We start from the raw sequence: 144,179 nt of genomic DNA, 5'->3' as shown, positions 1-144,179 counted from the left end.
TTCTTCAAAAATCATCCTGTTACATCCATCCTGAGAAAGTAGCCAGTGATTCAGTTTAACATCTTAACCGAAAGGTGATGGGGGTGATTCTCCGATCCCACTGTGCTGTTTTTGTAGTGCAGCGGGCCGAGAGACTCAACGGAGGCCGTTTCGTGGGCTCCCCACTGGGCACCATGGCCTCCGCAAGTCTCTGGCAGCCAGATTCCTGGCACCATCAGCTCTGTGTCAAGAATCGGCGCGGAACTGCATAAATTATTTAAATTATCATTTAAATGTATCTTAAATATCATTAGTGGGCTCAGGACTGAAGTCTCCGGGCCCGTTACCATCTCCCCATCCGGAAGGAGTGTTTCACTCCAGAGCAGTTTACAATAGCTCCTCACTTGCGGGGAGTTTGTGGCCCGACCCCGCTGGAGCGAAGCGGGGGCAATCAAGGACCCCCAGAGGGTTGGGGGCCAGGGATGCCAAGGTATTGGCAGCTTGGCAGTGCCATCCTGGGCCACCTGGCAGTGACCAAGTGGCAAAGTGGCAATGCCCAGGGGGCACCTTGGCACTGCCCAATGCCCAGTGGGCAGTGCCAAGGGGGCAGAGCCTGCTGGGGCGTGGCCTAATAGGGGGACAGGGTGACATTGAGATGGTCTGGGGGCCGGTGTGGAGTCAAGGATGCCTGCACATGTTTGGGGGGCTAGCGATTGGGCCATGAGGAGTCAGAGGGCCAGTGATGTGGGGTCACGATTGAGCTGGCCAGCGATTGGGAGGCCGGCAGTGCGGGGCTACTGCGCAACAACGATCTCAGCACTGACAGATCAGCACATGCTCAGTGTCCCGCTCAGCGCTATGCTGCCGGCCTCTCCAGTGGGAATAGGCTGCGCCCCCTGGTTTTCAGCGTGATTCACACTCATGCACTCTGCAATGCTCAGAGTGTGGGAGATTCATTTTGAAAATCCAGCAGGATTTACTCCAGTTTTTATGCGAATTCGACATTTCAAATTTGTTTGGAAAAATCGTCCCCGACATTTCCAACAGTGCTGCACTCCCTGAGCACTGCACTGGAGTGACAGCAAACCAAGCCCTTGGAGTAAAAATTGAACCCACAGTCTTATAACACAGAGATTCAAGTACTATCCACTGAGCCATGATGTATTGCCAATGTGTGGGTAACAAATGATGTTATGATAAAATAAGTTCATAAGATATAGGAGCAGAATTAGGCCATTCGGCCCATCGAGTCCACGCCGCCATTCGTCATGGCTGATATGTTCCTGATTCCCATTTTCCTGCCTTCTCCCCATAACCCTTCAACCCCATTCCCAATTTAAAATCTGTCTAACTCCTCCTTAAATTTACTCACTGTCCCAGCATCCTCCGCACCTTGGGGTAGCGAACTCCACAAATTCACAACCCTTTGGGAGAAGTAATTTCTCCTCAACTCTGTTTTAAATTTGCTACCCTTTATCCTAAGACTATGACCTCTCGTCCTAGAATGCCCCACAAGAGGAAGCATCCGCTCCATGTCTACTTTATCCATACCTTTCATCATCTTGTATACCTCAATTTGATTTCCCCTCATTCTTCTAAATTCCAGAGAGTATCGGCCTAAACTGTTCAATCTCTCTTCGTACGACAAACCCCTCATCTCTGGAATCAATCTAGTGAACCTCCTCTGAACTGCCTCCAAGGCCACTGCATCTTTCCTCAAATAAGGGGACTAAAACTGTGCACAATACTCCATGTGAGACCTCACCAATCAATGCCTCTGACATATATCAGACACTACCACACAATTGCCACAGCCAATCCCAAACATGACCCAATGATATCACCTCCTCATTCACTTATGTGGTTAGAAAGTTTTGCAGCAACATACTTTTAAAACTTTAACCATTATAAATGCTGAACTTTATAATTTTCAATGTTGTAATAAAGCTCCAACAAATTCAGAGGTTTAGCCATTTTTAACAATCTGCTATAATAGAAACAGAAAATGCTGGAAATATTCAGCAGATCAGGCAGAGAGATAGCTGATGTATCAAGTCGAAGATGACTCTTCTTCAGAACAAGATCATGATTCTTCTGCAGAAGAGTCAGAATCAACTCGAAACGTTAACTCTCTTTCTCCCTCCAACAGATGGCTGGCAGTTCTGCTGAATATTTCCAGCATCTTTAGTTTTTATTTCATAGAATCCCTACAGAAAGAGGCCATTTGGCCCATCAAGCCTGCACCGACAACAGTCCCACCCAGGTCCTATCCCCGTAAAACCACATATTTACCCCGCTAATCCCTGACACCCAAGGGGCACTTTATCATGGCCAATCAACCTAACCCACACATGTTTGGAGTGTGGGAGGAAACCGGAGCACCCGGTTTCAACCCGCGCAGACACGGGGAGAATGTGCAGAATCCACACAGACAGTGACCCAAGCTGGGAATCAAACCCAGGTCCCTGGCGCTGTGAGGCAGCAGTGCTAACCACTGTGCCATCGTGCTGCCCTCACATCTCCAGCATCCACAGTATTTTGCTTTTATTTAATATCCTTCAGTTACCTTTAGAAAATCAGTCGATGCCTAATTTGTTAAAGATTAAGGATTGTACCAACAGTTTCGCATTAACATCTCGCCGGTACCAGATTCAAAACATTCAGTCTATCAAAAACAGCCATGTTACATCTCTGATGTCGTGATCATAATCTTTCCGTACATCAGACATCTCCAGTATTTTGTTTCTGGCAGTTTCCCTTGACATTTGCCTGGATAACTGAGTGCTAAAATAAAATAAGATCAAATATGGAAACAATCAAACTGTCTCCACACTTTTCCCCATTGTCTCCTCTTTATTCTCCCTATACAGCAGGACACATCTGCGCTAATCTTTGACATATTTCTGTAACTTGAGCCTTCCTGTGTCCATTCTTGTGTTCATTTTGGCTGGTGCTCCAGACTCATCACTTTCATTATTTCCCTCTTCACTTCACTTCACCTCTCTTAGGCTTCTCGATTCCTGTCTGATTCCACCCCGTTTCATCTTCACATTCATCTTTCTCACCTCTAAACTTGACCATTCCAATGAACTGTTGTCACCCTCCCATATTCCACCCCCTCCCCCCACACGCCCCCACCAACATAAGCCTGTGCTCGTCCAAATCTCTGTTGCCAGTATCCTACCTTGCACCGAGCCCCATTCACTATCACTCCCTGTGTGTGCCGACCTACACTGGCTCCCGCTGAAGGAACACATCGATTTTAAACCCCTCCTTCCCTGGTCTCACCCCTTCACCAGCCCCACAACCCATTGAGAAATTTTGAAATTTCCAGTCCGTCACTCAAACCAGCCTCCCATCCATTGACTCTGTCTACACTTCCCGCTGCCTCGGCAAAGCAGCCAGCATAATTAAGGACGCCACGCACCCCGGACATTCTCTCTTCCACCTTCTTCCGTCGGGGAAAAAATACAAAATCTGAGGTCGCGTACTAACCGACTCAAGAACAGCTTTTTCCCTGCTGCTGTCAGACTTTTGAAAGGACCTACCTTGCATTAAGTTGATCTTTCTCTACACCCTAGCTATAACTGTAACACTACATTCTGCACTCTCTCCTTTCCTTCTCTATGAATGGTATGCTTTGTTTGTATAGTGCGCAAGAAACAATACTTTTCACTGGATACTAATACATGTGACAATAATAAATCAAATCAAATCAAATTGGATTGGAATGCTTTACTATGTTAAAGGTTCTATCTGGATGCATGTTGGAGTTGCTTCCATACCTCCTTTCATCCCTCCTCTCTTAGATACACTGCCCTGTCAATCCAACCCGTCAGCACTCCTTGATCTTCCGACTCTCCTGTCTCCATCCCACGCTCGATTTCTTTTGGCACCTTTCGGTACTTGATTTCTAATCAAAAAAAGCCAATTCAAATTAGGTCCAATCATGATCCCCACATGAGGGACAAAGCAGATCCAAGCTGACAAGACAAGCCATTGCATCCCATCTCGGGCTCGATCAAACAAGGTCCAAGCTGACAGGGTGAGGCATTGCTCCCCCTCCTGGGCTGGATCTAACACTTCATCTTCGCCAAAAGGTCGAGATGGTTTTGGAAAATTGCATCAGGCAATGCCTCTGTTTAACCCCATTGGCTACCCTGATCCTTTCCTCTACCCTAGCTTAGGGAAACCACAAAGACAGGGTCAGCAAACCGCCAGTGCAATGGGCTAGCCTCGTCCCCTGCCTGATCATTGACCCTCCCCTGCCAGGTAAGATGTTCTCTTTGGTAAGCCAACAGCTTCCGACTGTACTTCTTTTTCCACCCTCCGGAGGGCCCACTGAGGCACCCACCACTCTGTTTCAGCAGCTTCCCTAGCCTACTCTCTGGCCAAGACTCTGTCCCACTGTGCCGCCGAGGATTTACGTTTCCAACCTCCTTTCTCTGCTATTCGCCTCTTCCCACTGCTGACCCTGTGGACTCCTCCAGTAGATCAGCTCTCACCATCTATTTCCACATTTCCCACCTTCACCTACGTACAAAGCCAGAGAATCCCTACAGTGAAGAAGGAGGCCATTCGGCCCATCGAGTCTGCAACAATCACAATCCCGCCCATGTCCTATCCCCATAACACCATGTATTTACCCTGCTAATCCCCCTGACACTAAGAGGCAATTTATCATGGCCAATCAACCTAACCCGCGCATCTTTGGAGTGTGGGAGGAAACCGGAGCACCCGGAGGAAACCCACGCAGACACGGGGAGAATGTGCAAACTCCACACAGACAGCGACCCAAGCCAGGAATCGAACCCAGGTCCCTGCCACTGTGAGGCAGCAGTGCTAACCACTGTGTCACCGTGCCGCCTTTGCTAACCATGTGCATATTGTGAATGATTTAGAATAGTCTTGATGGACGTTTGGTTCAAATTCACTAAAGTTTATTTATTCGTCACAAGTAAGGCTTACATTAACACTGTGATGAAGTTACTGTGAAATTCCCCTAGTTGCCACACTGCGGCGCCTGTTCGGGTCAATGCACCTAACCAGCACGTCTTTTGGACTGTGGAAGGAAACCAGAACACCCAGAGGAAACCCACGCAGACACGGGGAGAACATGCAAACTCCACACAGACAGTGACCCAAGCTGGGGATCAAACCTGGGTCGCTAGTGCTGTGAGGCAGCAGCGCTAACCACTGTGCCACCATGATGCTCCAAGGTCCCTCTGTTCCTCCATGGTGTGGGGATTTTCACAGTAACTTCACTGCAGTGTTAATGTAAGCCTACTTGTGACTAATAAATAAACTTTAAAAACTAAAACACCGTCTTCACAGCTATTGTGTATTCTCTTGGCCTGTTGGTCCTCTACAAATGCATTCCACCACAAATCTGTCCACTCGTTACCAGAGTATGCTTTCTTACGGGGTGGTATTTGGGTGGAAGGTAAAGAGTGGATGCCTGAAGGAGAGCTGGAAGGGACCTTGGAGTGTATATCCACAGGTTCCTGAAGAAAGCTCGGTAAGATTGTTAAGAAGGCATACCAGATTCTTTAGGATACAATATGAGTGCAGGGAGGTGAGGTCTAAAAGCTGGTTAGGTCACTGTGTACAATTGTGGTCATTATATTACTTGAAGGTTGTGATTGCATTAGAGAGAGAGTACAGAGGAGATTTGTTGCTAGGATTGCAGAACCTTAGCCATGAGGGAAGTTTGGAAATGATGGGATTGTTTGCAATAGAAAAGAGGAGGCTGCAGGGAGATCTAAAAGATGTGAATAAAATGATGAGCGGCCCTGGTAGAATAGATAGGAAGGACTTATTTCCCCTAGCAGAGCTCAATAACCAGGGGGCAAAGATTTTAAGTGATTGGCAGAAAGATTAGAGGGGAATTGAGGAGGATTTTTTTATCTAGAGGGTGATGGGTGTGTGGAACACACTGCCTGAAAGGGTGGTAAAGGCAGGGTCCCTCAAGGACATGGATATGCACTCAAGGTATCCCAACCCTCACAGTTATGGCCCAAGGGCTGGAATGTAGGATTAGACTGGATGCTGTTTGTCAGCCAGCGAGGACAAGGTGGTCTCTTTCAGCGCCGTATCACACTGACTATTTGTGATGTGGAGATGTCGGCGTTGGACTGGGGTGGGCACAGTAAGAAGCCTCACAACACCAGGTTAAAGTCCAACAGGTTTATTTGGTAGAACAAGCTTCCAGAGCGTTGCCCCTTCATCAGGTGAGGGATGAAGGGGAAATGCTCTGAAAGCTCGTGCCACCAAATAGAACTGTTGGACTTTAACCTGGTGTTGTGAGACTACTTACTGATTATTTGATTTGCTGAATGGAACCGATGCTTACGACTCTGGTATCAGTCTGTCGCACATTGAGGGGGTTCAAATCGCTTTATGGAGAATCACGCAGCCCACTGGTATTTCTTAAAACCCCGTGACGTGTTGTGGCTTTGAAGCAGATTTTGCTGTTCAACAGGACAGAAGCGAAAGCCGGAAAATGCTGAAAGAAAGCGTGCATCAGGTGAGTCAGAAAATGGCAGATTAATCTTTCAAATTGAACCCTTCAGCAAAACCAATGGAAGCATGAATGCGTCTCTTCTGACTGATCCGTCATACCTTTTTGGTTTTTATCTGAAATATTTGAGATTTATTTAACAGTGCATTGCTGTATGTTACCTTGTCATCGACTGGGTAGATTGCTGGCTGGATTGAGTCAAATACCATGAGCGCAGGAAAGTTTAATTAGTGAAGAGTTGATCAGCGATTTGGGGACCAAATTTACTTTCCGTCTCGCAAAATGAGCTCTGTTTAATTGGATTGAGAATTTTTTAATACTATCTCGTGTGTCGGTGGGAGTCTTAGCTGTTGACTCTCTCAATTAATAGTGTTGTCAATTGAAGTGACAGTTCCTTATTGTGTCCAATCACACAAATGGGAAGAAACCTTGAGATTATGCCACATCTTTAACTGTAACGGTACAACACTGCATAATATATACTAGGGCAGCAGATATATTCTAATCCCACCATGGTGTTTTTGAGAGCTTGAATTTATTATTCTTGAAAAAGCTGATGTCAGTTAAAGAGGGCATGAATCTTACATTTATAGAATGATACAGCCCAGAATGAAGCTATTTGGCCCACCATCCCTCTCCCAGCTCTCCGAAAGAGCTATTCATTTAATCCCATTTCTCGGTTCTTTCCCATTAACCTGCAGAATTTTCCCCTCCAAGTATTTCCCTTTTGAATGTATTGTTAGAATCATAGAGTCATAGAGGTTTACAGCATGGAAACAGGCCCTTCGCCCCAACTTGTCCATGCCGCCCTTTTTTTTTAACCTCTAGCTAGTCCCAATTGCCCACATTTGGCCCATATCCCTCTATATCCATCTTACCCATATAACTTCCTAAATGCTTTTTAAAAGACAAAATTGTACCCGCCTCTACTACTATCTCTGGTAGTTTGTTCCGGATACTCACCACCCTCTGTATGAAAAAATTGTCCCTCTGGACCCTTTTGTATCTCTCCCTTCGCACCTTAAACCTATGCCCTCTAGTTTTAGACTCCCTTACCTTTGGGAAAAGATATTGACTATCTAACTGATCTATGCCCCTCATTATTTTATAGACCTCTATAAGATCACCCCTAAGCCCCCTACACTCCAGGGAAAAAAGTCCCAGTCTATCCAGCCTCTCCTTATTACTCAAACCATCAAGTCCCGGTAGCATCCTAGTAAATCTTTTTCTGCATTCTTTCTAGTTTAATAATATCCTTTCTATAATAGGGTGACTAGAACTGTAGCAGTATTCCAAGTGTGGCCTTACCAATGTCTTGTACAACTTCAACAAAATGTCCCAACTCCCGTATTCATTGTTCTGACCAATGAAACCAAGCATGCTGAATGCCTTCTTCACCACTCTGTCCACCTGTAACTCAACTTTCAAGGAGCTATGAACCTGTACCCCTAGATCTCTTTGTTCTATAACTCTCCCCAACACCCTACCATTAAAAGTAAAGTTTATTTATTAGTCACAAGTAAGGCTTACATTAACACTGCAATGAAGTTACTGTGAAATTCCCCTGAGTAAGTCCTGCCCTGATTTGATCTACCAAAATGCATCACCTCGCATTTATCTAAATTAAACTCCATCTGCCATTGGTCAGCCCACTGACCCAATTGATCAAGATCCCGCTGCAATCCTAGATAACCTTGAATCAGTTTCCTGCCCCCTTACAGGCAACACGTTCCACAGAAAAAGCACACAGTAACACACACCCATATACCCACAGACAAACACACACACCCATGCACAGACACTTGCATCCACACACAGAAACACACACTCATACACATATACATCCTCATACACACACACACTCACACATACACTGCTGACACACATACATGCACATAGACAAACACACACACGTATACACACACAGCATTCTGCCCACGATTTGGAATTCAGACCACATCAGAACCAAATGGATCAAAGTTCACTAAGTTCTGGTGGATTAACAGGTTACCCAACAGATTAAGTGTTGTCCTCTTCCCCAGCTAGCATTTGAGTTAGAGTCCAGCAGCGACAAGCAAACAGATGCACAATTTGTGAAGTTCCTAGATGAGTGTGTGATCAGGAAGTTCGACCCTGTCCCATGGGTAGGAATTCAAAGCAACAAGACAGCTGCAATTTCATTGTGTGAATGCGAGTGTCTGTGTTTGAGTGTGCATGGGTGTGTGTGTGTATGTATGTGTGTGTGTGTGTGTGTGTATGTGTGTGTGTGTGTGTGTGTGTATGTGTGAATGTGTGTCTGTGTGTGTGCGTATGAGTGTGTGTTTCTCTGTGTAGATGCGAGTGTCTGTGTTTGAAAGTATATGGATTTGTGAATGTGTGTGTGTGTGTGTGAATTTGTGAATGTGTGTGCGTGTGTGTGAGAGAGTATGTGAATTTGTGAATGTGTGTGAGAGTGTGTGAGAGTATATGAATTTGTTTTTTGGCTCTCAAACATTTACGCCTTCATTCAAACAAGCTGAGCCGACACAAGGTGCAGGAAAGACAGAGCAATAGCAGAATTCTTTCTCTGCTATACCGGTGAAAATGTAGTACCTAATGGGGACAGAGGCTGGAATTACACTGCATCTAACACATTAAATAAGGGGAGCTTGTTCAAACTTTATTTATTAGTGTCACAAGTAGGCTTACATTAACACTGCAATGAAGTTACTGTGAAAATCCCCGAGCCGCCACGCTCCGATGCCTGTTCGGGTACACTGAGGGAGAATTTAGCACGGCCAATGCACCTAACCAGCACATCTTTCGGACTGTGGGAGGAAACTGGAGCACCCGGAGGAAACCCACGCAGACACGGGGAGAACGTGCAGACTCTGCACAGACAGTGACCCAAACTGGGAATCGAACCCGGGTCCATGGCAACTGTGAGGCAGCAGTGCTAAAACCACTGTGCCGTCCATAAATACATGAAGAGAAAAGACAGGTATTTGGTTTCATTGTTGGTGTATTTGCTGAATCATTCGGGTTTAAAAATAAGACTCGCACAGTCTTGAACAGCAACCTTGATATTTCCATCAATCTAAAACTTTAAATTGTCTCATTCTTTTTCATCTGTTGCTACCTCAAATATTTAATTTACAATGCTGAATAAAAATCTACCCCCCCCGCCCCTTTCCCAAACCCACCCTACTTCTCAGGTCACTGAACATATTTGTCACAAAACACCTGCAGGTTGAGAAGAATGCACCCTTTGCCACTGAACGTGTCGCAATCCAGAGCTCTGGATTAATTCTGGTTAATAGTGCTCTCAGCCATTGCATCCATCAAAGCTGGTTCAGTTCCTATCGTTGTCTAACGCTCACTATCTTTGATGTTTTACCTCTGGCACTGCAGAGGAAACAGAATTCGCTCAGGGCGCCAACTTGTTTTAAAGCTTTAAGTTTATTTATTTGTGTCACAAGTGGTCTTACATTAACACTGCACTGAAGTTACTGTGAAAATCCCCTAGTCGCCATACTCCGGCGCCTGCTCGGATACACTGAGGGAGAATTTAGCACGGCCAATTCACCTAACCCATTCGTCTTTCGGACTGTGGGAGGAAACTGGAGCACCCGGAGGAAACCCACGCAGACATGGGGAGAACGTGCAGACTCCGCACAGATAGTTATCCAAGCTGGGAATCAAACTCGGGTCCCTGGACGCGTGAGGTAACAGTGCTAATCACTGTGCCACCGTACCGCCCAGCTTGTAGTTGAAAGGAGCGGAGCAGTCAGATTAAATGCGAGGACATGAAAAAGGAATATATACAACATATAACATAGAGAGTCATAGAGAAACTGCGCAAGCTCATACTGGCATGAATGTTCCACCTGAACTGATTTCCATATACATCATCTCAACATAACAAGTCTAGAGCATTTAACCCTTTCAACTGAACTAGCCAGGAGTTGTATCCTAACATAGAAAAATAGAAGCATAGAAGATAGGAGCAGGAGGAGGCCATTCGGCCCTTCGAGCCTGCTCCGCCAATCATCACGATCATGGCTGATCATCCAACTCAATAGCCTAATCCTGCTTTCTCCCCATAACCTTTGATCCCATTCACCCGAAGTGCTATATCCAGCCGCCTCTTGAATACATTCAATATTTTGGCATCAACTACTTCCTGTGGTAATGAATTCCACAGGCTCACCACTCTTTGGGTGAAGAAATGTCTCCTCATCTCTGTCCTAAATGGTCTACCCCGAATCCTCAGACTGTGACCCCTGGTTCTGGACACCCTACCTTCGGGAACATCCTCCCTACATCTATCCTGTCTAGTCTTGTTAGAATTTTATAAGTCTCTATGAGACCCCCCCCTCATTCATCTGAACTCCAGTGAAAACGATCCTAACCTAGTCAATCTCTCCTCATACATCAGTCCTGCCATCCCCGGAATCAGCCTGGTAAACCTTCACTGCACTCCCTCGAGAGCAAGGACATCCTTCCTCAGAAAAGGAGACAAAAACTCAACACAATACTCTAGGTGTGGTCTCACCAAGGCCCTGTATAGTTGCAACAACACATCCCTGCTCCTGTACTCAAAACCTCTCGCAATGAAGGCCAACATACCATTTGCCTTCTTTACCGTCTACTGTACCTGCATGCTTACCTTCAGCGACTGGTGTACAAGGAAACCCAGGTCCCACTGCACATTCCCCTCTCCCAATTTACAGCCATTTACATCCTGACATGGTGTTGGCATAGAACCATAGCAAAGTTACTGCACTGAAGGAGGCCATTCAGCCCACCTTGTCCCTGCCAGCCTGAGGACACCCAGGTGCCCTATCTAAGCTATTGAGGCTATGCAGTGCAGTCATTGTTTCGCCTCTGCATTAATATGATTTTTTTTAAATGAGGTCATAAATCGGTGACTTTTGCCAAATTTACATTGAGTGGCAACGGTTTGCACTCAGTGTTTTAAGCTGTATTTTTATAATTAAAGCTTTTGGTCCTGCACTCATCAGGGTAGCTTACCAGAAATTGCCAACTGTAATGTGGGAGCAACAATTTATACTGCATGAAAAGAAAGTGCTGATTGGTTGGCAAGTGGTCTTGGATTTGTGGAGGCGTTGTCATGAAGAATACAACACGGAACAGTTAATTGCCCAGCTTCATTCAAATTCTTCTTGTGCAGTATAAATTGTTCTTTCTCCTTTACTGTTGGTAATTTCTTATGAGCTCTCCTGATGAGTACAAGATAAAAAGCTTTGATAATGTCTCTCTTTTCAACAATACTCAAGGTAGAATCATAGAATCCCCACAGTGCAGAAGGAGGCCATTTGGCCCATTAAACCTGCACCTGCACCAATCCCACCCAGGCCCCATCCCTGTAACCCCACATATTTACCCTGCTAATTTCCCTGACACTAAGAGGCAATTTAGCATGGCCAATCAGCCTAATCTGCTCATCTTTGGACTGTGGGAGGAAAGCGGAGCACCCGGAGGAAACCCACGCAGACACGGGGAGAATGTGCAGACTCCACAAGACAGTGACCCAAGTTGGGAATTGAACCAGGGTCCTCGCGCTGTGAGGCCGCAGTGCTAACCACTGTGCCGCCCATAAAGTTCTGTATTTTATAATTAGAAAACAAGGATGTTTAATTAAAGTTCCTAAACAATCCACTATTTTTGTCTCATAAATGTCCCTTTGACTCTCTTTCCCCCCTCGGTTGCTCCCAGCATGTTTGTCCCAGAGATACGGCTTCAATTCCTGGAGACTTCAGTGCAACCCTGAAGTGTTGGCAATTCCTGCGCCCACCCCCCAAACATGCACCCCGACCTCCTCTTACCCCCCTCCCTCATCAAAATCAAGGATTCCACAAGTCTAAACACTAAATTCCAAATAATTTTAATTCAAAACAGTTCCATCAGATGAACTGGATCCAACTAAAATGTTGACGGGTGAGGAATTCGCAAATCCATCTGCGGAAAGTCTCATGTTCAAACTGCCCGCTGTACATCCCGATTCACACACTCGGTCTGAGAGCTGTGGAGGAGAAAGCAAGAACTATAAGATATAAACTGTTGTACATGCACAGACCTTTGAAGGTAACAGAAGAGATTGTTCAAAAAGCGTGTCGAATCCTCTGCATTATTAATATAAGAACAGCATTCAAAAGCAAGCAGGTTTATGCTAAACCATTAATAAAGCAAAGGAACATAGGAATTAGGAACAGAAGTCGGCAAATTCAGCCCTCCTGCTCCGCCATTCAATCAGATCATGGCTGATCTCTCCCTGGTCCCAAATTCACCTCCCCACCTGTTCCCAATTTCCCTTTCACCCATTTGTTATCAGAACTATATTAATCCCCTTCTTAAAACCATTCAATGATTCACACTCCACCGCGCGATGGGACAGCGAGTTCCACAAATTCACCACCCTCTGTGAGAAGTAGTTCCTCCTCATCTCAGCTTTAAATCTACCGCATTGATATAGAATCATAGAATCCCTACAGTGCAGAAGGAGGCCATTCGGCCCATTGGGCCTGCACCAACAATCCCACCCAGGCCCTACCCCCATAACTCCATGTATTTACCCTGCTAGTCCCCCTGACACTAAGGGGCAATTTAGCATGGCCAATAAACCTAACCCTCACATCTTTGGAGTGTGGGAGGAAACCGGAGCACCCGGAGGAAATCCACACAGACACGGGGAGAATGTACAAACTCCGCACAGACAGTGACCCGAGGCCAGAATTGAACCCAGGTCCCTGGCACTGTGAGGCAGCAGTGCGAACCAGCTGTGCCACCGTGCCGCCCATGAATATTGCGGGCAGTTCTAGGGGCTGCAATTTAGGAAGAATTTAAGGCATTACAGAAGATGACGAAACATTTTACCAGAAAGGTACCAGGAATATCTGGAATTAAGAATGATGACCTCAAAATCATTGTCGATTGTCATAAAAACCCATCTGGTTCACTAATGTCCTTTAGGGAAGGGAATCTGCCATCCTTACCCGGTCTGGCCTACATGTGACTCCAGAGCCACAGCAATGTGGTTGACTCTCAACTGCCCTCGGGCAGCTAGGGATGGGCAATAAATGCTGGCCCAGCCAGCGACGCCCATATCCCACGAATGAATAAAAAAAGTGAGGGAATGAGGGATGAGGGAATGAGGGAATAAAGGATGAGGGAATGAAGGATGAGGGAATGAGGGATGAGGGAATGAGGGATGAGGGAATGAGGGAATGAGGGATGAGGGAATGAGGGAATGAAGGATGAGGGAATGAGGGATGAGGGAATGAGGGATGAGGGAATGAGGGAATGAGGGAATGAAGGATAAGGGAATGAAGGATGAGGGAATGAGGAATGAGGGAATGAAGGATGAGGGAATGAGGGAATGAAGGATGAGGGAATGAGGGGATGAGGGAATGAGGGATGAGGGAATGAAGGATGAGGGAATGAGGGATGAGGGAATGAGGGATGAGGGAATGAGGGATGAGGGAATGAGGGAATGAAGGATGAGGGAATAAGGGATGAGGGAATGAGGGATGAGGGAATGAGGGAATGAAGGATGAGGGAATGAGGGGATGAGAGATGAGGGAATGAAGGATGAGGGAATGAGGGATGAGGGAATGAAGGAATGAGGGAATGAGGAATGACGGAATGAGGAATGAGAGACTGGAGAAGCCAGTGGAGGTGTTCTTGGTAACCGGAGGGCACAGAGTTAAGGTAATTGGTAATTGAATCAGAGGCAACATATGGGGAAAAGATACCCAACAAGCCATTATAACCTGGAAGCCACAGTCTGAAAGGGAAGCTGATTCAATACAACTTGCAAAAGGGAATTGGGTAAATATTAGAAGGGGAAAAGATGTCAGTGTTAATAGGAAGGAGCAGATGAGTGGATATGTCTAGCACAGGAAGAATGGGCCAAATGGCCTCCTACTGTGTTGTATCGTTCTGTGATTCTTTAACCCCAAATAATCTGCAGAAACCACTGGCAATAAATAAATTTCTCCACAAAGATATCCTAAGCTCCTCAATGTGATGATATCTCTCTTATTCAGGCAGAAAGAAGCATTCAAAAGTTACTCAGAGGGCATGCTGATGAAGGAAGTAAAAATGATGAATACAAACCCCTCTTAAACTCTATCCATTCGAGTAGAAATGGCTTAACTTACAAAGTGCAGATTTTCCAAATTCTCCCCACAGGAATGCCCATCCACTCACGTTAATGGGAGGAAATTCCTGTGCAACCTCTGATCACCGTGAATTTCCGGAATTCCTGATATGCATTCCGTAGGATGCAAAATGTACCTCCTGCATCTCGAATTCAGGACTCACCTTATCAGGTAACTCAGGAGTTTCCCCATACTGTGCACGCAAGGAACCAGTCCTGCTGTGAACAGACTTCACTTTAGCTGTCTGCTAAATATTGTCTACAACATTTCCCCCATCTGACTTCTAGACTGTGCCTTTCCATGACACAGAAAGCTAAAAACATTCCAAATATCAATTTCCTCCTGGGTAGGGTGAGATATATCCTTGCGGTCCTACTTCAGTCACCTAGTTTTCCTCATCTTGCGCACATGTTGTTTCCATCTTTGCTTCAAGTGATTTCCTCTTTCCGAGGAATCAGAACAACTTTCGTCATTTTGAGCACTTGATACTGTCCTGAAAATCTATGCAGGTCAGGTAAAGCAGCACGGTGGCACAGTGATTAGCACTGCAGCCTCACAGCACCAGGGACCCGGGTTCGATTCCTCTGTGTGGAGTTTGCACGTTCTCCCCGTGTCGGCGTGGGTTTCCTCTGGGTGCTCTGGTTTCTTCCCACAGTCCAAAGATGGATAGGTTAGGTGGATTGGCCATGCTGAATTGCCCCTTAGTGTCCAAAGATGTGCAGGTTAGGTGGATTGGCCATGCTAAATTGTCCCTTAGTGTTCCAAGATGTGTAGGTTAGGTGAATTAGCCATGGGAAATATGTGTGGGGTACGGTGACAGGGCGGGGGAGAGGACCTGGGTAAGATGCTCTGTCGGAGAGTCGGTGCAGACTCAATGGGCCGAATTGCCTCTTTTACACTGTAGGGATTCTGTGAAAGTGAGACGTGATAATAAGGAAACCTCCATCAATTGTACTGGACAGTGGAAAAAGAGCAGGATGAAATGGGTCCTGTTGGATAACTCTTACCAAAGAGCCACCGCAGGCGTGTTGGGCTGAATGGCCACCTTCTCAGTGCTGTAACATTCGATAGTGTGAGTGTTTCCATCTATCACATCAGCCAGGTCCATGAGGCCTCTCAAAGTGAAACTGTCGTGTCAGTGTTGAGTTGAAACTTAGGTCGCTGCAGGCTCCATAAATTTGAACTCATCGTAAACTCTGCCCCCCCTCACACGGTCCCCTTTCCACTGCCCAGCTGATCAACACATGCTCCCAAACAGACAATGTCCTGATCTTTAAATTCTCATCCTTTTGTTCAAATCCCTCCATGGCCTTGCCCGCTCCTAATCTCCCCCAGCCCCACCAGACTTAGAATCAGAACCACAGAATCCCTACAGTGCAGAAGGAGGCCATTCAGCCCATTGAGCACACCATCCACCACAATCCCACCCAGACCTATCCCCATCTATTTACCCTCCTAATCTCCCTGCCATTAAGAGGCAATTTAGCATGGCCAATCCACATAACCTGCACATCTTTGGACATTAAGGGGCAATTTAGAAACATAGAAGCATAGAAGATAGGAGCAGGAGGAGGCCATTTGGCCCCTCAAACCTGCTCCGCCATTCATCACAATCATGGCTGATCATCCAACTCAATAGCCTAATCCTGCTTTCTCCCCATAACCTTTGATCCCATTCACCCCAAGTGCTATTCACCTCAAGATTCAGCCACCTCTTGAATACATTCAATGTTTTGGCATCAACTACTTCCTGTGGTAATGAATTCCACAGGCTCACCACTCTTTGGGTGAAGAAATGTCTCCTCACCTCTGTCCTAAATGGTCTACCCTGAATCCTCAGACTGTGATCCCTGGTTCTGGGCTCCCCCACCATCGGGAACATCCTCCCTGCATCTACCCTGTCTGGACCTGTTAGAATTTTATAAGTCTCTATGAGATCCCCCCTCATTCGTCTGAACTCCAGCGAAAACAATCCTACTTAGTCAATCTCTCCTCATACATCAGTCCCGCCATCCCCGGTATCAGCCTGGTAAACCTTCACTGCACTCCCTCAGAACATCATTCCGCAGAAAAGGAGACCAAAACTGCACACAATACTCTAGGTGTGGCCTCACCAAGGCCCTGTATAATTGCAAAAGTACATCCCTGCTCCTGTACTCGAAACCTCTCCCAATGAAGACCAACATACCATTTGCCTTCTTTACCGCCTGCTGCACCTGCATGCTTACCTTCAGTGACTGGTGCACAAGAACACCCAGGTCCTGCTGCTCACCCCCCTCTCCCAATTTACAGCCATTCAGGTAGTAATCTGCCTGCTTGTTGTTGATTCCAAAGTGAATAACCTCACACTTATCCAAATCATACTGCATCTGCCATTGACTTGCCCACTCACCCAACCTGTCCAGATCATTCTGAAGGATCTCTGCATCCTCGTCACAGTTCACCCTCCCACCCAACTTGGTATCATCGGCAAACTTTGAGATGTTACATTTTGTTCCCTCATCCAAATCATTAATATATATTGTGAATAGCTGGGGTCCCAGCACTGATCCCTGTGGCACCCCACTAGTTACTGCCTGCCAATTTGAAAAGCACCCATTAATTCCTACTCTGTTTCCTCTCTGCCAACCAGTTTTCTATCCATCTCAATACACTTCCCCCAATCCCATGCGCTTTAATCTTGCACGATAATCTGTTGTGCGGGACTTTGTCAAACGCTTTCTGAAAGTTCAAATATACGACATCTACTGGTTCCCCCTTGTCTACTAGTTACATCTTCAAAGAATTCCAGCAGATTTGTCAAGCATGATATCCCCTTCATAAATCCATGCTGACTCTGTCTGATCCTGCCACTGCTTTCTGAATGCTCCGCTATAAAGTTCTTGATAATGGATTCGAGAATTTTCCCCACTACTGATGTTAATCTTACTGGTCTATATTTCCTGTTTTCTCTCTATCTCCCTTTTTGAATATTGGAGTGACATTCGCTACCCTCCAATCTGCAAGGACTGTTCCAGAGTCTATAGAATCCTGGAAGATGACCACCAATACATTCACTATTTCTCGAGCCACTTTCTTAAGTACTCTGGGATATAGATTATCAGGCCCTGGGGATTTATCCACCTTCAATCCCATCAATTTTCCCAGCACCATTTCTCTACTAATATTGATCTCCTTCAGTTCTTCCCTCTCACTAAATTTTGTAACTCCAAATGTTGCATTCTCCAACATTTCTGGCATCTGATTTGTGTCCTCTTTTGTGAAGACAGAACCAAAGTATGTATTCAGTTGCTAGGTCATTTCTTTGTCCCCTATTATACATTCCCCCGTTTCTGTCTGTAGGAGACCTACATTTGTTTTCACCAACCTCCTTCTCTTCCCGTATCTATAGAAACTCTTAGTGTCAGTCTTTATGTTCCCTGCAAGCTTACTTTCGTCCTGTATTTTCCCCTTCTTAATCAATCCCTTGGTCCTTCTTTGCTGAATTCTAAGCTGCTCCTAATCCTCAGATCTATTATTTTTCTTGGCCAATCTGTGTGCTTCTTCCTTAGATCGGATACTCTCTCTAATTTCCTTTGTAAGCCATGGATTGGCCCTCTTACCCATTTTGCTTTTATGCCAGACAGGAATAAACAGTTGCTGCAGTTCCCCCATGCGTTCCTTGAATGTTTGCCATTGTCTATCCACTGTCATCCCTTTAAGTAACTCTCCCAATCTATCAAGGCCAACTCATGTCTCACATCCTTATAGTTTCCTTTATTAAGATTCAGCACCCTAGTCTCCGAATCAACTACTTCACTCTCCATCTTGATAAAAAATTCTTCATGTTATGGTTGCTCATCTCCAAGGGGTCTCGTACAGCTAGATTGGCAATGATTCCCTTCTCATTACACAGTACCCAGTCTAAGATGGCCTGCTCTCTAGTTGGTTCCTCCACATATTGGTCAAGAAAACCATCCCGTATACACTCCAGGAATTCCTCCTCTACGGCATTGTGGCTAATTTGATTTGCCCGATCTATGTGCAGATTAAAATCACCCATGTTCACTGATATTCCCGTATCACATGCATTTCTAATTTCATGTTTAATGCCATTCCCAACATCACCACTGCAGTTTGGGCATCTATATATGACGCCCACTAATATTTTTTGTCCCTTGGTATTTCACAACTCTACCCATACAGACTCCACATTGTCAGAGCTAATATCCTTTCTCACTTTTGTGTTCATTTCCTCTTTAACCAGCAGTGCCACTCCACCATCTTTCCCTTTATGCCGGTCCTTCCTAAGTATTGAATACCCTGGGACATTCAATTCCTACCCCTCGTCACCCTGCAGCCATGTCTCCGCCAATCCTCCTAACTTGCACATCTTTGGACACTAAGGGGCAATTTAGCACGGCCAATCCACCTAACCTGCACATCTTTGGACTGTGGGAGGAAACCGGAGCACCCGGAGGAAACCCATGCAGACACGGGGAGAACGTGCAAACTCCACACAGCCACGCAAGGCTGGAATCGAACTTGGGTCCCTGGCGCTGTGAGGCAGCAGTGCTAACCACTGTGCCACCGTGCCGCCCTAGATCTCTGCTCTCCTCCAATTTCAGCCTCTTGCGCATCCCCCGATTTTAAACGCTCCATTGGCTGCCCTTGGGTTCAGAGCTCTGGAATTCCCTCCCCCCACCTTTCTGCCTCTTCTTTATTGCTGGGCAGAATGTTGCCAAAAACAAAGGTTCCAGGAGCAGAACCGATTCTATTTGGAGAACCAATTCCTCCCTCTTACCCTCCCCAAAAATACACTGAGTGCTGGCGGCTGTTTGACTTGCAGGTGAGAGGTTGAGGCTCTTGGGAGGATATCAAAAGCTCGGTGACCCCTTTTTAGGACGGAATTAAAAGCTAATAAATTACGCTCAATGTTTACCGAATTCCTCCACTATCTGAGTTTGGTGTGTGTGTGTACACTGGCAACCAAGAAGCAAAGAGTCCGCCTTTCAGTGGGGATTAAACTGGTTTGGCAGGACTGAGACACATCCACCAAACATGTTTGTTCAACAAAATGTCTTTCGGGATCAAACATTTTTCGATGACAAATACATTGGTCTGAGAGAAACAAAGGAGGCGCAAGATTTATTTGACGCTGCCAAAGGAATCTGGCCCTCCGTCACACTCATCCTCCACAAATCAAACACAGATTAGATAAGCTCCAATAAGACCCCTTTCTCAAACCCATAAAATATTTTAAAGCCAATATTTTTTCCCAGTAATTTAATCCCCCAGCTGATATCGTTTGAGATCAATTTTGCCTCAACAGCTTGAGTTGGTTTTTCGAGGGCTCCACCTTTCTCTTTCTGTTGTTGCCATGAAATGTCATTTGAACCCCCGACCACATGTGAAGCAACTGGCTGGATGTTATTTTTTAGATTGTAAAATAAATAAATTTGTGTGTTTGGACTCAGCTACAGCTGATTGTTGGGTTAGTGAGGCTGAGGGGTGGGGGGAGATCTGTCCGGCCCTGGGGCTTTTATCATAAGGCAATGCTTTGCTGGGGTCTTTAGGTCCAGACACCTATCGGTAATACTGGTATGTCCTACTTTGCGAAAGCCATGGGAAGGTAAACTGCTATCTCCTGGACGTCAGTGTTCCCATCATTGCATGACAGACTGCGTGAAACTGTGCCTTGTCAAAAAAAAATCAATCTGGATTAAATTCAATCTTTAACCACTTGTTACCACGTAGGAATGGGGCAGCATGGTGGCACAGTGGTTAGCACTGCTGCCTCACAATGTCAGGGACCCGGGTTCGATTCTCGGCTTGGGTTACTGTCTGTGCGGAGTCTGCACATTCTCCCCTGTGGATTTCTACCCCAGAGGCAGAAGTCCCTTCACCAAACTCCCTTTATTTACAAACTCTAACAGCAGTACACAGAGTGCGCAGTCAGCAGTCTACCTCCGGGGGTGTCAGAGAAACTGATACTCCCAGTTAAGTAGAAGGTAAAGACTCCCTGATTGGCCCATCAATTGGATCCTTAATCAGGGAGCTCCAGTAGGCCAACCTCAATGGCCTGACTGAAGTCATTACAGTTTCCTCCGGGTGCTCTGATTTCCTCCCACAGTCCGAAAGACATGCTGGTTAGGTGCATTGGCCATGCTAAATTCTCCCTCAGTGTACCCGAACAAGCGCCGGAGTGTGGCGACTAGCGGATTTTCACAGTAACTTCATTGCAGTGTTAATGTAAGCCTATATGTGACACTAATAAACAAACAATGGAAGGAGTTAATGGACAATGTGGATATGATAAGGGTTGTGTTTTCACTGAAAACTTTCGCTGTGTGAATGTATCCCTCCCTACCCCTGCAATCTCTTCCACCCTCACAGCCGTCTGAGATCTCTGCACTCCTCTGATTCCAGCCTTTTCAGCATCTTGTGGGCGGCATGGTGGCACAGTGGTTAGCACTACTGCCTCGCAGTACCAGACACCCAGGTTCAATTCTGGCCTCGGATGACTGTGTGGAGTCTGCACGTTCTCCCTGTGTTTGCGTGGGTTTACTCCGGGTGCTCTGGTTTCCTCCCACAGTCCAAAGATGTGCAGGTTAGGTTGATTGGCTATGGTGTCAGTGGGACTAGCAGGGTAAATACGTGGGGTTAGGGGGATAGGGCCTGGGTGGGATTGTGGTCGGTGCAGACTCGATGGGCCGAATGGCCTCCTTCTGCACTGTAGGGATTCTATGATTCTAAGATCCCCAATTTTAATCATTGGCAGCCGTGCCTTCAGCTGTCTTGCCCTGAGCTCTGGAATTCCCTCCCTAAAGCACTCTGCCTCTCCGCCTTGCTTTCCTCTTTAAGACCTTCCTTAAAATGTGTCCCTGCGACCAAACTGTCCTTTTATCCCTTTACATGGCTCAGTTTTGTCTGATAACACTCCTGTCAAGCACCATGGGACATTCCGCTATTTGAAAAGTGCTACGTAAATACAAGTTATTGCTGGTGTACACTGTAAAGAGGGATGACAAATATTCTTTTCTTGGCTATGAAGGGAGGTGGTTTTCTTTGTTCTCTATTCATAGCAAAACAATAAACCTTGTACAAAAATAGCTTTTTATGAATTTGCTGCCAACTGTCCCCATAGCTTTCGGGAGATCATTAACTATCCTTTGCTGTCATCTAGTGGTTTCACAAGTAACTGTTTCATTAACTCTAAGTGCTTCCTCAGTTTATGAGCACAGAGGTGGAATTCTGTGGTCACGCACGCCCCACTACCGCTGACAGCGAGAAGGGAGAATTTGCCACTCAGCCAAATCTCCGTCCACTGCAGCGGGACTGGAGAATCCCAGCTGCGGGCGAGATCGGAGAATTCCAACCAAGAAGTGCGAACGGGATTAGACCATTCGGCCCCTTTTTATTTTGCACTCTGAACTTTCCAGATTCAGCCTGGTTCTCACTTGTCCTATCAATCTTATATTTTGCAGATTCCGCCTTTTTTCTTGCTCCATTTTCCTCTCTCTCTCTCTCCTCTGTCATTTATGGAGCTCTGGCTTTGCTTCCCCTACCTGTCCCCCTCATGGGAATGTACCTTGACAGCACCCAAAAGCACCACCCTTCTATCCATATCCCAATCATAGGCAAAGGCTAAGGATATTATTAAACTAGAAAGAGTGCAGTAAAGATTTACTAGGATGCTACCGGGACTTGATGGTTTGAGTAATAAGGAGAGGCTGGATAGACTGGGGCTTTTTTCCCTGGAGCACAGGAGGCTGAGGGGTGATCTTATAGAGGTCTATAAAATAATGAGGGGCAAAGATCAGTTAGATAGTCAACATCTTTTCCCAAAGATAGGGGAGTCTAAAACTAGAGGGCATAGGTTTAGGGTGAGAAGGGAGAGATACAAAAGGGTTCAGAGGGGCAATTTTTTCACACAGAGGGTGGCGAGTGTCTGGAACAAGCTGCCAGAGGTAGTAATAGAGACGGGTACAATTTAGTCTTTTAAAAAGCATTTAAGCAGTTACATGGGTAAGATGGGTATAGAGGGATATGGGCCAAAAGCGGGCAATTGGGACTAGCTTGGCGGTTAAAAAAAAGGGCGGCATGGACAAGTTGGACCAAAAAGCCTCTTTCCATGTTGTAAACCTCTATGACTCTAAGCTGTTTCAGCCAAGCTAATCACCAGATGACAATGGTTATCAAAGTCTAACAACTTGGCAATAGATGCCAATCCTGATGTGGAAATGCAGAGAGTACCTGAGTGTCTGGCCATGTTTCAACTGTCTGATTGATGATCAGATGACATGGAATAAGGCCATAGGGTGGTCACCTTTCATTGGAACTTTCTGTGACTGGAGGGCACCATAGGGAATTGAGGGGTATTAAAAGTTCATAGAATCATAGAAACCCTACAGTACAGAAAGAGGCCATTCGGCCCATCGAGTCTGCACCGACCACAATCCCACCCAGGCCCTATCCCCATATCCCTACATATTTTACCCACTAATCCCTCTAACCTTCACATCTCAGGACACTAAGGGGCAATTTTAGCATGGCCAATCAACCTAACCCGCACATCTTTGGACTGTGAGAGGAAACCGGAGCACCCGGAGGAAACCCACGCAGACACGAGGAGAATGTGCAAACTCCACACAGACAGTGACCCATACCGGGAATCGAACCCAGGTCGCTGGAGCTGTGAAGCAGCAGTGCTAACCACTGTGCTACCGTGCCGCCCCGTGCCGTTCTGGAATAAAAGCAGGGCAATGGGGTTAGGATATAGGCCAAGTTCTTGTGGCCCCGCCAGCAATGGACATGTTCGCTGGCGGGATGGGAAAATTTGGAGAGCTGTTTTTGTGGCTTTCCAAAAGTTTCTGTCTCGCCCATGTCAACGCCTCTGCTCTGAGGCTGGAATATCCCATCCATAGATCAGCCGTGCCCTCGAATGTCAGGCGAGAGGTTATTAACCTGGAACCTGTTTATCTCTCCCCATAGATGCTGCTAGTCCTGCTGAGTATTTTCAGCAACTACTGCTTTTACTTCAGAGTTCCAGCATCCGCAGTATTCTGCTTTTGCACTCAGGTGGGAGGGGTCCCATGTTTATCTGTTCACGGGTTGTGGGCATCGCTGGTTGGGGCGGAATTCATTGCCCATCCTTAATTGCCCTTCAGGAAGTGGAGAGGAGCCACCTTCTTGAGTTGCTGATGTCCATGTGGGTGTAGGTATATCCATAGTGCTATTAGGGAGGGAGTTATAGAACATAGAACATAGAAAGCCACAGCACAAACAGGCCCTTCGGCCCACAGGTTGCGCCGATCACATCCCCACCTCTAGGCCTATCTATAGCCCTCAATCCCATTAAATCCCATGTACTCATCCAGAAGTCTCTTAAAAGACCCCAACGAGTTTGCCTCCACCACCACCGACGTCAGCCGATTCCACTCACCCACCACCCTCTGAGTGAAAAACTTACCCCTGACATCTCCTCTGTACCTACCCCCCAGCACCTTAAACCTGTGTCCTCTCGTAGCAACCATTTCAGCCCTTGGAAATAGCCTCTGAGAGTCTACCCTATCCAGACCTCTCAACATCTTGTAAACCTCTATCAGGTCACCTCTCATCCTTCGTCTCTCCAGGGAGAAGAGACCAAGCTCCCTCAACCTATCCTCATAAGGCATGCCCCCCAATCCAGGCAACATCCTTGTAAATCTCCTCTGCACCCTTTCAATGGCTTCAACATCTTTCCTGTAATGAGGTGACCAGAACTGCGCGCAGTACTCCAAGTGGGGTCTAACCAGGGTCCTATAAAGCTGCAGCATTATCTCCCGACTCCTAAACTCAATCCCTCGATTAATGAAGGCCAGTACGCCGTACGCCTTCTTGACCGCATCCTCCACCTGCGAGGCCGATTTAAGAGTCCTATGGACCCGGACCCCAAGGTCCTTCTGATCCTCTACACTGCTAAGAATGGTACCCTTCATATTATATTGCTGCTTCATCCCATTGGATCTGCCAAAATGGATCACCACACACTTATCCGGGTTGAAGTCCATCTGCCACTTCTCCGCCCAGTCTTGCATTCTATCTATGTCTCGCTGCAACTTCTGACATCCCTCCAAACTATCCACAACACCACCTACCTTGGTGTCGTCAGCAAACTTACCAACCCATCCCTCCACTTCCTCATCCAGGTCATTTATGAAAATGACAAACAGCAAGGGTCCCAGAACAGATCCCTGGGGCACTCCACTGGTCATTTTGGGATTTTAACCCAGCGACAGTGAAGGAACAGCGATATATTTCATAGAATCATAGGTTGGAATTTTCCTGTCCCGCCTGCCACGGGAATCATAGCGGGCGGGACCATGCAAAGATCCATTGACCTCGGGTAGGATTTTCCGGTCTTAAGACGAGCACAGCCGGAAAATCCTGCCCATAGAATCTCTACAGTGCAGAAGGAGGCCATTCGGCCCACCAAGCCTGTACCGACAGCAATCCCACCCTATCCCCATAATCCCACACATTTACCCTGCTAATGCCCCCTGACAATTTAGCACGGCCAATCAACCTAACCCGCATATCTTTGGACTGTGGGAGGAAACCAGAGCAACTGGTGGAAACTCATGCAGACACGGGAAGAAGGTGCAGTCTCCGCACAGATAGACACCCAAGGCTGGAATCGAACCCAGGTCTCTGGCGCTGTGAGGCAGCAGTGATAACCACTGTGCCACCGTGTGGAACATAAAGACCGGAATTTTACCGGCATGCCCGCCCCGATTCTGGGGGCGGGCGAGGCTCGGAGAACGGCATTCTCCATTGGCCTCCGGCGGAATTGTACAAACCTCGGCGGACGTGCTGGTAAAATTCCGCCGCAAGAATGGTACAGACCAGATGGGCTAAGTGGCTAGCTTCTGTGAGTATAAATAGCCGCGGGAAGCAGTTCAATGAGCCACCCTCCATCGTGCATTTTCCTTCACGTCATCAATTCAAATTAAGGCAGAAGATTTCCTTGGGTAATAAATCAGAATCCAGCACCATGTGTTCAGTATCAACTGTATGGCTGACAAGACCCATTGGAATGTAAGTGTTCAATACCATTGCCTCTCCAGAAGATCATTTATATATTTTTTTAAAAGTACAGATGATGATAAGAGTAAATGCCTTTAATTGCTACCAGCTGGGCAGAGAGGCAATACCATGTTTTAGTTCATGTATTTATCTAAGTAATTCTTTATTATTGAAGGAATTTCGATCTGTTTCTCCTTTTCTTATAATGGCCTCCCCGTGTACAGACTGAGGCTGCAAGATCAGATTACCCTCTCCCAGGTTTCCATCCTCACAGCCTTGAATATGGGCCCAAAATAGGAACTGCATAAAACCAGCCACAAACTGAAACCTTTTAAAGTTTATTTATTGTCACAAGTAAGGCTTACATTAACACTGCAATGAAGTTACTGTGAAAATCCCCTAGTGGCCACATTCTGGCGCCTGTTCGGGTACACTGAGGGAGGATTTATCATGGCCAATCCACTTAACCAGCACGTCTTTCAGACTGTGGGAGGGAACCGGAGCACCCGGAGGAAACCCACGCAGACATGGGGAGAATGTGCAGTCTCCGCACAGACAGTGACCCAAACCGGGAATCGAACCCGGGTCCCTGGTGCTATGAGGCAGCCGTGCTAACCACTGTGCTACCACGTCACATCCCTTTAGCCCCAGGAGCAATATCTAATTTCTTCTTGAAGTCACACAATACTTTGGCCTCAACTACTTCCTGTGGGAGTGAATTCCATGCATTCAACACCCTCTGGGTGAAGAAATTTCTCCTCACCTCAGTCCTGAAAGGTTTACCCCTTATCCTCAAACTATGACCCTTAGTTCTGGACACCCCACAATCAGGAACATTCTTTCTGAATTTACCCTGTCTAACCCTGTTAGGATTTTATAAGTTTCTATGAGATCCCCTCTCACCCTTCTAAACTCCAATGTCATGGTCACATTGCTGTGTGTGGGAGTTTGCTGCGTACACATTAGCTGCCGTGTTTCCTACATTACAACAGTGACGAAACTTCAGAAAGTACTTCATTTGCTGCAAAGTGCACACCTGGTGGCTTTGAAGGTGCTATATAAATTCAAGTCCTTCTTTACATGGAGGGTGATTAAATCCTGATCTTAAAATTGGAGGAAGCTTTGTAGTGGAGTTCCTCGGGGGCCAGTGTTGGGACCATTGCACTTCCTGGACTCTGGCGTTCAAGCTATGATTTCAAAATTTGCAGATGATACAAGGATTGTTAGCTGTGATGAGGATAGTCTTGAACTTCAAAAGGACATAGACATCTTGGAGGATTAGACAGACAAGTGGCAGATGAAGTTCAATGCAGAGAATGGCAGGAAGAATGTGGAGAGATAGTATGAAGAACAGAGAGAAACTCTCAAGGAGGTGCAGCAACAGAAGGACCTTGGTGTATATGTACATGAGCTATTGAAGATGACAGGACAAGTAGAGAGAGCAGTTGGTAACACATATAGCATCTTGGGCTTTATTAATAGAAGTAAGGAGGTTATGTTGAATTTATGTAAGACACTAGTTAGACCTCAGTTGGAGCACTGCATCCAGTTCTGCGTGCCATACTTGAGGAAGAATGTGAAGATATTGGAGAGAGTACAGAGGAGATTCACAAGAATGATTCCTAGGATAAAGAACTATGGTTATGAGGATGGATTGGAGAGGTTGGGACTGTTTTCCTTGGGAAAAGAAAGCTGAGAGGAGCTCTGATAGAATCTGAGGGACGTGGACAGGGTGAACAGTGAAAAACTGTTTCCTTCTCAAGAGAGTCATAGGGTGGGATTTCACAGCCCCGCTCGGGCGAGACCGGAAATTCCCACCCGAGGTCAACGGAGATTTCCGTTGTCAGACCCTAGCCTGCTCCAATTCCGTGGCGGACAAGGTGGTAGAATTCCGGCCATGGAATCATAGAGGTTTACAGCATGGAATTTGCTGGCCCAACTTGTCCATGCCGCCCAGTTTTTACCACTAAACTAGTCCCAATTGCCCGCGTTTGGCCCATATCCCTCTATATCCATCTTACCCATGTAACTGTCTAAATGCTTTTTAAAAGACAACCTTGTACCCGCCTCTACTACTACCTCTGGCAGCTCATTCCAGACATTCACCACCCTCTGTGTGAAAAGATTCCCCCTCCGGACCCTCTTGTATCTCTCCCCTCTCACCTCAAACCAATGCCCTCTAGTTTTAGACTCCTCTAACTTTGGGAAAAGATATTGCCTATCTATCTGATCTATGTCTGGAGCATCAAGGACTCGAGGACACAGATTCAAAATAATGGGGGCAAAAGGAGCAAAAGTGATATGGGGAAAAGTATTTTCTCTCTGGAGTCTGGAACAAGCTTCCTGAGAGCGTGGTGGAGGCAGGTTCGATCGAGGTATTTAGATTGCTAACTGAAATGAAAGAATGTGCAAGCTTACGGTGATATGGGGTGGCACAGTGGTTAGCACTGCTGCCTCACAGCGCCAGGGACCCGGGTTCAATTCCCGGCTTGGGTCACTGTCTGTGTGGAGTTTGCACATTCTCCCCGTGTCTGCATGGATTTCCTCTGGGTGCTCCAGTTTCCTCCTACAGTCCAAAGATGTACGGGTTAGGTGCATTGGCCATGCTAAATTGCCCCTTAGTGTCTTGGAATGCGTAGATTAGAGGGATTAGTGGGGTAAATATATGGGATTAGGGGGATAGAATTTAGCATGGTCAATGCACCTAACCAGCACGTCTTTAGGACTGTGGGAGGGAACCGGAGCACCCGGAGGAAACCCACGCAGACACGGGGAGAACGCGCAAACTCCACACAGACAGTGACCCAAGCCAGGAATCGAACCCGGGTCCTTGGCGCTGTGAAGCAGCAGTGCTAACCACTGTGCTACCGTGCCGCCCCATAAATTGCCCCTTAGTGTCAGGGGGGATTAGCAGGGTAAATACGTGGGATTACAGGGATAGAGCCCAAGTGGGATTGTAGCCAGAGTAGACTCAATGGGCCGAATGGCCTCCTTCTGCACTGTAGGCTTTCTATGATGAAGCAGGGCAGTGTGACTAGGTAGAATGCTCTTTCAGAGAGCCAGTGCAGACTTGATGAGCTGAAGGGCCTCCTTCCTCTCTGCACTGTAAAGATTCTGTGATCTTAAACTGATGGCTGTCTATTTAAAAGGTAAGATATATAAAACACATTGATTCCCACGCTAACCTCTAATCACAGCCACGTCACGGCGGGGGCTGGTGGGCTGCTGCTTATATAGCGAAAGGGAAAGAAAGTTGGGAGAAGGTCAGCACTGCTGCCTCTCAGCCCCAGGGGCGCGGGTTCAATTCCCGGCTTGGGTCACTGTCTGTGTGGAGTCTGCACGTTCTCCAAGTGGTTTCCTCTGGGTGCTCCGGTTTCCTCCCACAGTCTTAAAGACATGTTGGTTAGGTGCATTGGCCCGAACAGGCGCTGGAGTGTGGCGACTAGGGGAATTTATTAGCGTGACACTAATAAAAAAAACTTAAATATGGGGGGAAGGCAGGATCAGGATATTGAATTTGATGATCAGCCATGCTCAAAATGAATGGCGGAGCAGGCTCGAAGGGCCGAATGGCCTCCTCCTGCTTCTATGTTTCTGTGACCCAGGTAGCCCGTTTGTGCGATGTTGCTGAGGGGTAAATATTGACCAGAACACCAGAGATAAGTCTTCGGTTCTTCTTCAGAGTAGCACGATGGGCTCTTTTACATCCACCTGGGAGGGCAGACAGGTCTCTGTTTAACCTAAAATACAGCATCTCCAACAGTGCAGCACTCTGTCAATACTGCACTGGAGTGTTAACCTAGATTTCTGTACTCAAGTCCTGGAGTAACCCACAATATTCTGAATGAGGGGTGAATATGCTCCCCATTGAGACGTGCTGACACCTAACTTTTGGATAGAAAATAGCCAATAATAACTAAAATAAGGATTTGAACTTTTCCATAGTTTCTTTAAGCCCATTCCAACTGACGCTTACAGCACAACTCTGCCAACTATCAATTCAATTTCTTTCTCAAATTTGATTAAAAATCCAGTTGTGAGGTAAATGAAGGGAGAGTAACTTCACAAACTGAAAGATATTAATCTGACAGCTCACCCCATTAGACACAAGTTAGACATCAGTTTTGCAGACAATCTTCTCAAAGCCAGTTACTGTTTATGTTTAAAAACTTAACATTTCTGAAATTCCTTATCTTTGACCACAATATCAGATAAGTCACATGGATATTATAATAAAGACATGACAGAATGTGTGTTACAATTTTTAAAAACTCTTTGATGGGACCTGCATGTCACTGGCAAGGTCCAGCATTTATTTCCCATCCCTAATTGCCCTTGAACTGTTCCCGGAGTGTGGGCGACTAGGGGATTTTCACAGTAACTTCACTGCAGTGTTAATGTAAGCCTACTTGTGACACTGATAAACAAACTTTAAACTATGTGGCCTACCAGGCCATTTCAGAGGGCAATTAAGAGTCAGCCGCATTGCTGTGGGTCTGGAGTCACATGTACACTAGGCCAGGTAAGGATAGTGAACCAGATGTGTTTTTGCAACATTCAGCGATCATTGTCACGGTCACCATTACTGAGACTAGCTTTATATTCTAGATTTATTAATTGAAATTAAATTCATGATGAGATTTGAACATATGTGCATAGAATCCCAACAGTGTAGAAGGAGGCCATTCAGCCCATCGAGTCTGCACCAACTCTCCGACAGAGCTTCTTACTTTGCTTAAAAGCTGTTAAATCTCAACCTTTTCCCAGTTCTGAAAAAAATCTTCAACATATGTCAGTAACCCTGTTTCTTTCCCCACAGATGCTGTCGGACCTGCTGAGCATTTTCCACATGTCTCGTTTCTGGTAGGCCATTCAGCTCCTTAAGCCTGTTCCACCCACCTATCATTCTGGTCCCTCACAAACCAATGTCCTTTTCAGCTTTATCTATGGCATTACTGACCCTGCTCTTGATCCAATTTCCTCTGCTCCTTTACTTCAACCTTCTGGAAACTTCTCTTAATCTTGCTAGTCTCATTAACTAGCTGTTCTTTATATCTCTGGCACTGGCTTTCTTAACCATTACTCTATTGTATGGCTTTTCTTCTAGCAAAACTGAGAGAGATGTTCCCTCTCTAGCTCCCCATAACCAACTGCTATGAGGTTAAAAAACACAATCATAAAAAGCCTTCCTACCCTAAAGGTGCTCCTGGTTACTAAGCAATCATTTTTACTTCTCCAAGCTTGTTAATCTTTCATGATGTAACCCTCCCTAAGCACAATAGAGGCACAGTTTGAACTGATCAAAACTCCCACACATGTAACTGCCTTTGTTTAACATGAATCGAACTTCAACTTTTACTGTTCTTACACAGAACCACCACTTAAATCTATACTTTATTCCTAATGTTTAACAATACAAATATAAATCCCTTAAAACTACCTCTATTTTCCTGACACGAGTGAGTTTCATTTCTGTCTATTTACTTACTGAAAATAGATCTTTTTCGCCTGACTCGAGCATTTAGCCTTAGTTTGTTTAGGCCTCTGCTGAGTCCCACTTCCTTTCTATGCTGCTACAAATTTTGAATCAATAATAACCAGAACATTTTATTCCCAGGTCATTAGCAGATGGAGATGTCTATGTAAACTGTTGGGGTGTTAAGGGTTCATAGAATCATAGAGATCCTACAGTGCAGAAGGAGGCTATTCGGGCCACCGAGTCTGCCCCAACCACAATCCCACCCAGACCCATCCACATAACCCCATGCATTTACCCTAGCTAGTCCCCCCGACACTAAGGGTCAATTTAGCATGGCCAATCCACCTAACCCGCACATCTTTGGAGTGTGGGAGGAAACCGGAGCACCCAGAGGAAACCCACGCAGATACGGGGAGAACGTGCAAACTCCACACAGACAGCGAGCCCAGGTCGGAAATCGAACCCGGGTCCCTGGCGCTGTGAGACAGCAGTGCTAACCACTGCGCCACTGTGCCACCCAAATAGCCAGTTAAATAAAAAGACGCTTCAAATAACGAAATGTAGAAGCTTTAAGGACAATTAAACATTGAGTCCAAGTGTATTATCTTGCCAGTAAATGTAAGTTGAAATTTACGTTGTTAAGTCATTCCAGTTCATCTCCATCTTAGCCAATCAATATACAGTTGCCCATTAATGCTGCATTATTCATGTTTGGATAATACAAAGCCTAAGATTTTCAGCCCAGTTTTAAGATTTGGGCTTGGAAACAACAAGAACAAAAATCAGTGATTTATTTTGGAATAAAAGAGTTACATTTTTGGATTGTGCAGTGGTTGGGGTGGGTTGCAAGGTTTTTCCTCTGTTTTATTGTCCCACACATTTTTAAGCATTGTTGTCATTCATGTTTTCCCACCCAGTTGACCTTATCTGCAGAGCAGTCTCATCAGTGCCATTGAATATGCACCCATCGATCACGAGGAGGGTTTGAAAGGGTCACAGATTGCTCCGAGCATTTCCAAAGCATTCACCTTGCCTGCCGAAAGGAAGTGGTGTATGACAAGATATCATTAACATTCCCAGCAAACGCACTCGATGATTTATGTGGATTTTTCTCTCCGCCAGCCGTCCCCCTTCTGCCATTTTTCTTTGCCCGCCCCTGGAGGTTGTCTGTGCGTGTGTAACATGTGTATAACCCACTGCCCCACTCTCACCATGTTCCTCATAAAACAATACACGCACACAGAGCAGTGAACAGCCCTTTTTCACTTTCTTTATATAAATGCAACTGGGGCTGGGCGAGGTAGAGGGGACAGTTTAAAGTTTATTTATTGGCACGGCTGCCAATGGCGGAGTGATTAAAATTGGGGATGCTGAAGAGGCTGGAATGAGAGGAGCGCAGAGATCTCGTAGGGCTGTGAGGGTGGAAGAGATTGCAGGGATAGGGAGGGGTATGTTCACACAGCCAAAGGTTTCAGTGAACATGCAACCTTGATCATATCCACATTGTCCATTAACTCCTCACATTGTTTGTTTATTTATTAGTGTCACAAGTGGGGCGGCACGTTGAAACAGTGGTTAGCACTGCTGCCTCACAGCGCCAGGGATCCAGGTTTGATTCCTGGCTTGGGTCACTGTCAGTGTGGAGTTTGCACGTTCTCCCCGTGTCTGCGTGGGTTTCCTCCCACAGTCTGAAAGATGTGCTGGTTAGGTGCATTGACCCGAACAGGCACCGGAGTGTTGCAATGTTAATGTAAGCTGGCTTTTGACTAATATGACAACCCCACTTGGAGTACTGTGCTCAGTTCTGGTCGCCTCATTACAGGAAGGATGTGGAAAAGATTGAAAGGGTGCAGAGGAGATTTACAAGGATGTTGCCTGGATTGAGTGGCATGCCTTATGAGGGTAGGCTGAGGGAGCTCGGTCTTTTCTCCTTGGAGAGACATAGGATGAGAGGAGACCTAATAGAGAGGAGACCTAATAGACCTAATATAAGATGTTGAGAGGCATAGATCGGGTGGACTCTCAGAGGCTTTTTCCCAGGGTGGAAATGGTTGCTACGAGAGGACACAGGTTTAAGGTGCTGGGGGGTAGGTACAGGGGAAATGTTAGGGGGAAGTTTTTCACACAAAGGGTGGTGGGCGAGTGGAATCAGCTGCCGTCAGTGGTGGTGGAGGCAAACTCAATAGGGTCTTTTAAGAGACTCCTGGGTGAGTACATGGGACTTAATAGGATGGAGGGTTATAGGTAGGCCTAAAAGGTAGGGATATGTTCGGCACAACTTGTGAGGCCGAAGGGCCTGTTTTGTGCTGTAGTTTTTCTATGTTTCTATAAAGAAACTTTACTTTTAACTTTGTCTGAGAAAACAAGAGTCACACTTTTAGGTTCAAGGTTGCCCAAATATCTTCCCAAAATATTGTTGATGAACAAAAAGGCGGGGGGGGGGGGTCCACATTTCCAAGCTGGAGTGACATCTTTCTCACATCAAAAGAAACCTGGCCCATCTTCCGACAGCTCGTGACGAATGCAGCCATAATTTATAATGCTCGGAGCAGTTGGGCTTGACGCCAGGAGGTCCTTTTCATTACTGGATGAATGTACAAAGTTTTAAAATCACAGTTTGTACAAGTATTTTACATTCAAAATACTTCCCAAAAGTTACACTCATTTCAATGGAGTCTAAAATGCATCCTAACAGGGCAGTAGAACACAGGGTTGAAAAAGAACTGTAGACAGCAGGGAAAACAAAGATAACTTGCATTTACATAGTAACTTTAACAAGAATGCAACACTCAACGTCTTCATTTCACTCTCCAGTATCATTGACACCTCAAAGCATGAGGTGGAGGAGAACAATCTGGAAACATTGCTACAGTATGAGATGGCTCTTGCACCATCGATGCTTCTAGGAAGCATAGTGAGCCAGACACTCAGCGACAACACTCTCATCTTTGACTCAGACAGCTGTGGGTACAAGTCCCACTCCAGAAACTTAAGCACAAGATTCTAGGCTGGTGCGTCAATACAGCACCAAAGGAATGCCACTCTGTTGAAGTGGTGATGTGGAGATGCCGGCGTTGGACAGGGGTGGGCACAGTAAATAGTCTCACAACACCAGGTTAAAGTCCAACAGGTTTATTTGGTAGCACGAGCTTTCGGAGCACTTCATCACTCACCTGATGAAAGGCAGCGCTCTGAAAGCTCATGCTACCAAATAAACCTGTTGGACTTTAACCTATTGTTGTGAGACAATTTACTCTGTTCAAGGTTAAAGTTTATTTATTAGTCACGTGTAGGCTTACATTCACACTGCAATTAAGTTACTGTGAAAATCCCCTAGTCGCTGCACTCCGCATCTGTTCGGGTACACTGAGGGAGAATTTAGCATGGCCAATGCACCTCACCAGCACTGTGGGAGGAAACCGGAGCACACCCACGCAGACACAGGGAGAACGCGCAGACTCCACACAGACAGTGACCCAAGCCAGGAATCAAACTCGGGTCCCTGGCGCTGTGAGGCAGCAGTGCTAACCACTGTGTCACCGTGCGTACCGTTTTTCAAATGAGCCATTAAGCTAAGGTTGTGCGCACACTCTTGGGAGGATGTGCAAGATTCCAAGGCACAACTTTGACAGCAGTAGAGCATGCCCTTTATCCTCAATTGCTGCTTTCGTCCATCTTGTCATTACATTGCAGTTTGTGAGAATTCTGTGTATAAATTGGCTGCCATCCTTTCTACAACAGTGACAACACATCTAAATTATTTAATTGACTGTAAAATGCTTCGAGACATCCTGAGGGTTATGAAGAGCACAATTTAACTACAAGGCCTTCTTTCATTAAAAGATATATTTTGTTAAGCATTTGTGCAATCTGAAGAAACCATCCTGCCCACATGTACAAAAAAAATGTTACCCAAAACACCTGAAGTAACTCTGCAATTCCTCAGTTACCTGCAGGCCAAACCTTTGCAGTGCTGATGCATTCTTCTGCACAATTGCCCGGAGCAAAGTACAAATTGGGTTCAATAAACATATTTGTTCAACTTTAGTGTTGTGGTTTCTTTCTGCCAAAATGTCTTTGCTTTGTGATGCAAGATTCTATGTGACATTTCACCCCGGTACACATTCGCAGCACTTTGATGCATTGCACACCATTTTCAACACACGTTTCCAGAAACACTTTCAGGAGGCAAGCTGAACCTTAATTCGGAGCTTGGGCTTCAGCCCAAAAGGAACATCAAAATGGTCAAGGAAAACAAATGGCGGATAAATTTGAATGCTGCTGGAAGTGTGAATTACTGTGGATGAAAAATGACTATGGACACTAGTTGGAAGAGATGCAGCATAGTGCATTTTTCAACACTGGCCAGCCAGATGGATCACAATGATTCTTGATACTCCTTTTCCACCATGTTACATCATGCATGCTATTTACAAAGAACAATACAGCACAGGAACAGGGCCTTCGGCCCGCCAAGCCTGCCCGGATACACGCTTTCCACCCCACTGTTCGCCTCCTGTTTATGTCTCTATCAAGATACACATATGGGGAGGTGATGACCTAGTGGTATTATCACTAGACTATTGATCCAGAAATTCAGCTAATGATCTGGAGACCCGGGTTCGAATCCTCCTATGGCAGGTGGTGGAATTTGAATTCAATATAAAATGTCTGAAATTAAGAATCTACCGATGACCATGAAACTATTGTCAATTGTCGGAAAAACCCATCTCGTTCGCTAATGTCCTTTAGGGAAGGAAATCTACCCTTCTTACCTGGTCTGCCCTACATGTGACTCCAGAGCCACACCAATGTGGTTGACTCTCAACTGCCATCAGGCAACTAGGGATGGGCAATAAATGCTGGCCAGCCAGCGATGTCAACGTCCAACAAATGAATAAAAAAAAACAGTGCTGTGTTTGTAATGATAGGTCTGTGATAACTGCACAAAACTATCAAAGAACTTCAAGCGAACCTTGCCATTTCAATTCTCTCGAGCTCATATTTCCATCCTTGGCCAGTGACACTGGGCCTGACAATCCACAGAGCGGCAATCCAAGGCAGGGATTGTGATCAGTGGGGGGAAGGAATCAGTCCATTTTGGGGTAGGCGGGGGGGGGGGGGGGGGGCAGTAGTTGGTAGGGTGTGGGAGGTCAGCTGGTCAGTCTGGGGTTCAGGTGGGTATTAGATGTCAGGTGGTTGAGAGTTTGGGGGGATTCAGGTGGTCAATGGAGGGTCCCATCATTTGGGGTGGGGGGGGGGAGACTCAGGATGGTTGGAGGATTCATCCCGGAATTAGAAGCGCTTTTAATTCTTATAACTTATCCTGGGTAAATATTCTGATAAGTCTGTCGGAACCATCTGTGGTTTGTGATTTAAATCTGCGCGGTTTTGATTGTAGGGCAGTTACCCAACAGAACCAAAGAAACTAGGAGCAGGAGAAGGCCATTCGGCCCATCGAGACTACTCCACCATTCATTCCACCATTTCTGCCCATTTCCCTCGATGCCACTAAAATCTAAAACAAATCTATCTCTTTCTTGAACTTAATAGTAAATTTTATTTATTAGGGTCACAAGTGAGGTTTACATTAACACTGCAATGAAGATACTGTGAAAATCCCCTAGTTGCCACATTCCGGTGCCTGTTCGGGTGCACTGAGGAAAGATTTAGCACAGCCAATGCACATAACCAGCACGTCTTTCTGACTGTGGGAGGAAACCGGAGCACCCGGAAGAAACCCATGCAGAAACGGGGAGAATGTGCAAACTCCGCACAGACAGTGACCCAAGGCGGGAATTGAACCCGGGTCCCTGGCGCTGTGAGGCACTAAAAGGCACGATTGGATGATGCTGTGATTGGAAGGTGCTGTAGAATAGTTCTGCAGCACTAAGAAACTTTTTGTGATTAATAGCCAGAAAATATGGAGCAATGTACGTTAGTTTCAAAGAGTTAAAAAAAGATTTGAACTAAAAAACATTCCAGGAAGCTGAATTTGTTTTAATTTGCAGTGGGAAAGTGTTACATACAGGAAGCGTTAGGTACAAACACCAATAAATTCATGTAAACACATACTGATTTTCAGCTTATTACATTGCCTCAGTTTCAAACATTAAGTAAGCCTTTCTCTAGCAAAGATTAAATCAACAAGAGTTCAAAGGCCAACACAAACATTAAGTGTAGAATGAAAACAAATATTAAAGCAAACTTCTAAGCCCACAACACTACAGAAGTTAAATGTGGATATAAAATTAACTTAAATATAACAAAATGTGACTACAAATAGTTCAGAATATTTGCTTGCAAAGGTACAACATTGCAGGTGTGACACTACCAATTTGATTCACACTGATCATTCATTTACAATTACATCCGCAAGGAACTACAAAGGTCGTGAATGTAGCCCAATCCATCACGCAAACCAGCCTCCCATCCATTGACTCTGTCTACACTTCCCGCTACCTTGGCAAAGCAGCCAGCATAATTAAGGACCCCACGCACCCCGGACATTCTCTCTTCCACCTTCTTCCATCGGGAAAAAGATACAGAAGTCTGAGGTCACATACCAACCGACTCGAGAACAGCTTCTTCCCTGCTGCCATCAGACCTTTGAACCTTGCATTAAGTTACAAGGGCGGCACGGTAGCACAATGGTTAGCACTGCTGCTTCACAGCTCCAGGGACCTGGGTTCGATTCCTGGCTTGGGTCACTGTCTGTGTGGAGTTTGCACATTCTCCTCGTGTCTGCGTGGGTTTCCTCCGGGTGCTCCGGTTTCCTCCCACCGTCCAAAGATGTGCAGGTTAGGTTGACTGGCTATGCTAAAATTGCCCCTTCGAGTCCTGAGATGTCTAGGTTAGAGGGATTAGTGGGTGGGATATGGGGATAGGGCCTGGGTGGGATTGTGGTCGGTGCAGACTCGATGGGCCGAAGGGCCTCTTTCTGCACTGTAGGGTATCTATCTATCTAAGTTGCTCTTTCTCTACTCCTAGCTATGACTGTAACACTACATTCTGCACTCTCTCCTTTCCTTCTCTATGAACAGTATGCTTTGTATAGCATGCAAGAAATAATACTTTTCACTATGTTAATACATGAGACAATAATAAAATAAAATCAAAAATCTGGTATCATTAAGATTTAGTATCCTGTTTAAAGAGTCAAAGATTTTCAGTTTGGCATTTTGAGAGAGACTATAAAAGTACCGTATTTCTTTCAGACCCAATTCTTATCACATCAATGGGTGGCAGTCAATGTGAACTTCATCTTAACCAAACACAATAAAGTCAACTTTACAAGCTGCCAGTGAAAAAACAAAGCAGCAAAAAAAGTGACATCAGAGTAGTTAACTTGGCCAGTACCAACTTCATGTCATTTTAAATGAAAAAGGAAAATACACTTGCAGCATGAGCTGAAATCGCATCAATCATTCGGAATAGATTGCAATCAATTCAAATACAGGAATCCCACGCAAAGTCATAGATACTTTCCTGGAAACTACGACTTAATCAAAATAAGTTTTCCCATCATGGGCGGCACAACGGCACAGCAGTTAGCACTGCTGCCTCATAGTGCCAGTGACCCGGGTTCGATTCCAGCCTCAGGTCTCTTGTCAGTGTGGAGTCTGTACATTCTCCTCGTGTCTGCGTGGGTTTCCTCCGGGTGCTCCGGTTTCCTCCCACAGTCCAAAGGTGTGCAGTTTAGGTGGATTGGCCATGCTAAATAGCCCCTCAGTGTAGGGGATTATGTGCGCCTACGGGAATAGGGCCTGGGTGGGATTGTGGTCGGTGTAGATTTGATGGGCTGAATGGCCTCGTTCTGTACTGTGGGGATTCTACGATTAAACGGATTATCAGGAAAAGTGTTCCCAACCCAAATTTTCAGCCCCAAACCATTAACATAAACATGAAAACACAACATAAAGAGTTCTTCTACATTCCCTGAGATGGAGCAAAGGTTTGGTCTTTCCTGATTGATTTTATTATTACATGTATTGGGGTACAGTGAAAAGTATTGTTTCTTGCACACTATACAGGCAAAACATACCAGAGTACATGGGGAGAAGGAAAGGAGGGTGCAGGATATAGTGTTGCAGTTACAGATAGGGTGAAGAGAATAATATGATAGGACTGTTCAAAGGTCTGATGGCAGCAACAAAGAAGCTGTTCTCGAGTCAGTTGGTACGTGATCTCAGACAGGGGCGGCACAGTGGTTAGCACTGCTGCCTCACAACACCAGGGACCCGGGTTCAATTCCCGACTTGGGTTACTTTGTGTGTACAGTCTGCATGTTCTCCCCGTGTCTGTGTGGGTTTCCTCTGGGGGCTCCAGTTTCCTCCCACACTCCAAAGATGTGCGGATTAGGTTGATAGGCCTTGCTAAATTGCCCCTTGGTGTCAGGGGACTAGCTAGGGTTAATGGGTGGGGTTATGGGGACAGGGCCTGGTTGGGACTGCGGTCAGTGCAGACTCGATGGGCTGAATGGCCTCCTTCTGCACCGTCAGGATTCTATTCTATGATTTTGTATCGTTTTCTTGACGGAAGGTGGACGAGAGTATGTCCGAGGTGTGTGCGGTCCTTGATTAAGCTGGCTGCTTTTCCAAGTTTTTCCGATATTTTTGCAAGAACGATCTCTGTTATATCAACCGTGTTGATTGGTTTCATCCTTTCACACAAACAACCTCTGGTCAATGTTAAATTGCGTGCTGAACAGGAGGCCTGTCCAGTTACTGAACAGCTATATGTCCTCGTCCCCTTCTTCTTGCGAAGCCAGTGACCACTCTCTGGATGCTGGGGGTATCCTTTAGCACCATTTTCCTCACGACGTTCTACTTTGCCAAGATACTGGTGGCCATCAGGTGCTTCAAAGGCATTGATTAATCCAGCTGATAACTAGGTAGACAGTTCCAAAAAGATACAAACTTTTGCGCCTGGTTCCCAAATACTTTATAACAGAATAGGGTTCATCGAGTCCGCTCTGCCACTCGATCATGGCTGATATGCTCCTTACCCCCATTTTCCCACCTTACCCCCATAACCCTCCAACCCATTACCAATCATACCAGGGTGTACTGAAAACAAATAAATGGGTAGCAATATTTTTAGCTAGTTAATAACGAAATGCTATTCAGGACTATACAAAATGCTGTATTGCTGTATCCCCATGACACTACGTAGTGGACCCTGAGTTCTTGTTAAAAGTAAAATACTGCGGGTGCTGGAATCTGAAACAAAAACAGAAAATGCTGAGAAATCTCAGCAGGTCGGACAGCGTCTGTGGAGAGAGAATAGAGCCAACGTTTGGAGTCCGGATGACTCTGCGTGAGAGCTAGTTTTGGCATTTCATAGAGATTATCGCAAAGCTTCCCAAAACAGATTTAATTCTGGCCCAATAAAGGGAATCTGCTCTTAAAAGCTGCTGTATTACACAAGAACATTAGAAAATGGCAGGAATAGGCCATTCAGCCCCTCAGGGTCTGCTCCTCTATTAAGAAGATCACAGCTGATCTCCGACCACAATTTAATTTTCCCATCCTAGCCCGTAATTCCCTTAAGTGTCCAAAAACCTATCAGTCTCCATCTTGAAGATACTCATCATGAGCATCTACAGCCCTCCGCGATGAATTCCAAAACGTGCAACCCATTTGAATGAAGAAATTTCTCTCAGGCTTAAGCAGCTAAACCATTTCTCGACACACTGACCTCTTGCTCTACACTCTCCAGTCAAGGGGAACAGCCTCTTAGTATCTACCCCATCGAGCCCACTGACATTTTAGCACAGAAGTTTCACAGTAGATGGAACATGGCCCAGTCACCAAATAGAATAAACCAAGTATGCTGAGGCTAAGAACACTGGAGGCTTTGGGATCCATGCACACAGATCACTGAAGTATAGTCGAGGGGGGTAAGGTGGCACAGTGGTCAACACTGCTGCCTCACAGCGCCAGGGACCCTGGTTCGATTCCTGGCTTGGGTCACTGTCTGTGTGAAGTTTGCACATTCTCCCCGTGTCTGCGTGGGTTTCCTCCAGGTGCTCCGGTTTCCTCACACACTCCAAGAGGTGTGCAGATTAGGTGGATTGGTCATGCTAAATTGCCCCTTAGTGTCAGGGGGACTAGCTAGGGTAAATATGGGGTTACAGGGATGGGGCCTGGGTGGGATTGCAGTCAGTGCAGACTCGATGGGCCAAATGGCCTCCTCTGCACCATAGGATTCTAAGTACAAATAATAATCAAAGGCATCAAAAGGAATATCAATCTCAATAACTAGAATGTAAAAGGGAGGACGTTTCTCTTGGTTAAGACTATTTCTGAAGGATTGAGTATCGTTCTGTGCATCTTACAAGTGGCAAAATAGCACTGGAACACATGCAAATTCACCAGAAAATTACCAAGTCGCCAAGTGTTGAATAATGAGAGGGTTCATGGAATAGGCTGTAGTCACTGTAATGTAAAGGGGCAATTTAATTGAGGTTTTTAGAATTTTGAAAGGAAGCATGAGGAGAGAGAAATTTTAGCCAGGTCATTCAGGAAAGTTAGCAAACACTTCTTCACACAAAGGTGCAGAACTCCCCCACAAAAAGAAGCACGTCAGTTCAATTAATGGTTTTAAATCTGAGATTGTTAATCTTTTTTGCTGGTCAAAGGCATCAGGCTCCGGATCAGCTACAAACTCATTGAATGGTAGGGCATGTACGAGAGGCTTAATGGTCTCCTCCGGTTCCTATCAATAGAACAGCACTGCTGATTAGGGCAATGACACTATCGCATACTTGCTCACACTCTGTCTGCAAATAGTCACAGCAGCAGTGGCCAAAGCTGCCAGCCATGTGACACCAGCAGTCATTGCTATAATTAAACCCATACCGAGGTGGAACACCACCAAAGATTGACACAAGTGCTCCAGAATATGTGGTACTGAACCAGATGCAAGAGAAATCTGTTAACTTAGGACGGCTCAAATAAGCTGCTGGGATACTTGGAGCAATGAGGACACAAAAGCAGAGCTCAGATGATTAGAAGAGTCAGCTGTGTGGTAACCCAATGGGCCCAATCTGGCACCACTGCACATTTAGTAAATCGCTTCCTCACAATCATCGTGCCATAAAGGCTGTATCGCAAAAGGACGCGTTAACATCCTGGGACTCTGATATTAGAAACAAAAGAAAAAGATCAGAATATCGAGTGGCCACATTCCTGGAGAGGGGGAATTTTCCCGTCCTGCCCACCATGGGAATCGTAGCGGGTGAGGGGGTGAACCATGCAAAGGTCTGTTGACCTCGGACAGGAGTTTCCGGTTTTGGGGCAAGTGTGGCCGGAAAATCCCACCCGGAGTGTCTATTCCTTTCCCATTATCAAGAAAACCCCAGGCACCTAAAAAGAGGCGTGTGATCACTTTGGGATTTAAAATAAAGGGTTTTGAGACCTTAAACTCTATGAAGAAATAACAGTTCAAGTAAGCAACTCAATGTCATATGAGCATCTATAAAAACATTTGTTTATTAATTAAAAGCAGAAATGATTTGGCTCTCCCAAATAAAAGGAAGGAAGCCCAAATTTTCCACCCTGCCTATTAAGCTCGAATGTACTGTGGTATTCGAATTCCATTGAAAACCATCTTTCAAAATTAAAACGCATACCTCATGAAATGGGGACAAATGGGTCCAGGTGCTTAAAGACACTTCAAGCACTTAAACATCACATTTAAAGACAAACACTGCCGACTACTTGGGTGATTGGCTTTCTTGTGAATTTATTAGCGAACAAAATCTAAAAATTCATGTGCGACTTTTAAAAAAATAAAAAAGGGATTACATTGTTAAACATTACTGACACTCGGTATGACAAAGAAAGTTCTTGTCAAAGTTACTCCTCATTTATTCTTACAATACTGATTTTTCTTTCTTGCTTTTATTTTCTCAGTGATGTGAAGATTGGGATGGCATTTTTGACCTTCCTTCTGGCTTTGCCTCCCACAATGCACTCCGGACGATTCGCGACACCACTCCCTTGTCTAGTCGCGATGCCTTCTGCCGGTCCGTTAACTCTTTCACTTTGTTCATGTAGGTCCTTATCCGTTCCTACAACAGAAAATACACCATTTATTTAAAAAACACCAAGCTTTAGTGGATTGGAGACACTTCTCTGTGGTTCAAGGAAGACAGTGACAAGAGGGATTACGCTCAATTTGATCTGGTCAGCCTTCTCGAAACATAGAAATGAGATGGAGTAGGCCATTCGGGCCTTTGAGCCTGTTCTGCCATTCATCGGCATGACAATACATTAACATTTAAATAAATAAACCGATGTTGCATACAATGCAACCCTCGTGACAAAAATAGAACATTATCGCACTTTCAATTACACACATTTCTAAAAGAATTCATTCTTTTGCACAATTTCAATAAACACTCAATTATATTGAACCTCTTCCGATTTTACAGGTATTTTCAACATGAAGTTGAATGGTGGGTGGGAAGTGCAGAAACCACATTACACAGACACTGAGCACATTTCCTGGATTAACACTCAGATATGCACAAATGGGTCAAAATTAAGATTTAAAAGGAATATTAGATACATGTTAAAAAAAAACAATATTTCTATGCTTCAAACAATAAAACCACTTGAGCCTCGCTCACTCTTCAGTCGTCTTAACCCTTCATTTAGATTTGCTTTATTGTCACGTGTATTGGTGTACAGTGAAAAGTATCGTTTCTTGCGCTCAATACAAAACATACCGTCCATAGAGAAGAAAAGGAGAGAGCGCAGAATGTGTTGTAATCTATATTTCATTGTAATCACTCCCTTTTGCTCATTATTCTCCTTGCAATAAATACCCCAAGTCATCTACATGAAAAGGAGTCACAGAAAATTGATACTTCAACATTTAATCACTTTCAGCAACTGCAAGGCTTATTGTAAAACCTCCAACTTAAGAATTACCTTGCAGTACAAAGCTACGCACCTGTCCCATTTTTAGAAAATCCATTACCGGAAGAAAAGTGGTACAAGAATAGTTCTGCTTTGGTTAAAAACTGGAGCAAATTTCAGGTGAAACAATAAAATGCCCAGAATTCCCCCTTCTACCTCCAGAAAGATTGATATTCGAGAATGGCGAAAAAGACATCACACTCCATAATTACCAAACAAAAGTGTGATTTGGACAAAAACACTTTGAATTATCTCCCACCTGAGTGTTTAATCTTAAAAAGTTTGCACAAATTCCAGATGAATTTGCTTTTATTCCAACCCCCTACTCATCTCCACCCTCACCGCCCACCCCATGCCCATTAAAACTCTAGTTCAGAAAAGGGTACTCACAGTCAACAAAATTAAACAGAATCGCTGCTGAGCAAATGTTTTAGGGCGGCACAGTGGTTAGCACTGCTGCCTCACAGCACCAGGGACCTGGGTTCAATTCCCGGCTTGGGTGACTGCCTGCGTGGAGTCTGCACGTTCTCCCCCGTGTCCTCCGGGAGCTCCGGTTTCCTCCCATACTCCAAAGATGTGCGGGTTAGGTTGATTGGCCATGCTAAATTCACCCTAGTGTCAGGGGATTAGCAGGGTAAAAATGTGGGGTTACGGGAATAGGGCCTGGGTGGGATTGTGGTCGGTGCTGACTCGATGGGCCGAATGGCCTCCTTCGGCACTGTAGGGAGGATATGAGTCTATGAAATCAAAAAGGGCAAAAAAATCTAGCAGTGACTTGGATACATGCGCAATTGCAGATTCCATTATTTCAGCAAATACATCAGATCTAATGGAGATCAATTTAAACGTACCTAGAACCCAGGAAGGGTTTGGTCTCCTCCAGAACAGCTATTTGGTTTTTTTTTTTAAATTGTTGACTAGATATTTTCCAAACAAGTGGCCGAACTGTTAACAGCCAAACTATGACACGCTTCAGAGAGATTAACCACAACAAAACAATTATTTATTCGTAGATCAGTTGCAAGGAACTCTCTCCAAATGTATTAGGCACACATGGAGTGACTTGGTCTCATTGCAGAGATGTGATGAATGGCGGAGCAGGCTCAAAGGGTCGAATGGCCTCCTCCTGCTCCTATCTTCTATGTTTCACCATGGCAAATTTAGTTTCACAAACAGCAAAAGGAATTGTTAAAACCCAGGCAGATTGGATTGAGTTTTCACTCTCAAAAAAAATACAGAAAAGAAAGTAGGTTTCGAAATATTCATCGAGACTCATGTTGTCTTAAAGTGATGAAAACCAGATGAAAATGTCATTTGGACAGGTCAGGGCAGGCAGAGGGAATGCCAAAAAAGCTTTCAGCCTAAGTGCCGAACTAGATACTTTACAGCGAAGAAATAAATATACGAGGCAGTGAGAAAGTCGCATCTGGAATAAGTAGTAATTATGGCTTATGTTGTACTAGTAAATCATTCACAGCATGGTTTTCATCTCATGAAGGGCACAAAGGAAGGAGGAGAATTAAAAACTGGAGATGAGCAAACTGTTCCAAAGTTTCACTTAAAAATGAGAATAACTCAGTACGGTTAGAGCTCTGGCGGTTTGTGCATTTTGTAAATCTTCCTCGTTCTAATTATCTTATCTACCTCAGCCTCAGGGAGTAGCACTAAACACACAAAAAAAACACTGCATGTCAACCTTGGCTGGAATTTCGAAACACCTGGCAGGCTTAAATTGCAGTCATTATCAAAATTAAAAAGAATGCAAGCCAAGTTTCTAATTTATGATGTCAAATGGTCCATAAAACAGGTCTGATTTTTTTTTTAATCCTTCCCTTCCACTGAAGAGTTTCTTAAATCAAACCCTAGATATTTTTTGTCCATTCTACTTCTCCATCCATTCTGCGTGTTGATCACTTACGTCAATTATTTCCTGATTATCAGTTATATATTTCCCAAATACTACATTGAAGCAGCAATTAAAGACCACTAAATAAATTCTGGGCAGCTTTATTTAGCATTTAGTTTCTGCAGATCAGAGCGCAGTGAGATAATTTTTATAATATTGTGATAAGGTCATAGGCTACAGGCATTCTGGCTCTGGTATGTATTCTTCCTGAAGCATTCCTCTGTACCGTTCATTGTAGTGGGGCATCTAACAATGTCTGACTTTAGCTAGACATACTCGTGAGACTGATGTTTTTAAATATCTTTGCGTGGCAAATTTCTTAAACAGCAAGCTAATAACATTGCACCGAGGGAAGCAGGACCCAAGTGAGCAGGGAAAGAAATTCTTATTTCGTAAGAACACAAGAACTAGGAGCAGAAGTAGGCCAGCTGGCCCCTCGAGCCTGCTCCGCCATTCAATAAGATCATGGCTGATCTTTCATTAATCAATCAATCACCTTGCAGGGGCTGAGAAGGAAGTGCAGAGCAGGTGAATCAAATGTAAAAATGTTTTGATTTAAAGTTGTACATTTTTAAGCTCTCCAATAACAAAAACTTGAATGTCATAAATGTAGAGCGATCATAAAGAAAGGTGAAATCCCAATACTGATGTTTTAAGTCTGACATGATGGTTGGAACCGCGATGGTGCAGATTTTGATTCTATGTACTTACAATTATTTTAATTTGTCTTTAAAGAGCATTAGTCTTAAAGAAGGTAGGTCCGTTTTGCAGCCATGTATCCAAACTCCACTATGGGAGATACACAAGCATCGAATCATAGAACCCCTACAGTGCAGAAGAGACCATCTGGCCCATCGCGTCTGCACCGACTCTGACAGAGTAACTTACCCAGGCCCCACCCTAACCCCATTAACCCTACACATTTCCCATGGCTAATCCCCCTAACCTACATATCTTGCGACACTAAGGGGCAATTTAGCATGGCCAATCCACTTAACCTGCACATCTTTGGACTGTATGAGGAAACCGGAGCACCCGGAGGAAACCCACGCAGACACAGGGAAAACTTGCAAACTCCACACAGACAGTGACCCAAGCCGGGAATCGAACCCGGGTCCCTGGAGCTGAAAGGCAACTGTGCCACCGTGCTACCCTTTAACATAAATATACAAACTTTTGTAACTGATTTGAAGTACTCCAGGCAAGATGACTTTGTGACAGGAAGACTCAACACCAACCCCCACCCAACCTTTCTCACCCAATACAAAATTGGTTCTGTTCAATTGGAGCACTAACTAGGAGTCACTGTATGGCAGTTTCAGAAGGCATCATAAAACACCAAGCTCAAGCTGTTCAAAACTGGTTTTTAAAGCAAAATATGAAGCTGATGAGCCGTCTCTCGCTGCATGTTTGAAAATCTGTTTCGGTAAGGGGAAAGAGAGACGGGGGCATTAATCTGGAGAAGGAAAAGGACATAGACACTAACCATAGCCAGAGTTCAAATCATCCCATTATCCCTAACAACAGGTATCATGGCACAGACTGGTCACTGTGCTCTTGGTGAGTATTATAAACATGCACTCTGAGGAATTAGTGATGGAGACAATCACTGCCGCCTTAAATCACAATTTGTAGCAGATTAATGAGATGTAACTTGGAAATAAATCTAGTTGATACTGTTATGATGCCAACGTTGTAGCATCCAATTAATCCAGTATTTCTATAACCCAGAAAACCATAGACGGAAGCTCATAGCCAGCAGACTATTTACCTGGCACTTTATTATACTCTCTGACTGCAGTGAGCTGATGTCTCGAGTGAATAGATCACCCCAAGAACTGACTCATGAAATGGTCATTGGAGCTACAGGCACATAGTGGCTATTCTGTCCTGAAAGACAGCATGCTTTATCACACTCATTTCAGTCCATTATCCCCTTCTATGTAACCTAAATGCACCTGAATTCTGAAGATTGAACTTGCGCACAGATCAAAAATCTAAAAGTTGCAAACACCTGAACATATGAGATTCAACCTACACACAATACTTTTATATCGAGAAGATTATTTGCAGAGTTCTCCTTTCTAGCCCCAAGTGTGGCTTATTTAAAAACAAAAGTCTTTGATTTTGTTTTGATTTATTATTGTCCCATGTATTAGTATACAGTGAAAAGTATTGTTTCTTGCATGCTGTACAAAGCATACCATTCATAGAGAAGGAAAGGAGAGGGTGCAGAATGTAGTGTTCCAGTCATAGCTAGGTGTAGAGAACCATCAACTTCATACGAGGTAGGTCCATTCAAAAGTCTGATGGTAGCAGGGAAGAAGCTGTTCTTGAGTTGATTGGTGCGTGACCTCAGACTTTTGTATCATTTTCCCAATGGAAGAAGGTGGAAGAGAGAATGCTAATATGGAGTTTAATCCCTTGCCAGTGTTTGTTTGTCCCCCATGAGGCATCACAGCAAAATAGACATTTAAAACCGCTCAAATTCTATTAAATTATTTTGTGCGGTGGTACTTCCAGGTTATACAGAAATGCTAATTAAAAGAGCATCCAAAAACAAAGAGCTTACACTGACTTTGCCACATACAGGCTCACTGAAAACTGCACACTTTGCTGGCTGGATAGTAATCGGACTCATTTAGTTGAATTAAATAAAAATTAAGTAAAAGTTGGCAAGTGATGGCAACCAATTTTCCACAATGCCCACCATCTAAATGAGGTTACAATCCTTGATCTTGGCAGCAAAACACAGGGCATAACTATTTTAACTTGAGAAGGTGACAAAAAAGCGAGGGTCTTAGTTTCACGGCGGCTATCAATATGCAAGAGGCCGCACAATATTGTTCCAGGTCATTACATTTAACATTTGGAAAGTGTAATCCCCCTCTCAGGAGATTCTACTCAAATATGGAAGTGCGATGAAAATGGTGTCACTTTATGTGCTGGACTTTCACAGTAACTTCACTGCAGTGTTAATGTAAGCCTACTTGTGACTAATAAATTTTAAAACTTTAGGTTTCTTCCCTCAAGAGTCAGAAGATTGTGTTCAAACTCTAGTCTAGAAATTTCAGCACACAGACGCCAAATGGTGGCACAGTGGTTAGCACTGCTGCCTCACAGCGCCAGGGACCCAGGTTCGATTCCCGGCTTGGGTGGCTGCCAGTGTGGAGCCTGCATGTTCTCTCCGTGTCTGCGTGGGTTTCCTCCGGGGGCTCCAGTTTCCTCCCACAGTCCGAAAGTTGTGCTGGTTAGGTGCATCGGCCGTGCTAAATTCTCCCTCAGTGTACCCGAACAGGCGCCGGAGTGTGGTGACTCGGGGATTTTCACACTAACTTCATTGCAGCATTAATGTAAACCTACTTGTGACACTAATAAATAAACTTTAACTTGAGTGATTTATGCAAGACTGGAATTGCTCATATATAACACACGTTGGGTTTATCGGATTAACTTTTATTTCGCTTCAGGGTGCGTCATGATTTGATTTGCTTAGAACCTTTCTTGCTGTTGCAAGAAACATTAACAGCCAGATATCAGGAATCTCCGAGTGATAAAACAAAATCAATCCAGTTTGTAATTGTGACCCCCGCAATGTTGAGATGGGGCTTTCATGTCATTCAATACAAGATATTTGGGTCATTTTAAACTATTAAAATTATCACATTTCTCTCCTGCTCTTCTTGTGGAAGATTAAAAAGATGATAGGTTTACAGAACACACTTCAAACATAAATTCTTCAACAGAAATCTATTAAATGTTGGGAAATACATTCTGTAGATCTCATGACTCAATGTCAGAGATAAATTACTGTAGGTTTCACAACTAGAATGAACAAGTTACAAACCTTGTCTTTGTTTGATGTGGATACAAGCACTGCAAGTCCTACTTGTTAGTTCACAGAAGGAACCACAGCAATTAAAATTACAACCAAAACTGTGTTCCGATTATTACTGTGATCAGCCATTGCCGATACCATGGAAACACTTAAAGAACATCTTTGAAAAGATGCAACACCCCAGGAAGTTACACGATAGCAGCAACTAGAGTTCGCGACTGTTCACTCGGTACAAGAAGCAAAATACTACGGATGCTGGAAAACCAAAATAAAAACAGAAAATGCTGGAAATGCTCAGTAGATCTGGCAGCGTCAGTGGAGAGAGGGACAGAGTTTACAATTCAGATTGATAACTTTCCCTTAGAACTGGAGAAAGGGTTTTAAACAAGAGCGGAAACAGGGAAAGGGGGGAGGAAAGAACGAAAAGAAAGGTCTGAGATAAGTGGAAGGCAGGAGAGATTAAATGACAAAGAGATGATGGAGCAATATACAAAGGAATGCCATAAGATGGGTCCAGAGGAGGAAAAGTAGGGAAAGCTATTCAAAATGACATGAAACTTTAACTGTTTCTCCCCACACAGATGTTACCAGACTCTGCTAAGTAATCATAGAAACCCTACAGTACAGAAAGAGGCCATTCGGCCCATCGAGTCTGCACCGACCACAATCCCACCCAGGCCCTACCCCCATATCCCTACATATTTTACCCACTAATCCCTCTAACCTACGCATCCCAGGACACTAAGGGGCAATTTTAGCCTGGCCAATCAACCTAACCCGCACATCTTTGGACTGTGGGAGGAAACTGGAGCACCTGGAGGAAACCCACGCAGACACGAGGATAATGTGCAAACTCCACACAGACAGTGACCCAAGCTGGGAATCGAACCCAGGTCCCTGGAGCTGTGAAGCAGCAGTGCTAACCACTGTGCTACCGTGCCGCCCAAGTATTTGCAACATTTCTTACAGCTCAAGAACTAGAAATCAGAAACAAGGAATGGTTACAGATTAATCCTGGTTCTCCAGAGCAATCTCACTGCTTTCACGTCCCACCCTTTCCCCAGTCCTGCAAGTTCTTTTCCCTCCAAGTATTTATCCAATTCCCTTTTGAAAGTCATGATTGAACCTGCTTCCACCAGAAGAGTGTCTCTTACTAGGCCATGTCAGAGGGCAGTTAAGAGTCGGCCACATTGCTGTGGCTCTCGAGTCACACGTAGGCCAGACCAGATAAGGACAGCAGATTTCCTTTCCCGAAAGGACATGAGTAAACCAGATAAAAGCAAATTACTGCAGATGCTGGAATCTGAAACCAAAACAGAAAACGCTGGAAAATCTCAGTAGGTCTGGCAGCATCTGTAAGGAGAGAAAAGAGCTGACATTGAGTCCAGATTTTTTTTTTAAAAAACAACAATCGACAATAGTTTCACGATTATCATTAGACGTTCAATTCCACGTTATTTATTGATTTCAAATTCCACATCTGCCGTGGTGGGATTCGAACCCAGGTCCCCCAGAATATTACCCCGAGCCTCTGGATTACTAGTCCAGTCACAGTACAACTACGCCACCCCAGACTCCAGATCCTAACCTCTCTGCGTAACAATAGTTTTCCTCATGCCACCTTTGCCGATCACTTTATGTCTGTGTCCTTTGGGACTGGGGGCACCATCAGAACAACTTCTCTCCATCCACTTCGCCTGGGCACCTCCTGATTTTGAGGAGCCCACACTTCATAGTTCTGAAATTTGAAATGGTGGGAGCATGTAACCTCAAGGTCAATGGCACGCTATAAAAGCTCTTTTGTAATGATATTTTTGAAAAACACATGACCACCCAAATGAATTGAATAAAAATCTGGAATTAGAAGTCTAATAATGACCATGAAACCATTGTCGATTGTTTAAAAACCAATCTGGTTCACTGATGTCTTTTAGGGAAGGAAGTCTGCCGGCTGTACCTGGTCTGGCCTACATGTGACTCTAGACCCATGATGGACAGCACAGTGGATAGCGCTGCTACCTCACAGCAGGTTCAATTCCATCTTCAATTCCAGCCTCGGGCCACTGTCTGTGTGGAGTTTTCACATTCTTCCCGTGTCTGCGTGGGTTTCCTCCGGCTTCCTCCCACGGTCCAAAGATGTGCGGGTTAGGTGGATTGGCCATGCTAAATTGTCGATTAATGTCCCAAGATATGTAGATTAAGGAGATTAATGGGGTAAATATGTGAGTTTGCAGGGGATAGGGTCTGGGTCAGATGCTCTATCAGAGAGAGTTGGTACAGACGCGATGGGCCAAATGGCCTGCTTCTGCACTGTCGGGATTCTATGATTAAAACCATGACCACTCACAGGCTACAAGCAGTACCTTACCAATTCCTGTTTGACGCCATGTTCTTTGGGGTTGATTCCTTGTGTGATGAGGTATACTGAGGGGCAAAGAAGAAACAGATCATTACAATATGCCTCTGGAAAAAAGACTGGAAAATAGACATCATGGCAACCACTAGGCACACGAAAGATCAGCAATACTTACTCCAAAACATTGAATTTAGTGCATATGCAGAAGCTAAATCCAGCTTGGCTTGTTCAAGAGGGTCCAACTGAAAAAAAAAAATCATTACAGTGTAATTATTTCGAAAATAAGCTTCAGGCTAATAAAACAATCTTTTTATGGAACAGGATTCATTTAAACAGAACTGAAGTCCAGGAGATTTTTTTTGGGCTAGATTCAAGACAGTTCTGACTTTCAAAAATATATGCTACTTTACAGTACAATAGCTTCTATATTCTCTTTGACAAGCCATTCTCTAGCAGCGAGCAAAAATTCTGATTAAATTAACAGAATGTCCACACGAGTGGCACAGTGGTTAGCACTGCTGCCTCACAGCACCAGAAACCTGGGTTCAATTCCGGCCTCGGGTCATTATCTGTGTGGAGTTTGCACGTTCTCCCCGTGTCTGTGTGGGTTTCCTCCGGGTGCTCCGGTTTCCTCCCACAGTCCAAAGATGTGTGGGTTAGGTTGATTGGCCATGCTAAATTGACCCTTGTGTCAGGGAGATTAGCAGGGTAAATATGTGGGGTTATGGGTGTAGGACCTGGGTGGGATTGTTGTCGGTGCAGACTCGATGGGCCGAATGGCCTCCTTCTGCACTGTAGGGATTCTATGACGAGCAAAGTAGAACTTTCCAAACCCTAAACTCTACCTCCTAGAAGAACAAGGGCAGCTGATTCACGGGGACACCACTAGCCACAAGTTCCCCTCTCAAGTTAAAGTTAGCACTCAGTCAAAATCCTTTAACTCCCTAACAGGATGCACAAGCTCCACACACACTGCAGCGGTTCAGGAACACGCCTCACCACCACCATCTTCTCAAGGGCAACTGGGGTTGGGCAACAGACACCAGCCTTGCCAAAGACACCCACATCCCCTGAACAAATAAAGAAAAATATAAAGAAAATGAACACACTACAGACTCCCCAATTTGTTCAAAATATAATGAAATACATTGAAGTAATGATGAGGTGCCCAATGCCTAGGGTATGAAATTATTCAGCAAGCGGTAATTTGTGAAAAATTTAATCTTAAAGTGCAGGTAATAATTACAAATGTCTCGAACTATTTATTTATGATCAGTGTATGACAGGATCCATAAAACATGCTAATTAGTTCAGAGTTACTCCACCTTAAAATGTTTCTCTCAAGCCTGCCTGTCAATTGCAAATGTTTAATTAATTACCCTAATTTATACCCTCCTGTCACAAGCTACCTTCTTCCAAGCCAACAGAATGTGGGAGACCAGCCAGGAGTAGGTTCGAATAGTCACATCTAAAAGTAACCGAGGCAGGAATGAGAGTTTCAACAACAGATGAGCTGAAATGGGGCAATGTTGCTGAGGTGAAAGAGGCAGTCTTAGTGATGGCATGAATTGCAGTCAAATGTGACACTAAGGTTACAAACAAGGCTCAATTTCAAACTGCAGTCAGGGACAGAACGGAGTCAGTAGTATTTGGAGCAGGGACCAAACACAATGGCTTGTCTCCAACATTTAATTGGAAGAAGTTTCTGCTTATCCAATAAGGCAGCTAAGTGTCAGATTGGGTTTAATCTAATTGGGACTGATGGAAATGTCTGTTGCAGGGTTACAAAAACTTATGCCACCAAATTCTTCCCGACTGCCATCAGACTTTTGAATGGACATGCCTCGCACTTGATCTTTCTCTACACCCTAGCTATGACTGTAACACTACATTCTACATCCTCTCCTTTCCTTCTCTATGAATGGTATGCTTTGTCTGTATAGCATGTTTACATGACAATACATGTTTTTTTTAAATTCATTTGTGGGAAATGGCCAGCATTTATTGCCCAACCCTAGTTGTCTTGAACTCAGCCATTTCAGAGGGCAGTTGAGAATCAACCACATTGCTGTGGTTCTGGAGTCACATGTAGGCCAGACCGGGTAAGAACAGCAGATTTCCTTCTCTAAAGGACATTAATAAACCAAATGGGTTTTTCTGACAATCAACAATGGTTTCATGGTCAGGAGATTCTTAATTCCAGATTTTTTTATTGAATTCAAATTCCACCATCTGCCGTGGCGGGATTCGAACCCGGGTCCCCAGAACATTAACTGAGTTTCTGGATTACTAGTCTAGTGATAATATCACTAGGCCATCTCCTCCCCCTAAATTGTGTGACAATAATAAATCAAATCAAACACCCAGAAGTGAGAATAGCTTTTCCATGTGCAATCTACTCAACCTCTTCAAAATGTTAAAGACTTCATCCGGTCTCCTCTTAATCCTAAAACTTCCAGAGAAGCCACTCCTGGCTGCTCAGTCTTCCCTGGGAGTTGGATCTTCCCAATTCTGGTAATATCCTTGTCAATCTTTTCTGCACCTTCTTTTGTGCTTCAATATCCTTTGAATGGTATAGAAATGAGAACTATGCACAGTTTTCTAATGAGTGCGATCTAACCCAAGTTCTATGTAAATTGAATACCTTGCTTTTGAATTCTATTCCTCCAGAAGTTGAATCATAATACTTTGTTCGCACACTTTATGGTCTTACCAACTTGGATGACAGTATTTAGTGACTAATGCATCTGTAATTCCAGACCTCCATCCCATTTAGTTAACACCTTACAAGAAAGAAACATCCTCATTATACCTTCCACCAAAATGAACTACCTCACACTTGGCTATAATGAACGTCATTTATTCACCCACACTGCAGGCCTAGCTACACCCTTGTATTATGGTGCTGACATCACTTGCTAGACTCCCTAATTTATCTTTAACCCACCATACCTCCAAATGGAATCTAAGTGATCATTTGTATAGTTAGAAAAAACTGTGGTCCCTGCACGATCTCTGTAATCTTCTCCAGCCCCACAACCCTCCAGTGATATCTGAGCTGCTCCAATTCTGGTCTCCTACTCATCCCCTTAACCACTCCACCGTGCCTTCAGCTGCCTCGGCCCGAAGCATTGAAATTCTCTTCCTAATCCTCTCCATTTCTCTACCCTGTTTCCTGCCTTTACAACCTACCTTTTGATCAAGCTTTGGACTACTTGTCCTAATATCTCAAGTGAACAAGTGTTGTATTTTGTTTCATAACACTGCTGTGATTGCCTTGGGCTGATTTATTATATTCAAGGTGCCAGACAAGTTATTACTGTGGAATATCACTTTGCACCTTCTGCCAATCCGAGAACATTGATTTTGATTTGATTTATTATTGTCACATATATTAGTATACAGTGAAAAGTACTGTTTCTTGTGCGTTATACAGACAAAGCATACCGTTCATAGAGAAAGAAACAAGAGAGTGCAGAATGTAGTGTTACAGTCATAGCTGGGGTGTAGAGAAAGGTCAACTTAATGCAAGGCAAGTCCATTCAAAAGTCTGATGGCAGCAGGAAAGAAGCTGTTCTTGAGTCGGTTGGTACGTGGCCTTGGACTTTTGTATATTTTTCCCGAAGGAAGGTGGAAGAGAGAATATCTGGGGTGCGTGGAGTCCTTAATTATGCTGGCTGCTTTGCCAAGGCAGCAGGAAGTGCAGACAGAGTCAATGGGTGGGAGGCTGGTTTGCGTGATGGATTGGGCTACATTCATGACCTTTTGTAGTTTCTGGCGGTCTTGGGCAGAGCAGGAGCCATACCAAGCTGTGATACAACCGGAAAGAATGATTTCTATGGTGCATTCTATTGCCATAACTCCTACCCTGTGATTTAGGGTTTCTCAGAGGGTCATGAGCCTTTGAAACTCTCTTCCATAGAGAGCGGTGGGGGCTGGGTCATCAAGGTTGAGTTAGACAGATTTCTGTTTGACAAGGGTGCCAAGGGTTATGGGGTGATAAGGAAGGGAAACGGGAGTCATTCAACTCAACCATGATCTTATTGAACATCGAAGCAGGCAAGAGTGGTGGAATGGCCTTTCACATGTTAAGATTTCAAGTCATCTTTCATGCGTTCTGCTAATTGACCCCTGACTCCATATGCCCCAACGTCCATCATGAGACTTTTGCCGTAGCACTTTGGAGCATTGGGAAAGCGTTGTCAATATGCTTGAATTTGTTTTTAAAGCTCTAGGATTTATTACTGATGTGGAGATGCCAGCATTGAACTGGGGTGGGTACAATAAGGCGGCTCACACGAGCCTTTGGAGCACTGCCCTTCAGGGGCAGCACTCCCAAAGTTCGTGCTACCAAATAAACCTGTTGGACTTTAACCTGGTGTTGTGAGACTTCTTACTGGATTTATTACTGCTACAGAAAGATTTGGCCTCCTAAACACCAAACCATATTTCACTGTGTGGAATATTTTAGTTTGCATTGGCTACTTTATTCATTTATTTATTAATGTCATAAGTAGGCTTACATTAACACTGCAATGAAGTTACTGCGAAAATCCCCTAGTGGCCACACTCTGGCGTCTGTTCGGGTACACTGAGGGAGTATTTAGCATGGCCAATGCACCTAACCAGCACGTCTTTCATAGAATCATAGAAGAATCAGAAGAATCATAGAATCCCTACAGTGCAGAAGGAGGCCATTCGGCCCATCGAATCTGCACCGACCACAATCCCACCAAAGCCCCATTCCCGTAATCCCACGTATTTACCCTGCTAATCCCCCGACACTAGGATCAATTTAGCATGGCCAATCCACCTAACCCCCACATCCTTCGGACTGTGGGAGGAAACCAGAGCACCCGGAGGAAACCCACGCAGACACGGGGAGAAAGTGCAGACTTCGCACAGACAGTTAGCCAAGCCGGGAATCGAACCCGGGTCCCTGGCGCTGAGAGGCAGCAGCGCTAGCCACTGTCGCTTTAACATTACTTCAACATTTCGGGCATAAATGCTCATGAAACAAAAAACAAAGTAAGTCCCCGTTCAGAATGACTGAATGTATTTTGTGTCTACCTTAAAGTTTATTTATTAGTCACAAATAAGGCTTACATTAACACCGCAATGAAGTTACTGTGAAATTCCCCTTGTCGCCACACTCCTGTTCAGGTCAATGCACCCTAACCAGCAAGTCTTTCAGAATGTAGGAGGAAACCGGAGCACCCGGAGGAAACCCACGCAGACAAGGGGAGAACTCCACATAGACAGTGACTCAAGCCAAGGATTGAACCCACGTCCCTGGCTCTGTGAAGCAGCAGGGCTAACCGTGCCACCCTTGGTTAAATCAAGAGCGGCACCTTGGTTAAATCAGGAGTGTGATCCTCATTTCAATAGAAACAAAAGGAGAAAGGTTTTATTAAAGGCAAAACAAAAGGCAGATTCGTTCCAAATCGCCACTGTGGGCAGCATGTGACCAGAGCAATGCCTTAAACGACAGCTGCCAACTTCACAGGTACTTGGCCAGCGAAAGATAATCTCTTCAGAAAATAAAACTCCAGTGTGCTCGATGAAAAATACAATAATACCTGGGCCTCCAGCGACAGCTCAGAGTTAGACACTAGAGCTTAACTTGCACAATGGAGATGTTTATGGAACCTGTATCAAGTGATAAATTGTTTGCGATTAAGCAGCAAACTCACCCCGAAACGTTACTAAAACAAATGACACATTTATCAAAGTAAGAAAGTTAATATTTTTGGAGCAACTGAGAACTTGGCTGCAATTCCACTTGTGCATCAGCAAGTTTGACCCAAATAAAAAAAAAATTGCCATTTTCCAATGACTACACTGACTGCGCTTACAAAAGCAACGTAATAAATTCTAGGTCATTGCGAAAAATTGAGAGGCAATGCCCAGCAAAAAATATTAAGATATTAAAAGCCAAGGGAGACACAACCAATTTCTGATGCATTGGGATAAGAGCTAAACTTGAATTACAAAGCCAGCAATAATGTAATTTTTTTCATTAAGTGTTATTGAGTGCCATTTTATGAGCAGGTCTTTAAACCCATGCTTCAGCTGTATCATCTCTCAAAGGTTGCATAAAAGACTCTGCATGATTTCCATTACCACAAAATGTATTTAGTTTTTATTTTAAGCACGCATATTCTGGGTACATGCTGAGACTTTTAACAATGTCACAAGTGACATCCTATGTGACTGTGACAACGGCATCTTTCCCTCTCCTTGATCCGTCTGCAGTCTCTGACATGCTGATCACACTGCCCTCCTCCAACACCTCCCCACTGTCCTCCTCCAACACCTCCCCACTGTCCTCCAGCTGGGTAGGACTACTGGGTAGACAAAGGTAGATCAGCTAGATAGTCAACATCTTTTCCCAAAGGTAGGGGAGTCTAAAACTAGAGGACACAGGTTTAAGGTGAGAGGGGAGATACACAAAAGGGTCCAGAGGGGCAGTTCTTTCACACAGGTGGTGTCTGGAATGAGCTGCCAGAGGTAGCAGTCAAGGTGGATACAATTTTGTCTTTTCAAAAGCATTTAGACAGTTACATGGGTAAGATGGGAATAGAGGGATATGGTGTTAGAAGGTATTCAGAGAGACAGGATTACAGGCATTGAGAGAGGCAAGGACTGATTAGGCACAGTCAGCATGGCTTTGAGAGTGGAAAATCATGTCTCACAAATTTGATTGAGTTTTTTGAAGGGGTAACCAAGAAGGTCGATGAGGGCAGTGCAGTTAATTTTGTCTCCAAGGCCTTGGACAAGATACCGCATGGCAGGTTGTGGCACAAAGTTAAATCTCACAGGATCCAGGGTGAGGTAGCCATATGGATACAAAACTGGAGGCCTGTGACCAGCAGTATGCATCAGGGATTGGTGCTGGGTCCACTGTTATTTGTTATTTATATTAACGATTTGGATGAGAATTTAGGAGGCATGGTTAGTAAGCTTGCAGATGACACCAAGATTGGTGGCATAGTGGAGACCAAAGGTTATCAAGGATTGCAGCGGGATCTTGATCAATTGGGCCAGTGGACTGACGAATAGCAGATGGAGTTTAATTTAGATAAATGCGAGATGATGCATTTTGGTAGATTGAACCAGGGCAGGACTTACTCAGTTAATGGTAGGGCGTTAGGGAGAGTTATAGAACAAAGTGTCCTAGGGGTACAGGTTCATAGCTCCTTGAAAGCGGAGTCATGGGTGGACAGAATGGTGAAGGCGGCATTCAGGATGTTTGGTTTCATTGGTCAGAACATTGAATACAGGAGTTGGGACGTCTTGTTGAAGTTATACAAGACATTGGTATGGCCACACTTGGAATAGTGTACAGTTCTGGTCACCCTATTATAGAAAGTATATTATTAAACTAGAAAGAGTGCAGAAAAGGTTTACTAGGATGCTACCGGGACTTGATAGCGAGTTATAAAGAAGAAGCTGGATAGACTGGGACTTTTTTCTCTGCAGCGTAGGAGACTAAGGGGTGACCTTATAGAAGTCTATAAAATAATGAGGCGCGTAGATCAGCTAGATAGCCAACATCTTTTCCCAAAGGTAGGGGAGTCTAAAACTAGAGGGCATAGGTTTAAGGTGAGAGGGGAGAGATACAAAAGGGTCCAGAGGGGCAATTCTTTCACACAGGGTGGTGAGTGTCTGGAACGAGCTGCCAGAGGTAGTAGTAGAGGCGGGTACAATTTTGTCTTTTAAGAATCGTTTAGACAATTACATGGGTAAGATGGGTATAGAGGGATATGGACCAAACGCGGGCAATCGGGACTAGCTTAGTGGTTAAAAAAAAGGGGTGGCATGGACAAGTTGGGCCGAAGGGCCCGTTTCCATGCTGTAAACCTCTATGACTCTACTCTCATGTGGTTCCATTATCTATTTTAAATCACAACCAGAGAATCACTGGAGATGGTTTCACTTCCTGCTCCCACACTGCAACCTCTGGTCTTCTCCTCCTCCCCCACCCTCCCAAAGAATCTATTCCTTGGCTCTCTCCTATTTCTCATCTGCATGCTGTCCCTCACCAATATCATCCAAAGGCACCTTTCGCATGTATGCTGACAACACCCAACTCAACCTCACCACCTCCTCTCCCGACTCCTCCATTGTTTGCTGAGTTATCAGACCGTTCATCCAACATCCAGCACCAAATGAGCAAAATATCGCCTCTACTTAAATTCTGGAAAGACTGAAGCCATTGACTTTGCTCCCTAAGCCAAACTCCATTCCCTAGTGACGAAGTCCATCCATGTCCCCGGCAACAGTCTGAGATTAAGCCAGTCTGTTTGCAATCTTGGTGTCACATTTGATCCAAAGATAAGTTTTCCACCATCGCTAAGACTGCTTACTTCTACCTGTGCAACATCACCTGACTTTGTCCTCATCTTAATGCACCTGTTGCTGAAACCCTCACCTACGCCCCTAGGCTCTCAATGCAATCCTAGCTGGTCTCTCACATTCTACCCATGTAAACCTGATGTCAGCCAAAACTCTGCTGCTCATGCCTTAACTCGCAACAAGCCCCCTTTTGCCCAATCACCCCTGTGCTCATTGGTCTACACTGGCTCCCCATCAAGCGACATATTGATCTCAACATTCTCATCCTAGTTTTCAAATCCCTTAATGGCCTCGCCCATCCCTGTAACCTCCTCAAACACAAGAAATAGGAGCAGGAGTTGGCCACCAGGCCCTTCGAGCCTGCTCCGCCATTCAATAAGATAGAACATAGAACAGTACAGCACAGAACAGGCCCTTCGGCCCACGATGTTGTGCCGAGCTTTATCTGAAACCAAGATCAAGCTATCCCACTCCCTATCATCCTGGTGTGCTCCATGTGCCTATCCAATAACCGCTTAAATGTTCCTTAAGTGTCTGACTCCATTATCACTGCAGGCAGTCCATTCTACACCCCAACCACTCTCTGCGTAAAGAACCTACCTCTGATATCCTTCCTGTATCTCCCACCACGAACCTTATAGTTATGCCCCCTTGTAATAGCTCCATCCGCCAAGGAAATAGTCTTTGAACGTTCACTCTATCTATCCCCTTCATCATTTTATAAACCTCTATTAAGTCTCCCCTCAGCTTCCTCCGCTCCAGAGAGAACAGCCCTAGCTCCCTCAACCTTTCCTCATAAGACCTACCCTCCAAACCAGGCAGCATCCTGGTAAATCTCCTCTGCACTCTTTCCAGCGCTTCCACATCCTTCTTATAGTGAGGTGACCAGAACTGCACACAATATTCCAAATGTGGTCTCACCAAGGTCCTGTACAGTTGCAGCATAACCCCACGGCTCTTAAACTCCAGCCCCGTTAATAAAAGCTAACACACTATAGGCCTTCTTCACAGCTCTATCCACTTGAGTGGCAACCTTTAGAGATCTGTGGATATGAACCCCAAGATCTCTCTGTTCCTCCACAGTCTTCAGAACCCTACCTTTGACCCTGTAATCCACATTTAAATTAGTCCTCCCAAAATGAATCACCTCACATTTATCAGGGTTAAACTCCATTTGCCATTTTTCAGCCCAGCTTTGCATCCTATCTATGTCTCTTTGCAGCCTACAACAGCCCTCCACCTCATCCACTACTCCACCAATCTTGGTGTCATCAGCAAATTTACTGATCCACCCTTCAGCCCCCTCCTCTAGAACATAGAAAGCCACAGCACAAACAGGCCCTTCGGCCCACAAGTTGCGCCGATCACATCCCCACCTCTAGGCCTATCTATAGCCCTCAATCCCGTTAAATCCCATGTACTCATCCAGAAGTCTCTTAAAAGACCCCAACGAGTTTGCCTCCACCACCACCGACGTCAGCCGATTCCACTCACCCACCACCCTCTGAGTGAAAAACTTACCCCTGACATCTCCTCTGTACCTACCCCCCAGCACCTTAAACCTGTGTCCTCTCGTAGCAACCATTTCAGCCCTTGGAAATAGCCTCTGAGAGTCTACCCTATCCAGACCTCTCAACATCTTGTAAACCTCTATCAGGTCACCTCACCTCTAAGTCATTAATAAAAATCACAAAGAGCAGAGGACCAAGCACTGATCCCTGCGGCACTCCGCTAGCAACCTGCCTCCAATCCGAAAATTTTCCATCGACCACCACCCTCTGTCTTCGATCAGACAGCCAGTTACCTATCCAATCGGCCAACTTTCCCTCTATCCCACACCTCCTCAGTTTCATCATAAGCCGACCATGGGGGACCTTATCAAACGCCTTACTAAAATCCATGTATATGACATCAACTGCCCTACCTTCATCAACACACTTAGTTACCTCCTCAAAAAATTCAATCAAATTTGTGAGGCACGACTTGCCCTTCACAAATCCGTGCTGACTATCGCGGATTAATCCGCATCTTTCTAAATGATCGTAAATCCCATCTCTAAGGACCTTTTCCATCAATTTACCAACCACCGAAGTAAGACTAACCGGTCTATAATTACCAGGGTCATTTCTATTCCCTTTCTTAAACAGAGGAACAACATTCGCCATTCTCCAGTCTTCTGGCACCATCCCCGTGGACAGCGAGGACCTAAAGATCAAAGCCAAAGGCTCTGCAATCTCATCCCTTGCCTCCCAAAGAATCCTAGGATACATTTCATCAGGCCCAGGGGACTTATTGACCTTCAGTTTATTCAAAACTGCCAGGACATCCTCCCTCCGAACATCTATTTCCTCCAGCCTATTAGCCTGTAACACCTTCTCTTCCTCAAAAACATGGCCCCTCTCCTTGGTGAACACTGAAGAAAAGTATTCATTCATCACCTCGCCTATCTCTACTGACTCCATACACAAGTTCCCACTACTGTCCTTGACCGGCCCTAACCTCACCCTGGTCATTCTTTTATTCCTCACATAAGAGATCATGGCTAATCTTTTCATGGACTCAGCTCCACTTACCTGCCCACTCACCATAACCCTTAATTCCTTTACTATTCAAAAATTTATCTATCCTCGCTTTAAAAACATTCAATGAGGTAGCCTCACCTGCTTCACTGGGAAGGGAATTCCACAGATTCACAACCCTTTGGGCGAAGAAGTTCCTCCTCAACTCAGTCCTAAATCTGCTCCTCCTTATTTTGAAGCCATGCTCCCGAGTTCTAGTTTCACCCGCCAGTGGAAACAACCTCCCTGCTTCTATCGTATCTATTCCATTCATAATCTTGTATGTTTCTATAAGATCTCCCCTCATTCTTTTGAATTCCAATGAGTATAGCCCCAGTCTACTCAGTCTCTCCTCATAAGCCAACCCTCTCAACTCTGGAATCAACCTAGTGAATCTCCTCTGCACCCCCTCCAGTGCCAGTATATCCTTTCTCAAGTAAGGAGACCAAAACTGTACACAGTACTCCAGGTGTGGCCTCACCAGCACCTTACACAGCTGCAACATAACCTCCCTACAAACCCCACAAACTTCCAAGATATCTGTACTCCTCTTAACTCTGGCTTCTTGTGCATTCATTATTATAATTGCTCCACCATTGGTGGCTATGCATTCAGTTGCCAAGGCCCCAAGTCAGAGAGATGGGCTTTAAGGAGCACCTGAAAGGAGGGAAGTGAGACAGAAAGGTAGAGGGAGGGAATTCGAGAGACCAGGACCCAGGCAGCTGAAGGCACAACCAGCAAAGGCTCCTAATCCAGCAAAGCCTCAAATTTAAAATATCACCCATGTGTTCAAACTCTTCCATAATGTTTCCCCTTCTCATCTGTTTCCCACTCTAGCCCTGCAATCCCCCGAAGAACTCGGCATTCTTCTAATTCTAAATATCTCTCATTTTCATCATCCCTCCATTGGCGTCAGTGCCTTCAGCTGCCTGGCCCCATGCTCGGAAATTCCTTCCTTCAACCTCTCCTCCTCCAAGACCCCCCTTTGCTAAAACCTTTGGTCGTTTTGTTGGAATATCTCATGTGGCTCAGCGTCAAATTTTGTTCAATAATATTCATGTGAAATAGATTGCAGTATTTTACTGCGATAAAGGTGCTATATAAATGAACATGGCTGCTTATCCAGAACCTTTCACATAGGTATCCAAGAGCACTTTACACAAAGATACAGCTTTGATTGCTGGAGAGAATTACAGAATCCCTAGAGTGCAGGAGGCTGCCATTTGGCTCATCGAGTCTGCACTGACTCTCTGACAGAGCATTCAACCCTTTCCCATAACCCCACATTTTACTCCATTAATCCCCCAGCCTACAAATCTTGCGACACTCAGGGACAATTTTAGCATGGCCAATCCACCTAACATGCACACCTGTGGATTGTGGGAGGAAACCGGAGCACCCGGAGGAAACCCATGCAGACACGGGGAGAATGTGTGGAATTTGCACAGTCACCCAAGGCCGGAATTGAACCCAGGTCCTTGGCACTGTGAGGCAGCAGTGCTAACCACTGTGCTGCCCCTCAAAAGGAACTTTTTAAAAGAGACAAGGAAAGAAGTGGGTGGACAATCTGAGGATTCAGGACAAAATACTAAGGTGAACCAGCAGCAGGTGAGCAGAGGGAGACTGGCATCCATAGGTCACAGTCAGAGGATCAGTAAGAATATAGGGCTGGAGGAGGTTACGGAGCACAAGGCTGTTGAAGGATCTGCAAACGAGGAAAGGGATTGTGAATTCAATCAGAGTCATCTGGACTCGAAACGTCAGCTCTTTTCTCTCCTTACAGATGCTGCCAGACCTGTTGAGATTTTCCAGCATTTTCTCTTTTGGTTTCAGATTCCAGCATCCCGCAGTGATTTGCTTTTATTATGAATTCAATGCTTTGGGAGTTGGGGATCCAATGGCAGGCAGAGGACAGTGTTGACGCTCGATCGTGACCAAGTGCAGTGTGACAAAGCTGTGGATGAGTCGGGAGTTTGCACTGAATGGATCTTCAGCGACTGATGAAAAGAGATTGGCTCCATTGGCAACAGCTTCACCTCAATGTCATGGCTTCAAGCTCCATATGAGCCACAACCCAAGTCAAAGCTTCAAGTGTAATGCTGGGTGAGGTGCTGCTTTGTCAGGTGTTTCATTATTTTTTCAGATGAGACATTAATAATAAGCCTGCCAGCCTGTCAGTTTTATGGCATGCTGTCAAAGGAAACCAGATATACTGCCGAGTGCCCTAATCAACATTCATTTACACCCAGTAACACCATTACAGTCACTCATCTCATTATTGTATATGGGATATAAGACCATCAGACATAGGAGCAGAATTGGGCCACTCGGCCCATCGAGTCTGCTCCACCATCCAATCATGGCTGATATTTTTCTCATCCCCATTCTCCTGCCTTGTAAGAATATATATTAATCACATCTAAATTCCCTGCCCCATATTCAGCCACCTAGCGATTGTTTGCATTTCAAATATGGGCAGCACAGTGGTTAGCACTGCTGCCTCACAGCACCAGGGACCCGGTTTCAATTCCAGCCTTGGGTGACTGTCTGTGTGGAGTTTGCAACTTCTACCCATGTCTGTGTGGGTCTCCTCCCACACTCCAAAGGTGTGCTGGTTAGGTTGATTGGCCATGCTAAATTGCCCCTTGGCGTCAGGAGGATTAGCAAGGTAAATACGAGGATAGGGTCTGTGTGGGATTGTTGTCGGTGCAGGCTTAATGGACCGAATAGCTTCCTTCTGCACTGTGGGGATTCTATGATTTCAAGCAACTACCGAATTCTCAAAAACCAATTCCGTTCACGAGAAACACAGAAAAAAATTACAAGAAGGAGCTGTTTCCCTGGTTGGGTCAATCACCAGGGGACATGGATTTGAAGTGATTGATAGAAGGGTTAGAGGGGACATGAAGAACAACAGCTTTCTACCTCGACCATCTTTTCAGGCAGTGTGTTCCAGACCCTCACCACGCTCTGGGCCAAATAACTATTCAACTCCCCTCTAATTCTCCTACCAATTACTTTAAATCTGTACCTCCTGCTTATTGCAAATACAAAACACTGGAAATCGGAAGTAGAAACAGAAAATGCTGGAAATAGTCAGCAGCATTTGTGGAGAGAGAAAAACAATTAACGTTAACATAATTTCACTGATGCAGCTAAAACCCTGATTATTGATCTCTCTGCTAATGGAAGCAGATCCTTCCAATCCACTCCATCTGGGCTCCTTCTGCGACTGGATCCTGAACTTCCTAACACACAGATCCTCCGTGGTCATCCTCAACACCGGAGCCCCACAAGGCTGTGTCCTCAGCCCCCGACTATACTCCTTATGCACCTGTGACTGTGCGGCCAAATTCCCCTCCAATTCGATTTTCAAATTTACTGACGACACCACCGTAGTGGGTCAGATCTCAAACAATGACGAGACAGAGTACAGGAATGAGATAGAGAATCTGGTGAACTGGTGCGGCAACAATAATCTCTCACTCGCTGTCAACAAAACGAAGGAGATTGTCATCGACTTCAGGAAGCGTAATGGAGAACATGCCCCTGTCTACATCAACGGGGACGAAGTAGAAAGGGTCGAGTGCTTCAAGTTTTTAGGTGTCCAAATCACCAACAACCTGTCCTGGTTCCCCCCTGCTGACACTATAGTTAGGAAAGTCCACCAACGCCTCTACTTTCTCAGAAGATTAAGGTTTGGCATGTCAGCTACGACTCTCACCAACTTTTACAGATACACCATAGAAAGCATTCTTTCTGGTTGTATCACAGCTCGGTATGGCTCCTGCTCTGCCCAAGACCGCAAGGAACTACAAAAGGTCGTGAATGTAGCCCAATCCATCACACAAACCAGCCTCCCATCCATTGACTCTGTCTACACTTCCCGCTGCCTCGGCAAAGCAGCCAGCATAATTAAGGATCCCACAGACCCCGGTCATTCTCTCTTCCCCCTTCTTCCGTTGTGAAAAAGATACAGAAGTCTGAGGTCACCGTACCAACTGACTCAAAACAGCTTCTTCCTGCTGCTGTCAGACTTTTGAATGGACTTACCTCGCATTAAGTTGATCTTTCTCTACACCCTAGCTATGACTGTAACACTACATTCTGCACTCTCTCCTTTCCTTCTCTATGAACGGTATGCTTGGTCTGTATAGCGCGCAAGAAACAATACTTTTCACTGTATGTTAATACATGTGACAATAATAAATCAAATCAAATCTTTTTTTAAACACCTCAGTTAAACCTCCCACCTCAACTTCCTTTGTTCTAAAGAAAACAACCTCAACCTATCCAATCTTTCCTCACGGATAAAATTCCTTATTCTTGGCAACATCCAGGTAAATTTCCTTTGTACCCTCTCACAACTCAACACCTTGCTCTCCTGCCAACATACATCTGTCCTGGGCCTGCTGCAATGTTCCAATGAAGTCCAAAGCAAACTGGAGGAGCAGCATCTCATCTTCTGATTAGGCTCTTTACAACCCCTCAGGACTCAACATTGAGTTCAACAACTTAAGACTGTGATTTTTCTCCTGCACCTTAATTTGTTTTTAATATATCGCAAATATATTTGTCCCAATGCAAAACCCTTCCTCACCCAGCCACCTGTCATTAACTTTTGCTACATGTTTGTTGCAATCTCTCCCAGCTCCCACAAATCACTGTCCTTATGCTCTGTCCCAGCTGTGGAAGAGCTGCCCTCTCGTACATTTAGTCCAACACATGTCTCCGTCTGAAGACTCATAGAAACATAGAAGCAGGAGTAGACCATTCAGCCCTTCGAGCTGCTCCTCCATTCATTTTGATCATCAAATTCAATATTCTGAATAAAAGCAAATTACTGCAGATGCTGGAATCTGAAACCAAAAGGGAAAACGCTGGAAAATCTCAGCAGGTCCGGCAGCATCTGTAAGGAGAGAAAAGAGCTGACGTTTCGAGTCCAAATGACACTTTATCAAAGCTGGGCGGCTGAGTGAGGAGAGTGGAGAGTAGTGACCATCAGCTGCATGGTCGCTACGACAACAGATGAATGAACACCGCTCGACAATCACCAGGCAAGTGTTATCTTCCTGTTGGGGAACACTTCAACGGTCATGGGCATTCGGCCTCTGATCTTCAGGTAAGCGTTCTCCAAGGCGGCCTTCACGACACACGACAGCGCAGGGTCGCTGAGCAGAGTCTGATAGCCAAGTTCCGCATACACGAGGACGGCCTCAACCGGGATCTTGGGTTCATGTCACGCTATCTGTAACCCCCCACAACTTGCCTGGACTTGCAAAATCTCACTAACTGTCCTGTCTGGAGACAATACACATCTCTTTAACCTGTGCTTAACGCTCTCTCTCCACTCACATTGTCTGTACCTTTAAGACTTGATTACCTGTAAAGACTCGCATTCCAATCATTATGAGTTTGTGTCTTTATATGCCCTGTTTGTGAACAGAACTCCCACTCACCTGACGAAGGAGCAGCGCTCCGAAAGCTAGTGGATTTTGCTACCAAATAAACCTCTTGGACTTTAACCTGGTGTTGTGAGACTTCTTACTGTGTTTATCCCAGTCCAACGCCGGCATCTCCACATCAGGGATACCATCGACGGAGGAAACCCACACAGACAAAGGGAGAATGTGCAAAGTCCATACAGACAGTGGTCCGAGGCCGGAATTGAACCTGGGTCCCTGGCGACGTGAGGCAGCAGTGCTAACCACTGTGCTGCCCAATTAAAAACAAAACACTACATTGGGATATAGTGAAAAGTATTGCTTCTTGCGCGCTATAGACAAAAATATACCGTTCATAAAGAAGGAAAGGATAGGGTGCAGAATATATTGCTGCAGTTACTGATAGGGAGAACGTTCTGTGTTTGTTTCAGATTCCAGCATCCACGGTATTTAGCCTTGACTGATCTTCAAATCCGGGAGACTCCAGGCCAACCCGGGAGGGTTGGCAACCCGCAGTGGTAAATGCCGAGCCACAGGGAGAGGACCACAAGAGGGTCTGGTTACCTTCTGGAGCAGCTCACTCCTGGGCACCGACATCAGGGCCCTCAACGTCCCATCGGCAGACTTCAGCGACTCCTCGAACCCCACCAACAAATCGTGGATTTCTGTCGGATAATCTTCACTCATAGACTCTGGGGCCGCCATTCCTCCACCTGGCGGAAGGAGGGGGGAGGCGGAATTAGATCACTTCCGGTTATTCCCAGATTGCGCGTGCGCGGCACTCAGGGCATGCTGGGAGTTGTAGTCATTTTTAGCAGACGCAGGGTGAATATCCAAACTGTAAAGGAAGAGAAAAAAATACATTTGGCATTTGAACACTGCGGGTGATCAATATATTTGTGCGCCATCGTAAAGAATCTATTTTTGTAATGTGGAGATAATTCCAGTAACTGCGCATGCGCCGGACGCGCAAGGTATGCTGGTATTTGTAGTCATGTCACGTGAGACAAAGCGGGCCCGGGTTTCAGTGCGGCGACTGGACAATGCGCATGTGCGGGCCGCGCGTGGCCTGTCGGGAGTTGTAGTCCGGCCTGGCGGGAGGAGGAGGCCTGCCGTTGGCGTGAGGGAAAAGGGGGAAAAAAGCACTAAAACCCGCCGCCCCTTCAAATGAGCGGGTGTGAGTGAGCGGCTGGTTGTGCGGGCCGTGGATTAAAGGGGACCTTTGGTGAGAACCACCCGGGCTCCCCGCTGCCCTGGCTCGGTGTTTTTGTGAAAGGCGTCCGTTGTCATGGGAGCGGCGACATGTTGAGGCTGGGCGGCTGAGTGAGGAGAGCGGAGAGTAGTGACCACCCCCACCGCCCCAGACCACAACCCCAGCCACACACACACCTAGCCACAACCGTCCCCCCAAAACATACACAGCCCCCCAGCCACATACTCAGACACACAACCCCAGCCACACACCCACCCTGCCCAGCCACCCCACACAGCCCCCGAGCCACACACCCACCGCCCCCAGCTACTCCCACACACACAACCCCAGCTGCCCCCCAGCCACACGCACCCAGCTACACACACATCAACACACTCACACCTAGCCACAATCCCCCCATCCACTTCCCCAAAACGCACCCAGCCACACACATAGACCCCCCCCCAGCCACATACCCACACACATCCAGCCACCCCCACACACACACCCACCCTGTCCAACTACCCCTACATAGCCAGACACACACACACAGCCCCCCAACCACACACACACCGACACCCATCTACCCCCACAACCCCCCCCCCCCCCCCCCCACATACCCATACACACAGCCAGCCACCCCCAAACACAGCCAAGGCCATGGATGACTGCAACCTCAAGAAGCTGACGGTCTCTCACGGAAACCTGGAGCCTGCCTTCAACCCCACCGTCCTCACTTACAAAGTGACATTGGGCAACGACACGGCCAGTCTGACCATCAACCCGGTGACCAACGACAGCCATGCCTCTTACCAAATTATTGTGAGTGATATTGTGTGTGTGAGATAGAAAGAGATATCCACTGCAGCTGTATGCACACACAAACAGCAGGTATTTATCTCAAAGGTATAAGTGGTCACAGTCCCAGATGACCGTAGACTGCTGTCCCCTTTTGTGGGAGAGCTGACTGGTGGTGATTTAACCTAAAGGTCATCACACCTCGGATGAGGGGCAAAGTTGAGAAGGCAGAACCTTTGCGAATAACCTCAGCTCCGTACATGAATTGATCCATGTTGTTGGCATCGCTCCGCATCAGTAACCAGCTTTCTGGCCAACTGAGCTAGGAACCTGGGCTTGATTCCGGCCTTGGGTAACTGTCAGCATGGAGTTTGCACATTCTCCCCGTTTCTGCATGGGTTTCCTTCGGGTGCTTCGGTTTCCTCCCACAGTCTAAAGATGTGTAGGTTAGGTGGATTAGCCATGCTAAATTGCTCCTTAGTGTCAGGTAAATACATGGGGTTACGATGATAGGGCCTAGGTGGTTGCATTGTCGGTGCAGGTTCAATGGGCCAAATGGCCTCCTCCTGCACTGTGGGAATTCTATGAACCCCCTAAGGGCATCCCAAAACCGAAGTCCACCAGGAAACAAGGCAGCCATTTTGCATGCAGCCAGGTCCCCCATAAACAGCAATGTGACAATGACCCATCCACATAATCAGTTTTTAGGGGTCTTGTGTGGCACAATCAGGTACCTTTCTCACTTCTGGACCAAAAAACACCAGTTGTAGGTGCACTCCATTGCCAGAATTCAATCGCCCCACCCACCACGGAATCGGCATGGACAACGGAAATGTCCATTGAGCTCGGGCGGCAATTTATGCCCTCGCTCGAGCAAGACCATAAAATCCCACCCCAGGACTTGATGGCCATGGACGGACATGTCCATAACATGGCCAAACAGGTGGATTATCATAGAAGCAATTGATACTGTGGATGCTGGTCTGGCAGCATCTGTGGAGGGGAAACACAGTTAACGTTTCGAGTCCGTACGACTTGAGGTTGATTATCAGCCTGAAAATACTTCCAATACACCTGATGGCAGGTGGTAAGAGCGGGAGAGTTTCCTGGTCAGCCGTACTGCAGAAAGCAATAGCAAACCACCGCGGTGCTTTGCCAGGCATAGTCATGGGCCACTCCAATGGAGGTCCATGGTTACCAGTGCCCTCTTAGGTTATGATACTGAATGAGGAGAAAGATGTTTTTAGTGATTTTTGACTGAGGGATAGACGTTGATCGTGACACCAGGAATACCTCCCTCGCCCTTCTTCAAAGTAGCATCTTGAGATCTTTTATGTCCACTGGACAGAGCCTCAGTTTAAAGTCTCATCCGAAAGCCAGCTCAGGACTGCCTGGGTACTGCACTAGAGTATCGATGTTTATACAATTTTGTCCTCTGGTATCTGAACCCAGAACTAATGGGGAAAGTGTACTACCAACTGAGTCACAGCTGACAGGTCTTAACTTATTTATTAATGACTTGGAGGATGGGATATGAAGATCCTATCCCAGTTTGCCACTGACACAAAAAATAGGTGGTGTTGTAAGCAGAGTAGATGGAAACGTGACATTGCAAAGATATATTGATATCATAGAATAGTTACGGTGCAGAAGGATGCCATTTAGCCTCTTGTGTCTGTGACCATGATGGCTTAGCGCCGTTTCCCTGCCTTTTTCCTGTACCCCTATACGTTTCTATTCAAGTAATCATCTAATGCCCTCTTGAATGTCTCGACTAAACCTACCACCACTACACAAGTTTTTTTCTCACATCACGTTCGCTTTTTTTGTAAATCATTTTAAATCTGAGTCCTCTCATTCTTCATCCCTTTACAGATGGGAACAATTTCTACCTGTCTACTCTGTTGTGGCCCCTCATGATTTTGAATATCTCTATAAAATCTGCTCTTTGCCACCACCTCCCCAAGGAGTTCCAACCTCTTCTCTCTCTCCTCATGATGGATCCCTGGAACCATCCTTGTAAAACTCTTCTGCACTCTCTCCAATGCATTCACATCCTCTTCCTTATCTGGTGTTCAGGACTGTACACAGTATTAATAAATCTGAGAATACTGTATGCTTTATTAACTGTTCTCTCCACCTGTCCTGCCACCTTCAACAATATGTGCACATATACACCCAGGTTCCTATGTTTCCACGCCCCCCCACCCCTTTTAAAAGTTTTCCTTTTTTAAAAATATTGTCACTCCATGTTCTTCCTACAGAAATGCATCACCGAACATTTCTCTATGTTGGACTTAATCTGCCATCTCTTTGTCCACTCCGTCAACCTGCTTATGTCCTTTTGAAGTTCAATACTGTCCTCTTCACAGTTTACAATGTTTCCAAATTTTGTCACCTGAAAACTTTGAAATTTGCAGATGACAAACGCCAAGCTCTGGATTATTAATTGTATCAGGAAAAGCAAGGGGACTAATACCGACCCCTGGGGAACACTACTACAAACCTTCTTCCAGCCCAAAAAAATACCGTAAGAAGTCTCACAACACCAGGTTAAAGTCCAACAGGTTTAATTGGTATACCAAATAAACCCGTTGGATTTTAACCTGGTGTTGTGAGACTTCTTACTGTGGCCATTCCAGTCCAACACCGGCATCTCCACACCATGGCTACCACTGACAAAAAAATACTTTCTGCTTCCTATTATTCAGCCAATTTTGTATCCACGTTGCTGCTGTCCCTTTATTTCCGTGTGCTATAACTTTTCTCACAAGTCTGTTGTGTTGTGGTGTATCAAATGCTTTCTGAAAGTCCATGTACTCCACAGCAACAGCAGTACCCTCATTGATCTAGTAACATTGACTGTTACCTCCCCAAAAAACTCCAGCAAGTTAGGTAAACATGATTTCCCCTTTAGTAATCCATTGTGGCTCTTCCTAATCAACCCACATTTTTCTATGTGATGACTAATTCTATCCTGAATAATTGTTTCGGAGAGCTTGTCCTTGATAGGTTAAATAAATTGACACAATTGATAAATTGATTTTCAAAACATCTACTTTGGACCTAAAATGGATAGGGCATTTATATGGTGAAAACCACAAACAGTGGAGAGTTCAGAGAGAACACTGAAGAGAGACTTAAGGGCCCAAGTATACAGATCATTAAAATGTCATGAACAAGTAGAGAATATAATCAGAGGTTAATGGAGTGCTGGTCTTTATATCTACAGGCTACTGTTTAAGCCATGCTTCAGCTACACAACACACTTATTAGATCACACCTGAAATACTGTGAGCATTATTGAGCACCGCGCTTTCGGAAGGATGTATTGACCTTGGAGGGAATGCAGCACAGATTTACCGAATGAAACATGAACTCCTAAGTTAAATTATGAGAGATTACACAGACTAGGATTGTGTTCCCTGAAATTTAGACAGTTAAGGTGTGATTTAATCATAGCTTTTAAAGAGAACTGATACGGTAAATAGACACACTGAACTGAGGTTCTGCCCAGGGTAAATGGAGGGAAACTATTTCTGCTGGCCAATGACTAGGGGAATTGTCTTAGAAATTCAAGCCAGGAAACACTTCTGTATGCAAAGGGTGGTAGACGTTTTTAACAATCTTCTGCAAACAGCAGGTGGTGCTGGATCAATTGTTAATTTTAAATCTGTGATCAATAGATTTTTTTGTTAACCAAAGACAATATAGAAAAAAGTTTGGTAAAGCAATAGAATCAACTTGTATTCATATGTTATGACGGCCAGAAAGGCCACAGGGGATCATTAATAGATCTATCCCTGGGCTTTCTGGAATATGAGCTGCTTTATTGAATGAATGAAGGTTCGCCCAATGGGAAGCAGCTGGCGGGGTTTTTAAGTCTGTAGCTTTACCTGGACTGGAGGTTTTGGTCTGTGAAGACTGCCTGACTGTAAGCTGCAGGAGCGGCCTTTTCCTTTGGTGCACAATAAATGGTGTTGGTGACAGAAACTGACATGTGGCTGAATTAACTAACATTGACAACAAGGAGAAAAATTCTTATTTTCCTCCATCTTTCCCTCTGGACAACCTCTGAGTCTCAAATTTGTCCAGTAGGAAAAAGCAATTATGCCTATTTTTGGGAAACCCGAGGCCTATGACACCAGTGGAGAAGACTTGATTAGTTGTAAGTATTCGCATTCCAACCATTATTCATGTAAATTGAGTTTGTGTCTTTATATGCTCTGTTTGTGAACAGAATTCCCACTCACCTGAAGAAGGGGCTTGCAGCTCCGAAAGCTTGTGTGGCTTTTGCTACCAAATAAACCTGTTGGACTTTAACCTGGTGTTGTTAAACTTCTTACTGTGTTTACCCCAGTCCAACGCCGGCATCTCCACATCAGTGAATTTATGACCAGGTTATGAAAGTTGGCAGAACATTGTGAATTCGGGCCACCCCTGAACAAAATGTTGTGAGACAGATTGGAATGTGGAATTAACAACTTGACAGCTCAAGTTACTGGCAGAATCCAATCTGGATTTTTAAAAAGCCATTGAAATAGCTCTATCGGTGGAAAATGCAGAAAATAGGGCTCAAGAGCTACAGGGGGCGTCAGACAGCAATGTTCTCCGGTTAAGGGGGGGGCCCCTTGTGTAACAGTGATCATTCATCAGTAAGATGTCAGACAGTCCATTACAACACTAAAAGTCAAGTTACGTCACCAAGCAGTAAAGGAAAGTCAGTGACGGCCTCAAAAATACTAGGGAACGTGTCCCAGAAGATTGTAGATGCCAGACGATGGACTATTGCAAGCACTGCCAAAAGGCACAGTCAAAGCAAAGTTATAGGAGCAGGCAAAACGCGTGCTCGTCAGGGAGGAAGCCAAGGCCAGTACCGGGCCCTACTATGCACATATACCCACTACCAGAAGGAAAGGATGTACATTGGCGAGACCGTGCAGACACTACGACAACGGATGAATGGGCACTGCTCGATAATCACCAGGCAGGAGTGTTCCCTTCCTGTCAGGGAACACTTCAGTGGTCAAGGGCATTCAGCCTCTGATCTTCGGGTAAGCGTTTTCCGAGGCGGCCCTCAAGACTCACGACAATGCAGAATCACCAAGCAGAAACTGATAGCCAAGTTCTGCATACATGAGGACAGCCTCAACCGGGATCGTGGGTTCATGTCACACTACATGTAACCTTCACAACTTGCCTGGGCTTACATAATCTTACTAACTGTCCTGGTTTGAGACCATTCACACCTCTTTAACCTGTGCTTAACCCTCTCTCCACTCGCATTGTCTGTACCTGTAAAGACTTGATTACCTGTTAAGACTCGCATTCCAACCATTATCTTGTAATTGAGTCTGTGCCTGTATGTGCCCTGTTTGTGAACCCAACTCTTCACTCACCTGATGCAGCGCTCCGAAAGCTCGTGTTCCCAAATAAACCTGTTGGTTTAACCTGGTATTTGGAGACTTCTTACTGTGCCCACCCCAGTCCAACGCCGCCATCTCCACAACATGACTACCAGAAGCAGGGACGATGCAACTAAATCACATAATCAGGACAAAGGTTGTCAATATAATGGTGGAGCTGTTGGTAAATGGTCATCCTTTCAAAATGGAGGTGGACATGGGGGCTGCGGTCTCCGCTATTGGGGAGCAGACATGTGGTCACCTCTGAACTGGTATTCAGATCCTGAGCTTAGAAGCCACGAAGGCCAGACTAGCCACCTACACAGGGGAACCCCGTTAAATAAGGGACACCACAATGACCCCAGTGACTTACAGGCAGCAATCAGCCTGACTCCCAGTCATCGTTGTACAGGGGCAATTACGAGCTTCATGGGGAGCGATTTGCTCCAGTGGATCAGACTGAACTGGTTGGAGATCTTCAAGCTGGGCATGGAGGGCTGTATGAAGTCATCAGCAGATATCCTGAAGTTTTCCAGGAAGGACTTTGGAAGAATAACAGGAGCCAAGCCAAGATCTATGTTGACGCTGATTCTGCGCCTTCAGAGTAAGACTGGCTCCATACTCCCTATTGGAAAAGGTGGAGACTGAACTTGGCTTCCTGGAAAATCTAGGCATAATAAGACCCGTGAAATTCATGAAGTGGGTCGTGCCAATCGTTCCTTACTATAAGCCAGACAAGTCGGTCTGTCTCGATGGAGACTATAAGCTCCGTCAATCAGGTTTCCAAACTTGATAGATACCCCATGCCCCAAATCAAAGACCTGTACGCCAAGTTTGCAGATGGCCAGACATTCTCTAAATTGGATATGAGTCACGCCTACCTTCAACTTGAATTAGATGAGCCTTCCTGAAAGTATCTTACAATCACCACGCATAAGGACCTATATGAGTACACTCACCTGCCCTTTGGGGTCTTTCCAACATGCGCCATATTCCAAAGATGTGGAGATGCTGGCGTTGAACTGAGTGGCCACTCACCTGAGGAAGGAACAGCGCTCTGAAAGCTCATGATTCCAAATAAACCTGTTGGACTTTAACCTGGTGTTGTGAGACTTCTTACTATATTCCAAAGCGTCATGGAGAACATACTCCAAGGGTTACCCAAAGTGGCGGTGTACTTGGATAGCATCGTGGTCATGGGAATGTGAGAACGAGAGCACCTGGCAAACTTCAAAGAGGTCTTGTGGAGATTTTCGAGAGCTGGGGTATGCCTGAAGAGGGAAAAACATGTTTTTCAGGCAAATGAAGTTACCTACTTAGGCTATCAGGTGGATTGCAAAGGTTTACATCTGGTAAAGGACAAGGTAAAGGCCATCAAAGAAACACCAACTCCAAAAAACACCACAGATTTAAAATCCTTTCTAGGATCAGTAAATTATTACAGAAAATTTATCCTGTATTTGGCCTCCTCACTGATCCCCTTGCATACCCCACTACGGAAGTACCATGGTAAGCTTTTGCAGAAAATACGGACACATGGGATTGAGGGTGATTTAGTGGTTTGGATCAGGAATTGGCTAGCTGTAAGAAAACAAAAGGTGGTGGTTGATAGGAAATATTCGTCCTGGAGTTCAGTTACTAGTGGTGTACCGCAAGGATCTGTTTTGGGGCCACTGCTGTTTGACATTTTTATTAATGACCTGGATGAGCACGTGGAAGGATGGATTAGTAAATTTGCGGATGACACTAAAGTCGGTGGAGTTGTAGACAGTGCGGAGGGAAGTGGCAGGTTACAGAGGGACATAGATAAGCTGCAGAGCTGGGTTGAGAGGTGGCAAATGGAGTTTAATGCGGAAAAGTGTGAGGTGATGCACTTTGGAAGGAGTAACAGGAATACAGAGTACTGGGCTAATGGTAAGATACTTGGTAGTGTGGATGAACAGAGGGATCTGGGTGTCCATGTGCATAGATCCCTGAAAGTTGGCACCCAGGTTGATAGGGTTGTTAAGAAGGCGTACGGTGTGTTAGCTTTTATTGGTAGAGGGATTGAGTTTCGGAGCCAGGAGGTCATGCTGCAACTGTACAAAACTCTGGTGCGGCCGCATTTGGAGTATTGCGTACAGTTCTGGTCGCCGTATTATAGGAAAGATGTGGAAGTGTTGGAAAGGGTGAAGAGGAGATTTACCAGGATGTTGCCTGGTATGGTGGGAAAATCGTATGAGGAAAGGCTGAGGGGCTTGAGGTTGTTTTTGTTAGAGAGAAGAAGGTTAAGAGGTGACTTAATAGAGGCATACAAGATGATCAGAGGATTAGATAGGGTGGATAGTGAGAGCCTTTTTCCTCGGATGGTGATGGCTAGCACAAGGGGACATAGCTTTAAATTGAGGGGTGAGAGATATAGGACAGATGTTAGAGGTAGGTTCTTTACTCAGAGAGTAGTAAGGGCGTGGAATGCCCTGCCTGCAGCAGTGGTGGACTTGTCAACATTAAGAGCATTCAAATGGTTATTGGATAAACATATGGATGATATTGGAATAGTGTAGATTAGAGGGGCTTTAGATTGGTTTCACTGGTCGGCGCAACATCGAGGGCCGAAGGGCCTGTACTGCACTGTAATGTTCTATGTTCTAGAGGTGGTCGTGGGAGGCACACAGGTGGAGGCTCAGACAAGCTCAGTGTTGAGGACAGTATCTTTCTCTGGGGATCTTGAGTATTTGTCCCTTGCCCAGGGCAGCAACCGATACTTATGGAATGACATAATGGCCACCCTGGAGTATCAAAAATGAAAATGCTGGCCAGGAGTTACATCTGGCGGCCCAACCTCAACTCCGACATCACAGACTTGGTGAGATGGTGTGATTTGTGCCAGGAGAATCAAAAACTCCTTCCCTACACCCGTGGGAGTGGCCTGGCAGGCCATGGGTGCTGGTGCACGTGGACTTTGTCGGGCCTGTTATGGTCTCCATGTTTTTTATCCTGGTAGCTGCACACTCTAAATAGTTGGAGATACACCGCATGAGCTCCAATACCTCCCACGCTACTATCAAGAAATTGCAAGAGTTTCTGCACTCACGGAAGACCAGACGTTTTGGTTTCCTTCAACAGTAGCGAGTTCCAAAACTGCATGAAGAAATAACCTACGGCATCCATAGAGACCAAATTGGCATGATTTCTGTTCGACTCCTCATTCAACAGGAGTTGCCCTAACAGAGCTGTTAATGGTACGGTGACTCCGGACATGACTAAGCCTACTGTTCCCAAACCAGGCGGGGAGGGTGGAGGCCCAACAAGAAAACCAGAAAAAAGAATTATAATTCTGCAAGGACAGAAACAACATTTGAAACGGGCAACCTGGTTCATGTAAGGAACTTCGGAGATAGTACCAGCTGGATCCCTGGGATCATAATGGTGAAAATGGGGCTAATGTCTCTCAAAGTAAAAGTCCAGGGCAAAGTCCTGAGGAAAAACCTGGATCACCTCAGAGGTAGGGAGTCCACCCCAGAGCAGGCCTTGTTACCAGCCATGGAGGTCACATCTGCCAGTGCTAGGCAATAACTTGAAGCCAAGCCGGTGCCTGCCCCTCTAGATAACGAGGACATGGACTCTGAAATGAGAGTAGAGGAAGCTGGCGCTCCGACTGAAACAGAATCTGAGCAGGAATCCGCGACAGTGGTTTTGTGACATTCCTTCCAGAAATGAAGGTCCCTAATTCTGTTCACGCCACCAGATCAGGTCCTAGCTTCGACTAACCATAGACCTATCACCAAGTGGTGGAAAGGGTTTTTTCGCGGTGGGGCCACAGGGCGAGAAACTGACTTAATGGGGGTGGGATGTTATAGTGACCACAAAGGACATTTATAGATCTCCCTGTGGGCTTTGTGAATCCCCTATTGAGCGAGCAGGGGATCGCCCAATGGGAAACAAGCAGCAGGGGCTTAAAACCTGCTGCCTCAAGCCGGTATACTGTCGGTCTCCAGGTTTGGACGCAGCCCTTCTCCACTTCGTAAATATGGAGTAATACTGATGGAAGATTGGCCTTGGCGAGATTATTACAGTGATATTACTGAATCACTCTCAAGCAATGCCATGGACCTCCATCTTCCAACAGTTGGTATCGGTTTAAAGGCTCATTGGAAAGGCAGCACCTCCCTCAGTGCTGCTTTTGAGTATCAGTCTAGATTTCCTGCTCAGATCTTAGCGTTCAGAGAGAATGCCACAGCTGATCGAAATTGACATTTTTGGGACATTCTTTGACCAGAAATTGTTCATACAGCTGTCCCTCATGTGTCTATATAAACAATATCTTCCTTGAGTATCATTAGGAATAATTTTCACCTTCACTTCTTGTGGAGACCATTTATTGGAGCTGTACTATAGGGCATGGCTTACTGGCCAAAGTCTATCGGGTATATCCAAATGGCTATGACAGTAATAATTGTCCACATAATATTTTGCAATTTGACAAAATTATTGCTATTCTTTTCCTCCAGGGTTCCGGTGGTACTAAAACAGTCGCCCTCCAAGATGGTCTTAATAAAATTGAGATTGAAGTTGCTGCAGAAGATGGAACTTTGAAGCGATATAAAATAGAGGCAACCAAGCTCAGTCCAAGCACTCCATTACTGAGTGGACTGAAAGTAGCTGAAAAGTTAACGCTTGATCCTGCATTTTCTATCGATGAATTTAAATATACATGTATGTGGCAAGTTTCTTTGAATGCTAAAAGTATATTAAGCTGCCTCCGGTGTAGGTCAGTCATTCTCCTTACATAGCAGAATTGAAGATAAAAAGGGGAATGTTTAGCATAACAGTGTACAAATAAACAATAAGCTCATTGAAAGTAAAATTAAGATATTAATCTCAAGTCCCCGGTTATCTGTCCTGCCAGAGAATCTTGGCGTTTTCTACATTCTTAATAGTGTGATCTTTTAAGTACAGTTTTACAGTTATTATACAGTGCTGTCAGTTAGTGAATGTTGGCCCTATAAATGGGAAGGACACTTTTTTATGGGTACTGCCTTCAGAGGTCACATAGCCCAGGATTAATAATGACCGTTAACTATGTTAAACTGAATTTTGCGTAATATCTCTGATACATGTGGTCTTTTGTGGATGATAGCATTGTCAAATGCAAGCCCAGAGTTGTACATACTAAATTTGACTGCGTTCGAGGGTGGCACGTTGGCACAGTGGTTAGCACTGCTGCCTCACAGCACCAGGGACCCGGGTTCAATTCCGGCCTCGGGCCACTGTCTGTGTGGAGTTTGCACGTTCTCCCCGTGTCTGCGTGGGTTTCCTCCGGGTGCTCCGGTTTCCTCCCACACTCCAAAGATGTGCGGGTTAGGTTGATTGGTCATGGTAAATTGCCCCTTAGTGTCAGGGGGATTAGCAGGGTAAATGCATGGGGTTGAGGGAATAGGGCCTGGGTGGGATTGTGGTCGGTGCAGGCTCAATGGGCCAAATGGCCTCCTTCTGCACTGTAGGAATTCTATGATTCTATGATTATTCACGTAAACTTAAACAATGCAGTGAAGCAACTAAAGATATCAAGCATATACTAACATTTGTGTATGCACAGCTTAAAAATAGCCTTAAGATGTGAACCTCCTTTGATAGTCTTTCTTCAGCAGAACAGCCTTTTATCACTTGCAAAACATTAACCTATGCTGATCTGGTTTCTTGAAAACTTGTCTCTTAACAAGATTCAACAATGGCTTCTTCTCAACAATCTAAGAGTTAGTCAGCTTTTAAACACAAAATGATTACAGATCAAAAGAGCAATACTATTTTGGCATTTAACAGTAACATAATCTCTTCTAAAATTATTTAAATACATTATGAAAACAGCGCTTCGAACTCTGATGAAGACTGGCTTAATTTTTTATATTCAATTAATGGGCCCTATACTGAAATTATAATTTCCAAAACTTCTGTGAATTCCAGAATAGTACAATATCTAATTTATACACACAGTTAAAGGTGAGGAATTTAACTGGTTGTCAAGTTATGTGAATCATAGCTTGTTAATGTGGAAATTCTGGGATTTTAAAACACTCATTGAGAAATAAAAACAACATTTTGAATAAACTCAGCAGGTCTGGCTGTGTCTGTGCAGAGAAACAGAGTTAACGTTAAAAGTCTTAATTACCATTCAGTTCTGCTTCTTAACATTTATAACATTGTTCTTATCAAAGAATCGGTTCCGACTTGGGATGTTTCGACCTCAGACGTGGTTTTCAGGAAACAACTTTGCATAAGTCCGAGGACTGCCTGTTTGCAAAGATAGTAAAATACGACATTATTGTCATTCTACCAGATGCAAAGTTTTGATGATTTGTAACTGGGAGCTTTGAAAAGTCAGTACAACAATAAGCAAAAAGTCCTCAGTGGGTGGTGAGGGGGGGCGGGGGGGGGCAGGGACTAAATTCATTTGCAGATGCAAGTCCAACGATGTGCAGGTTAGGTTGATTGGCCATCATAAAATTGCCCCTTAGTGTCCTGGGATGCATAGATTAGAGGGGTTAGTGGGTAAAATATGTAGGGATATGGGGGTAGGGCCTGGGTGGGATTGTGGTCGGTGCAGACCCGATGGGCCGAATGGCCTCTTTCTGTACTGTAGGGTTTCTATGATTTCTATGATTTTAACCTTGGCTCCTATGGACCAGATACCAATATATTCTTTTGATAAAGTACATCAAGAACATAGGTGTTTTTAGGATATTTTGAGCATAGAACATAGAACATAGAACATAGAAAGCCACAGCACAAACAGGCCCTTCGGCCCACAAGTTGCGCCGATCACATCCCCACCTCTAGGCCTATCTATAGCCCTCAATCCCATTAAATCCCATGTACTCATCCAGAAGTCTCTTAAAAGACCCCAACGAGTTTGCCTCCACCACCACCGACGTCAGCCGATTCCACTCACCCACCACCCTCTGAGTGAAAAACTTACCCCTGACATCCCCCCTGTACCTACCCCCCAGCACCTTAAACCTGTGTCCTCTCGTAGCAACCATTTCAGCCCTTGGAAATAGCCTCTGAGAGTCCACCCTATCCAGACCCCTCAACATCTTGTAAACCTCTATCAGGTCACCTCTCATCCTTCGTCTCTCCAGGGAGAAGAGACCAAGCTCCCTCAACCTATCCTCATAAGGCATGCCCCCCAATCCAGGCAACATCCTTGTAAATCTCCTCTGCACCCTTTCAATGGCTTCAACATCTTTCCTGTAATGAGGTGACCAGAACTGCGCGCAGTACTCCAAGTGGGGTCTAACCAGGGTCCTATAAAGCTGCAGCATTATCTCCCGACTCCTAAACTCAATCCCTCGATTAATGAAGGCTAGTACGCCATACGCCTTCTTGACCGCATCCTCCACCTGCGAGGCCGATTTAAGAGTCCTATGGACCCGGACCCCAAGGTCCTTCTGATCCTCTACACTGCTAAGAATGGTACCCTTCATTTTATACTGCTGCTCCATCCCATTGGATCTGCCAAAATGGATCACTACACACTTATCCGGGTTGAAGTCCATCTGCCACTTCTCCGCCCAGTCTTGCATTCTATCTATGTCTCGCTGCAACTTCTGACATCCCTCCAAACTATCCACAACACCACCTACCTTGGTGTCGTCAGCAAACTTACCAACCCATCCCTCCACTTCCTCATCCAGGTCATTTATGAAAATGACAAACAGCAAGGGTCCCAGAACAGATCCCTGGGGCACTCCACTGGTCACTGACCTCCATGCAGAGAAAGACCCCTCCACAGCCACTCTCTGCCTTCTGCAGGCAAGCCAGTTCTGGATCCACAAGGCAACAGCCCCTTGGATCCCATGCCCTCTCACTTTCTCAAGAAGTCTTGCATGGGGGACCTTATCGAACGCTTTGCTGAAGTCATCATCTGTATTTTCTAATAAATTCCATTTTACATTACAGTTTATTAATCTGCATGGAATGCTGATCCCTATTAGACTAGCTAAGAGCTATGTATGTGTGTGCGGGCAGGTAGGGTGTCTCAATTGTCAAATGGACTGCGTTTAAGCTGTCAGATCAAAGAGGTTTTGCAATCCATCTAGACGTATTCTAATTATATTTGTGTATGCATATTGCAATATATGTGTACGCTACATGGTTAAAGCAGTATGGAACTATCACTCTGTTATTGGATGCAGTGCCAAAGTTATTTTCACATATTAAAAATTATTCTCTTAACATATTAGGTACAGCACCACTAAGTATGATCACTGTAAATGTTCAACCAATTATCCCAGACCATAATATGAATGTGACTGTTAATGGGTCGAGTGTCGGTAATGAAACGTACCTAAATGTGGGACATACCAAAGTGGATGTGAATGTTACATCAGCAGATGGCACTAACTCACAGGTACAATGCAATCAATTTGCTTGCCTAAAGTTTCCAATCATTTGTTATTTTCTATCAATTTAAAGGCATTTAACATAATCTTATAAAAACCTGAATCATTAATGTTACATAGTGTTTCATTAATACCTCTATGAAGCACCTTAGGGCTTTTGTCTATACTAAGGGCACTGTATACATGAAAGTTGTTGCTGTACAAGTTTTCTGCAATGGTGACTGCAGTGGAAGTGACCAAAAGCGTTTGCCATTGGAAGCAAGTGACAACCTCCTGGAACGGAATTTGAAAAGTGCCAATGATGACAATGTAGGCAGGTTGTTCTGGTGTGGGAGCAAGTCTGACACTTTAGGGACTTAGCCAGTAAGTAGCCCACTGTACAGACCAACAGAGAGGACCTTGGCATCAGTGGGTCGCCACCAACAATTAGCAGTAGTCTGGGATCAGATTGGCAAAAGGTACACCCCACAATGCAACCATAGATTGGCCTTTCTTCACGCAGAGGGAATTTTGGAATTATCTAGTCCAGAGAGTTGTAGATATTTTATTGTTGAATATATTCAAAACTGAGATGGGACAGTTTTTTTGTTCTTTCCCGAAATCAAGGGACATGGGGTGCAGGTGGGAAAAATGGAGTTGAGGCAAAGGCCCACCCTTTATTGTATTTAATGGCAGGGCAGGTTCAAGGAATAACATAGTCTATTCTTGCTCCTATTTTTTTTTATTCTTATGGACTGCTTGTTAGAGTCAGTTTCTACAACCAATCCAGCACAGAACCTGTTAACATAATCATTCTCAAACTTTCCTGAACAGATGTATCAGCTTATTATCTCCCGGGTACAGTTTCCGTGGTCTGTCAGCTTCTCAAATGATGTTGAGGCCTTAGAATATGAATGCCCCATATCCCTAAAGGCTTTCTACCAGCCTGCCTCCGTCAAAGGAAGGTAAGAACGTTTTCCAGACTTTATTAACTTAAATTTATGCCACAGAGTAAATTATTAGGTCCTCTGTGATATATTAAGGAAGAACAGGTGGGCACCATCAATTTACTTGGAGCTCGACATTCCAATGTTCAATAGTTGTAGCGAAGACGTGACAAGAGTTACGAAAAAGTATCCTATTTGGGTAGAATTGGCTATTCTAGCTTTCTTATGCAATTGCTGACAATTTCTGCAAGTAGACCCATCATGCTGAGTTAGTACAATCAACCCTAAATTAATTACAATCACAGTAAATTGCTTACTGGGGGAATGTAGGATATTTCCTACAACCCCTGTCAACTTAGAATACCTGAGCATTTTGTGTTGGATAAGCAGCTCATCAAATGTATTCACAATTAAAAACAATTCAAAGAATTAAAAATAAGCAACAATGTACTGAATTGCAAAGCTGGGCTGAAAAATGGCAAATGGAGTTTAACCCTGATAAATGTGAGGTGATTCATTTTGGTCGGACAAATTTAAATGTGGATTACAAGGTCAAAGGTAGGGTTCTGAAGACTGTGGAGGAACAGAGAGATCTTGGGGTCCATATCCACAGATCTCTAAAGGTTGCCACTCAAGTGGATAGAGCTGTGAAGAAGGCATATAGTGTGTTAGCTTTTATTAACAGGGGGTTGGAGTTTAAGAGCCGTGGGGTTATGCTGCAACTGTACAGGACCTTGGTGAGACCGCATTTGGAATATTGCGTGCAGTTCTGGTCACCTCACTATAAGAAGGATGTGGAAGCGCTGGAGAGAGTGCAGAGGAGATTTACCAGGATGCTGCCTGGTTTGGAGTGTCGGTTTTATGAGGAAAGGTTGAGGGAGCTGGGGCTGTTCTCTCTGGAGCGGAGGAGATTGAGGGGAGACTTAATAGAGGTTTATAAAATGATGAAGGGGATAGATCGAGTGAACGTTCAAAGACTATTTCCTCGGGTGGATGGAGCTATTACAAGGGGGCATAACTATAGGGTTCATGGTGGGAGATATAGGAAGGATATCAGAGGTAGGTTCTTCACGCAGAGAGTGGTTGGGGTGTGGAATGGACTGCCTGCAGTGATAGTGGAGTCAGACACTTTAGGAACATTTAAGCGGTTATTGGATAGGCACATGGAGCACACCAGGATGGTAGGGAGTGGGATAGCTTGATCTTGGTTTCAGATAAAGCTCGGCACAACATTGTGGGCCGAAGGGCCTGTTCTGTGCTGTACTGTTCTATGTTCTATGTTCTATGTAAAATGCAATCTATAAAAGAACTATAATAAGTCCACAAGAGGTAAATGTATCCTTTTCAGAGAGATGTTTTCAGCTTTTCTGACAGTTTTGGATTTAAACCACTTTTTTCTTGGCTAAGACAGTTCAATCTCATGATATATTTTCACTTTGAGATGTTGAGCTTCCAAACACTAAACAAAAAGTAAAAGCTGATAACCAGAACTGTGGAATGTATCTGATCTTTTTTTAAGCAAAATACAACTGAGGAACTACTGCAATAAGAGATGGTTGAGGAGGACTTAATAGAAATATTCTGTCATGTTGAAAAGGTTGAAAGAGTAAATAGTGTGCATGATTATGTCCATTAATTGGTGAATGATAGTAAACTAAATATTAGTATTATCAGTATAAAGAGGACATTATGAATTATTTTTCCATAAAAGGTTCTAAGGCTATGGAATCCTTCACTAAAATCTTCCATCAAATTGAAAAATCTCTCCATTTAAGACGGAGATGGATGACCATCTAAAAGAGAAACATATTAAAGCGTGCAGGAATAGAGGAGGGAAATGGTGAGGATAGCTCTAGTGAGGGACATAATACTAACAAAGGGTCAATTGCTCTCTTCCTAAACTGGATATATCTGTTGACAGGTGAAGCACAACCATAAATGTCTAAAAAAGCCAATGTCTTATTATGGCAATAGACCTTTCCAGTGGAATCCCACCATCAACTTGGAAGCTATTTTTAACTCCATTGTTTAGCAGTTGTTTTCTCTTAAGCCATTTGCATCCAGAAAAAAAGGGGTGAAGAAACAACTAGCAGATGACTGGACTTCTACTGATTTCAAGAAGAAATTAGATATAGCTCTTGGGGCTAGAGGGGTCAAGGGATATGAGGGGGAAGGGGTCAAGGGATATGAGGGGGAAGGGGGGATCAGGATATTGAATTCGATGATCAGTCATGATCAAAATGAATGGCGGAGCAGGCTCGTAGGGCCAAATGGCCTCCTCCTAGTTTCTATGTTTCTGTGACTCGTTTATAAAACTGTTACTACTGAAATTTGTCTAAAATACATTGACAATTAAATCCTTCCTATGAACTCTCCTGTGGGATGTTTTACATCATGTTGTTTTTCAGTTGGGAAGTAGAGATCAGGTAGACGAACATTGTTTAAGTTAATAATGGGGTCCGGAATGGCTGCCATAAAACTTCAAAAGAAAATCAGGCAAACAAGTGTTTGCAACAAGCAGTCAATCCAGTATTGTCCAAGTTGTTAAAATATGATTGAATTTTGAATCAACTGCCTTGGCCCTAAACTCTGAATTTTCATTCATAAACTTCCCCACCCTCTCTTTAAAATGTGTCTTTCTGTCCAAGCTTCTGATCGTCTATCTTGGTATCTCACCCTGGGTTGATGTCAACATTTTAAAGGTAACAATCATGTTAAACATCTTGAGATGCTGAAGCTGCTATATAAATTCAGTTTAATGCTATTCTTTAACTTTGCATTCATACAATGATTAAAGTGCGATACCTAGGTTCACCCTGTGCCTATGAATCATACTGAATCAAAGAATCGGTACCTTTGGGAATGCAGGGAGGAAGCTTGGGAAAATTAAGGGAAAGAGATGATGCTGCCAAATTTCCTGAGGGTTTTTCTCTAGACTTCAGCTATAACTCCAGTGAGAGACTAACAGAACCCACTGGAATGTGGCTGGGAAACCAAAGGCATCCGGTCTCTTGTCAATTTAAAAATATTTTCATGGGTAGAATCTCTGCCCATGTCATTGGAGTGGAGCCTAGGGTAGAGACTCACTTCCCCGGGTCGCTGAGAACATTGGAGACTGATTGGCATGTGAGACCAGGCCTGCCTATATCCAGACGGGCACTTGTGGATTTCAGCACAAACAGCATAGCACACCTGAAGCATGGGAGACTTCTTTAAAAATTCCTTAACACAGAGAGCTATAGGGACATGAATGGATTCTTTTATGGAGGAGTGAGGGCAGGGGGGAAGGGTGTTTTCTGAAATCTATTGGCAATGGTGGGCAAGCACTGGACTTTCCAGTTAGGTGGGCTGTGGATTTACGGAGGTCTATCTGTATTGATGAAGGGCACTCCCATTCCCTACGCAAATTAGATCACTTTCCTCTGACAACACAAACTCCAGGACCAGTGCTAGAGGGCACCAGCTGGTGCTTTCCCAGCATAACTGCTGGGATCATCGCCCACAAGTATAAGGGACCAAAACAGAACACATTAAAAATTGAGTCCAGGACATGACTTTGCAATGATTGGGTAGCCTACTTTCTGACCATGCTACTGATTCTTCTGATACACTGTTTGTTACTGTTGCACCCTTGAGGAAGGTCTCTACTTAATTGAGCAGCACCTCTGTGGTCAAAGTATCTCCTGGAACAACAACATCCCAAGCTTAGAACCAAATTATAGTTCGACATATCCTACATAATGATGCTTTCACAATACCAATCTATTCTGTACACAATAGAGTATGATTGTCCAGCCTTCTAATTAATGTTAATGTTTCTTCTTACAAAGTGATCCCAAACACATATTCTCATCATCATGCCTCAAGTTCCTCACTCGAAAGACAAAATGTGATCCTTTTGATGATACTCCCTTTGATAATGACTGGCGTGTCCCAGAATATGAGGTGGACAAAAGAATGTCAGCTGCTTCCGTTTACTGTTGCTTCAGATATAGAGGTACAATCATCCTTCTGGAACATGTTCCGTCATTTTTTGAACATTCAAATAAACTCATTGTGTTGAATTTCTTGGAAGAAATTTTATTCTCGCTGTAGTTTCACTGTACAGGTGAAGTATCCTTTATCCATAAACCTTGAAAATGAAACACATCCAAAAGCTGTGCTTTTTTTATAACCTTATTGGAAGTCTAGTCATTTGTCTGCACTTTTTATCTTGTGAGTTTTGAGGAGAACATGTAAAAAATATTTTTCAGATACTTTACATTTATTACTCACTGACACATATTACTTTTCTAAACATTTAATTTATTTTCAACTATAGCTAGCCTAGGGGTTAGGCTCTTGTAAGTTTATATGCGATAGCTGAAAACCAAATTATCTGAAATCCAAATGCCATTGGCCCTGGAGGTTTTGGATAAAGGAATACTCGACCTGAAAAGAATGTACCTTTTATTTTCTAGCTTCTGGTGTTAGTTCATTTTATAATTTATCTGCACAATATAAAACACATTTCATAAAACTCTGCTATTAGACTCAGTCCAAAATTGGAGCAGGATAGGCCATTCAACGCTTTGAGTCTGCTCTGCCCCAGTAAGATCATGGATGACCTTCTACTTCAACTCCACTTTCCCACCTTATCCTCATATCTTTTGATTCCCTCAGTAGCCGGAAAACTATGGCTCTCTGTTGGACTAAGCATCCATTGGTCTCTAGCGTAGGGAATTCCAAAGACTCACAGCCCGAAAGGAATTTCTCCTCTTCTCCATACTAAATGGCAATCCCTAATTCTGAAGCTTAGGGCAGAATTCTCCAGCCCTTCCCACTAGTGGGATCTTCCAGATGAGGATTGCAAATTGCCATCGACTTTGGCGGGACCAGAAGATCCCTACATCAAGCCACATGTAGCATGGGAAAACCTGCTGCAGGTAGCTGGAAAATTTTGTCCTTAATTCTAGACTCCCCAACCTGCAGAAACACCTTCCCAGCATCTACCCTATCCAGCCCCTAAGAATTCTATGGAGGGTAAATTCATTCACATATTCAGACTTGCATTGATTTCCCTCAATGTAGCCAGACCACAGGCTGCTACCGACATGGTCTGTATGACATTCTCCATTAATATGGGCGGCATGGTGGCACAGTGGTTAGCACTGCTGCTTCACCGCGCCAGGGACGCGGGTTGAATTCCTGGCTCGGGTTACTGTCTGTGCAGAGTCTGCACATTCTCCCAGTGTCTGCGTGGGTTTCCTCTGGGTGCTCGGGTTTCCTCCCACAGTCCAAAGATGTGCAGGTTAGGTGGATTGGCCATGCTAAATTGCCCCTTAATGTCAGGGGGACTAGCAGGGAAAATAGGATTACTGGGATAGGAGCTGGGTGGGAATGTAGTTGGTGCAGACTCGATGGGCCAAATGGCCGTCTCCTGCACTGTAGGGATTCTATGATATCAATGAAAAATGCCATATGAGCCGTGTATGTACTGGCCCACACTGCTGCCTGCATCACCCGCAGTGATTTTCCTTGCCATTTATAGATACCATATGCTCCAGCCAGAAAAGGCAATTGTAAGTATCTTTGGTCATTAACTCATGACAGATCACTTCAGTCAGGATATTTTTTAACTTTCTGTTGTCACTATGTGTCATGTGCTTTTATTTCATGACAACACTTGTTCTTAATCAGTCTTCCTGACGGCATTGTAAGTATTTATATAAAAATGTAATCTGAAGAGAAAGTTGATTGTAGTAGCATGATGTCACTCTCTGGGGCTCTCTGTGAGGTGCCAGCTCCCTGCTATTGAAAGTCTTCTCAAAACCTTTGCCCTTTTTTTGCCTTTGTGCCCCACACAGCTTTTTCCTCCTATTCAGCATTATTGGCCGATAAAGTACTTTGGAAAACCCATACATTAAATTCATCTGTCCATTACATTACAAACTTCAATCTCTAAGTCCTCCTCGACGTTTAATTCTTATTCCAATGGCCACAACAGGCTGCAAATCACCCACATAAAAGGATTGGTGAAATAATAGTGTTTCCGACATCATTATTTTGTGATCCCTTTTACCTTTGTTGATTAATCCTGAGTGAAAGGAGCCAACAATTCATAGGAGTAAATTGTCAGTCAGTGGTGCAGTGTGACTTCAACCTGTGAGGATCGCCCATCCTTCTAGACTTTATATCAGCGGATTCTGTCTGCTCTGTTGAGATAGAATACATGGAGGAGATTTTAACTGCTGCCACAGGGTGGAAACAGGGCAACCTTAAAATGGTGGTGCCCCTACCCTTCCGATAAGGACAAAGAAAGGGAATCACTAACCTTGGTTGGGGTTAAAGTGCATAGATAATTATCAACTTCACTGCCAAGGCACTGATGTGTTGGAGCAATTTACCCATCCCTTGTAGAACACATCCGATTTTAATCCCAATGGAATCAATGGCATGGAAATTGCTGGGGACTCAACTCTGCTACACAGTGCCCAGGAAATGGAGTTGAAAATGAGCCCCTCTTTACAGTTAAGCTGATGTCCATTCTGAACTTAAGGAGCTCCATTTGGGTAGAATTATGCCATTGCCCCATGTATTATCCTTTTTGATGGAGTCAGAATGAGGCAGGGGTGCAGCATTTACTGCCCAAAAATATCATTTGTTTAAAGGAAATAAGACATAAGCACACTTTACCTCTGGAACAAAAGGCTATCCAGCTCTGATTTTCACCGAACGAACCTTGTGGTAATCAGGCATGTTTCACTCTGAAGCCCTTTTTACAACCTTTCTGATTTCACTCTCCACTGAAGTCAATGTAGTGATTCTGATGGAAGCTATTGATGTGAAATATTAACTCTGTTTTACTCTGCACAGGTTCTTTTAGAGTCACCTTAAAGAGCAGGTGTGGCCTTGTTTTTCTCTCATCCAGAAGACAGCACTCCCACAGTGCAGCTGCCCCTCAGTAATGCAAGGGAATTTCAGACTAGATCTTCAAGTTCATATCTCTGGGGTGGGACATGAACCTACCACCTTCTGATTTAGAGGGACAAGTGTCATGAACTGAACCACAACTCATACCCATTTCCATTCTCTTTAAATCAGTTAGGTTAAAATCAGTTCAAAATAAGAGTCATATTGAAACATTAGCTCTCTTTCTCTCTCCTAGATGCTGCCAGACCTGCTGAGTTTTCCCAGCACTTTCTATTTTGTTTTCAGATCTCCAGCATCCACATTATTTTGCATTTGTTTCAGGTTATAATCAGGGCTAGCTAAGTTACTTCACTGTATTCCATAACCGTTTAGGTCTGTACTACATGGTCACTTACCATAGTAGATCCTTTAAATAGTGTGGCCAGATCTATCAAAACAAAGTGCTTTTTGCTTTTTATTTGGGAATGCTGAACTTTCTACTGAGTAACCAGCAAAACCATCAGTGTCTGTCCATAGGCTTAACCGAATTAACTCCACACTGAAGCTAATACCGTCCACATCCTTTTTCTAGCCTTAAATATGTTGGTATCACTAACAGATAAATGGAAGCAAACTCATTTTGCTACTTTGTAAAAAAAAACTCAGTAATAAATGAGACATAATCACCGCTCCATTTCAGTAATTCCTATGATATACTGAAACATATAAGTCTTTTCAGCAATATTTTATCTTTTCCCAATTAATTATTTTATTGTGATGAAGATCACAACAATTAAGCTTGTGAACTAATGGGGCTTGGTTTGACTAATTACGTATCATTGAATCTGACCTCCAAAGATCCAACAAATTTCTTGTGTGTGACTAGCAGAAGCTCATGTATGTTCTGATAAATAACTAAGCCTTTAGGATTGATTATAGACCTTCCTTAATTCTTAATTTATGCCAAAAGCCTATGTAATTATGTAAAATACAGGGATATTCATATGTATTCAGTTGATAATTGAAACCTCTTGCACAGAATACTAACTCACCAAGCGAAACATGACTTGAATCTTAAATTAGTGTCAATAAACGGTTTTAACTTCAATAAGGTCACCAAGACACAATTTAAATGTCTTTGATATATTCATAAATTAATCATTTTATCATTGCAATCATAGTCATTATGTTAGCAAATTAAGTTCAGGTTCTGAAGAGGACTCTATATAATTGTTGAGAACCTCTGGATATTTATTCTAACTGGGTAGAAACAAAGAAAGTCACATTTCAAATAAACTGGTTTTAAAGTAATTAACTTAGAGTTTCTGATTCCTACAAGATTCCTTCCAGTTTTCTCTCGTGCAGCTTGCTGTAAGTGCAGTACAATGTCAAATTAGTTTTACCTGTATCGTCTTCAGTGCCTCTTCTCTTCAAATCTGAGCTTGGACAAAACCAAACGCATCATTGTGGGAAAGAAGGACAGTGTAATGTAAAATCTGATTTGAATGCTAGCTTAGATCTCCCTCAAAACTTAAGACATGAGAAGGTATTCACCTTTAGACAAAAGTTATCCTTCAGATTTTTCACACTTTTGTTGGTTTACTTTATCTCCAAGTCAGTTTTCTTGTTTTGTCATTGCCATGCACCATACTGTGGAACGTGAGGCAGAAGGACCTTCTGTTAAATCCACTCTGGAATGAGGTACCAGAGTGACACAGTGTGACTGAATTTCCTCCTCCTATCTAGAAGGGAAGCATCTTTTGGTTATTCTATGCTTCTCCCCAAAGCAAAGCAAAGCTGGAACATTCAACATATTTGGAATCATTGGTTGTGAACTTGCATTCCTCCAGCCAATGACACAGAGCATTGGAACTACAGGGACAAGATTTGTATTCTTAGATGTTAGTTGAAACTTGCTGTAAAATGCAGGTTTCCTTTGTACCCATAATCATTGCCATTATTCTTTGATGTTCAGAACCTATATAGGCCCCCAGTCAGCTCCTGTATTCACTATTTTATTTCTGCTTGTTAAGGTTGTACAAGTAAAGTTGAGCTGTCAGAACTTGGAAACCATTCATTGGAGTGTCCGCATAAACCACCAGCCGAATTGGATTCAAAGGTCAGTTATTTAAGGAGACTAAACAAAGTTCTAAATTTCTTAGCGCTTTCGTTGAGAAGAGATAATTCTGAAACGTATCAGTTTGACAGGAGATAGAGGAGCTTAATAAATTATGTTAGCGATACAATTTATTTTATATACATTCACAGGATGTGGACATCGAGTGAATTTTTAAAAATTCTTTCACGGGTTATGGAGTTTGCTGGCTAGGCTAGCATATATTGCACATCCTTAATTTTCCTAGAGAAGAGGGTGGTGAAATGCCTTCTCAAACTGCTGCAGTCCATGAGATGTAGGCACGCCAATGGTGCTGTTAGGGAGGGAGTATCTAGGATTTAAACGCAGCAGCAGTGAAGGAACAATGATGTTGTCCCAAGTCAGGATGGGGGGTGAGTGGCTTCGAGGGGAACTTGCAATGGTGGTGTTCCCAGGCATCCGCTGCCCTTGTCCTTCTAGATGGTACAGGTTGCAGGTTTAGAAGGTGCTGTCGAAGGAACATTGGTGAGTTGCTGCAGTGTATCTTGGAGATGGTACACACGGCTGCCATTATGGTGGACGGAGTGGATATTGAAAGTGTGGGTTGGATGCCAATTAAGTGGGCTACTTTGTCCTGGATGATGTCAAAATTCTTGAGTGTTGTTGGAACTGCACTCAACTAAGCAAATGGAGAGATTTCTATACCATTTCAGGGCTGCTAAAAGTCAAACCCTGCTGAGGTTCTGAAGTCACATTTGGCCCGAACCAAATAGGACAGGATGGTGCAGGTTGGAAACTTAGTTGCCTTCCCAACTACCCTCCCCAATTAAATCAGGGGCAGAAAGGGTTGAGGACTGCCTTCCTGTCTGGAAGTCAATTGGAGCTTTTAAGTTTTCAACCAGTGGCAGGCAGGGGCTACGCCATGTGGGCAAACCACCAGATAAACCCTGGCTGGTATGCTTGCTGCCTGTTTGGGGGAGTCCCTCCTTCTCTGGTATAGAATCACAAAATCCCTACAGTGCAGAAAGAGGCCATTCGGCCCATCGAGTCTGCATCTTCCACAATCCCACCCAGGCCCTATTCCCATAACCCCACATATTTGCCCTGTTAATCCCCTGAAACTAGGGTCAATTTAGCATGGCTAATCAACCTAACCAGCACATCTTTAGGACTGTGGGAGGAAACCGGAGCACCCGGAGGAAACCAGGCAGACACGGGGAGAACATGCAAACTCCACACAGACAGTGACCCGAGGCCGGAATTGAACTCGCGTCCCTAGCGCTGTGAGGCAGCAGTGCTAACCACTGTCACCGTGCTGTCCCCACAGAGGGTGGCGCCCAACAGTGGGAACCACTGTTAGAAAGGGAGGGAAGCCACCTCCTACCCTCACAGCGATCAATATCTGTCCATCCCCTCACCAAGGCCTCCCTGACTAGGCCCAGTGATTCCCACCCCACTCATATTGATCCAGGATTTCCAGCAATAATCTTCAGCCTCAGGCCTCCTGCAATAAATATCAGGAGTGGCCACTGCTTCCTGTGGCGCTGCTGTTGCTGCAGAAATATTGGCCTAGTATCAGGGACGTGACAATGTGGATGTGGATATATGTGTAGTGATGCTTGGATAGTGATGTCTTCCTTGATTGTAGAAACTATTAATAATCTAATGCTTACAGTATTATAGTATAAGTGAGTATAAACTATTGCCTGGCTCCTGGCGGTTGGGTGAGGTCATGTGATGGTATGGCCTTGTTCTGCAGACAACTGCCTGCTAAGATAAGCTGAACGCAGCTGCGATCACTTGTTATCACACAAGTGTTCTGTGTTGCAGCATACGTGCACAGAACGTGACTGGCCAGTGAAGGTCAGCACGAGGAGTGCACGAAGCATTATTATCCTCTGATTGGTAACGGGTATATTGGGGCTATAGCTGGTAGGCTATCGGGTCGCTTGCATGTGTTAGAAAAAAAGTATTTGTATTGTACCAAAACAAAGAAGTGTGTTCAGTCTCCCCTGAGGACTGCAAGCTTTGTTAGCCTGCATCATTAAGGAAGACTGACCCGACGTCATAAAATAATGAAATAAAGAGGTTGATTAAACATCTGGAGTTGAATCGATTTGTTGTCGAACCAAGCCTGATAGAGTGTATTTTGAGATTATCAACATCTTTATTGCAATAGAAAGTGCAGTGCGAAATTGCCCCTCCCAGAGTCGGTAACTCCAATGGCAGCCAGTGGGCTGCCTATTTGGGTCTTAAGCCCAGCAGGGCTCCTGGAGATGAAGTGGGCTTGACCACCAGCTGCAACAGTGGTCATCATTACTGAAACTAATCTTTTTTAATTCCTGATGTAATAATTAACTGAATTTATATTCCTCATCTGCCAAGGTGGGATTTGAACTCATGTTTCTAGATCATTAGTTCAAGCCTCTGGATTATTACTCCTGTCACAATGGCACTATGCTACTGTTCCCAGTACATAACATATAGCTAATAGCAAAGAAGTCAAGTCAAATCATTGATATGTTAAAAGTTATGAATGGGACATTAAAAAAAATTATAAAGCCACTGTTTATCAGGGATAAAGTTCTTTATCAAGTTGTGTGCGGGTTAGGTTGATTGGCCACGATAAATTGCTTCTCAATGTCAGGGGCATTAGGAGGGTAAATAGGTGGGGTTACGGGGATAGGACAGGACCTGGATGGGATTGTTGTTAGTGCAGACTCGATGGGCCAAATAGCCTCCTTCTGCACTGTAGATTTTATGATTCTAAGTTGACTACTCCCTCCTCTTCATCACCCAACCACTGGCTCCTAGATGGTTAACACTAATTTCACTCCTAAATCCCCAACAGTCAAGTGGTGATTTGATATCATTTCAGTTAGATGTCTGGTGGCTAAAACTGCAATCATTGGATAAGTATGAGTTGCAGGGTTGATTCCTGTTATATTTTTGGATCCTAACCAAACTTTGTATGCTAAATAATTTCGGCTCTTGTATCATTAATGACTCAGTGGGGCATGTCTAAACATCCCACATGCTTGTCCTTGCCTTGCACTGTCTCCTTCCCTTTTAAAATTGCCATAATCAGTCCTCCTCAGGGAAAGCACCTTTGGCCCATTTTGTCCTTGTTAATTGCTGTTGCAATTACACATTCCTTTTTCTCTCCTGGGACCTAAACATGTTGCCAGATCTGTGTCTAACTCTCCCACAACTACCTGTTACCTCGTGTTTCCTAAATGTGGCATAATGAAACAGAGGTAAAGATAATTTTATACGAGATAGTGCTTAGACAATTATGTGAAGTCTTGAATCACCACGACAGAAAGGACATTAAAATCATTTAAAACATGCAGAACAATACCAGGGATGAGAAGGTCTTGTTTTAAGGAGCGAGTTGAGATACTGGGATTTTTTTAACTGGAGAAGGGTAGGCGGAGGAAATTTAATCAAGAATTTTAAATTCTGAAGAGTTTTGATGGAACGAATCAGGAAAGACAGGGTGGAATTTGCAGCCTTCGCCCTGGCAGATTTGACAGCAGGGAGGTATTGAATCAGGCGGGATGAGACACTACCACCTACATGCCTCCGCACTCATTATTCTGTGGCAGGAAGGCCCGTGGATGACCTTCCCGCTCCACCGCCAATTAATGTTCATTTAAGGGCCTCATCCTACCGCTGCTGGTGTTAACCCAGCAGGGGTCGGGGGTCACCATGTCCAGAGCACAAAAGCAAACCCCTCAGGAATACTTGAGGGATTCCAGGAGGTGTCCCTTATTCAAAGGCACTCAATTCCTGATCAAAGGAGCAGCCTTTCTTTCCCTTTTTTGTCTATCGCCCTCTCATTCCCAAGTATATGTTTTGTTACTCCAAGTAGGTGAAGCAAAGGCCATTGCATCATTTTAAGGTAGAGTATCATAGAAACATTACAGTGCAGAAGGAGGCCATTCAGCCCATCGTGTCTGCACCCAACCACAATCTCACCCAGGCCCTATTCCCATGACCCCAAATAGCTATTTTAAAGGGAGGTTAGAATTGACCACATTGCTGTGGGTCTTGGTTCACATAAAGGCCAGACAAATGGAAAGTTTATTTCCCCAAAGGATGCCAATGAAACAGATAGCTTTTTATAACAATACAGTAGTTTCATGATCACCATTACCGACACTAGTTTTTTGATTCCAGATTTATTTAATCCATTGAACTTAAATTCCTTAATTTTGTGGTGAGATTTTAACTTGTACTTCTGCATCATTAGTCCAATAAAATAACCACTTGTTACCAGACTATAATATGTAGAATACCTGGTCTTTTTGCACTTTGAAGACATGTCTGTGAATGATGTATGGACATTATCTGTTCTGTAAACACAGAATCGGAGATAAAAGAATTGTTTATGCTGTGCAATTTAATTCACGTTAAAATTTCAACTCAGAAATTCCTCCCACTGATCGATTCCCTCTACATTTCCAAACCCTAGGATAACGTTTTATAACTTTCATCTTTGATTTGTTTTAGGATGTCACAGGAACTTCATGGTATCAAACGGAGTTTGGCCTCACAAGCAAACCAAGAAATCAATTTAAACACAATTTAGAGGTAGGAAGCAATTGGACCTGCACTTTCTTTGTAATATTTTATAAAAGATAATAGATTATTTTAATAATGCAGCAAGTGAAAACTTTGATGATTGTAATGTCCTAACATGCTGCCAACCACAGTTCAAAAGCTGCAGCTGGCAGGGTATCATAATGTCCATCACTGTTGTGCATACCCATCTAACAATAACCTTCAAATGGTAAGCTTCTGTAATCTGCTTTTTAGTCAGCTACATGGCTGAAAGCATACATCAAGAACATTTCATTGTGTACAGCTCATATAACCTGTCTGGCACAAGTGAGACTGTTACTTATTGTGTTCTAGTATACAGGTACAACAAGTAATTAGGGAAGCTAATAGAATTATATCATTTATTGTGAGGAGAATTGATGACAAAAGTAGGGAGGTTATGCTTCAGTTGTACAGGGCTTTGGTGAGACCACATCTGGAGCTTTGCGTACAGTATTGGTCTCCTTATTTATGGAAAGATGTAAATGCATTAGAAACAGTTCAGAGAAGGTTTACTAGAGTAATACCAGGAATGAGTAGATTGTCTTATCAGGAAAGGTGGGAGAGGTTAGGTTTGTATCCATTAGAGTTTAGAAGAGTAAGATCAAAACCTTTTGGATCCTGAGGGGTATGACAGGGTGCATGTGGAGAGGATGTTTCCTCTTGTTGGAGAATCTAGAACTAGGAGTCACTGTTTAAAAATAATAGGTTGCTTATTTAAGACAGCGAAGAGGAGAATTTGTTTTCTCTCTGAGAGGGTCATGAGTTTCTGGAACTCACTTCCTCAAAAGGCAGTGAAAGCAGAGTCCCTGATGCTTGTGGGAGGGGGCTGTTGTGTCCATGGGCGTGGGTGGGTGGGGCATAGAAATTTAATTACAGCAGGGATCCAGGCGCCCTTTAAAATGGCACCCTGATCACCATATCAGGCCTCGCCCCATCCTACAAACCATGGCCCCATGGTTTGAAAACTCGACTGTGCATCTGGAGAGATACATCAATCCCATCAATTTTTCCATAAATATTTACACAATTTCTTAAATATAAACACTGCCAAAGGCCATCGTTGTTTAACTAGAACCAACATAGATCACCGCAATGTTCTCTGAATTTGCCCAGGGAACTGTTGTTGATAAATAAGCTATTTGGGAATCTGCTGCATGCTGTTTCAAGAGCAAAGCTGAATTCCACTCTGTAGCAGTAAGGAGACCATTGGGGACATGGTGGAGAGCTGCAGAAAAAAAAAGACTTGTGCGTTCAACAACCAAAAGGTTTTCAGTCTGAACCTGACACTCTGCCAGATTTGGGGATAATTCCGCCCTATGTAGCAGCACTGAGCATTCAGTTGCACAGCAAACAATTTGAAACTGCGAGATGCCAGTCGCAAGAGGTTGGAATAATCCAAGCTCTAAGTGCGGCCAGGGACTTTACAACTCAGGCTCCAGGTATGAACATTTGTCATCTCCAAAGAACTGAGGTGAAGGCTGAGTAGGAATTTGTGTAATTGTGCTGTGTTTACAAAACCACCATAATTTCTGTGTTGTTCTTCCTGTGTTATTTGATAGATTCGTGCCTGGGAAAAGAAACTTCGTGAACGTGCAGATGAAGGCAGCGTTGAGAAACACTTGAACAATGCCAAACATGAAATTAAACATTACAAAGAATTGGTTTCCAAATCAGGCATGTTTTGGGACTGTGGGTTTTATTTTCCTTGTAATAATAACTAACAATTTGTCAAAGTAATATCTTAGCAGATCTTAGCTCTGGCTCCCCTTATTTTTCCAAGCCCTTCCTGGAAAACTTGGGGTACTTATTGATGACTTTATACAGTCACCCCATGCCCAGCCTGAAGATCTCCAGCCAGTTCAGTCTGATGTGTTGGAGCCAATCTCTCCCCATAAGGCTAGGTCCTTGTTGCTGTACAATAATGAGTGGAAGTCAAGGTGACTGGTGCCTGTAAGTCACTAAAGTTGCCGTGGTGCCCTTTATCTGCAATGGTTCCCCCATGTAAGTGGTCAACCTGGCCTTTGTGTTTTCTAAATTCAGGAGCTGAATACTAGCCCGGAGGCAAGCAAAAGCCTGTTCCCCAATAACAGAAACTGCAAGCCCCCATATCCACTTTAATTTTTAATGGGTGACCATTTACTAACAACTCCACCATTATGGGGCAATCTTTGTTGTCGAGATGCGATTTAATTGCATTGTCCCTGGTCCTGATTGTGGGCATATCTGCAAGGTACTATCCGGCGTTGGCCATGGCCTTTTTTCAAAGTAGCATGCGTTTTTGACTGTTCCTAGATCTTTACCACTATGCTGCAGGACTCACGCAGGCCTCCACTTTTACAGATGAAAATTTGGAAAAGAGGCAGAGCACTGTGAATTCAGGCCACCCTTGAACGACATGTTGTGAGATAGTGTGGTTGTAGTCTTCTGCAGCATTTTGCTATAGTCCACTATCTAGCACCTATAATCTTCTGGAATATGCTCCCTAGGAGTCTGATGCATGCCATTGTCCTTCCTTGATTGCCTGGTGATGTGACTTGGGTTCCACTGACGTAAGGAATTCTGTGCTATCTTACTGATACCATCGCTCTCAGTTAAGGAATGGATGTTTCATGAGGCCTCTCCCCCCACCAATCAGAGAAGACTTCTCTCTGACATCCCCTGTAGTTCCTGAGCTCTTTTTTCTGCATTCTCCAGTGATATAACTATCTCAATGGCCTTCCTTAGATCCAAATTAGATCCTGCCAATAATTTCTATTGGATTGTCGCATTGTTAATCCCACCGATTAGCCTATCTCGTAACATATTGTTCAGGGTTCGGAATTCACAGTGCTCTGCCACTTCTCAAAATTCTCATCTGTGAAAGTGGAGGCCTGCGTGAATCCCGCAGTGGTGTGGAGATGCCGGCGTTGGACTGGGGTAAACACATGCGTTTGAGGACGGCCTCAACCGGGATATTGGGTTCATGTCACACTATTTGTAACTCCCACAGTTGCATGGACCTGCAGAGTTTCACTGGCTGTCTTGTCTGGAGACAATACACATCTTTTTAGCCTGTCTTGATGCTCTCTCCACTCCCATTGTTTTGTTTCTTAAAGACTTGATTAGTTGTAAGTATTCGCATTCCAACCATTATTCATGTAAATTGAGTCTGTGTCTTTATAAGCTCTGTTTGTGAACAGAATTCCCACTCACCTGAAGAAGGGGCTAAGAGCTCCGAAAGCTTGTGTGGCTTTTGCTACCAAATAAACCTGTTGGACTTTAACCTGGTGTTGTTAAACTTCTTACTGTGAATCCCGCAGCACAGTGGTGTCCTTATAGAGAATGTTGGCAAAGAGCAGGAACTGACCAACCCTACAGCCCCAGCAGTGAAGTGTTCAATGCAACAAGAGCGCTGCAGCACAATGGCAGATAGGGTGCATATGTTGCACTGACCTCGAAGTCACAGGCAAACTGAGGCCTGACTTGTGCATGCTACACACTTTCAAACAGGTTTGAGGCTGACATATTCTCCCACAGGCGTGATCCAAGATGGCAGGCATGAGGAGATTCCGGCAAGCAGCTGTTTTAATAAGCATTCGTGAGATTTAAATGAATGCAAAAAGCATTCACAGCACAAGGCAGCAGGTTGACCAGTGACCCTTACTAACCCTCTATTGGGAGAACTGCAATCTGCTTTCACAGGGGCAGATTTCTGACTTTTTGCCAGCCGCTAGGTGCGCCACAAAACCCATCCCCGCCGCAGGCAGGATGGGAAAATTCTGCCCATAGCGTGGGGCAGGTGTTATGTACAAGTCAAATCTGGTAGGAATGACATGTTCGCGGCATGGTGGCACAGTGGTTAGCACTGCTGCCTCACAGCACCAGGGACCTGGGTTCAATTCTGGCCTCGGGTCACAGTCTGTGTGGAGTTTGCACATTCTCCCCGTGTCTGCGTGGCTTTCCTCTGGGTGCTCCGGTTTCCTCCCACAGTCCAAAGATGTGCGGGTTAGGTTGATTGGCCATTCTAAAATTAACCCTAGTGTCAGGGAGACTAACAGGGTAAATATGGGGGTTACGGGAATAAGGCCTGGGTGGGATTGTGTTCAGTACAGAATGGCTGCACTGTAGGGATTCTATGGGATCTTCCAGTCTAGTTAAAGCTGGGATGGTAACAGTAAGAGTGATAGTTATTATCTAGAATGCAGATACAATGATTGAAAGTAGATAAGGATAAAAAGATACTTAAAGACTTCCCTGAAGGACATTCTTATTGAACATGTTGGGTTCTTACAACAGGTCAGTGGTTTTAATTGTTGTTTTCCAGGTGCTGACCCAAAATTACCAGATTCATTGAATTTAGCTTTACAACATGGGAAGGCAGGATTTGTATTTATGTAGGGGTAGATCTTAACTTTGTGCAGTTGTGTAAAACAGGCGATACCGAGTAATTTTACATATCTCCCCATTTCCTTTTCCAGGCTTTCAACCATTTTAAGGTCAAGCCAAGCTTGATCCCGTTAGCTTTAAGGATGAGAAATTGGTCCTGGTTGCACCTATTTTCTGGGTGGCAAGCGGGTGCACAAAAAGGAACCATTTTGTCTACACACAATCTGCAGCTGTTGGTAAAGGTGGCTTGCCAGGCATCCCCTGCGATCACCTGAAACAGGTATTGGATTCCTCAAGTATGTTAACGAGAGGTCTAATACGTTTCTAAAGACCAGCCTGAGGGAAGGTGCTGCGCAGGATAGGCCTGGGGCCTGCTCCAGTCAGTCATTCATTTCTAAATAGCACTTGTTCATTAGTCTTTAAGCAGACTATTGGAAGCACCACCAAAAAGGTAAGTTTCTTTTTTAAACTTGATGTGGTGCTGGGGTTGCTGGCGTGCAGCTCCCAGCTCCACAGCACTATCCTGGACCCCTGCTGACTTGCACAGTCTTGGATGAGCAACAATTTTCTTTTAAGTGTGCGTTGATAAATGGAAAGTGAAAAGCATGTGGCACAAGTGGCAGGCAACGACCATCCCCAACAAGAGAAAATTTAACCATTTTCCCTTGACGTTCAATGGCATTACGATCACTGGGCTATGGGGAAAGCAGTAAGAGTTTTAACAACACCAGGTTAAAGTCCAACAGGTTTATTTGGTAGCAAATACCATTAGCTTTCGGAACGCTGCTCCTTCGTCAGATGGAGTGGAAATCTGCTCTCAAACAGGGCACAGAGACACAAAATCAAGTTACAGAATACTGATTAGAATGCAAATCCCTACAACCAACCAGATCTTAAAGATACAGACAATGTGAGTGGAGGGAGCGTTAAGCACAGGTTAAAGAGATGCGTATTGTCTCCAGGACAGGACAGCCAGCAAGTCCAGGAGGCAAGCTGTGGGGGTTACTGATAATGTGACATAAATCCAACATCCCGGTTTAGGCCGTCCTCGTGTGCGGAACTTGGCTATCAGTTTCTGCTCAGCGACTCTGCGCTGTCATGTGTCATGAGGCCGCCTTGGAGAACGCTTACCCGAAGATCAGAGGCTGAATGCCCGTGACCGCTGAAGTGCTCCCCCACAGGAAGAGAACACTCTTGCCTGATGATTGTCGAGCGGTGTTCATTCATCCGTTGTCGTAGCGTCTGCATGGTTTCCCCAATGTACCATGCCTCGGGGCATCCTTTCCTGCAGCGTATCAGGTAGACAACGTTGGCCGAGTTGCAAGAGTAGGTACCGTGTACCTGGTAGATGGTGTTCTCACGTGAGATGATGGCATCCGTGTCGATGATCCGGCACGTCTTGCAGAGGTTGCTGTGGCAGGGTTGTGTGGTGTCGTGGTCACTGTTCTCCTGAAGGCTGGGTAGTTTGCTGCGGACAATGGTCTGTTTGAGGTTGCGCAGTTGTTTGAAGGCAAGAAGTGGGGGTGTGGGGGTGGCCTTGGCGAGATGTTCGTCTTCATCAATGACATGTTGAAGGCTCCGAAGGAGATGCCATAGCTTCTCCGCTCCGGGGAAGTACTGGACGACGAAGGGTACTCTGTCCACCGTGTCCCGTGTTTGTCTTCTGAGGAGGTTGGTGCGGTTTTTCACTGTGGCGGGCCAGAACTGTTGATCGATGAGTTGAGCGCCATATCCTGTTCTTATGAGGGCATCTTTCAGTGTCTGGAGGTGTCTGTTGCAATCCTCCTCTTCCGAGCAGATCCTGTGTATTCGGAGGGCTTGTCCGTAGGGGATGGCTTCTTTAACTGTTTAGGGTAGAAGCTGGAGAAGTGGAGCATCATGAGGTTATCCGTGGGCTTGCGGTACAGTGAGGTGCTGAGGTGACCGTCCTTAATGGAGATGCGTGTGTCCAAGAATGCAACCGATTCCGGAGAGTAGTCCATGGTGAGTCTGATGATGGGATGGAACTTGTTGATGTCATCATATAGTTGTTTCAGTGATTGCTCACCATGACTCCAAAGGAAGAAAATGTCATCGATGTATCTAGTATATAGCATTGGTTGAAGGTCCTGTGCGGTGAAGAAGTCTTGTTCGAACCTGTGCATGAAGATGTTGGCATATTTGGCATAAGGATGTCCCGAGGCATGGTATATTGGGGAAACCATGCAGACGCTACGACAACGGATGAACGAACACCGCTCGACAATCACCAGGCAAGACTGTTCTCTTCCTGTGGGGGAGCACTTCAGCGGTCACGGGCATTCAGCCTCTGATCTTCGAGTAAGCGTTCTCCAAGGCGGCCTTCACGACACACGACAGCGCAGAGTCGCTGAGCAGAAACTGATAGCCAAGTTCTGCACACATGAGGACAGCCTAAACCGGGATGTTGGATTTATGTCACATTATCAGTAACCCCCACAGCTTGCCTCCTGGACTTGCTGGCTGTCCTGTCTGGAGACAATACACATCTCTTTAACCTGTGTTTAATGCTCCCTCCACTCACATTGTCTGTATCTTTAAGATCTAGTTGGTTGTAGGGATTCGAATTCTAATCAGTATTCTGTAACTTGATTTTGTGTCTCTGTGCCCTGTTTGAGAGCAATTTCCACTCCATCTGACGAAGGAGCAGCGCTCCGAAAGCTAATGGTATTTGCTACCAAATAAACCTGTTGGACTTTAACCTGGTGTTGTTAAAACTCTTACTGTGTTCACCCCAGTCCAACGCCGGCATCTCCACATCATGATGATGTGGAAAGAGCAGGAGAGGAGGACTAACGGTGAGTTAGCCTACTAAAGAGTCAACACAGGAATAATAGACTGAATAGCCTACTATGCTGTATGATTATATGATTGTATAAGAAATCAATGAGAAAACTATTGGATTATTTCATTACATAGACAAGTTGAGAGGTGTTCCGCATAATACTGCAGCTCATGTGTCAGAGATGGTCTCGGCTGTTTTGACCTAATGATGTCCTATCTGCATATTATTTCATTCGATAAGGTTAGAAGTATTTTTCTGCTTCCATTTATATATTTTTTGACTATTATCTAATGTAGGACGAGTGCCTTACTATGAAGATGGAAATTCACCCCTGGATGTCTTACACAAAACGGCGATGAACTATGCTTTGGCTATAAAGTTGAAACCAAAGGACCCTGAGCTGCATTTCCACCTAGGTGTTGTGTTAGAAGAACATTACCATGCGGCTGTGATATATGGCATTGTGAAAAAGGTAAGGCAACTGTAACATGTTAAATCCAATTGTTGCAAGTTTGAAATGGAAGCAAACTCATCAGAGTATTAAAAAATCCTATTATCAAAACATCAGATATTCAACTTTTCCATTTCTTTAAGGTTTTACTATTCCCCAAGGTGTTGGTACTCTCTCTCTCTCTTAGAAGGAAAAGATGACTATTAAACTATTCTGATCAAAAAGTTTCTTACTAGCTGAAAAACAGTGGATTTTCATTTGAGAGAGATACTGTTTACAACGCTCACTCAGTAATGGAGTGGACACACTAGGTGTGATTTTCATCTATTTTCAATTCTGTTTAACTGAGATACAAGGATGATAGGCAGTCAGTTTAGTTCTCAGGAAAACCTACTGCATACTGAATGCCCAAGTCATGCATGACTTGATTTTCAATGGACTTCAAAATAGTTTGACCCGTACTCTCAATGAAAGAGATAGAAAATCTTTTTAAAAATCTGATTTATTATCCTGTGTCAGTGTAGGACCCCCCCGCCGCAACACAATTTTCAGTTACATATTGGTGGAGGGTACCATCATTACTATTGGACACAAAGCAGCCTAATCTCCCAGGCCATTAAGCGAACGCTACTAACTGCTCTAGAAATGCCACAGTTAACTTCACAGGCACTGTGAACAATTCAATCACCTTCTCCCCCTTTAAGTTTTAACCAATTCAACTCTGCAGACACAGAAGAGCCACCGGGTTAAATTTGCTCCTGTCAATTCTTCCCCCAGAAATTGGTTAGATGTCTTCTAGAGCCCTTTAAGTGCTAGAAGCACGGTGAGATCATATAGATAGGCTGCGAGCATTCAACTGGTTCAAGCATCCTGAAAACAAGTCAAATTAGGTTTTAGATTGTCCTTACGGATAGAGATCACCAAATCATCAGCATTTCACTGTGCATAGCAACCGTATTACCTCTTGTTGCTGCTCTATGAGTTGCACTTTCTGCAAATACCTATGCAGCACCTATCTTAGTGACATCCTTGTGACTTTGTTGGTCTTCTGCAACTATGCTGTGTTATTATGTAAATGATCAAGTGCCCGTTCCATTCGCGTAGCGGGGCCTAATTCATCAGTCTACCAAAGTTTGCATTCCGAATTTCTCTGTGATTTTCATCTGCTGCCCATACCAGTTTTGAATGTACTGGATAAGTAACAATTACCTTGTAGATTTCTTATCTGAAGTGTATCATAACTTGATCTTTGCTGCAATGATCCACACCACTTAAGTAATGCAATTTAGCTCACTAGTCATTGTAACATCACTTCATCCTTTTAGCTGTTATATTTATGTAGGTAAATTCTGTGTAAGTTCCAGAACATCTGCCAGCATTATAAAGATCAGATTTCATCTATGTTAATAAAACATGTTCTGATGGTAATTATTGTAAACATTTTCCTATTTGTTCAAGATTGTTGCTATTAATGCTACAATAGAGAATGCATCTATTATTTTTCAACATCAGAATGATCTCAATCTGCCCTCAGATTGAAGAAGAGGGTGCAGAAAAGCTCAGTGCAGCTGAGGTCTCTGGTAGAAACGATGAGATTTCGGGAATTTGTAGACTTCACGGCTTTAAAGTGGATGCTACACTAACCCAACAACTAAAGGCATTGGACATGGAATACCAGCAATTAAAGGAACAGGGGCAGTCGAGCAAAGCTGACTACGTACAGACACTCTACAACTGGAAAGCCCAGCAAGCTGGGAAGGTATTAATCAATATGTATTTCAAAGAATATAAAAGCAGGTTTATACAAACTTGAATTTGATTTAACATGCATGATGCCTCAGGGAGGATTGTAACCATGGTAAGCTAGCCCTCCTGGTACTTTCTGACCTGGCTTCAGTCTTTGACACAGTTAACCACACCATCCTCTTCCCAATGGCTCTCCACTGTTGACTAGACTGCACATGCCTGCTTCTATTCTTATCAATTCAGTCGCAGCCAGAGAATCATCTGCAATGATTCCTGTCCCTGCTTTCACATAATTACACCTGGAGTCCAAGGATCTATCTATGCACCCCCCCCCCGCCTCCCTCCTCCCCCACCCACCCCATATTCCTCATCCATGCTAACTATCTGAGGCTGAGCAATACTATTCGCAAACTTCAATGTTATATTTGGCCCAAGATCAGCTTCCGACTGTGTATTCACGAAGATTTCCTGTTTCCATCTCTGTAACATCATTCAACTCCACCTCCACCCCATACCTCAGCTCGACGGTTGCTGAACCTTCATCCATACCTCTAGGCTCCCCATCTTCTACCTGTTATAAACTCAAGCTCATCCAAAACTCTGCTGCCTGTGTCCTAACTTGCACCAAGTCTAATTCACCCACACGACAGCTTTGCTCGCTGGCCTACATTAGTTCCCAGTTAAGCAATGCCTGGATATTGAAATTCTCATCCTTGTTTTCAAATCCCTACATGGCCTGTCTCTAATCTATTACAGTCCTATGACCCTTTGAGATATCTGCACTCCTGCATGGTTTGTGTTATAAGGAGAGGCTGGATAGACTGGGACTTTTTTCTCTGGAGCGTAGGAGGCTTAGGGGTGATCTTATAGAGATATATAAAATAATGAGGGGCATAGATTAGCTCGGTAGTCAACATCTTTTCCCAAAGGTAGGGGAGTCTAACACTAGAGGGCATAGGTTTAAGGTGAGGGGGAGAGATACAAAAGGGTCCAGAGGGGCAATTTTATCACACACAGGGTGGTGAGTGTCTGGAACGAGCTGCCAGAGGTAATAGTAGAGGCGGATACAATTTTGTCTTTTATAAAGCGTTTAGACAGTTACATGGGTAAGATGGCTATAGAGGGATACAGGCCAAACACGGCAACTGGGACTAGCTTAGTGGTTTAAAAAAAAGGAGCGGCATGGACAAGTTGGGCCGCAGGGCCTGTTTCCATGCTGTAAACCTCTATGACTCCTCCGTTTTCGCATCATGTGCATTCTCGATTTTAATCACTTCGCTGCTGACAACTAATGCTTTGAGCTCCTCGGACCTTAAATTTGTTCCCTAAACCACTGCACCTCTCTCAAGCTCCTTCCTTCCTACAGATACTTCTTAAAATCTACCTTTTTGATCAAGCTTTTGCCTAAAAGTCTCCCTTTGTGACTCAGTATCAAAATTTGATTGATAATGCTTCAGGAAGCACATTGAGAGCTTTTACATGGTTAAAGACAGAAACCTGGGTGTAATGGTGTTATGATGCCATAGAGACTGACAACTGTTAAAAAGATATCAAAAGAAAAAATGCTGGAAAATCTCAGCAGGTCTGGCAGCATCTGTAAGGAGAGAAAAGAGCTGACGTTTCGAGTCCAGATAAACCTCTGTCAAAGATGAAAGGCATAGAAAGTGTGAGATATTTATATTGTAGGGTGAGGGAATGAAAGAGGAGTCATAGCCACAAAAACAAGGGGAAAGGCTAAGAGGTGCTAATGGCAGCCCACAAAGAGAATAGGAGGTGTGAATGGCCAAACGGCAGAGAAGCTGAAAACAAAGGGTAAACTGTGAATCATAGAATAGAATAGAATAGAATCATAGAATCCCTACAGTGCAGAAGGAGGCCATTCGGCCCATCGAGTCTGCACCGACCACAATCCCACCCAGGCCCTACCCCCACAGATGAAGATGTGAGAGTCATTGAGGAAGGAAATGTGGCTGTGGAAGCGAGTCTTGGTAAATACCAGTGTTAACAAGATGTATTTGAATTCCAAGTGACTAACTGGAAGGATCACACAACAAGATTTAAAATTTTAAGACTTTTACTGTAGTAAACTCTATTCAGCTGGCTACTGATTTTCTTAACTACAGAAATGATCCTCCCATTTAATTTCTAAAGTTTTATAAAAGTTTTGAAGCCTCCGCGGTTTGGGGGGCAGTGGGATGGCATGCATGATGGCAAGTGCTTCTGAGAGACAGTTACGAACTCCAATATAGAATCCTGAGTTGTGTCATCACCTGGAATGACCCGAAAGATTCCACATCCAGTGGACATCCTTTTGGTAGAAATTAGGTCAAGAAGCTCCAATCCACCATTTTGATAGGCGGCTCTGAATTATAAGGACTGATGGATGAATGGGCTATGGCAACATCCTGGGTAAGAAGTCTTACAACACCAAGTTAAAGTCCAACAGGTTTATTTGGTAGCACAAGCTTTCGGAGTGTCGCTTCTTCTCCCTCACTCACCTGAAGAAGGAGCGACACTCCGAAAGCTCGTGCTACCAAATAAACCTGTTGGACTTTAACCTGGTATTGTGAGACTTCTTGCAGGAATTAACCAGAGCCCTTTTACATGCAGTGGCTCAGATCCAGACAGGCCTCAAAAAGTTGCGGCAATATTTTGGGAGGTTAATTCTGCTGCCATTTCCTGTAGTGGTTTTGAAATGGTGACCTTTGAGATCTAATTTTCTGCCCCAGAAGAGAATCTAACCTTTTACATTGAACTTAATGAGGTGGGAGGGGAGCATGGTTTGCGTTTAATTCTGGCAGTAATGCTGATGATATCACACAACTCCAGCCTGTGACAAATCATTGGCACACATAAATGAAAATTTGCCTTTATGCATTTAAACTTGGGAGCAGTGGAGTACAGAAGATAACTTTGCATGTAACATCAGAAACACAAGTCCAGCAATGGTTATAAAAGCAAAATACTGCAGATGCTGGAAATCTGAAATAAAAAGAAAATGCTGGAAAAATTCAGCAGATCTGACAGCATCTGTGGGGATAAATTGAGTTAATGTTTCAAGTCTGTATGATTTACGATTAGGTGCATTGACCATGCTAAATTTTCCCTCAGTATACCTGAACATAGAACATTACAGCACAATACAGGCCCTTCGGCCCTCGATGTTGCACCGACTGCGAAACCAATCTAAAGCCCATCTAATCTACACTATTCCAATATCATCCATATGTTTATCCAATGACCATTTAAATGCCCTTAATGTTGGCGAGTCCACTACTGTTGCAGGCAGGACATTCCACGCCCTTACTACTCTCTGAGTAAAGAACCTACCTCTGACATCTGTCCTGTATCTATCACCGCTCAATTTAAAGCTATGTCCCCTCGTGCTAGCCATCACCATCCGAGGAAAAAGGCGCTCTCACTGTCCACCCTATCTAATCCTCTGATCAACTTGTATGCCTCTATTAAGTCACCTCTTAACCTTCTCTCTAACGAAAACAGCCTCAAGTCCCTCAGCCTTTCCTCATAAGACCTTCCCACCATACCAGGCAACATCCTGGTAAATCTCTTCTGCACCTTTCCAATGCTTCCACATCCTTCCTATAATACGGCGACCAGAACTGTACGCAATACTCCAAGTGTGGCCACACCAGAGTTTTGTGCAGCTGCAACATGACCTCATGGCTCCGAAAGTCAATCCCTCTACCAATAAAAGCTAACACACCATACGCCTTCTTAACAACCCTATCAACCTGGGTGCCAGGCGCCAGAGTTTGGCGATTGGGGGATTTTCACAGTAACTTCATTGCAGTGTTAATGTAAGCCTACTTGCGACACTAATAAATAAACTTTAAAAAGACTTAAACTTAAAAACTTGAAACGGAGCTAAAGAGAGGGAGAGATGTGGTGGATTTTATGGTGTTTAAGACGGGGTGAAGCAAAATAGAAGTTCAGGGATATGTGGGAGCTGGGAGAATTTGCACCATGAGATTTAGGGCACAAGACAGAGGAAGTGTTAATGGCAGTGTTAAGGACTATAGAAGGTGCTGATAAAGTCATAAGGGTAAGCTAACAGAATGTGTTAATAGGAGAACAAAGGTCAGTGCTCAGTGAAAGTAAAACGTAAGAAACAAATGATAGATACCCCTCTGAGTCGGGGGTAGAGGGTGTGTTGGGACAATTGATTTTAGATTGAAGATGGAGGAGAGATTTGCAGTCTAAAGTTGAACTCAATGTTGAGCCTAGGAGGCTGCAATGCGCCACTAACTGGTTTGTTTTCAGTGACTCACTTTTCCCTGAATCCTTGTACATGTAATGCAAAGGCATGAGCTTTAGGTCATGTAACTGCTGCTCTATTATTATTAATACTGACTATGTAATTTAGGATGGCAAATTGAAACCAGTTGTCTCCGATGAGCAAAAGTACATTGATTGGTCTCTGCTGAAGTACATGGATGCCCTGTCTCTTCAACCTCAAAGCTGGCAATACAATTTCCATGTTGGCCGCTTGCTGCAATTTCAGAAAAACAACGCAGCTGCATTGAGACATTTGCAGATGGCACTAGCACAGAAACCAGCAGATCCTTCCATTAGGTGAGCAGCTAAAACTATACACTTTGCTCATGTCACCTAGGTAAGGATTCATGGTTTTCTTTTTAATTACTGCAATATTCTAACATAAAGTACTTTTTTTTAACCTTTTATTGACTTTATAATCTTCCACTGTGTTCTGCACTGCCTACTTCAATTCAATATAACTATTAATCAATAACCCCACTTCATTAAACTAGGGTCATAAATATAAGATGGCCACTCAGAAATCCAGTACGGAATTTAGTAGAAATCTCTTTATCCAAAGAGCGATTAGAATGTGGAACTCAGTACCACAGTGAATAGCTGAGGTAAATAGCATGGATGCTTTTAGGTAAAAGCGATTAAACCCATGAAAGAGAAAGCAATAAAAGGAATTACTGATATTGTTAGATGAAGAGAGCTGAGGTGAGGCTTGTGTGGATCATAAAACACCAATATGGACCAGGGGAGGCAATGGCCTAGTGGTATTATCACTGGACTATTAATCCAGAAACTCAGCTGATGTTCTGGGGACCCAAGTTCGAATCACACCATGGCAAATTTGAATTCAATAAAAAATATCTGGAATTAAGAATCTACTGATGACCATGAAACCATTGTCAATTGTCAACCCATCTGGTTCACTAATGTCCCTTAGGGAAGGAAATCTGCTGTCCTTACCCGGTCTGGCCTACATGTGACTCCAGAGCCACAGCAATGTGGTTGACTCTAAACTGCCCCCCCTGAACAAGGGCAACTAGGGATGGGCAATAAGTCGATGCCCGTGTCCAACACTAAAAAAAATAAAGTTGGATCCAGTGGCCTGTGTGTTTGTACATTGAATGATCTCTGATGAAGATGCCTTGTGTCTTCAACCTAGCGATTTGTTGCCAGCAATACATTTTTCACATTGGCTGCTTGCTGCTATTCTGTGTGCAATTCTATAATATAATTCTAAAATGCAAGCTGGGGAAAGCAACTTATTCCTGAGTGAACAAAGAACAATACAGCACAGGAACAGGCCCTTCGGCCCTCCAAGCCCGCGCCGCTCCCTGGTCCCAACTAGACCATTCTTTTGTATCCCTCCATTCCCACTCCTTTCATGTGGCTATCTAGATAAGTCTGAAACGTTCCCAGTGTGTCTGCCTCCACCACCTTGCCCGGCAGCGCATTCCAGACCCCCACCACCCTCTGTGTAAAATACGTCCTTCTGATATCCGTGTTAAACCTCCCCCCCCATCACCTTGAACCTATGACCCCTCGTGAACGTCACCACCGACCTGGGAAAAAGCTTCCCACCGTTCACCCTATCTATGCCTTTCATAATTTTATACACCTCTATTAGGTCACCCCTCATCCTCCGTCTTTCCAGTGAGAACAACCCCAGTTTACCCAATCTCTCCTCATAACTAAGCCCTTCCATACCAGGCAACATCCTGATAAACCTCCTCTGCACTCTCTCTAAAGCCTCCACGTCCTTCTGGTAGTGTGGCAACCAGAACTGGGAGCAGTATTCCAAATGCGGCCGAACCAACGTTCTATACAACTGCAACATCAGACCCAACTTTTATACTCTATGTCCCGTCCTACAAAGGCAAGCATGCCATATGCCTTATTCACTACCTTCTCCACCTGTGACATCACCTTCAAGGATCTGTGGACTTGCACACCCAGGTCCCTCTGCGTATCTACACCCTTCATGGTTCTGCCATTTATCATATAGCTCCCCCCTACGTTAGTTCTACCAAAATGCATCACTTCGCATTTATCTGGATTGAACTCCATCTGCCATTTCTTTGCCCAAATTTCCAGCCTATCTATATCCTTCTGTAGCCTCTGACAATGATCCTCACTATCTGCAAGTCCAGCCATTTCTGTGTCGTCCGCAAACTTACTGATCACTCCAGTTACACCTTCTTCCAGATCGTTTATATAAATCACAAACAGCAGAGGTCCCAATACAGAGCCCTGCGGAACACCACTAGTCACAGGCATCCCGCCGGAAAAAGACCCTTCCACTACCACCCTCTGTCTTCTGTGACCAAGCCAGTTCTCCACCCATCTCGCCACCTCCCCCTTTATCCCATGAGATCCAACCTTTTGCACCAACCTACCATGAGGGACTTTGTCAAACGCTTTACTAAAGTCCATATAGACGACATCCACGGCCCTTCCCTCGTCAACCATTCTAGTCACTTCTTCAAAAAACTCCACCAGGTTAGTGAGGCATGACCTCTCTCTCACAAAACCATGCTGACTATCGTTAATGAGTTTATTCCTTTCTAAATGCGCATACATCCTATCTCTAAGAATCCTCTCCAACAACTTTCCGACCACGGACGTCAAGCTCACCGGCCTATAATTTCCCGGGTTATCCTTCCTACCCTTCTTAAATAACGGGACCACATTAGCTATCCTCCAATCCTCTGGGACCTCACCTGTGTCCAGTGACGAGACAAAGATTTGCGTCAGAGGCCCAGCGATTTCATCTCTCATCTCCCTGAGCAGCCTGGGATAGATTCCATCAGGCCCTGGGGCTTCTTAATTATCCAATAGGAAATATACTTCAAGTGAACGCATCATCTAAATTTTCCTTCACTCTCGGTGGGAAATTGTGTAACTCAATCAATGTTGCATCTCTCTGAGGCACAAAATACTGGTGCACTGATAATGCTGCAAGTTATTACACTTCAGTGTAGATACTGCCATGGAAATGTATATCATCAGTTGGGTTAAAAGAGAACCAAAATGCTGTACAACATTTTAAGGGGTTTCTGTTCATTATGAATGTGAGTCTATTATGCAAAACTAACCATACTTCAATTTGGACTACTTAGCTGGATGATAATGGTTATTGGGATGGAAAATTGGCATGTCATATCAATCTATTAAAGATCTCTAACTGTGTATCATTTTCCTTTCATCCACTACAAAATAAGAATCCACTGAAGCAGTGTAGAAAGATGTTGCGTATGTGTTGTCTGTCTCAGCTGAAAGCAAGCAAAACTGAGTTGCATCCCATCCTTTTGTATTGCAATGAGAGTTCCTTCAAAGTTTTGGTAATAAACTGCAAGCAAACAATAAAGTGGGAATCAGTCAGAAAGTAAGACAAGTTAAAGCAGAAGAAGAAAGAAGTAAGAGTGAAGAGAAAAAAACAAGTTGGATAAACGTCACCGAGAACTACAGCAAATAGAAAATGAGGTAAAAGTTTGTGCCCTAATCTAAAGGAGAAATGGCCCAGTATATCAAAGCTAAGGAAAAGAAGAATATAAAAAGGTGGAAGTAGCCAGGAAATCTATTAGAGCCAGTAAGAAACAGTGTAACACTCATTAGCAAGCAGTGAAGGAACAGGAGTTGGAGCATGAGATGTGAATTAAAGGTAAAAAGAATTGAGAGAAATAGCACAAGAAGAACTCGGCAACAGAGGTCATAGCATGGACCTCGAGAAGGGCAAGGATGGAAACTATCAGTTTCGTGATCAGTGAGAGAATCGCTCTTCTCAAGAGTGGAGCACCCCCAGGGTTTGATCCATGGTGCAAGAGTAATGGTCATTCACCAGAGCCACTATTGGGAATTCTTCAGAGATCCAATCAAATGATCAAACTACCACTTGTGTGGAGTACACTAATGAACTGGAGAAATTTGCATTCTGCAGAGAGGCAGAAACTGCCCGGTATTTGAAGGTGCTGAGGAGGACTTGGCAATGGACAAAACCCAAAGAGAGAACACAACTGTTGGAACAAGTTAGCAATTCAGGAGAATTCTCTAATAATAACGAAGACAAGAAGAAGAAAAAAATGTTAAATGTAGAATTAGAGCTCGATGCAACTACAAAAGAGGAATGTGTCAGTTGTCGGAAAATATGCAAGGCACAAGTAGAAAGAGATTGTTACTAAATGTTGTTGGAAGAGAATGATGGATTCATCTTGGCTCTGTTCCAGAGCAGCCGAGAGGTGCAACCCTCCTGTACCTAAGTTTCTCTTATCAATAAATACCTATTGTTCCTTGTCTGAAATATCTTGAGAATGCTAGAATGCCACAACACAAGAGAGCCTTGTGCACAGCAATTATGAGGATAAAGCTTTAAACTGAACAAGATCTGAGCAAGAGGCTAGAAGAAGCTATTTTCGCAAAGTTCTGGCAAAAACAAATTGAGACTGAGATAACCAACTTCAAAAAAAGAATTGGATAAAAAATTTGGTTAGGATGATATTGTAGGCTCTTGTGGCATGGTCATACATGAATACGTAATTCTGTAGGATCTGACAGTCCCTCTCCTGTTAGGGTAAGGGAGGGGAGAATGCTGCCTGTGGTGTGTGAGAGGCTCAGGGCACTGAGGTGACTAGCATAGATCCATTCGGGATAATGTAATATGTGAGAAAGAAAAGAATAGAAACATATGTTGATGGGGTTAGTTGCAGAAGGGTTGGAGGAGGCTCACAGAGAGAATAAACATTGATATGGACTAGTTGGGCGGTATTGTAACTACTATGGAATACTTTGTAATATAGAAATCATAGAAACCCTACAGTACAGAAAGAGGCCATTCGGCCCATCGAGTCTGCACCGACCACAATCCCACCCAGGCCCTACCCCCATATCCCTACATATTTACCCACTAATCCCTCTAACCTATGCATCTCAGGACACTAAGGGCAATTTTTAGCATGGCCAATCAACCTAACCCACACATCTTTGGACTGTGGGAGGAAACCGGAGCACCCGGAGGAAACCTACGCAGACACGAGGAGCATGTGCAAACTCCACACAGACAGTGACCCAAGCCGGGAATCGAACCCAGGTCCCTGGTGCTGTGAAGCAGCAATGCTAACCACTGTGCTACCGTGCCATCCTGGTATTATTACATTACAACGTAATAATGCATGAATATCCTGAATTGATGACTTGAAATATGTATCCAGGGCATTTTCTTGTGTTGTTAAATGGATAAACCAACAGTATGATTAATTGTCTGGGGGAAGCAGTCTTGATTTCTCATTTTATACTTTCTCGTTCTCTTAAATAGGTTGATATTGGTTATAAGGGGGAGATTTTACCTCTTCCTCCACTCAGCAGAAATTAAACAGATGAACAGTTAAAGTGGTGATAAGATTGTAAGAAATAGCAGCGGAGTAAGCCATTTGGCCCATCAAACTTGCTCCACCTTTCGAGAAGACCATCTTTGTCCCTCCCCAAAATCTCTTCCACTCCTGCAAGACTTTATCGAAGCTCCCTCCTTTCCATTTCCTGGCAAGCCTACTCTGCGAGGACAGGGTTGGGCAAGAAGGGACCCTGAAGCTTTTACATCTGACCAGGGAGATGAAAAGTCTTGTGCCTGAAACTTAGACCCACAAATGTATTTTGCACTCTCCATTCTGTAACGTGTTTGGGATCAACCCCCGTTAAACCTCAGTTACTGGACTCCACTTCTGGCATCAAATATTGGCTTTGTAAGAGAGCAACAAATACATTCCCAAATTCCATAAGTGCATCAATTTTCCTCCACCCTTTAAAATTAAGTTGAATACCTGAAGAATATTATACTTCTTGGAAATAATTTCAGGAGCAAATTAGTCTACAAGTATTAACTAACATTTGAGGGCTAGTGCAGCTTTAGATCTGCAATGGACATGTGATATGATCTGTATCCTGAGCTGTTAGTTACACAAATTGTGTAAATTTACTTGTTCCCGATTTGTTATCAGGTTTTATGCAGGCCTGCTCGTGCTGGATCGGGATGATGGGCTGGGTCCTCAAACACGCTACGCCATTCAATACCTCCAACAAGGTTTAGAGCAATTACTGGCTAACCTTCAAACCCCAGATGAGGACCTGCCAAAGTGAGTTTTACTGTCTGGAGTAATAAACTAGATAAACGTTTAGGTATGTAACAAATTTAGGAATTAGGTTTCAAAAGTTCGAAGCTGAGATTAAATAAATCTCTGTTAGGCAAACATATTCAGGTGGCTGAAGCAAGGCAACTGGATGGATTTAACCTGCAGGTCTGCTATGAATTGATTGAATGGCAGAACAGCCTCGCGAGTATAAATGGCCTACTCCCATTCCGATGTTCCATATAGGAAATTCAACACAAGTTTTAGGAGCGAATATTCATGACTTAGATTCGGTGTGAAGCTCCCTCTACTCCACCAGTCTGTGCCCTGCTTCAGTAACCTGAATACTTTTGCCTAATGGTCTGGCCTACATGTGACTCCAGAGCCACAGCAATGTGGTTAACTCTCAACTGTCCTCCAAGGGCAACTAGGGATGGCCTACATGTGACTGCAGACTCATAGCAATGTAAGACCATAAGACATAGGAGCAGAATTAGGCCACTCGGCCCATCGAGTCTGCTCTGCCATTCAATCAGGGCTCATATTTTTTTCATCCCCATTCTCCTGCCTTTTCCCCATAACCCCTGATCCCCTTATTAATCAAGAACCTATCTATCTCTGTCTTAAAGACACTCAATGATCTGGGCTCCACAGCCTTCTGCGGCAACGTGGTTGACTCTCAACTGCCCTGAAAGGGAAAATAGGGATGGCTAAAAAATGCTGGCCAGCCAGCGATGCCCATGTCCCACAAATGAATAGAAAAAAAGGATAGGTTAGCACAATGGCAGGCAAGTGGCAAATGGAATTTAATACAGAGAAGTGTGAGGTGATATGCTTTGACAGGGAGAGAGATGTAATATAGATTTAATGGCATAATTGTAAAGAATGTGCTAGGACAGAGGGACCTGGGAGTTCATGGGCATAGATCATTGAAGACGACAGGACATACTGAGAGAGTACATAGCAAAGCATGTGGCATCCTGAGCTTCAGTAGAAATATTGAGTACTTTCTAAAGCTCTGCTTAGGCCACGTTTAAAATGTTGTGTAAAATTCTGGAAGGATGCAGGGGTCCTTGAGAGGGTGCAGAGGAGATTTACCAGAATGATTCCAAGGATAAGGGAGAAACTCGGGTAGCTCTCCTTGGAGAAAAGGAGATTGAGGTTGAAATTTGATAGAAGTTTGCAAATTTATGACAAGTTTAGATAGAGAAAGAAAAGCTGATGGTACAAGAACTTGAGAGCACAGATTTAGGACATGAGGAAAGAAATCCAGGTGGAAAGCTGAGGAAAAACCTTTCAACGCTAACACTAAACGATCTTGCTGCCTTTCAAGATGGTGGAAGCAGAGACGATCAATGATTTCAAAGGGAAATTGGACGACCAGTTGAGAGAAATAAATTAGCAGAACGATGGTAATAGAAAGGGGGGGGGCATGGAATGCGACTAACTGGATTGCTGTACAGAGACTTGGCATGGGCTCAATGGGCCAAATGCCTTTCATTTGTGCCATTATGACTCTGGCCAGTGTTTTATGGAACCTCAAGGTGGACTGGGAGGCATGGTGGGTGATAAATTGTGTGGGGATGGTGTGCCCATTACCTTCCTACCACTGCTGGCTTTTACCAGTGTTGTGGAAAGTGACAGCAGTTCTCCTACCCGCAGGCCAACTGTAATCCTTAACTGGCCAATTAAGAGCTACTTCCCACCGTCAGTGGTGTCATACCAGTGGTGGGTGGCCCATCCGCTATGTGTACCCAGCCAACGTTCTTGTGGGCTCAGGTTGGAGGCCTTCTGATTGGGCATCCTGTGACTCACGCTGGTGGCAATGGCCACTCTCTCAACAACATCCCCCACCCTCCCACACAGCCCTTACCAACCATCCCAACCCCCTCACCAGAGGCCTGCCTGACTGCCCCCAATATACTTTGGTTCCAGAGTGGAGTCCGTGATGCTGCTTTGGGTCAGGTGCAGTCCCAGCAGTGACCATCACTTTTGGCAGTAGCTTGTGGAGGCAGAGCCTGTTCCTTGAAGAGTTGGGCACCTTAACACCAGGCAGCTAACTGGTTGAGGCTTCCAGAAGCAGCCAAGGTCCCCCCCACTGCCCCCGCTTCCCACCAACCCTCAAGCATTCACTGTTCTGTTAAATCCCAGTCTATGACTACACTGTTGCCCTGCTGAACCATTGTCACATAATCAGTCTTCAAGTTATTCCTACAGGCATTAACTCACTTAGTTTATTGATCCACTGTCTCTGCTATATGTTGTCTCTTTTAGGGCGTTAGCAGATAAACTTTAGATGTCTGTTTTTGAATATTTTGTGAGTAAATTTTTATCCATTCTTTCCATCTAGTGATGAAATCTCATTTCTTCGGCCTTTAAACACATTTTCTCTTCTGAACATTCAGTTGCTCAAAGGGATATTCAGGCTAGGAACATTTCTCTTCAACCCTCCTGCAGGACTGCCTGAAAAAACAATGTCTCCCGAACAGGTTCTTCATTTGTAAGTGTTACATTTTATTTCTTTTAATAATCTTCCTTCACTGTTTGTATTAAACAAAAATGATAAATTGCATTTATATAGTATCTTTAATGCAATAGAACATCCATAGGTGCTACAAAAGAGCGCTCAGATTTAAAATAAGCCCTCGGTGAATATTATGAAAAACCGAACAATCTACAGTAAATAAGAGAAACTTTGTACGGATGGCTAGATCTGTTGATATAGCTAAATTCGTGGAAGATGGCCAATCTGATTGCAATCTTCACAGAAAGATGTGGGTGGCTCAGTAGTTGGCACTGCTGCCTCACAGCCAGGGACCCAGTATTAATTCTGGCCTTGGTTGACTGGGTGGAGTTTGCACATTCTCCCCTTGTCTGCATGGGGTTCCTCCGGGTGCTCCGGTTTCCTCCCACAGTCCAAAGATGTGTAGGTTAGATGGATTGGCCATGCTAAATTGCCCCTTAGTGCCCCAAGATGTGTAGGTTAGGGGGATTGGGGCGGTGGGGGGGGGGGGGGAGGGGGGGTAAATATGTGGAGTTACGAGGATAGGGCCTGGGTAAGATACTCTGTCGCAGAGTCAGTACAGGCTGGATGGACTGAATGGCCTCCTTCTGCACTGTAGGGATCCTATGATTCTAAGAAAAATATAATCTTGAGTAGTTGGGTTTTCATCATCAGTATAGGACAATGCAGCATGTATTTATGAAGAAACTAGAACATATGAGGAAGGAAGGAATGAAAGGTTATGCTGACAGGCTTACAGGAAGAGGGTTGGGAGGAGGCTGCTTGTGAATTATAAACTCCAGCACGGACCAACTGAAATGAATGACCAGTTTCTGTGTAATACTTTCTATGTAATTCTGTGCAAAGAATCTGTTTTAAAAAAAAGCATAGCATTATATTGTGATTCTTTTCACTCAAGTAGTTCGGTATTATACTTTGCACTGTAGATAATTGTGTTGTAACACTTGGACTATCTGCTTGTTAGTTGTTTGTTTAATATATTAGCGTAATAATACTTAAAATTTAACATAAGTTCCAGAGTGATCCATTATCGTCGCTGAAGACCTAAGTGATCTCATGGAGGCATAGGATAAATTCTGAAAATAATTAGCAGACAGTTTATTGCTTTGATTTATTATTGTCTACAGTGAAAGGTATTGTTTCTTGCACGCCATACAGACAAAGCATACCGTTCATAGAGAAGGAAAGGAGAGAGTGCAGAATGTAGTGTTACAGTCATAGCTAGGGTACAGAGAAAGATCAACTCAATGCAAGGTAAGTCCATTCAAAAGTCTGACAGCAGCAGGGAAGAAGCTATTCTTGAGTCGGTTGGTACGTGACCTCAGACTTTTGTATCTTTTTCCCGACGGAAGTAGGTGGAAGAGAGAGTGTCCGGGGTGCGTGAGGTCCTTAATTATGCTGGCTGCTTTGCCGAGGCAGCGGGAAGTGTAGACAGAGTCGATGGATGGGAGGCTGGTTTGCGTGATGGATTGGGCTACATTCACGACCGTTTGTAATTCCTTGCGGTCTTGGGCAGAGCAGGAGCCATACCAAGCTGTGATACAACCAGAAAGAATGCTTTCTATGGTGCATCTGTAAACGTTGGTGAGAGTTGTAGCTGAGATGCCAAATTTCCTTAGTCTTCTGAGAAAGTAGAGGTGTTGGTGGGCCTTCTTAACTATAGTGTCGGCATGGGGGGACCACGACAGGTGATCTGGACACCTAAAAGCTTGAAGCTCTTGACCCTTTCTACTTTGTCCCCGTTGATGTAGACAGGGGCATGTTCTCCTTTATGCTTCCTGAAGTCAATGACAATCTCCTTCGTTTTGTTGACATCGAGGGAGAGATTATTGTCATCGCACCAGTTCACCAGATTCTCTATCTCATTCCTGTACTCTGTCTCGTCATTGGTTGAGGTCTGACCCACTACGGTGGTGTCATCAGCAAACTTGAAAATCGAATTGGACGGGAATTTGGCCGCACAGTCAGAGGTGTATAAGGAGTATAGTAGGGGGCTGAGAACACAGCCTTGTGGGGCACCGGTGTTGAGGATGATCATGGAGGAGGTATTGTTGCCTATCCTTACTGATTGAGGTCTGTGAGTTAGGAAGTTCAGGATCCAGTCACAGAGGGAGGAGCCGAGGCCCAGGCCACGGAGTTTGGAGATTAGTTTCGTGGGAATAATGGTGTTGAAGTATGAGCTGTTGTCAATAAATAGGAGTCTGAATAGGTGTCTTTGTTATCTGGGTGTTCCCGGGCTGAGTGCAGGGCCAGGGAGATGGCGTCTGCTGTGGACCTGTTGCGGCGGTAGGCAAATTGTAGTGGATCCAGGTAGTCCGAGAGGCTGGAATTGATTTGATTGTTTGTTATCTTGAGTGTTACTGAAGGCTTACTTGATTTGATTTGATTTATTTTTGTCACATGTATTAGTATACAATGATAAGTATTGTTTCTTGCGCGCTACACAGCCAAAGCATACCGTACATAAAGAAGGAAAGGAGAGGGTGCAAAATGTGGCGTTACAGTCACCGCTAGGGCGTAGAGAAAGACCAACTTAATGCGAGGTAGGTCCATTCAAAAGTCTGATGGCAGCAGGGACGAAGCTGTGCTCGAGTCGGTTGGTACATGACCTCAGATTTTTATCTTTTTCCCGACGGAAGAAGGTGGAAGAGAGAATGTCCGGGGTGCATGGGGTCCTTGATTATGCTGGTTGCTTTTCCGAGACAGCGTGAAGTGTAGACAGAGTCAATGAATGAGAGGCTGGTTTTCGTGATGGACTGGGCTTCGTTCACTTTGTAGTTTCTTGTGGTCTTGGACAGAGCAGGAGCCATACCAAGCTAACACAACCAGAAAGAATGCTTTCCATGGTGCATCTAAACAAGTTGGTGAGAACTGTAGTGGACAGGCCAAATTTCCTTAGCCTCCTGAGAAAGTAGAAGCATTGAAGAGCTTTCTTAACTGTAGCATCAAGATGGAGGAACCAGGACAGGTTGTTGGTGATCTGGACACCTAAAAACTTGAAGCTCACGACCATTTCCACTTCATCCCCGTTGATGTAGACAGGGACATGTTCTCCTTTACGCTTCCTGAAGTCGATGACAATCTCCTTCAGTTTACTGACATTGAACGAGAGATTATTGTTGCCGCACCAGTTCGCCAGATTCTCTATCTCATTCCTGTACTCTGTCTCGTCATTGTTTGAGATCCGGCCCACTACGGTGGTATCGTCAGCAAATCTGAAAATTAAGTTCGAGGGGAATTTGGCCGCACATTCATAGGTGTAGAAGGAGTATAGTAAGGGGCTGAGGACGCAGCCTTGTGGGGCACTGGTGTTGAGGATAATTTAGACCTTAAAAGGGATGATAGGCAGTCTCAAAACTATTTTGATTTGACACTTTCCCATGAGAGTGACCTAAGATACAAGCTACAAAATAATTTATCGTAAGAATGGTAAACAAAAGACTCAGAAAATTCATGACCATCACCATAACACATAACTTACATTGTTATCTGATTTTGGTGAATAGTTTAAATGATTGACCACAAAAGCATATTTGAGATACAGTCTAATTCAGCAGCCCACAAAAGAAATTGTAAAATATGATTTTTTTTGTTCTTTGCCTTACTCCACTTCATCTGAAAGCAATAACCCTTGCTAAATTACTAACGCTAGGATGCAGTTTAATGAACTGCAGAGGTTCTTCACTACCCCATCTACAAATCTTTCTTCGGCTGTGAATGTTGTTGATTAGTTAACAATGGGGAATGTGAATATTGAACACAACGCCCTCCTGAGCCAGTTTCGAAACGCATTTCTAACAGGACATCATGGATCAGCAACAGGAACCACAGCATGCGTTTGTATTGCTGCCTGTCTCGAGGTTGGGAGTGTTTCTTCATAAAGAACTCTTCAAATGCAGACAATAAAATATAACAAAACTTACTAAAGTGTGCAGAGGATGCTGAAAGTCTGCAAAGGGCTATAGATGGTCTAAGTGAGTGGGCGAGGGTCTGGCAGATGGAGTACAATGTTGGTAAATGTGAGGTCATCCATTTTGGGAGGAATAACAGCAAAATGGACTATTATTTAAATGGTAAAAAATTGCAGCATGCTGCTGTACAGAGAGACCTGGGTACCATTGTGCAAGAATCACAAGAGTTGATTTGCAGGTGCAGCAGGCAATTAAAAAGGCAAATGGAATTTTGTCTTTCATTGCTAGAAGGATGGAGTTTAAAAACAGTGAGGTTATGTTGCAGCTGTGTAAGGTGCGGGTGAGGCTACACCTGGAGTACTGTGTACAGTTTTGGTCTTACTTGAGAAAGGATATACTGTCACTGGAGGGGGTGCAGAAGAGATTCACTAGGTTGATTCTGGAGTTGAGAGGGTTGGCTAATGAGGAGAGACTGAGTAGACTGGGGCTATACTCATTGGAATTCAGAAGAATGAGGGGAGATCTTACAGAAACATATAAGATTATGAAGGGAATAGATAAGATAGAAGCAGGGAAGTTGTTTCCACTGGCGGTTGAAACTAGAACTAGGGAGCATGGCCTCAAAATAAGGGGAAGCAGATTTAGGACTGAGTTGAGAGGAATTTCTTCACACAAAGGGTTGTGAATCTGTGGAATTTCCTGCCCAGTGAAGCAGTTGAGGCTACCTCATTGAATGTTTTTAAGGCAAGGATAGATAAATTTTTGAACAGTAAAGGATTTGAGGGTTATGGTGAGCGAGCGGGTAAGTGGAGCTGAGTCCACGAAAAGATCAACCATGATCTTATTGAATGGCGGAGCAGGCTCGAGGGGCCAGATGGCCTATTCCTGCTCCTAGTTCTTACGTTCTTATGTTCTTACTCCAACTTATAAATCAAAGAAAGGATTTAATGAAGAAACTTCATTACTCCAAACTTGGGGCCTCGCCCTGGGCCACTCCAAGTTTCACACAATTCTGAACAGGTGCTTAGTTATGGTGAGTCAGCTGATCAACTGACCAGCACATCATCCTGTAATTGGTTCCATGGTTTACTGGGTCAGCTGACTCTTACAAACTTGTTACCATTGGTCACATTACATCCGATACAAAGTTGTCACCGGTAACATTCTAACAGGGGTCATACACAACCTTTCCCCTGTTGGGAGTTGCCCTCTTTTGGTTAAGTCAAGGCCCCATTTGGGATGCATGTGGAAAAACCCCACGGCATTACTTTGGAAAATAACAGGGAGTTCTGTCTAGTACCTTGATCAATATTTATCCCTCAGTTAACATTTTCAGAGCAAATTATTTAGTAATTTATTGCGTTGCTGTTTGTGGAATAATGTTATGCACAAATTGACTGCTGCATTTCCTATAGCATAATTATAACAAATATTGACGGCTTTGGGACATTGTTAGGTGATGAAAGTTGCTCTCGAAATGCAAGTCTTTTTTATGGCCCAATGTCAATTTCCCCCTCCTCTCCTCACCACGAGCAGCTATGTAGATATGATTAATGTTTAGTTTTAAGTCTTCACTGAATATTTTACCTGCAATTAACTTTCTGTGTTGATGTCAGTGCTGTAGATTTGGCTTCCCGGAGTCTGTGCAAATATCCGTACCGTGGAACTGTAAGCCAGGATTTGGAATGGATGCTGATTGAGGCTCATTTTACCCTTTTAGAGTTGCTTGCCCATCAGCAGTTGGTGAATGAAGATTTGGTTACTAAAAGATGCCAGTCTCTGTCTGCACTGTTAAAAAACACCAATCTTCAAATCAGTGCAGAAATACTAGAAATGCAGCGAATGGTATGATACTGCACCAAGAATTACTGTGATTCATTTGTGGATGTTGACAATGAAATGTCGGTTAAATGGCACTCAGATTCATTGTTCAACTTTCTTCTTGATAGCTAGTTGACTATGGCAATGCGATCATTTTTAGTAATATTAAAGTAATAATAAACATGGCTATTTTACTATTACTATGCCTATCTGCTTCCTTTAATAATTCAGTTTATTAACTTTAATCTATTCCCATGTTGTCATTCTCATTATAACAGTGAAATTCACTCCTCTTTGATTTGGAAAGATAACCTACATGAGGAAAAACACTCTGAACTCTTATATGTATCTATTATGGATTTTAAAAATGTTTTCTTTAAAAATCTGTTGTTTCTGTTTTCTACACTTTCCTATTCACTCCTTGGGGTAAACACCATATTGAGCTGAATGTGATCTGTACTGAAACCTCTGCCAATACGATTCAATGATGGTGAAATAACAAGATGTCCTCTATAGCATTGACCTTTTTTTTAATCAAATTTCTCCATTTGCAGAGAATTTAATTTTCACTCAGCATCCTTCCTGTGACAACACAGCCAAGATCAAGGACTGACAAGTGTACATTTATATTTTATTATTGATTGACTCAGCATTTGATCACCATTTGTGATTAGTTTGGGGCTTTGAATCAGAATATTGCTTTCTAAAACCATTACCCATTCATACTTTCCATCTGGTGTGATGCTATTGCACTTTTTTTGCAGAAATCAGTTGTAGTGATCACTTCACTGGTAATTTCCCATTGTCAGCTAACTTTATAATATTGTTAATCTGAACAATCTAGTATATGAATGAATTGGGTGCCAGTAACGACTGAAGAGAGCTCTTTGCATTATCCACCTTTGAGATCCAGGTGATGATCTGTGAAAAGTAATGTCAGCCATACCGTTTAGCTGTTTTTAAGTTGTCAAATTGCTGGCAGTTCTCTTCAATAACAAGGGAATCTCTCTTTTCATAGGTGTGCCAATTGAGAGTCGAAACAACCCCCTGCAACAGTAATGCTCTGTACATGCTTGGATTAGCGCTGATGTTTGAATATGACTATGAGACTGGAACAGCCCAAAATCAACATCTCATTGAAGATGCCTGCCTTTGTTTCCGAGCCAGCATCAGCCTGGAGAATAAACCGGTTATAGGGACCCCACCACTAGAACTGACCAGTAAGTGAACAGGTTCTACCCATCCAACCATTCTTATGTAATGAAAACAAAAACAACACAACATTGCCCAGAGAAACAAGAAAGTAGGAACTTTGCATTTACAGAACGTGCGCCACTACTTATAAAGTGAAATTATTGTTATAAGGCACACAGCAAGGTCCTCAGGCAGCGATGAAATAACTTACTAATTAATCCTCGACTGGCTGAAGGATAAATATTGGTCAGGATACCAAGAGAACTTTCCTTCAAATAGTACCACATGATCTTTTCAGCAAATCTGAACAGGCAGATACAGCCTTGGTTTAACTTCTCATTCAAGAGGCAGCCCTCCAACAATGCGTGCAGCAACTCTTGGTCCTGCGCTGAAGTGGCAGCCTTGAGTTTCTATACCAAATCACGTACGGGAGCTTGAATTTGTAAGGTTCAGTCTAAATAGAGTTGCCCGCCACATAAACCATGAGAATGGGCTATGTTGACTTTCTGATTTATGCCATCAATTCTCAATGTTTATTTACACAAGGTAAAGAGGTTTCAAGTGCTTGCAGTTTCAGCTACCAGTACTTTAAACGGTATGAATGATTGACACTTTTAGTGGCTTATAAGTAAATTCATTGGTAATTTCCCACTTTCTTAAAAAATACTCAAAAAATATTCCTTTTTGAGTATTTTTTAAGAAAGTGGGAAGTTACCAATGAATTTATCATTGAAATCATAGAAACCCTACAGTGCAGAAGGAGGACATTCGGCCCATCGAGTCTGCACCGACCACAATCCCACCCAGGCCCTACCCCCACATATTTACCCGCTAATCCCTCTAACCTACACATCCCAGGACTCTAATGGGTAATTTTTAACCTGGCCAATCAACCTAACCCGCACATCTTTGGACTGTGGGAGGAAACCGGAGCACCCGGAGGAAACCCACGCAGACACGAGGAGAATGTGCAAACTCCACACAGACAGTGACCCGAGCCGGGAATCGAACCCGGGACCCTGGAGCTGTGAAGCAGCAGTGCTAACCACTGTGCTACCGTGCCGCCCAAATTTACTTTTTTTTTACATAACCTATTGTCAAAGAGTCCATTGATTCCATACGGTGTACAGTGGGTGAATGAGCATGGAAGTGGCATGGCTTGGCATGGAGACGTGAGGGGCCAAAGGCAGTCAGTGAGGACTATACCTTGCAATGGGGGACTGAAGAGCCATATGTGATGGCATGAGATGGTATGGATGGATCATGAGGAGTGAGGGCTGGAGGATCTTTCAGTTTTCATTTAAATTGCGATGAAGTCCCACAGCACAAAGGTGGTCTTTTTAAATAGCCAGCAGCTCCCTTGGCTGCCTCTGAACCTTTTCCCGGGTTGGCTGGCCTGACTGCAGCTATACCCTCCCCCGCCCAGCACCTTGACTGTTTTGCTTTTGGGAAAAATCTACTGATCTCGGTCAAGAAAGTTTAAATTCACCCAGCATCCACAGCAAAAGTTTCAGGTTTTCACCTGGCATCCTAAGCTTCCGGCCAGCCTTCTTCGTCTAACTCTATCAGCAAATCTTTTCGTCCCTTTCACCCTCATTCATCTATCAAGCTTTGCTTTGAATGGATCCATATGGTATTCACCTCAGCTGCTCCCTATGGTAGAGATTCACTCTCTGGGTAAAAAGCTGCCTCCTGAATTTCCTATTGGAGTTTTATTCTGAAGTGATTCTTGCTAAGATATGGGGGGGCTGAGGGGTTGATTAGAAAAAGGCCTCTTTGCAGTTTTCTTGGTTCTTAAAGCCATGCCAATAAATAACCACTCTGCTTGCTCTGTAATTCTGTCTAAAAGCAAACAAAAGGTGCACTCAGCATCATTCTACAGTATCCCATAAACGATTCATCAGCTGTTATTTGCTAGATTCTTAGATTTACTGCTGGAGCCTGAGAGACAAAATCAATGTTAACAGCAGGCAGTTCAATTCAATAAACATAAATATCTTGGTTAATTAGGTGAATACTGCAATCAATACATGACCTGTAGGTTTTCTGAACAATATCCAGTATCACTTGATTGCTCAATTATTAATGCCGTTTTTCTTCAACTGAGTTACATTTTCAACAAAACCAGTGAATCACGTGTAACATAATTTAGAATCATAGAATCCCAACAGTACAGAAGGAGGCCAGTCGGCCCACTAAGAACATAAGAAATAGGAGCAGGAGTAGGCCATCTAGTCCCTCGAGCCTGCCCCGCCATTCAATAAGATCATGGCTGATCTGAAGTGGATCAGTTCCACTTACCCGCCTGATCCCTATAACCCCTAATTCCCTTACCGATCAGGAATCCATCTATCCGTGATTTAAACATATTCAACGAGGTAGCCTCCACCGCTTCAGTGGGCAGAGAATTCCAGAGATTCACCACCCTCTGAGAGAAGAAGTTCCTCCTCAACTCTGTCCTAAACTGACCCCCCTTTATTTTGAGGCTGTGCCCTCTAGTTCTAGTTTCCTTTCTAAGTGGAAAGAATCTCTCCATCTCTACCCTATCCAGCCCCTTCATTATCTTAGGTCTCTATAAGATCCCCCCTCAGCCTTCTAAATTCCAACGAATACCACTAAGCCTGCACTGACAACAATCCCACCCAGGCCCTATCCCTGTAACCCCATGTATTTACCCTGCCAATTCCCCCGACACTAAGGGGCAGTTTAGCATAGCCAATCCACCTAACCCGCACATCTTTGGACTGTGGAAGGAAACCAGAGCACCTGGAGGAAACCCACGCAAACATGAGGAGAACGTGCAAACTCCAAACAGAGACCCAAGCTGGGAATCGAACCCGGATCCCTGGCGCTGAGAGGCAGCAGTGCTAACCCACTGTGCCGTCCATGAAAATGTTGAGTTTATAAATTGATTAAACGAAGGGATCTATCTCTGTATATTCTATATTTTCTCCGTTTTAAGGAACAGGAAGTCTGGGAAGTGACAGATTGTATCGTGTACGGCTGGTCTTTTTCATATCTGAGCTTTAAACTTTGTCTTCTTAGAGCAGAAATGGTGGCGGGAATGGAAAATGGACGAGACTCTGAAAGCTCAGCAGCAGAAGCAACAACAGCAGCAGCAAGAGCAGCAAGTAGGACAGAAAGGTGTAGCACCGTCGGCTCCTGCTCCTCCAAGAGGTGGAGCAGCCAGAGGCAGAGCCGCTGCCGGGAGAGCTGCTGCAACTCCTGCAAAACCTCCTGCGAATGCTGGGCGTGGTGCGGCTTCACCAGGTAGAGGTGCCAGGTAACCAAACTTTATATTAAAACAAAAACATGTTACCACTCAATCTCATTTTTAAATATTATTTAAAAGGAACAAACGTTACTTCCAGCCAAAACACACACACAGGCATCATGAACAGGATTTGCGAATTAACACAGCTTTTCCAGCCATTAATCTCATCTATCTAGGAACTAATAATGATGTACCTATACCCTCAGCCACCCAGCTACGTTCCTGCCATTATTCGAAATGTAAATGACCACAGGAATTCAGCATTTTCATTCTATGCTGGCAATAAGCAGAGTGACTAATGGTGCCACTTCTTTAAGTTGGAGTTTGCACGTTCTCCTCATGTCTGTATGGGTTTCCCCCAGGTGGGCACGGTTAGCACTGCTGCCTCACAGCACCAAGGTCCCAGATTCAATTCCAGCCTCGGGTCACTGTCTGTGTAGAGTCCGCACATTCTCCCCGTGTCTGCATGGGTTTCCTCCAGGTGCTCCGGTTTCCTCCCACAGTCCAAAGATGTGTGTTAGGTTGATTGGCTATGCTAGATTGATCCTAGTGTCAGGGGGGTTAGCAGGGTAAATGCTTGGGGTTGCGGGAATAGGGCCTGCGTGGGATTGTGGTCGATACAGACTCGATGGGCCGAATGGCCTCCTTCTGTACTGTAGGCATTCTATGATTCTATGAAGTTCATTCATCAGATCAGGTTAATGCCGATATGAGTCTCACTGTGTCAGTTTTATTCTTTAGTTTTTTTCCCCCGTTAACATGCCCTGCATATAAATTTCAATTATGTGGAGATGCCGGCGTTGGACTGGGGTGGGCACAGTAAGAAGTCTCACACAGCACCAGGTTAATGTCCAACAGGTTTATTTGGCAGCACTAGCTTTCAGAACCTCAAGCTCCTTCATATATATATATATATATATATACACTCTGGCTACACTAATACATGTGACAATAAATCAAATCAAAGAATTTATTTCTGTCACACTCTCCAAGATAGGGTCATAGAATCATTGGACCTTATACCATTGATGGAGACCATTCAGCCCATCAAAACTGTATTTACTGTTTGAAAAAGCTATCCATTTACTTCCACAACCCAGTCTTTCCTCACATAACCCTGCAAATTAGTCCTCTGCGTGTGCAGGTCCATTTACCCATTTTTAGAGTCATAACACAGAATTCTATTTGGCCCATCATGTTGGTGCCAGCCCTCTACAAGAGCAGTGCAGCTACTCCCACATCTGCAGCCTTGCCCTGTAACTCTGCAAATTTATTTTTGTTTACATGCTGAAAGCCCCAGTTGGATCTGCCTCCAGCACACTCTCAGGCAGTGCGTTCCAGACCCTTAATCTGCGTAAAAATTATTTTCTTCATGTCACCTTTGGTTCCTTTCCCATCCACCTGATATTGCTACCTGGTTTTCAACCCTTCTGCCAATGGAAACAATTTCTCCCCATCAAATCTGTGCAGACATCCCCCATGATTTTGAACACCTCTAGCAAATCTCCTCTCAACCTTCTCTTGCCCAAGGAGAATAACCCCAGCCTTAAAAGCCTTCTGATCCCCCCTGAAGTGCAGAGCCCAGGACTAGACACAATATCCAGTTGAAGCCAAACCATTTTTTAATAAAAGTTTGTCATAACCTCCTTGCTTTTGTACTCTATGCCCCTGTTTATAAAGGCCAGTATTCTGTATGCTTTTCTGAGCACTTTCTCATTGTACCCTGCCACCTCAACCATTCATTTAAGGAGGGTGGGCAGCCTCTGATGAGGCTCACAACACTGTAATCTTGGCAGCCTACGGGAGAGATAGGTGCTGCTGAGGCAGAGAGGTGATTGAGAGGGCACCTCAACGTGAAGGCATAAAAATAGTTAAGTATTTAACAGTGGCCAAGCAGGCAGTCCCTCTGGTCAGAAGCAGCTCTGTCGCATAGGAGCGGGTGAAGGCCATTTGGTGCTTGGCCCCATTGGCGCGGCTGGATCTCTCTTCATTGAGGGGGGGGTTGGGGAGAGGGGAGCAATTGGGGCCTCAGGCTCTGACTGCTGCCGGGACTGCCACAGGGACACTGCCTCTGTTAAGCTGGTGGGCTCTGTTTGCAGCAATGGGTGCGCCTCCATTGCTGGCAAGAATCGGAAAGCACCCCCAAATTGGGGCCTTAATTAATTTAATTGGCCGCCAACCTCCATTAAGCAGGCAGCTGACCTGTTTGCCGTTCCGTTCCATCCCCTAGTTCGGCTCCCTACTATTTACCCCGGCCTCCATTCCCCCCCTGCCCCTCCCCCAGTGAGAAGTCCAGAGCCAGGAAGATTCAGCCTATCTATCCCAAAGTGTCCTGATCTTTAACCATTTGCCCCTGATTTTTAAGCCTATAGATTTGAGAGATCTGAACCTGCTTCCATATCTAAAGTTGTATTACATAGAATATAATGCAGGGAAACTGGCCATTCAGCCCAACTAGTCTATGCTAGACTTTATAATCCACATCCTCAACCTCACGTTGAATTTTATTTTCCTCAAATTGGCTGACATTGTTTCCTCCTCCCCCTCCACTCCCCCACCCCCACATTTAATCAAGTGAATTCCCTGCAAGGTGGGTTGTTGATGGGAATATGCTTTACTTCACAGAGTGTATAAAGGTGACTTGAAATTATTTGAAGGGCTTGTTTATTTTTTTGGCTGTACCTGGGAGGAAAGTCTCATGTCGGGTTTGGATGTGACAAGTACATTTTGAATTTTCCAGCAGGGGGCGTGGGGCTGCCAAACCCACCACCACCACCGCCAAAGCACCAGAGAAAGCAGCTGGAAAAGATGCAGCACCCGGCACCTGTAAGAAGCGTTTTTTAAAATATCTCATACTTGTAGTTATCTGTGTCATTAGAATGATGTACTGAATGTGTGTGTTTCATCATTATCTGGCAGAGTTTAGCATGAAGGGATAATTTGATTTGATGTGTGCGCTGGTGCTTTGCACTTGTAATCAAGAAGGGTAGGTGCATTTAATTGTCAGGTCCCAGAGCCTTGGGTTTTGGTCAAATTTGGGTTGGAGTTGGAGACTCTGAAGTTATGAATATCAAAATCCAATCTTAAAATGAAACAGCTCAGATAAAGGAGCAGTGCCCGTTCTTCAAGTTACCTAATTAGTTCCACTCCCCTGTTTTTTCCCTATAACTCTGGAAGTTTTTCTTCAAGTATTTAACCACTAGGTGGCACAGCGCCAGGGACCGGGTTCAATTCCCGGCTTGGGTCACTGTCTGTGTGGAGTCTGCACGTTCTCCCCGTGTCTGGGTTTTCTCCGGGTGCCCCAGTTTCCTCCCAGAGTCCAAAGATGTGCTGGTTAGGTGCATTGGCCGTGCTAAATTCTCCCTCCATGTACCCGAACAGGCGCTGGAGTGTGGCAACTAGGGGATTTTTACAGTAACTTCGCTGCAGTGTTAATGTAAGCCTACTTGTGACTAATAAATAAACTGTTTAGTTTTTAACTTTAATTTCCTTTTGAAAGTTACTATTGAATCTGTTCCAGGTAGTACATTGCAGATTGTAACAACTCACTGCTTAAAATGTTAAAACATCATCACTGGTTCTTTGCCAATCATATTAAATCTCTACCCCTGGTTAGTTGACCCTTTTGCCACAAGAAACTTTTTCTCCTCATTTACTCTATCAAAACCCTTCATGATTTTGAGCACCTCTTTCGAATTTCTGCTTAATTTTCTCTGCTCTAACTGGACCGATCCTAGCTTCTCCAGTCTCTCCACACGACTTAAGTCCTGCTTCCAAGCACACCGCCTTCCAAAAAACACAGTGACATCCAGGGAAAGACACAGGAATACTCTAAAATAGTGGTTTGCGTCAAACTCCAAGAATAACCAAGGATTTTCAATCTTTATTGTGAAATTGCGGGCACCTCCATGACCGTTCCAAAGTTGTTTGTCTTGAAATTGATGATTGTTTGTTACAAGGTGTGATTTCAAAAATAAATTAGATATAGCTCTTGGGGATAAAGGTACCACATGATATGGCGGGGCGAAGGGGGGATCAGGATGTTGAATTTGATGATCAGTCATGATCAAAATGAATGGAAGAGCAGGCTCGAAGGGCCGAATAGCCAACTCCTGATTCTAGTTTCGATGATGCAAGTCTTTAAAACATAGATTACAAAATCTTGACCACTTTTAGCAGCAGAAGTGCACATCAGCAGGATTCTTTCCCAAAGCACCAAATGCAGAAAGTTATATTCTGATGCAAACAGAAAGCAAATGGTGTAAAGCCTGAAGGAAATAAACAAAGTTTGCAACCGCATTATCACCGGACAAAGAAAGGTTTTCATTTTGGGTTGCGACCATCAGAGCCAAGATGGCAGATACTGCGCGGTATTATCCATCTACACGTATGTGAAAGCTCAACACTTATCATATATCACTCCAAACCTATCAAGAGAGAATTGCTGATTGATTAATAGTAAATCATCCCCTTCATTCCCTTCAATGAGAGAAATCTTTGTTTCCTCACTGGCTACAGGGGAGGTCATGATGTGGAGATGCCGGCGTTGGACTGGGGTAAACACAGTAAGAAGTTTAACAACACCAGGTTAAAGTCCAACAGGTTTATTTGGTAGCAAAAGCCACACAAGCTTTCGGAGCCTTAAGCCCCTTACTATAGCCCCAAGAGCTATATCTAATTTATTCTTGAAATCACACCTTGTAACAAACACTCATCAATTTCAAGACGAACAACTTTGGAACGGTCATGGAGGTGTCCACAATTTCACAATAAAGATTGAAAATCCTTACTTCTTACTGTGTTTACCCCAGTCCAAAGTTTAACAACACCAGGTTAAAGTCTGACAGGTTTATTTGGTAGCAAAAGCCACATAAGCTTTCGGAGCCAAGGCTTAAGGCCCCGAAAGCTTGTGTGGCTTTTGCTACCAAATAAACCTGTTGGACTTTAACCTGGTGTTGTTAAACTTCTTACAGGGGAGGTCCCAGAGGATTGGAGAATAGCCAATGTTGTTCCTTTGTTTAAGAAGAGTAGCAAGAATAATCCAGGTAAGTACAGGCCGGTGAGCCTTACATCAGTGGTGGAGATATTATTGGAGAGGATTCTTCGAGACAGGATTTATTCCCACTTGGAAATAAGTGGACGTATTAGTGAGAGGCAGCATGGTTTTGTGAAGGGGAGGTTGTGTCTCACGAACTTGATCGAGTTTTTCGAGGAAGTGACGAAGATGATTGATGAGGGTAGGGCAATGGATGTTGTCTACATGGACTTCAGTAAGGCCTTTGACAAGGTCCCTCATGGCAGACTGGTGCAGAAGGTGAAGTCGCATGGGATCAGAGGAGAGCTGGCAAGGTGGATACAAAACTGGCTCGGTCAAAGAAGACAGAGGGTAGCAGTGGAAGGGTGCGTTTCTGAATGGAGGGCTGTGACAAGTGGTGTTCCTCAGGGATCAGTGCTGGGACCTTTGCTGTTTTGTAATATATATAAATGATTTTGAGGAAAATGTAACTGGTTTGATTAGTAAGTTTGCGGACAACACAAATGTTGGTGGATTTGCGGATAGCGATGAGGACCATCGGAGGATACAGCAGGATATAGATCGGTTGGAGACTTGGGCGGAGAGATGGCAGATGGAGTTTAATCCGGACAAATGTGAGGTAATGCATTTTGGAAGGTCTAATACAGATAGGAAATATACAGTAAATGGCAGAGTATTGATAGGCAAAGGGATCTGGGTGTACAAGTACACAAGTCACTGAAAGTGGCAATGCAGATGGAGAAGATAGTCAAGAAGGCATATGGCATGCTTGCCTTCACCGGCAGGTCTTTGAGTTTAAAAGTTGTCAAGTCATGTTGCAGCATTATAGAACCTTAGTTAGGCCGCACTTGGAATATAGAGTTCAATTCTGGTCGCCACATTACCAGAAGGATGTGGAGGCTTTGGAGAGGGTACAGAAAAGATTTACCAGGATGTTGCCTGGTATGGAGGGCATTAGCTATGAGGAGAGGTTGGAGAAACTTGGTTTGTTCTCACTGGAACGATGGAGGTTGAGGGGCGACCTGATAGAAGTCTGCAAGATTATGAGAGGCATGGACAGAGTGGATAGTCAGAAGCTTTTTCCCAGGGTGGAAGAGTCAATTACTAGGGGGCACAGGTTTAAGGTGCGAGGGGCAAGATTTAAAGGAGATGTATGAGGCAGATTTTTTACACGGAGAGTAGTTGGTGCCTGGAACTCATTGCCGGGGGAGGTAGTGGAAGCAGATACGGTAGTGACTTTTAAGGGGCGTCTTGACAAATACATGAATAGGATGGGAATAGAGGGATATGGTGCCCGGAAGGGTAGGGGGTTTTAGTTCAGTCGGGCAGCATGATCGGTGCAGGCTTGGAGGGCCGGAGGGCCTGTTCCTGTGCTGTAATTTTTTTGTTCTTTATACAGAGTTTTATAGCTGTTATATTCTATGTTCTATGTTTATATTCGGGTATAACTTGCATGACAGTAAACCCATCTGGTTCACTAATGTCCTTTAGGGAAGGATATCCGCCTTCCTTACCCGGTCTGGCCTACATGTGACTCCAGAGAACAGCAATGTGGTTGACTCTCAGCTGCCCTTGGGCAACTAGGGATGGGCAATAAATGCTGGCCCAGCCAGCGATGCCCATGTCCCATTAATGAATAAAAAAGATGACTTGTTGCCTGCTACTAATTGGATAACTCTACAAAGGAACCAGCACAGTTCCTTCTTCTACACTGTATCATTTTAAAGTTGAATTTCAATAATCATAACTTTAAAGTCTCCAAATCTAAAAAAAATTTAACCAAAATTTTCTCCCCCATGACCCAGATCAGAAAATGAAACGCACTTTTCCTTAATTGATTACAAATATGAAGAAGCAACGTATGCATCATACCAGTCATAGAATCCCTGCAGTGCAGAAGGAGGCCATTCGGTCCATCAAGTCTGCACCGACTCCCTGACAGAGTGTCTTACCCCGGCCCTCTGTCCCGCCCTATCCAGTATCTACAATGGATTAGCCGTGGTAGATACAGGATAGGGCACACAGACAGACACAGAGAGAACTAGGGGCGGCACAGTGGTTAGCACAGCTGCTTCACAGCACCAGGGACCCTGGTTCGATTCCTGGCTTGGGTCACTGTCTGTGTGGAGTTTGCATGTTCTCCCTGTGTCTGCGTGGGTTTCCTCCGGGTGCTCCAGTTTCCCCCCACATTCTGAAAGACATGCTGGTTAGGGTGCATTGAACCGAACAGCCACCAGACTGTGGCGACTAGGGGAATTTCACAGTAACTTCATTGTAGTGTTAATGTAAGCCTTACTTGTGACAATAATAAATAAACTTTAAAAAAAACTTTAAAACATTAAAAATAAAAACTTTTTAAAAAAACTTTAACCTACACATCTTGGGACACGAAGGGGCAATATAGCGTGGCCAATCACCTAACCTGCACATTTTGGGACTGTGGGAGGAAACCCACACAGACACAGAGAGAACTTGCAGACTCCGCACAGTCACCCAAGGCTAGAATTGAACCCATGTCTCTGGTGCTAACCACTCACCTGAAGAAGGGGCTTGCAGCTCCGAAAGCTTGTGTGGCTTTTGCTACCAAATAAACCTGTTGGACTTTAACCTGGTGTTGTTAAACTTCTTACTGTGTTTACCCCAGTCCAACGCCGGCATCTCCACATCATGGCTAACCACTGTGCCACCGATGTCTGGTCACATGTGTTGTCTTTTTCACCACAAAAGCCACACTGACATTTTGTGAATTACATTTTCACTTCTAAAACAGAATTGCAAAATAAACAAGAGCTTCAACCTCTTGTATCTGTTCATGCAGGGCCAATGATGCCATTAGCATTATGACGGCAATAGCCCCTCAGCTGGTTCCCATTGCTGTCTGACCACTGGCAGTCCCCAGTCAGTTCTTGCTGTATGCAGTCTCACCATCTTGGAGTTAGATAGCCAAATGACATTTTTTTTGAAGAGTCTAATTTTTTACGTAATTAAATAGATTGTATCTGGCTGATTAAAGTAAACGGGCTTTTAATTCTTGCAATGTTAAAGATTAAATTGCTTCATTATTAGTTAATTGTTCATTGACAATCAGATGAACAGAATACATTTTGTTTAGGTTGCATGAAGTTGATATTTTAAAAAATTAACACCCTGTTTTTCGTTTTCTTTTCCCAGCCAGTGGCATCAGTGTGGGTAAATCTGCACCCATCATAAACAATGTTTCTTTCGCATATCGCTTAGGATTGGCCCGTGCTTTGTCACGCATAGATGAATCATCGGTGGAGGCTCAGAATTACTACAATGAAGTCATTAAAATGGCACCAGGGGTACAGCAAATTAATCCTTTGTGTTTTCAATCTCGAGAGGTTCAGTAACCAACGAGGGCAGCATATTTCTTTGTCATGAATTATTCAGACCTCCTTACAAGCTACTTCCACCACTCCCACCCACACTCATACTGAATACAATAGTTATCACCATAGTAACCCTACAGTGCAGAAGGAGGCCATTCGGCCCATCGAGTCTGCACTGACAACAATCCCACCCCAGACCCTATCCCCACAAATTCACAGATTTACCCCACTAATTCCTCTAACCTACACACCCCGGGACACTATGGGTGATCTGGCATGTCCAATCAACCTAACCCGCACATCTTTGGAGTGTGGAAGGGAACTGGAGCACCCGGAGGAAACCCACGCAGACACAGGGAGAATGTACAAACTCCACACAGAGTGACCCAAGCCAGGAATTGAACCCAGGTCCCTGGAGCTGTGAGGCAGCAGTGCTAACCACTGTGCCACTTGTGGTGGGCAGAGTAGGGTGACAATCTGACCCTTAATTCCCTTTTGGTTTGTTGCATGTGTGGAATCAATTTACATTTCTGTCTGGACTTGGTAAGATTCCATTTTGTCAGTTCAAAACTAGCTTTCTGAACTTTCCTTTGAACCAGAGATTTTGGGGTTGGCTCAGCCAACAGATTTGAGGTTCTTGCCCGCTGACACAAGAATATAAGGAATAGGAGCAGGCACAGACCACATAGCCTCCTCTAGTCTTCCCCACTGTTCAGTAAGATCATTGCTGAACTTCTGCCTCCAATTTTCCCACTCAATCCCCATGTCCTTTGATTCCCTCAGATTCCAAGAAACCTTCAATCTCAGCCTTGAATATGCTCAACGACTTAATGTCCACAGCTCCCTGTGGTAGAGAATTACAAAGATTCACAACCTTCTGAGTGAAGAGATTTATCTTTATATCAGTCCTAAATGACCGACCCCCTATTTGTCTGGTCAGGAAACAGTTCTACACCTCAGAGTATTGGTCCATTATACACAATCTCTCTCCCATAGGACAAACTTCTCATCCCAGCAATCTATCTAATGAATCTTTCTTGCATTACCACTAACTCCTCCCAAAGTCCCACAGCAGCAAAACATACACAGTACACTAGGCAATGTCTTACCAAACCAATGTAATTACAGCAACATTTCATTTGCGTATGAGATTAAGCTTTACAGAGGTTGTGTACTAAAGGTTGGAAGCTAAAAAAAGTGAAATGACTTGTGGTTTTTCAGGTGCATGATGCTTACATAGAGTTGGCAAATCTTCTCCTCAAGACTAATCCCCTGCAAGCTGTGGATGTTTACAGCAAATTTCCTTTGAAACCCCTTAACACACAAACATTTGATGATGCCTTCATTACTGGAGAGATAGTTCGTCTTTTAATGAAATATGAAAAGTATGATGACAAGCGCCTAAGCCCAAACCTGATTGCATACGGGAGAGTAATGGGATTAGGTGTGTATATACTTTTTGTCAAATAGAAATTACTGACAAATCAACATGTAGCAGTATGGGCATGTCTTAACTTTTCCTATTAAAATGTTCTATTTGCTCCAGGACTGGGTATCAGAACGGCCCAATACACGGGATATTGCTAAATTAGTTAACTTTTCAGCATGTTTATTAATGTCAACATTGCTCATAATGCGTTAAAGCCATTGTGCTTTGAGAAGGATGTACACGGGTAAGATAACTCATCCAGTAGTTTAAATCGATTTCATTCATCTGGTTATGAAAACACAAAGGATGGGTTGGTTAAAGACAGTGTATTCTCTACTATAAAGGAATATATCATTAGTGTCCATGTCCTGGGCGGCACGGTAGCACAGTGGTTAGCACTGCTGCTTCACAGCTCCAGGGTCCCGGGTTCGATTCCCAGCTCGGGTCACTGTCTGTGTGGAGTTTGCACATTCTCCTCGTGTCTGCGTGGGTTTGCTCCGGTTTCCTCCCACAGTCCAAAGATGTGCGGGTTAGGTTGATTGGCCAGGTTAAAAATTGCCCCTTAGAGTCCTGGGATGTGTAGGTTAGAGGGATTAGCGGGTAAATATGTGGGGGTAGGGCCTGGGTGGGATTGTGGTCGGTGCAGACTCGATGGGCCGAATGGCCTCCTTCTGCACTGTAGGATTTCTATGATTTCTCTTTATCAGGTATTGTCACAGGTAGCTGGGAATCAGACATTTTGTGCAGGATTCCCTTCAACACTTTATAACAAAGCTTGCTTCAGTGATTTGGCAAATGAGAATTGCGTGTTACATAGTGAGACTTATTCAAAACATAAAGGAAAGCATAAAATGGCTGCTACCAAGTTTCTTCCACTGCACAATTCACAGCACAGCACTGCTGAGACATGCCAATAAACATGCACAATTAAATAATGCAACAGTTCAGCAGAATATGTTTATTTGTGAGGCCGTGTTAAGGAATTAAAGCTATCAAGGGCTGATTAAGATGTGGAAATGTGATGAGTGTTTTTTCACTGTGTGCCTACTCAGCAGATGGAAATAATTAAAATTTAACCTTTATCCACATTGGATTTTCTCTGAATTAAATCTAAAGAAACACTGACTTTGAATTCCACTTTGCTTATTGCTCCCGATTTAGAATTTCTAATTTAAATAGTTCCATTTAGATTGAGTTTGTTCTAAGAGCAACTTGTTGCTGTGTCTGTGTCCTGCCTGTAACATTTGCTTTGCTTTGCAGCTGCTATAGATAATTACATCAACGCTCTTGACCGGAAAATGAAGACTGAGCTTTTGATGAAAGTCTATGCAGGAATCCATGACAAACCTATTGAGGACGCAGAACTTCAAGCATTTTTCACTTTCAGACATTGGATATAAGCTGACTTGCTGTTGGCAATAAAGCATCACACATCTGCAGGTTGCATTGAAAGATTTCAGGGTTGTAAGTCAACCCTTTGAACAGAATCATATATTGTCAAAAGTTTTCAAGAATTGTGTTAGGTTTTATATAAGTAGCAATTTGAAGTGTTTTCCTTCAGTTTATTTCACTAAACATTCTATATATGTTCAACAGTTGTGGTTTACATCATTAGCATTTCTGAAGTAAATGTTTAAGTAATAGTCACTAATTATAAGATAAGACTGTTTATACAAAACAACTTTCAGCATTATAATTTGTTGGTTAATTCCATTAATTTCCTAGAAACTAGTGTTTGTACAGAGAAAAGTTGAATACAGCTAACTATGTCTTGTACTATGAACGCTTCGTAAGAATCTATTTTACCATGGCCTGCCACGCAACTGCAACACCATTAGTTTGGGCTGACTACGTGTTTCAGATGCTGGTAATCTTGCAGTACGTTGCACTGAAGAATCCTCAAGCTACTCCAAAACATCCATATGCCTAATGCTTTTTCACCATGCTCTACTATGCTTTGAAAATTAAATTTGAATGAGTCATTTGTACCTTAATACTATAAATTAATAATTCACAATATTGTGTTACCTGCTACTGATTTGAATTAAATGACTGAAATAATAGAACATTTGTTTGAAGTACAGTCTACAGTCAATCTCAAACAAATTTAATAACTAATATGAACATCTTCTGTGTGGCCCTTTTCTTCCCCATCCAGGTATCCTCCGTACCATCACTGTTTGATAACCTAGCCCCAACTAGTCACCTAGAGATATTTAATTGTAACTCTGCAATCTGACCTCTCTCTCACTCTTTGTGAAGTTTTGCCCATTTTCATAAATTGTGCATTTTCTTTGAATGCTTTAGTTATCTGATGCCCTTGTGAGATTCATCTACATTCTGGAGAGTTGGCAACCCAGTAGAGGAAGAAAAAAGGAAAATACATCATCCCTGCACTATGGGGTTAAATATTAATGCTGCAATAATCTGCACCATCCTTAAAATTCAAGTGTAAAAACTAAAAATGCTCAGCAAATCTATGGCGAGAGGAACAGTTAATGAGCTGTGGTGCCATTCGTCAAAGCACATATCTAATAAATGCAAGATTCTAGGTTTAAATCCCATTGATCGCTGTTGATTGTCACGGCTTCAAAGAATGAATAGTCTCCCTGAAATTTCACTTTAATGCAATACTTTAAAAAATCAAGGAGTTGACAACAAGTAAATCTGCACAGGAATGCACCTGACAGTTGTTAGGATACAACCCTCAGCGACAGTTTGGGTGAACCTGCACCCCACACCCACCACAAAAATCAACACCCTACAATGCAGCTTAACTAACTTGGTACCTAAGGACTGAAAACTTTGGGTTCTGGGAGTTCCACCTCCAATCCTCTGCTCCTTTACCTCAATAGAAAGGGATTCCAATCCTAACCAATGAGGTCTCCTACCTCAATAGAAAGGGATTTCAATCCTAAGATAAGGGTCAATCCAATGATCTTTTATGTCAAGGGCTTGTCAGAACAGTCCTGGATTTTCAGGTGTTAGTTTAAAAATAT

At 44.2% G+C, this 144,179-nt stretch overlaps 2 protein-coding genes across 4 annotated transcripts; one reads left to right on the top strand and one right to left on the bottom strand.

The window, feature by feature from the left end:
- Positions 1–42,652: 42,652 nt before the first annotated feature.
- Positions 42,653–69,350, bottom strand: c1d (C1D nuclear receptor corepressor). Its single transcript, XM_078230401.1, has 4 exons — positions 69,140–69,350; positions 52,391–52,457; positions 52,228–52,283; positions 42,653–43,262 (listed from the first exon to the last, which is right to left on the bottom strand). The coding sequence occupies exons 1-4, from the start codon at positions 69,278–69,280 to the stop codon at positions 43,101–43,103; spliced, it is 426 nt and encodes a 141-aa protein (XP_078086527.1). The 5' UTR covers positions 69,281–69,350; the 3' UTR covers positions 42,653–43,100.
- Positions 69,351–80,528: 11,178 nt separating this feature from the next.
- On the top strand, positions 80,529–143,242 carry LOC144504686 (uncharacterized). 3 transcript variants are annotated; one of them, XM_078230398.1, is made up of 18 exons: positions 80,529–80,665; positions 85,165–85,295; positions 89,108–89,274; positions 94,202–94,287; positions 98,779–98,859; positions 100,431–100,545; positions 106,336–106,511; positions 108,025–108,249; positions 112,621–112,829; positions 118,514–118,648; positions 120,993–121,142; positions 126,694–126,922; positions 127,917–128,118; positions 131,138–131,375; positions 134,107–134,192; positions 139,573–139,724; positions 140,973–141,195; positions 142,441–143,242. In XM_078230398.1, the coding sequence occupies exons 1-18, from the start codon at positions 80,648–80,650 to the stop codon at positions 142,578–142,580; spliced, it is 2,763 nt and encodes a 920-aa protein (XP_078086524.1). In that variant the 5' UTR covers positions 80,529–80,647; the 3' UTR covers positions 142,581–143,242. The 3 variants fall into 3 exon arrangements, with proteins under 3 accessions (XP_078086524.1, XP_078086525.1, XP_078086526.1); XM_078230399.1 differs by lacking the exon at positions 98,779–98,859; XM_078230400.1 differs by lacking the exon at positions 140,973–141,195 and having other exon boundaries at positions 139,573–139,590; positions 142,441–143,229.
- The last annotated feature ends 937 nt before the right edge of the window (positions 143,243–144,179 follow it).

The sequence above is a fragment of the Mustelus asterias genome, chromosome 15 (assembly GCF_964213995.1).
Source record: "Mustelus asterias chromosome 15, sMusAst1.hap1.1, whole genome shotgun sequence".
NCBI lineage: Eukaryota > Metazoa > Chordata > Chondrichthyes > Carcharhiniformes > Triakidae > Mustelus > Mustelus asterias.
Note: the sequence above shows the minus strand (reverse complement) of the source record. Positions and strands in the feature narration are given on the sequence as shown.

Excerpts from the sequence above, each read along its gene's own strand:
- c1d (XM_078230401.1), bottom strand. The coding sequence starts at position 69,280 with ATGGCGGCCCCAGAGTCTATGAGTGAAGATTATCCGACAGAAATCCAC. Across the intron at positions 52,458-69,139 it reads GGAGTGAGCTGCTCCAGAAG|TTGGACCCTCTTGAACAAGC; the intron begins GTAACCAGACCC and ends TTTTTTTTTCAG. Across the intron at positions 43,263-52,227 it reads ATGGCGTCAAACAGGAATTG|GAACGGATAAGGACCTACAT; the intron begins GTAAGGTACTGC and ends TTTCTGTTGTAG.
- LOC144504686 (XM_078230398.1), top strand. Across the intron at positions 98,860-100,430 it reads AATTTAAACACAATTTAGAG|ATTCGTGCCTGGGAAAAGAA; the intron begins GTAGGAAGCAAT and ends GTTATTTGATAG. Across the intron at positions 112,830-118,513 it reads CCAGCAGATCCTTCCATTAG|GTTTTATGCAGGCCTGCTCG; the intron begins GTGAGCAGCTAA and ends ATTTGTTATCAG.